Source organism: Benincasa hispida, chromosome 4, assembly GCF_027475165.1.
Source record: "Benincasa hispida cultivar pf3 chromosome 4, pf3_genome.v1.1, whole genome shotgun sequence".
Taxonomy (NCBI): Eukaryota; Viridiplantae; Streptophyta; class Magnoliopsida; order Cucurbitales; family Cucurbitaceae; genus Benincasa; species Benincasa hispida.
The window spans coordinates 28226580-28333602 of record NC_143481.1 but is presented as its reverse complement, the minus strand read 5'-3'; the positions used below and the strand labels follow the sequence as shown (position 1 = coordinate 28333602).

At 30.6% G+C, this 107023-nt stretch overlaps 5 protein-coding genes and 1 non-coding gene across 9 annotated transcripts; 2 read left to right on the top strand and 4 right to left on the bottom strand.

Moving 5' to 3' along the window:
- Window positions 1-27820: 27820 nt before the first annotated feature.
- Window positions 27821-35997, top strand: LOC120076385 (Chaperone DnaJ-domain superfamily protein). 3 transcript variants are annotated; one of them, XM_039030196.2, is made up of 6 exons: window positions 27867-28101; window positions 29392-29430; window positions 29560-30402; window positions 31273-31386; window positions 32036-32185; window positions 35640-35997. In XM_039030196.2, the coding sequence occupies exons 3-6, from the start codon at window positions 29620-29622 to the stop codon at window positions 35772-35774; spliced, it is 1182 nt and encodes a 393-aa protein (XP_038886124.2). In that variant the 5' UTR covers window positions 27867-28101; window positions 29392-29430; window positions 29560-29619; the 3' UTR covers window positions 35775-35997. The 3 variants fall into 3 exon arrangements, with proteins under 3 accessions (XP_038886123.2, XP_038886125.2, XP_038886124.2); XM_039030195.2 differs by having other exon boundaries at window positions 27821-28101; window positions 29392-30402; XM_039030197.2 differs by lacking the exon at window positions 29392-29430 and having other exon boundaries at window positions 27824-28101.
- Window positions 35998-37168: 1171 nt separating this feature from the next.
- Window positions 37169-45631, bottom strand: LOC120075841 (nucleolar-like protein). 2 transcript variants are annotated; one of them, XM_039029541.2, is made up of 14 exons: window positions 45220-45631; window positions 44989-45123; window positions 44745-44907; window positions 44395-44456; window positions 43932-43991; window positions 43611-43817; window positions 43149-43277; window positions 41430-42125; window positions 40459-40651; window positions 40167-40360; window positions 39565-39666; window positions 39307-39449; window positions 38029-38307; window positions 37169-37926 (listed from the first exon to the last, which is right to left on the bottom strand). In XM_039029541.2, the coding sequence occupies exons 1-14, from the start codon at window positions 45442-45444 to the stop codon at window positions 37662-37664; spliced, it is 2853 nt and encodes a 950-aa protein (XP_038885469.2). In that variant the 5' UTR covers window positions 45445-45631; the 3' UTR covers window positions 37169-37661. The 2 variants fall into 2 exon arrangements, with proteins under 2 accessions (XP_038885469.2, XP_038885470.2); XM_039029542.2 differs by having other exon boundaries at window positions 39307-39446.
- A 1425-nt stretch (window positions 45632-47056) lies between these two features.
- LOC120076541 (truncated transcription factor CAULIFLOWER A-like) lies at window positions 47057-53912 on the bottom strand. Its single transcript, XM_039030401.2, has 7 exons — window positions 53533-53912; window positions 49013-49162; window positions 48631-48730; window positions 48484-48525; window positions 48314-48355; window positions 47790-47914; window positions 47057-47356 (listed from the first exon to the last, which is right to left on the bottom strand). Exons 1-7 carry the CDS (start codon window positions 53715-53717, stop codon window positions 47329-47331), a joined length of 672 nt encoding a protein of 223 aa, XP_038886329.1. The 5' UTR covers window positions 53718-53912; the 3' UTR covers window positions 47057-47328.
- Window positions 53913-62876: 8964 nt separating this feature from the next.
- On the bottom strand, window positions 62877-69321 carry SEP4 (K-box region and MADS-box transcription factor family protein). Its single transcript, XM_039030176.2, has 8 exons — window positions 69030-69321; window positions 68275-68353; window positions 67992-68053; window positions 67757-67856; window positions 66616-66657; window positions 66467-66508; window positions 64210-64340; window positions 62877-63128 (listed from the first exon to the last, which is right to left on the bottom strand). Exons 1-8 carry the CDS (start codon window positions 69212-69214, stop codon window positions 63038-63040), a joined length of 732 nt encoding a protein of 243 aa, XP_038886104.1. The 5' UTR covers window positions 69215-69321; the 3' UTR covers window positions 62877-63037.
- Window positions 69322-86743: 17422 nt separating this feature from the next.
- On the top strand, window positions 86744-88652 carry LOC120076608 (protein BIG GRAIN 1-like E). The gene is made up of 3 exons (XM_039030485.2): window positions 86744-87277; window positions 87475-87796; window positions 87895-88652. The coding sequence occupies exons 1-3, from the start codon at window positions 87068-87070 to the stop codon at window positions 88368-88370; spliced, it is 1008 nt and encodes a 335-aa protein (XP_038886413.1). The 5' UTR covers window positions 86744-87067; the 3' UTR covers window positions 88371-88652.
- Window positions 88653-92232: 3580 nt separating this feature from the next.
- LOC120076933 (small nucleolar RNA snoR2/U65) lies at window positions 92233-92375 on the bottom strand. Its single transcript, XR_005481680.1, has one exon. It is a non-coding gene; the product is annotated as a small nucleolar RNA snoR2/U65 (small nucleolar RNA).
- Between the last annotated feature and the right edge of the window lie 14648 nt (window positions 92376-107023).

The following is a 107023-nucleotide window of genomic DNA, read 5'->3' as shown; positions in this document are numbered from 1 at the left end:
CTTGTAGGATGTAGAGAAGCTCCCAGTGCATGCCTTGAGTGCACATCTTGTTGGGTTTTATGTCCTAAAACTTGTGTTATGTAAACAATGGAACTTATCAATAAAGGTGTTATTGAATAGATCTATTGCTTGAATAGAAATCCAATAAATATAAAAGTCCATTGACTATTGGATGAGTACTTGAACTTTATGTGGAGACATAAAGGTGGATCAAGTTCGAGTAAATAGTCAAAATGATCTATAGTACATGGATAAGGTTGGGTACCTTATTCTAGTAACACTATTGGATACGGCCTGCTCTGTAGTTGTTACAAGGAGTTGTAAAATACTACAAATAAAGTGATCCTAATTCGTTCATGTTGGACATGAGGAGTGAGGGTGTCCTTGTGCAAAAGAGTTCGTACAAGATCGGACCACGAAATGAGTCACTTTTACTTTATAACGCTATTTACTGTTTAAGACTGACTATTTCAAAGCGGTCACCTAGGTAACTTGACCTTAATCCTGAGCTAACTATGAACTCTTGTTTATCTGGGATTGCCCTTAGATTTGCATAGGTGAGGGTTGGCTCAACAGCACAAGCTCAATATGACTGCCATTTCAGAGGTAATACTGGATAGATAGCTGGGGTCATAGGGTGCAAGAGGAAATTCACTCCTACCCGCTTTAGGGATAGTAAAGAGGTTGTTCCCTTAAGTGCTGATTCTGGGGCTTGAACAAGGGATCCCGCCCTCTCATGAGAGGGACTCGGTTTTGTGATTGGATTACAAAACAATTGTTCATTAGGGGATCAGTAGGGACTTAAGAAAAAAGAGGTAATTTCGGGGGTAAAACAGAGATTTGACCCAACCGTTATTACGAACAACATGTAAAGGATTAACTTACTAATCATGGTCATATCGAGTGGACATAATATATCTACAGTGAGGGAAATTCAACTATGGTCTTTAGTGGAGTGACTTATTAGTTAATGAATGGGGGTTAGATCGGTCTAATGAGTTTAGTCGGTAAATCTCGGATCGTTTGAGCCAATGATCTGTAGGTCCATGAGGTCCCCCTACTAGCTCAAAAATAAATTAGCTCTAAAGTATCATGATAAATTAATTTGAAACGTTCAAATTAGAATCAAACGGAATTGGAGAAAATATATTTAAATATGATTTAAATATATGAAGATGAATTTATGTAAAAATTAATTTAATATTAGATATTAAATTAATTAAAATTATTAAAATTGTTTAAACAATTATTCATTAATTTTATTGAAAAATTAATTTTTGAAATTAATTTTTAAAATTAATAAATTTTGATTTTAGAAATAAAATATGATTTTAAAATCAAAATAAATTTTGGAAATTGAAAATTACACAACTTGAAAATGAGGTTTTCAAAATTCATCTTCAAGTAGCTTACAAGGAACCCACTTCCTCCTTTGGTTTACTTCAAGCATGAACTGCATCCCATGCAGCACATCTCTTTGCATGATAGTTTGCAATATATTGAAGAGATTGGAGTGAAGAAAGAGAAGAGCACCGACTAAATTTTTGCTGAAAAATTCGGATGAAGAAGGTGTTCTTCAATGGGTTGGTTCAGTGAGTTTTCTCCATATTCCCTTTGATTCCAGCTTATTTTGAGTCCCACAACTCAATCTAGAGTACCAAAAGGATAGTAGGGAAGATCTTGTGGTGGTCTACACAAGGATTCAGAGGATTTTGCAGCTGGAAATGGAGATTTCGTTGGTTCAGCCAAGGTATGTTCATGAAACCCATTATACTTTGTTTTTAGCATGTTTCTTTTCAAATAAAATTAATGAATTAGAATGCTTATGGATCCTAATTTCTTCTACTGTGTGATGGTGTCCATCCAACAATTGGTATCAGAGCATCTTATAAGCATTCAGTTCGGATTAATTCTGGTTAGGTGGGTGTTTTGTATGAAAATATGAAACTGCTGTAATGATATGGTTTTCTGAGATTGACCTTTAATTTCTCTTTGATTTCCCATTTAAATTTGTAATTGGCTCTTGTTTGATGAGCTTTAATGTCTTCCCAAGAGTCTGCAATTTATTTGGAGTCATTAGAGTTGAAATTAAGTTGTAATTCGAAGAAATAAGCGAAAGGGTTGAGTTGTAGATTCCAGACGATCAGCCTTTGTTCATATCGACGTTGAGCTTCAGTTTCTAAACGATCATTTAGCTTCATACGTTAGACAATATGAAGGAAAAGCTAAACAATTGTTTAGCTTTAGGCGTTAATCGTTTAGGTTTTATGCGCTAGACGATCATCTACCTCAGGAGCTAAACGATGCGTTGTTTTGCTATGCGATGGCACTACACGATCGTGTAGCTTCGGATGGGAGTTAAGCGATGCGACGAAGAGCTATGCGATGGCACCGAGCGACTGCACACGATCGTTTACATTTGTTCGGGAGTTAATCGATGCGGCGAAGAGCTATGTGATGGCACTGAGCAATCGCTTACACGATCGTTTACCTATGAGCGACAGCTGAGCGATGCATCGATTGCTATGCGATAGCACTAGACGATTGCTTACCTCGGGTGCGTGCTAAACGATCAAGATGTGGTGCTAAACAATGGAACTATGCGATAGTGTTTGACATTAAGAGATCGTGTAGCATCCTCTAATGCTAGATGATGACACTATACGATAGAAGGCGAACACTATACGATCGTGTAACTTTGTTAAACGATAGGCATTGGTTGTTAAACGATCAAGCAAGCGTTAAACTATCAAGCCCATTGCATGACGATGGTCATCAATGCTAAACGATCTAACTTAGCGAGAGCAAGAGAAGCTGGTTCGACCGGTTTTCTTGAGGTTTAGTTCGGTTCAGCTACAAATGGTTTGTGGTTGGTCCAGTTTAGTCTCTGCTGGTCCGGTTCAGATGGTTGGGGTCCAGTTCAAGCGGTTTGGGAGCAGTTCGAGCGGTGTTGAAGTTGTTTTTGTAATAGTTAGGCTTTTATTTGCTTGTTTTTGCCAAAACTAAAACCATATCAGTACGTGTTTAATTATTTATGCATTGGATGTATGTTATAATTAAATAAATCTTGTATGTGCATATAGTATGCCATTTAGATTTAAAATCCCACCATAGGAAGCATGCAACATGCATTGAAAGTATGTTATAATTTGTTATAATATAGAGTATGCATGTTAGGGCTTCTTGTATTTAATATTAGATATTGAATGTTTGTATGTTGTGGATGTTTAGCATGTCTAAAGTTTTATAAGCTGTTATAAAATTGGGTTAGACATTTAAAATCCATAACGAAGAATAGCTGCATGCTCATGTAGGTTACTACTTGTTTAGTTAGTTAAAATAGGTTGTTAAACTTGTAAAACTAAGGTTACAAACTCAACTGGTATATAATCCTGTCGAAGGTTGGGGGTATTTAAGTTGACGGTCTACAGAACACCTCTTACCTGGGGATTATGGCGGAATAATTGAGCGTTGGTAACCAGTTTTATGAGTATTTGTGAGCGATGTGAGGTAATAAAAGCATTTATCACCTAGACATCGTAGGTTTAAGTCCATTTATAAGAGTTATACATGGATAAACCACATAGACTCAGGGTTATTTTTATTTAGTCGGAAAAGAACCTATGTAGTTACCCAAACATTAGAACACTTCAGTGGTAGTGAATAACTTCTATATGATAGAGTTATTAGAAAAATTCAACGGGAGATTAATAACCTACTCAGTATGTTATTCTTATCTCTCGCATCCCTAAGAGTTCACAGTCTGGATTTAAGCGGTACTTCGTGTCACCCTGGGAGTCACCTCCCTACGGAGAGTATTTTTTAGCTTAAATTTAGATTTTAGTGAATAAGGGGAAATTGTTCGAATATAAATCAAGTGTATGATTTCAATTGCCACGTCTCCACATAATTCACACCGTAAGATACATATGACGCTTCGTGTCACCCTGGGAGTGACCTCTATACGGAGAGTGGATGTATATGTCAATACCAAGGTGAATGGAGGAAGTAGTTCATAGTAATGTTGGGGTTGATGCTCTAAAGTCTCGTGTCCTGTAGTTTGTACGAACGCTTGTGTTGTTAATATATGATATTTACTTCACATCTTGTATTTTTGCTCAGTTACTTGTTTTATTTGCTTTACCACAAACCAATAAACATAAAATCCTTGGTTATCTGTATGTGACTCAAGCATGTATGTGGTCATATACAAGTGGATCATGTCTTGAGTGATAACCAGAATGGTCTATAGTATATGGATATAGGAGGGAAACCTTATCCTGGTAACGCTACGGATGTGGCCTGCTTTGTGGAATGGTCACAAGTGTTGTGACTTGTCATAGATGGTCTGATCCTGATCATTCGTGTTGGGGACATGCGAGCGGGGTGTCCTATACGAAGAGTTTGTATAAACCTGACCACGAAGTGTTAACGTCTCGTTATATAACACAGTTCATGACAGAGACTTCACTTCACTAGAATGACCATAGGTAATATGACCTCAATCCTGAGTAAGTTGGGAACTCCTACCATTAAGAGCGGTCCTTTGATTTGTATGGGTGCGAGTAGCCAGGTCATCGATTCAAACCTACCTTTTTGAGGATTCATCTGATTTGGGAGCTGGGAACTCAGCTACACAAGATGGAATTCACTCCTTCCCTGAGGCAGGGGTAAGTAGATAGATAGCTCCCTTAAGGGCTAATTCCAGGGCTTGAACGATGCGGCGCCACATATCTTCTTTTAGCCTGAGAGGTGTGTTCACACATAGTTGGACTATGTTATATTGTTCATTAGAGGACTCAATGATATATTTATTAATTAGTTAATTGGTTAACTATAAGATAATTATGCCAAAAATCACGTTCGGATGTGGGTTAGTGGGGAGCGTCAGTTAATGTAACCAATGAATTAAAATGAAAAATGTTTTCATTTTGATCGTTGGCCCTTCGTCAGATCCCCAAGAGAATTCGGAAGCGCACGTTGGTGAAAGTAAACGATCACTTGAGAGACTACACGATAGCTCTTCTCCGCCTAAATGATCGTCCACTTCGCGCTCAACGATCGCACGCTATTTCCTACACGATTGGATTACTTCTCTAAACGATCGTATAGTGTGCCAATTTACTAAACGATCGTGTACCTTTTCCTAAACGATCGTTCAGTAAATCCTATACGATCATGTATCTCCTTCTAAACGATAAGCATTTCTGCTATGCGATAGAGTCTTTTTCCCTCCCACTTGCTTATCGCCTACATGATTCGTGTTTCCTCTTTCCTCTACCAAATTCACCAAAGCCCACCCTTTGGGTTTTCACTTCGAGAATACCCGGGGCTCTTTAGTGGTGGTGTCATCCCCGTTACGGTCGTGAGTTCGTGTTGATCGTGCTGCTGCAGTGGACGTTTCCACTGGCCGTTGGTAGATCGCGCGGAGGTTTTCCACTGCGTTGGAGTTCCAAAGTGTGAAGAACGTCTTCAACTGGTATGAAACGCTTTCCCTTATTATTTTTTTCTTCATAGCATACCGTTAATTAAGATTTGTTTCCATAACTGTATGTGTTGAATGTATAATGTGTATTTCAGTCACGGTGAGATTGGAGCGATCCGAACGTGCTCAGGGAACTCTTAGATATGAGATCCTTCAATTGGTATCAGAGCCAGGTTTTGATACTTCGATTTCATCTGTTGCAACAAAATGACATATACATTCACGGTGGTCTACGTTTTTTAATTGTTAAATCTGTTGTGGATGTGCGGGATTAATAGATGTTTTCGGGATGATAAGCCTTGATTTGATTTAAATCCTTTTACTTTTGCGATTTTTTGTAAAGGCCCATGCATTTTTGGGCATTAATAATCATTATCGAGTCTATATTCAAAGTTTGTTTGAAGTTTTGAGTCATTCGTCAAAGTTTTGGGCAAGCGTTGCGGCTCTTCAAGGAAGAAGGCGATGTAGGGTTGATTGCATCGTGCAGAAGATGTCCTACGCGATCGCTCTTGATCACATCATAAAGATGAAGGAGTACACAATCACTGATGAACGCATCGGTTAAACGATGGGAAATGCGATCAAGAGTTGGTTGCATCGGATTGATGATCGAGTACGCGATCTCTGAGGATCGTTTAACACGCGCGCGCTAGACAATCGTTTAGGTCAGCAAGCTTCATCGCTTAATAACTAACTAAACGATCACTTAGTATCGCAAGGTAAATCATTTACCTGGTTACACGCATCGTTTAGATGATGAGAGACTCGCGTATCGTTTAAAGCACGCGCGCTAGACGATCATTTAGGTTAGCAAGCTTCATCATTTAGTAACTGACTAAACGATCGCTTAGTAAGCAAGGTAAACCGTTTACCTGTTGTCGCGCTACACAATTGCATGGACGATCAAGCTTCGCAGCCTCGTCGTCTACGCGATTATTTACTTATGCTTCTATCGTCTAGTGTGCGTTGAATGATCGTCTACCTACTGGAGTTGGCTACACGATGAAGACCTTCTGGCAGTTCAAGACCCGTTTCGCTTGTGAACCAGTTTGCTCGATGAAAAGTGTAACAGATAAGATTTTTTCATTTCAGATTTTGTTAAGGCTCATCCCGGTCGATTAATCCTTTAATTATTACATGCGATGTATGTTTTTATATGTCATATGGTATACACATATAGTAAATCCCACTTTAGGTTATGCAATGGTCATGCATCATCTCTTTATTGTAATTGTTATAATTTAAAGAATCATAATTTTAATTATGTAAGAGCATACTCATGCATCATATAATATAAGAGTTATATTTATGCATGCATAAAAAGCATTGACATGCATCATCTTTATATTATAAATGTTATAGTATAAGGGTGAATGATAGCATGTTTGCTTAGTTGTTACGCGTTATATATAAGAGTTATATATAGTAATGACCGGACATTGCATGAAGCATGACACATAGGTTATTTTATAAATGTTATAAACGTCTCGTTGTGCGCAATGTTTTTAGTTGTTTCTTTTTAAAAGTTAAAGAGAAATTAGAACTAAAATAAATAAGAAAGACACACATGCTCACTTAGGTTTAATTCATGGTTTTAAAGTGTTTAAACTTGGATAACATAAATCTAAGATCACGGTTCTAATATGATTAGCAACCCTAAGGCTAATAAATCTAAGATCTTTTAATCAATTTAATAGATTAAATTGGCTAATAATAGGTTAAAGTGTAGCAAATCTATCTATAAAGGACCTTTTGTCTAAGGCGGGGTTCTGGCTAGGATGTGGTATTTAAGTTGACAGAAACATAACACTCCTACTTGGGAACTTACCTGGAAAGGTAAATTAGATAGATTTGATGCATGCATGCAAGTTAAGGACAATCCATTAAAGTGTATAATGTGACTACTTGAACTTGTTCATATTTCATAGACAAACATTGTTTATGAGCAGATTTTAAAAAGATGACTTTGACTAAAATCAGTAGCCGGATTGTCTAGGTTAATGAACCCCTAGGTAGAACATTCAGTGGGAGGTAATTGGTGCATAAGATGCTTCACTTAAACATTTCACGTTTCTCCTAAATAGTCCACACCGTGAGATCTACCCTCGGCCTCGTAGCACCTTTGGCATGTCCCCCTAACGGATGGTGTTTGGGTAGATCAATATCAAGGTGGATGGAGAGAGTGTTCATAGTAAATGGGAGTGGGAAGTGTGATAGCATATCCCTTGATCTCCCTCGTTAGGTTAAATAAAGTTACTGCGCATCGCCTCGAGGCACCCTGGGAGTGTCCCCTAAAGGATGGTAGTTTTGCGCGTTTCTTTATTTGATCTCCTGTAAGAGGATAAGGTAACTTAGTCTCTTGTCCTAATCTGCTTCTTCCCTACGGTGGGCTCATTAGGGCGGGACCTTAGCACTGAAAGCGAGGGGTTACACTTACGCAAAATAGTTAAAGGTTAACGATTCTGGACCGAAAAATGGTGGCTATTAGGTTCAGTTCCAAGAGTTGGTTCTACCTAATGGTTGAGAATGTCTCATCCCAGTGAAGGGGTAACTGATCACCCCACCGATGGCGTTTGTTCTGCTTCACTGAGGCATCATTGCAAAATAGAAGTACATAACTTAGGGTACTTGAAATTGTTTTGAAAAACTGATTGGTTTAAAAGTGGTTTTAGCAAATTCTAATAAAGTTTTGTTCGTAATTTCAGCAACATTTTCAAAATGGCAACAACCACGTTATTGTTGTTAAGCCCAAAAAACTTACTGGCGATAATTTCGCAACATGGAAATACATAATCACGACGATCCTAATCATCGAGGATCTCATGTTCGCTCTCACGGGGGCTTGTCCTCCTATTCCAGCTTCGCATGTCGCTCGAAATGTTCAGGAGGCATACGAGCGATGGACAAGGGCGAATGAGAAGGCCCGAGCCTACATCTTGGCAATTCTTTTTGAAGTCTTGGCCAAGAAACATAAGCCTATGGTCTCAGTGCAAGAGATCATGGAGTCCTTGCGGGGATATTTGGACAACCGTCTGAACAACTTATGCATGAGGCTCTTAAATACATATTCAACTCCAAAATGGAAGAAGACACCTATGTTCATAAACATGTGCTAAACATGATGGTCCACTTTAATGTGGCGGAGTTAAATGGGTCTACCATCGATGAGGACAGCTAGGTTAGCATAATCATGCATTCTTTGTCGAAGAGCTTCTTGCATTTTGTTAGTAATGTGATTCTTAACAAAATGAAATACAACCTTACAACTCTCCTCAACGAGTTGTAGATATACCACTCTTTACTGAAAAGTAAGGAGAGGCAGAAGGGTGAGGCAAATATTGCTTCATCCTCTAGGATGTTTCATAGAGGTTCGACCTCAGGAACGAAGTTTGCACCTTTTAATTCTAACTCTGCAAAGGGGAAGAAGAAGAAGGGTGGTAAGGGTTAAGGGAAGGCACCTGCTAATCCATCGCCTATCACCCCAAGGAGCCGTCCATAGGTTGCTAAAGAAAAGTGTTTCCACTGCAACCAAGATGGACATTGGAAGAGGAGCTGTCCTCGGTATCTGAAAGAGAAGAAAACAGCCAAGGTTAAGGCCAAGGCGGATAAAGGTAAATGTGATTTACTTGTGTTTGAAACTTGTTTAGTGGAGAATGATGATTCTGCTTGGATAATTGATTCAGGCGCCACTAACCATGTTTGTTCTTCTTTTCAGGGGATTAGATCTTGGTGACAGTTGGAGGCTGGTGAGATGACGATACGAATAGGCACCGGGTACGTCGTCTCAGCTGTGGCAGTGGGAGGAGTCCATTTAACTTTACAGAATAGGTTTATTATTTTACATGATGTATATATTGTTCCTGAACTAAAGAGGAACCTCATTTCTGTAAAGTGTTTTTTGTAATGTAAATATACTATCTCTTTTAATGTGAATAAAGCGTTTATTCATAAAGATGGTGTTTTTTATTTGCACAACAAATCTGGAATCGAATTTATATATGCTAAGGTCGTTAGCCATTAATTCCCTCCATAATACTAAAATGTTCAGAATTATCGTAACTCAATCAAAACATCGACGAATTTCTCCAAAAGAAAATGCCCAACTTTGGCATCTACGTTTATGGTATATCAATCTCGATAGGATTGAGAGATTGGTGAAGAATGGACTTCTAAGTGAGTTAGAAGAAAATTCTTTACCAGTGTGTAAATTTTGCCTTGAAGGGAAGATGACTAAATGACCTTTTACTGGAAAAGGTTATAGAGACAAGGAGCATCTTGAGTTAATACATTATGACCTTTGTGGTCTTATGAATGTGCGAGCCCGAGGTGGCTATGAGTATTTTATCAGTTTCACTAATGATTACTTCAGGTACAGGTATGTTTATCTTATGCAACGGAAGTATGAATCCTTTGAAAAGTTCAAAGAATTCAAGGTCGAAAATGAAAACGCATTAGATAGACGGATTAAAACACTTCGATCGGATTGAGGTGGAGAGTTTTTGGACTCAACATTCCAGAACTATTTGATAGAATATGAAATCATTTCCCAACTCTCAGCGTCGGGTACACCTCAGTAGAATAGTGTAGCGAAGAGGAGAAATAGAACCTTGTTAGACATGGTTCGCTTGATGATGAGTTACTCTTCCTTACCAGACTCGTTTTGGGGTTTTGCAATAGAGACTACATTATTCATACTCAACTGCATTCCCTCCAAAAATGTTGCAAGAACACCTTTGAAGTTGTGGAATGGGCATAAAGCTAGTTTATGTCCCTTCCGCATTTGGGGTTACCCTGCACATGTGCTTGAGGCTAATCCCAAGAAGTTGGAACCACAATTCAGGTTATGCCTCTTTGTAGGCTACCCCAAAGGTACATGAGGGTTTTTTTTTTGTTATGATCCGACGAAAAATAGAGTGTTTGTTTCAACAAACGCTACTTTCCTGGAGAATGATCATATAAGGGAGCACAGTCCATGAAGCAAAGTCGTGTTACGTGAGCTTTCCAATGAAACTACTGAAACTTCAACAAGAATTGTTGAAGAGCCTACTACATAAGCAAGAGTTGTTGATGGGAGTTTATCCAGTAGGTCGGTTCCACCTCAATATAGTGGGAGGTTTGTGAACCCACTCGTTCGCTATCTGGGTTTCACAAAAATCCTTGCCATGGTAGCAGATGGCGATGTTGAGGATCCATTGTCTTATAAGAAGACATTAGAGGATGTTGACCGGGATGGCGACGTTGATGAACTTTGTATCTACAAGAAGATCATCAACGCTTCAGTAGTCTTCTTAGTGTTATAAATAGACGATATCCTACTCACTGGGAATGATGTAGGTCTACTGACTGCAGTTAAGAACTAGTTAGCGACCCAATTCCAAATGAAAGATTTGGGAAAGGCTCAGTTTATTCTAGGTATACAGATATTTTAGGATTGTAAGAACAAAGTGCTAGCACTGTCTCAGGTATCATACATTGACAAGATGTTGCTCTAGTACTCGATGTAGGACTCCAAGAGACCATACTGCCGTTTAGGCATGAAGTCACTTTGTGTAAGGACATGTGTCCTCAAAAGGTTGAAAAGATGACACAGATCAGTCTAACCCAAGCCATTTTAATGTTACTGACCCGTTTACGAAGGCTCTCACGGCTATAGTGTTTGAGGGTCACCTACAGAGCATGGGTCTACAGGATAGCCCGCGGCTGGACTAGGGCAAATGGGAGATTTTCTTGTACTGGGCTTTTATGCCCTAGTTTATTGTTTTGTACTAAGTTTGTTGTACTCCTCACTTCGCTTTAGGACAAGTGGGAGATTGTTGGGGTCGATGCCCTAAAGTCTCGTGTTCTGTAGTTTGTATGAACACTTGTGTTGTTAATATATGATATTTACTTCACATCTTGTATTTTTGTTCAGTTACTTGTTTTATTTGCTTTACCACAAACCAATAAACATAAAATCCTTGGTTATCTGTATGTGACTCAAGCATGTATGTGGTGACATACAAGTGGATCATGTCTTGAATGCTAACCAAAATGGTCTGTAGTATATGGATATAGGAGCAAAACCTTATCCAGATGTGACCCGCTTTGTGAAAAGGACACAAGTGTTGTGACTTGTCACAGATAGTCTGATCCTAATCATTCGTGTTGGTGAGCGGGGGCATCTTATACAAAGAGTTTGTATAAGACCTGACCACGAAGTGTTAACGTCTCGTTATATAACACCGTTCATGACAAAGACTTCACTTCACTAAGATGATCATAGGTAACATGACCTCAATCTTGAGTGAGTTGGGAACTCCTGCCATTGAGGGTGGTTATTTGATTTGTATGGGTGTTAGTGGCCAGGTTGCTGATTCAAACCTACCATTTTGGGGTTTCATTTGATTTAAGAGCTAGGAACTCAGCTACACAAGATGGAATTCACTCCTTTCCCGAGGTAGGGGTAAGTAGATAGATAGCTCCCTTAGGGGCTGATTCCGGAGCTTGAACTATATGGTGCCACATACCTTCTCTTGGCCCGAAAGTGTTCACACATAGTTGGACTATGTTGTATTATTCATTAGAAGAATCAGTGGTACTTAAGGAGTGAGATGTAACTATAGGGACAAAACGATAATTTGGTCTAGCTGTACTTACGAGCATCTGTGAAAGGTTATCGTACTCATGATTGGTTATATCTGATGGACACAGAAATATATCTGTGGTAAGAAGAGTTCAGCTGTTGGTCTTTAGTAGCATGCCTGACAGTTGACGAATGATGGATCTCGTGACTAAAGAGTTTAGTCAGCTACTCATGTACAATTGGAGCTTCGAGCCACAGGTCCATTAGGTCCCCTGGGTAGCTTGGATAAAGTCGAGAACCAGTATTTGAGTTAATTTGAAATGTTCAAATTGACAAAAGGAAGTTTGATTATATATGATATAATTAGACTGGTTAATTATATATGATATAATTGACTAAATGTATGAGATACATTATTTTGGAGGAAATTAGATATAAATATGATTTATATTAAGTAGAGGAGAAAATACTATAGTAGATATGTGATATCAAATTATAGGATAAAAATATAATATGATTATATTAATTATAAGATAATTATGTTAAAAATCACGTTCGGACGTGGGTTAGTGGGGAGCGTCGGTTAATGTAACCGATGAATTAAAATGAAAAAGGTTTTCATTTTGATCGTCGGCCCGTCATCAGATCCCAAGACAATTTGGAAGCGTGCGTTGGTGAAAGTAAACGATCACTTGAGAGACTATACGATAGCTCTTCTCCGCCTAAACGATCGTCCACCTCGCGCTAAACGATCGCACACTATTTCCTACACGATCGGATAGCTTCTCTAAATGATTGTATAGTGTGCCGATTTTACTAAACGATCGTGTACCTTTTCCTAAATGATCGTTCAGTAAATCCTACACGATCGTGTAGCTCCTCCTAAACGATAAGCATTTCTGCTATGCGATAGCGTCTGTTTCCCCCTCACTTGCTTATCGCCTACACGATTCGTGTTTCCTCCTTCCTCTACCAAATTCACCAAAGCCTACCCTTTGGGTTTTCACTCCAAGAATATTTGGGGCTCTTTAGTGGTGGTGTCATCCCCATTGCAGTCGTGAGTTCGTGTTGTTCGTGCTGCTGCAGCCTATGTTTCCACTGGGCATTGGTACATCGCGTGAAGGTTTTCCGCCGCGTTGGAGTTCCAAAGTGTGAAGAACATCTTCAACTGGTATGGAACTCTTTCCCTTATTATTTTGTTGCTCATAACATGTCATTAATTAAGATTTATTTGCATAACTGTATGTGTTGAATGTATAATGTGTATTTCGTTCACAGTGAGATCAGAGCGATCCGAACGCGCTCAGGGAACTCTTAGATATAAGATCTTTCAAGTAAGTGGGTGAAGGAAACGTGTCAACATATGCTACAGTCACCTTCATTAGTCTGAGCCGTAAGATTCCTATGTTGCACTTGCTGATTAGCTTTAAACGGTTCTTTGCTAGTCGTTTAACGACGACTATCCCCACGGAGGGTTGTAACATAGGGTTCGGAACAACCCAGGCTTCAGTAACATGAATAGGGTTTTATAGCTCCGTCTTGGGTATTGTTTTCTATTTTCAGAGTGATACTTATCCATTCTATAAGATCTGAAAATGGCGGGTCTACACTTACAGAATTATTAAGTGTTAGTAATGTCTGACCAAAAGCGGTACCTAAATGACTATCGAAATGTGAGTTATTCTAGAGGTAGTATTTAGTCAAGAATGTCTTGATGTAGTATCGTTGCAAAAGAATAATCCTGGATAAATTATGAAAATTGCAAAAACTTGATTGGATATTTAATTTCAGAATGTAAAGTTCATTAATACAAGTGTTGGCAATAGATAAATTTATTGGGGATAATTATGTGAATTGAAAATCAAATTTGAACACAATACTTGTGATAGACAATTTACGGTTTATCTTAACTGAGGATTGTCCTCTCATTCCTAGCTCTAACACAAACCAAAATTTTCGGGATGTATATGACAAATGGGTCAAGGCTAATGATATAGCCTGTGCTTATATCCTCGCTAGCTTATCTGATGTGTTGACAAAAGAAGTATGAGGATATGAGTACTGCTAAAGAGATTATGGAAACTCTGCGAGGGATGCCATTAAGTACGTTTACAACAGTTGCATAAAAGTGGGGACCAATGTTTGTGAACATGTCTTGGACATGATGGTCCACTTTAATGTGACAGAAGTAAACGGTGTTGTCATGAACAAGAGAAGTCAAGTTGGTTTTATTCTAGAATCTCTTCTGAAGAGTTTTCTGCAAATTTTGAATGCATTAATGAATAAAATTTAACTACTCTACTCAATGAGCTACAAGCTTACCAAATAATGTTGAGAACAAAGGGTCTAATGCCAGAAGTAAATGTTACTACTTTCAAGAATTGAGGAATGTCCTCCAAGCCTGAAGTTGTTTCCTCTTCAAAGAGTAAGAGTATTCTTGTGAAGAAAGGCAAAGGAAAGAGAAGAAGAAGCCTACTGGATTGAAAGGCAAGGATAGCGCTGCAAAGGGAAATGTTTCCATTGCAAAGATGAAGGGCACTGAAGGAGACACTGCCCTCAATATCTTGTCAAGAAGAGAGCAGAGAAAAGGTAACCAGGCTAACTTGACCCTGGGACCATTTGCTCAGCTCATCCAGTGAGAGAAGTTGCTACTTATTTTTAATTGTTAAATCTTGTATAGAACAAATTGTATATATTTTTTTGGGATAAATGAAAATGTTCATTTTCAAAAAAATTATGTTTGTTCTAGCAACCTCGGTTGAGAATCAAATTGTCATTAGCCATTTGTAGATATTCAGATATCTAAATGGCTAGATCAAACTATAAAAAGTTTAAAGATTTTTAGATCTGACTATTAACAAAGAGTTGTTGAGACAGGTCAGATGCATCCTGCTCAAGGAGTTGAGAATACCTCAATGTAGTGGGAGGAAAGTGTGCTTCCTGGTCATTATTTAAATTAAGATGCAACCCCCTTATAGTTTTATCTAAAGCCTATTGTATACTACAATGTTTACAATAATTCTTTCGGTTAAAGTGTTTGAGAATTACCTAGTAGGATTAAGAATACCAGATAACCTAGGGCAAGTGGTACAAACATCGGATATAGAGATACCGAATGGTACAAGATGGGTATGTGATGCCCTAGTTTATTGCATTTCACTATAAAACTCAGAAACTCAGTCTTATATATCGGTTGTATAAGTTACCACTGGACTTTTAGTCCAAGTGAGAGTTAGTTGGGTTTTATGTCCTAAAACTCGTGGTATGTAAACAATGGAACTTATTCTGATAATTCAATAAAGGTGTTACTATTGCTTGAATAGAAATCCAATAAACCTAAAAATTCCTTGATTATTGGATGAGTACTTGAACTTTATGTGGAGACATAAAGGTGGATCAGGTTCGAGTAAATAGTCAAAATGATCTATAGTACATGGATAAGGTTGGGTGCCTTATTCTGGTAACATTATTGGATATGGCCTACTCTATAGTTGTTACAAGGAGTTGTAAAGTGCACAAACGAAGTGATCCTAATTCGTTCATGTTGGACATAAGGAGTGGGGGTGTCCTTGTGCAAAAGAGCTTGTACAAGATCGGACCACGAAATGAGTCACTCTTACTTTATAACGTTGTTTACTATTTAAAACTGACTATTTCAAAGCGATCATCTGAGTAACTTGACCTTAATCCAGAGCTAACTATGAACTCCTGTTTATCTGGGATTGCCCTTTGATTTGCATAGGTGAAGGTTGACTCAACATCGCCGGCTCAATATGACTATCATTTCAGGGGTAAGATTGGATAGATAGCTGGGGACATAGGTGCAAGAGGAAATTCACTCCTACGCGCTTTAGGATAGTAGAGAGGTTGTTCCCTTAAGTGCTGATTCTGGGACTTGAACAAGAGATCCTGCCCTCTCATTTGGCATGAGAGGGAACTCGATTTTGTGATTAGATCACAAAAAAATTATTTATTAGGCGATCAGTGGGGATTCAAGGAACAAGAGGTAATTTCGGGGGTAAAACAGAGATTTGACCAAGCCGTTATTACTAACAACCTGTGAAGGGTTAACTTATTAATCATGGTTATATCGAGTGGACATAATATATCTATAGTGAGGGGAGTTCGACTATGGGCTTTAGTGGAGTGACCCATTTGTTAACGAATGAGGGTTAGATTGGTCTAATGAGTTTAGCCGATTAATCTCGGATCGTTGGAGCCCATGATCTGTAGGTCCATGAGGTCCACCTACTAGCTCGAAAATAGATTAGCTCTAGAGTAGCGTGATAAATTAATTTGAAACGTTCAAATTAGAATCAAACGAAATTGGAGAAAATATATTTAAATATGATTTAAATATATGAAGATGAATTTATGTAAAAATTAATTTAATATTAGATATTAAATTAATTAGAATTATTTAAATTGTTTAAACAATTATTTATTAATTTTATTAGAAAATTAATTTTTGAAATTAATTTTTAAAATTAATAAATTTTGATTTTAGAAATAAAATATGATTTTAAAATCAAAATGGCTTTTGAAAATTGAAAATTACACAAAACTTGAAAATGGGTTTTTCAAAGTTCATCTTCAAGTAGCTTACAAGGAACCCACCTCCTCCTTTGGTTTACTCCAAGCATGAGCTGCATCCCATACAACACATCTCTTTGCATTATATTCTGCAATATATTGAAGAGATTTGAGTAAAGAAAGAGAAGAGAATCGACTGAATTTTTGCTGAAAAATTCGGATGAAGAAGGTTTTCTTCAATGGGTTGGTTTAGTGAGCTTTCTCCATATTCCTTTTGATTCCAACTTATTTTGAGTCCCACAACTCAATCTAGAGCACCAAGAGGATAGTAGAGAAGATCTTGTGGTGGTCTAAACAAGGATTCAGAGGATTTTGCAACTGAAAATGGAGATTTCGTTGGTTCGGCCAAGGTATGTTCATGAAACCTATTACACTATGTTTTTAGCATGTTTCTTTTCAACCAAAATTAATGAATTAGAATGCTTATGGATCTTGATTTCTTCCATTTTGTGATGATGTCCATCCAACATATCTCCACTGCAGATAATTCAGTGAGTCCATCTTTGCAATCCAGACTTAAAGCTCTCCATCGGTTGATGTAATCGATGACTGTCTCTTCCTTCCACTGTTTGGTGTTCGTCAGCTTCATCATGCTAACAGTACGCTTTGTACTATAAAAGTGGTTCAAGAAATCCCTTTCTAGCTATTCTCAACTGTCAATCACTTCTGGCTCCAAATCAGTATGCTAATTGAAAGCATTTCCTTTCAAGGTATGGACGAACTACTTGACTAGCTGGTCTCCTCTAGTTCCTGCATTTTCGTAGGTTTGAATGAAGTGTGCAACATGTTGTTTTGGATTGCCCTTTCCATCAAACTGCTGGAACTTTGGAAGTTGATGCCCAGCTGGCATTCTCAGGTTGTCGATTCTCTTAGTGTATGGCTTGGAGTACATAAAGGAAGTTTGCAACGGTCCTTCGTACTGAGCTCTTATGGAGTTTGTGATCATATCTTGGAGCTGTTGAACTAACAGGGAGACAACAGAGGTGGATTGTGGTGGCTGACTTTCCTGCGAGATAGTCTTTCATTTGTCATTGGCTTTTGTAGCTGGAGATTGACTTGACTTAGCAGTATCTCGAGCCTGTATCTGATCTCTTAAAGCAGCGATTTTATGATCTCACTCCTCTATAGCCTTCATTAAGAGATTTATCTTTACCTCCATCTCTGCCATGGTCGACTCAGTCATTACGTCAGTCATGATGACAGACACTACATTAAAATGTGATTCTTTCTCTGATAGATCAGTAGCAGAAGCATAGTTTTCAAACAAGAGATTTTCTCTGATGACGATCCCACCTTAGGAGATTCCACCAGTTGGTCCCAGATTTCCTCCGTGATGACAGAGCTTATGTAAGTTTTGCTTGCGACAGTAGCTTTGGATGCAACTTTCTTTGGTGCCATTTGTAGGTTTATTGACTTGGATGACGACAGAGAGATGAAAGGTAAAGGTGTCTCACTGGACGTGCCAATTTGTTCGCACGAGATTTCAAGAGAAATTTATTTCGTGGAACTGAAACTTTGTATTTGTATTAATTTTGTGGAAAGTGAATACAATCTCTAATACATAGTATTTTGATGCTTTCAAAATAAATTATAATCTTTAAGCTGGTTGATCTTCTTGAACGATTGGCCTTTGGACTTGTTGATCTTCTTGGGTGATCGACCTTTGGGTCTGTTGATCTTCTTGGATGATCGGCCTTTAGGCTTGTTGATCTTCTTGGATGATCGACTTTTGGCTTGATGATCTTCTTGGACAATCAGCCTTTAAGCTTGTTGATCGTCTTGGACGATCGACCTTTGGGCTTGTTGATCTTCTTGGAGGATTAGTGTTCGCACGAGGCTTCCAGAGAAACTTGTTTCGTAGAGTTGGACTTGAGTTGGTGTTGATGTTGAGGTTGGTTTGATGCGATGTAGTTCAATCTCTAGTACTTGATCCTTTGATTCTCTCTTGGTTGGGTGGATGTGCTTGACTTGAAAAAGAAAAGCACCGAACATTCTTGAAGTAGAAGTCTTGGAAGAGTGTTTGTGTCTTCAAGGGTCTTCTGTCTTTTAGGAGTGCAGCTTCAAGAGTCTTGAGAGTCTTCTGTTTGTTGATGAATTTTCTCTAGGCTCTCTAAATGTAGAATTGCTTGTATCTTTAAAGAACTTCAGTCTTCAAAAGGCTTATATCTTCAAAGAACTTCAATAATCAGAATGCTTGTATCTTCAAATGACTTCAGTCTTCATAATGCTTGTATCTCCAAAGGACTTCAGTCTTCAAGTGCGGTCAGCTTCAGGAGTCAAGGAGTCTTCTGATTGTAGAGAATTTCCTATAAGTTATGGAGTATAGAATTGCTGACCTCTCTAAATGAGGAGAGCTTCTCTATTTATAGAGTTCGCAAGTGGGCTTGGGCTCAGTTGATCCATGGGCTTAGCCTTTGGGCCCAATGACTTGGGCTTAGTTGGTCCATGGGTTTGGCTTTTGGGCCCAATTAATCAGATTTAGGCCTGATTTGATATTTGGGTCAAATTCAACCTATTTTTGGGCTTAGTTAGACTTTGACCCAAATAATAATATCAAATTAGGTCAAATTAATCTTATCTGATTCAACGGTCATGATAAAAACATGTGGCGTCATCGAAATTTGTCTTCAACTTCAATTCAGGACATATGTTAACTCCTAATTGAGCCCAAATTTAATGATTTGGAATTTCGTCATTAATTTAGTAAATGATGTGGCAACTTGTGATTGGTCCAAAATTTCTCATTCAACAGAAATCTACATTTTATCGATATTTTCATTGAAATTTTTATAAAACTAAGACATTGATATTTTTGTCGAAATTGACATTTCAAACCTTGATATCAACCGCATCACTTGGTTAAGGTTATAACCCTAACATCTTTTGTTAAAAATTTTGATAAAGAAAATTTATTTTGGATACTTCAAAATTATGTGCTGTGTAGTTAAAATGAATGGAAATAGTGATCAAACAAAAGTAGGGTTTTATTTGTTTTCAGACATTATTAGTTGTTGGAGTGAAACTATTAAAGAGAGAGTTTCAAAAGTGTGAATTTAGAAAAGTTGTATTTAGGGTACTTATGAAAATTATATTTAAAAACAATATGAGAGGGGACTCAGATATTGGGTTAACTATTAAAAAAATTTAAGAAAAAATATCTTTCTAGTAGGGATGTTCAAAAAACTCGATGACCCGAAAAAGCCGATCAATCCAACCTAACTCGTGCGGTTTGGGTTGGGTTATCAACTCATTTGGGTTGGGTTAGGTTCAAATAAGTGAAAATTTTATGTGTTTGGTTGGTTGATGGGTTCACTTAATATAACCCAAACCAACCCGAATTTATTATTACTTTAAAATATATATTTTTTGTTACTTATAGTTATAACACAACTATTTATACATATACTGGTTTTAGTTTTATTTAATTCTAATATTTTTTTTAATAATTTATTTTTCAACAAAATAGTTTCTTTGTACTTTAGAAAGAAAATTTTCACTATATAAATTGAAATTGAGTAGTTAATCTTAATTCAATATATGAAAATAATTAAATTAGATTTTTACATATTTACGTTTTGTTTTTTTTAAACAAAAATTTAAATAAATGACCCGATTAACCCGAACCAACCCAACCCAATCATTTTCATGATTGGGTTGGGTTCATTTTTTAATAAGGGTTATTTGGGTTGAAGAAATTTATAACCCGAACAATTGGGTTGGGTCTAAAAAGTCTAAACCTAACTCAACTCAACCCATGAACACCCTAGTTTCTAGTTCCTAGATTTTGGGGGAGTTAATAGGATAAATAGGATGTTTTTGAAAAAAAAAATTAGGAAAAACAGGTCATTTTGAAAAATTTTAGGTAAATAAGGTTCTTTTTTTAAAAGAAAAAAAAAATTATATCCTAATTTGTAATGAACAAAAAAATATGTAATTTTTAAAACCAAATAGAGTCAATTACTCTAACATATTAGGATATTTATTGGTTTCGAACCCAGGTGGGGCAGGAAGAAAAACGTGAAGCTACCACCATTCCAAACTAACGTACTAGTAAAAACCAAAAAACAAAAGGATTAAATTCACTTCTACGCAAACTTCCGTTAGTTTTTCTTAATGGACATAAATTTTGAGGTGGAAGAGATTCATACAATAAGAGACAAAAAAAAAAACTACACCTTTTTTTTAATTTATTTCAAAAGTACCTATTTTTCCTAAATAGATTTTAAAACTACCCTATTATTCTAATAAACCCGATTTTAGGTCCAGTTTCTATTAGTCTATAGATTTCAAAATGTTTCACATTTAGTCATTAAGTTTTGGTTTGGTTTCAATTTAGTCTTTAGATTTCAAAATGTTACAATTTTACTGTTTTAATTTAGTCCATAGGTTTCCAAATGCAACAATTTTACTCTTCATATTTAAGTTTTACTTCAATTTGGTTCCTACGTTTCAAGATGTACACTTTTAACTTCGATTTTCACTAAATATTCCCTTTCCATCTTTAGAGTTAATTTAGGTTAATAAATTAAAAATCGTTAAAAGAATTATAACTAGTTAAGTATCACTATTTTTATTACTCAATTTCACTTCATAATTATTTTTAATTAATTAATTAATAGAAATTGACGTAAATGATTAAAAGTGAGTATTTAATGAAGTTGCAGTTAAAATGTAAAATCTTAAACATGGGGACTAAATTGAAACAAAACTTGAATTTTAAGGGTAAATTTGTAATTTTTTAAACTTAGAGACTAAATTGAAACAAACTCAAAATTTAAAGACTAAATGTATAATATCTTAAAACGTAGAAACCAAATAAAAACTGAAATCAAAATCTAGGGACAAAAAGGTATTATTCTCAAAAATTTACTAGTTACTCTAATAATACTTCGAGTTTGGTAACTAATTTCTCTAAAAACCATTATTAAACTATGGAAGCCAAATTTATCCAAATCTAATCCTTGCGTTCTCAATCAATTAGGAAACATGATCAATTAGAATTAACTTAGAGTGTAATTAAAAGTTTTTTTTTTCTCAATTTTGTGCTCAATTTTTTTCTTTTATAAAAAAGTTTAGAGAGATGTTGAACTAGTTGTTTGCTCTTTTTTTTAAGCATATGTTCAACTAGTTGTTAGATCATGTCAACCCATATAAAATATTATATACTAGAGTGTTATGTTATCGTCTATTTTTTTTAATGTTAATAATATAATTTAAGATCTGTCAAAGTGATTAAGTAAGCGTAGCTCACCAATAATTAAAGTGTATTATTCTCTTGTGGTAGAAATTTCAAAATTTTATATCTCCAATTGATGTGCTAAAACTTAATTAAAAATCTAAAGGTATAATTGAAAAACTTTTAAATTTATGTTTAGACCACATTGATAAAGTGCGATTTAACATGTATCATTCTTATTTATTATTTTTTAATCTGTGATTTATAAAATAGTTGAAAAGAAGCTTTTAACTTTTTGAGGATTATAAATAAATTATATTTTAACTTTCTTATGACATGCTTGATCGTGAACTAGTGATATTCTATTAATCTGATTGATCGATATAATTACAAAACTGTCTTCATTATTGTAGTTTGTTAAATTTATAGATCATACATCTAGTGTTTTTTTACTAAAAAAAAAAAAACAAAATCAATCTACACCCTTAAATTTTGTATGTGGATTTATTAAAACACAACTAATAATATTATTGATTAAAGTTTTAAGATCCAATTAACGACTTCACAATACATTTTAGTTTTACGTTTTCATGAAATTTATGCTTGATTTTCTCCCTATTTCCTTAATTATTGTGGTTTTTGTTTTGAAAAACTTTATTACGGTTTTCACATTTTTTAGGAATATTTGAATTAATAATATTATTATTATTATTTAAAAACTACAAGTTTTTTTTAAAAAAAATTTCAAAACTTGACTTTAGATTTAGAAAACCGATAAAAAAAAAAAAAAAAACCTCTTGGATAGAATTTATAAATTTTAATTTTTTAAAAAACTAAAAAAAAAATTGTTACTAATGATCCTTAAACTTTCATGGTTAAATTCACTTGACTTCATTTAATATCAACTTAAAAAACATTTCTTTCTCATAAATCTTACAAAATTAGTAAGAAAAATGGTCACATAATCAATCTTAAATATGCAAAAAAAAAAAAAAAACAGATAAAGAAAGATTAAGCCAATTTGAGCCCAACTTATGATAATTGATAGATATTAAATCCCTTAAAAATAAAAGGTTCGAGTTTCCTATCCTTATTATTGAGGAAATAAAAAAACTATATCTACAAAAATTTGCTACCACACTTACTTGATTCTAGCATCTTTTTTTCTATTTTGCCTTTAAATCTTAGTGATCAAGAGACACGTGGTTCAAATCTCTATTCATATTGTATTTAAAGAAAAACTTCAAAATTTAGAATACAAATAATTTTTTTTTTTGTTCTAAAATATTGATGCTATTCATGCATTGTCGTTCCATTTAATAAAATTGTATTATTCACAACTTCAAAAATCATAAGAGTATTTAGTTTATGTGTGGGAGATTTTTGAAATGGTTAAAAATACTTTTTATATATTCAAAACTACTCCAAAATATGCCTATAATAACTCACAATTAATTTAATATTTCATTTCACTTTCAAACTTCTATATCATCAAAACTAATTAAAATATGCTGAATAATTAAAAATATGATCCATAATAATTTTGAAAATATCAAAAGTGATTTTAATTATTTCAAAATTACTCACAAACATATCTTTATTTCTTAAAATATAATGATATAAGTTAAAAACAATTTTCAACACAAATATAATTTACAAACATGAACATAACTCAACTAACATAATGCAAAAACAATTAAACAAGATGTCAAATATTTGAATTCTTCATGTCACGTATTATTTTATTGCAAAAAATAAAATAAAATTTTAGAGCAAAGAGGTATCAAACTAATATATATATATATATATATATATATATATATCTAAATTGCATAAACAAATTAAGGAGTAATAAATGAGGCTCCAAGTCCTACGCCAAAGTGGGGGTTTCTTTAATAAGTTTGACATTGTTTTATGGAAGCAAAGGGATTGGAGTGCAACAAAGGGCTTCCAAAGGCAGCAAGCTTGGTAATGGAGGATTTTGGTCCAGCTGCGGCTGAGTTTCCGGGCTTTCAAACCAGTGTTGCTCACCGAGATGACGTCATTTACCGGAGGTCGTTGACTCGGTTGCAACGCCGTGCTCCCCGCCCTCTCCCATTGCCATGCCCCGCTTCTTTTCCCTCGTGCACCGATGCATCGAAACATCCACCTATTGAGGAGGAGGACGACAACAACAACACTTGTTCTTTTTCTGCAACGTCAAATGCATCATTTCACTGTACAGATCCGATCCCGTTACTTTCACCCCTTGTATGTCCATCATTGTTTGGTTCTCCATATATCTTAGAGCAAAATGTTACTAACAAGTCTGGGCAAACCGATTTGTGATCCTTGTGTCATAATGTTATTTCAGTGTGCTTTTAGCTTTGTCTAAGAAAAAATTTGGATTATTTGTTATTAAAATCACAGTAAAGTTGTTGGACGTGGGAATTAAAGTTTGTTTAATCATCTTCATCAGATCTTATATATTCTCATCTATATTTTAGCTTATTTAGGGAATTAAAACTTGTTTATCTCTGTTTGAAAGTTTTTACTTTTTATGTTTTTATTTGTTTATTAGTAGAAGGTGCATTGGGCCTTGTTTTAGAATTGGGCCTACCTTGGTTTGTAAGCCCAACCCATAAATTTCACGGTGGAGTCTTGAAATAAGAGGGAATTTACAAGATATGGCTATTTCTGGATGGTGGTTTTGGAAAATAGCAAATCGTCTGAATTCTTTGAAAAATAACTAAGAAAATTGGAGTATATTAGCCAAAATTAGAGTGCCAAATTAAAATTAGCAAAATAGAAAAACTTATCTGATTTTTAGCCAAATGGTCGTTAGCATTACGTTGAAATTACATTATATTTATCAATAGTTTCACACTTTTTTTTTTTGGAAAAAATAATATCACATCGTTTAACATATATATCATATGGTACTTTTCCACCATGCATAGTGTATTTGTGTTTCTTTAATTTATTAACAGTTTCCTATTGTTCTAACATATACATCGTATATCTCTTGAAAAAAAAAAAATATACATCGTATATGATACTTGCATTATACATAATATATATGGGTTTTCTTTTTATATTTATCAACATATGAAGATAATGATTAAAATTCTTTTTATGTTGCTCCTCCACTTTCCTCGTTGTATGCTTGGTATGAATTATAAGGATACTTATTTGGTTTGATTCTTAATGAAGTGTCAGTTCAATTCAGTTTAAAATTATTAAAGAAACTTAAATTTTTTGTTTGATTCAATTTTAGATCATGTCTCATGTAAAAGGGGAAAGACTCATATTTATAGAGTTTATTATGAGTGGGGATAAAAGGGATTTAACCTATAATATTGAGAAAATGGTATGGTTGATCCATTTTGGAGGCCCAAAATGAAAAATGTCCCACTTTTTTAAATCTAAGTTTTTTGACTTCTTGCTTAGATCATTTTCAACCAAATTTTACAAAATTGCCCTTATTTTTCTCTCTCTCTCTTCCTCAAGAGAACGCTCATTCTTTGTTCTTCTTATTATTCTCTAGACTGCAAGATCCTTCTTCGACGAACGAACTCATGCCCAAATCCATCAAGAGAGCGAGATCGTGAGAGGAGAACAAGAGCGCAAAGAGTGAGATTGGACCATTCTGCATGCACGCAAAAGGTTTTGTTTTGGTAATTTCACCTAGTGTTGACGTCAACAAAGAGTATAAAAAAACCCTTATTTTCAAAAAGTGGGGTAAAATCTCATTTTTCCTCTCAATTTGGATCACCTGTATAAAAGCTCCTAAAATAATGTCTATAAGGGAACATCTCTTGATAAAGGGTTAAGAAATAATGTCTCTTGATAAAGGGTTGAGAAATCATGGATTCAATCCATGGTGGTCACCTATCTAGAAAATCTAGAAATTTAACCAACTAACTAGAATTGGCTAATTTGGACCAATTAGTTCTTATTCCATATAACACCGGGTAAGTAAATACAAGTTCTATATGTGCATAAGGTGGCTCGAATACTAACGGATATCAAAAAAAAAAAAAAAAAAAAAAACTTATTCCTATTCTTCCTTCCTTCATCATCATCATTATCAAATACACACATACATAACATATATAATTGAAAATTGAACTGTTCGGTTCAGTTCAATTTGATATATATACAAAACTAAAACTTTTGGTTAAGTTTGACTATCGAATTGTACAAAAGAGAACTATGAGAACGGATAATGGAGAGGAAGACGATACAGTGATTGATTGAGAGGGAGAAACAATCTATAGAAGTAGGAAAATCGCAAAGCTTGAACTTATAAATAATTTTTATAAGAAAAATGGGTAAGGGTTATTTTCATACCATTAACTTTCACATACTTCCATAAACCCAATGAAAATTAAGTTATCTCCAATGGCTTGTAACAATATATTTGTAAGAAAAATAACTTAGGGTTTCCATTTACTTCTTAGGATTGGTATTGTGATGCGTTTTTTTTAATTGTGAACAAGTTACGATGAAATCAAATCAGCCTAATGATCAATCTACCCTCCATCTTATACCTCTTTTTCTTGGCATGTGGTATATTCTGTCGAGTCAGATTTCATCTACAACAATTACTATGTTGCATAATTACATGTTTGCCATTCTTTTTAAATAAATTAATTAAACTCAAATATGTGATTTTTTTAAAAAAAAATTTATTCATTTAATGTTGATAGTTGGTTCATTTGAGAACAAAGTCATGGAAAATTATTAGAAACAACACCATCAAATTTTCAATTTTCAAAACTAATATGCTTTTGAAATCTTCTTAAACTAGATTTTTTTTGTCCAGAGCGAGATCGACCACCGATATTTAGTTAAAAAATTAAATTTTTGTTTTAGATCTTTTTGGTGAAATAGCAATATTAACATCGAGATTCTACTCATTTCTCCAAATATTATATAATCTTTCCAAATCTTATTATTTTTTAAAAATTTCTCCAAATTCAATTATATTTACCAAATCTTATTTCAATTTTTTATATAGTTTTTCAAATCTTTACTCTAGTTTTTGTTTCCACAATTATATGAATTTCTAAAATTTCAAATGAATTTATTTGTCAGATGGATTTCGAGTGATTTTCAAATTTTGTAAATAAAAAATTAAGATTTAGGATATATAAAGAATCTCCGTGTTAATCTGTTCAAGGTTTCACCGATAAAGCCCAAATAAATAGAATCTCATTATAAAACCCAAATAAATACCATCTCATTATAAATCCTTATAACATCAAGATTCTTTATATCTCCCAAATCTTACTTAATTATTTTTTTTCCCAATATTTGATCTTTTGGACCAAAAGATTTGAAAAATGAGGTAATATTCGATACAAAATTTTAAAAAGATTACCTAATATTTGAAAAATGGGTAGAATTTCAATGTTAACCGATAACTTAGAAAAGGAAAATTGTCAGAAATAACACTATCAAATTTTCATCTAGATTTTTCTATCTTATCGATTGTTTTGGATTTTCTTGTAACATCTCGGGCAGTATTAATATCAAAATTTCACTATTTTTTTCAAATATTATATAATATTTCTAAATTTTATACCAAACCTTATATCTTTATAAAATTTCTCCAAATTCAATTATATTTAACAAATCTTATATCAAATTTTTACCCTAGTTTTTGTTTCAAGATTATATGAATTTCTAAATTTTCAAATGAATTTAATTTTCAAATGGATACTATGATTTTTAAATTTTGGAAAAGATCAAATTTCGTAAATAAAAAAATTAAGATTTGGAAAATATAAAGAATCTTGGTTTAATTTATCCCGATATCCAGATTTCACAGAGTTCTTCCAAATCTTATTTTGAAATATTTGATATAAATTTTGAAAAGATTACCTAATATTTAAAAACATTGGTAGAATTTCGGTGTTAATACTTTTCCTATTTCATTGAAAAGACCCAAAATAATAGTTTTTTATATAAATGTCGACGGTCGTTGGAAATAAATTAATAAATTAAGAAAAATTAATTTAACAAAATTTTTTAGAAAGTAGACTAGTTTTGCTAGCCATTCCCCCGTGACATTTCCTCGACAAGCTTCTTATGCTAAACTCATTACTTAATCCGAAGAATCTTCAATTCAGTCAAAATTTTCAGAACACGATCCACGAATGATCCCATGATTCTCCCACCCACCGCCCAAGACATATATCAAATTGAATTTCTCCGTCGCCAAAACCACCGTCAACTACCACTTCTCCTCTCCGTCGACGGCAGCTCTCTCTCTCTCTCTCTCTCTCTACTCAATTTTAGGTATGCGCATCGTCCAACTACATATTTTCCCTCTTTTTCCCCATTTCTCGTTGCCCATCTGACCTAATTTCTTGAATTTCTTTATTCTGCTTCAATCTGCCTCCGTTTGTAAATGCTTGTGCGTATGGATGTGAATCTTTTTTCCATTTTGTGCTTTTCGCCATCTATGGTCGTTGTTTGCAGATTCTACTTTTGATTATTTTTCATTCTTTTGAATTTCTTCACGGGGAAGGAAAATCTTACGGCGTTCGTTGGAATTGGATAGTCAAGGCCCTGATTCCAACGTAGGCTTAATCGACGTGGGGTTATGTTGGTCTCCCGATTCCTAGTTTCTGTTGGATTAGGGTGTGGTTGCTAATTTCACACAAATGGGGACTATGGGGGTTGAGAATTGTGGATTTCTAATGAAGAAACGCGATGATGTGGTTGAATGATAGTGGTGATTATACTTTCAGATACTTGGAAGTTTGGATATAAACTTTGCAGATGATGTTTGGAGGACACCGTGTTATATAGCATGCATTTATATTACTAAGGCTCTTAATAACGTTACGAAATATCATGTTCTTTATTAGACGGATGCCTTCTGCAATGTCCTTTTCCTTTAGAATTCAGTTTTTTTTATCTGCTGTTCCTCACTTTGCATGTTGCCCCTAGGGTTTAAGAATTTTCCACCCATGATATGTCTTGTCCGTAAATATTTATGTGAAGGGAATCATAGTCTCTCTTGTAATGTTGGTGACTTTTGGAAACATTCACGTGTTACTTTGTTTCTTGTTCACGCCCGCATGTGTTGTGTGTAATGAGTTAAGCTCGTAATCTTATCCTTAGATGTCATATCAGTGAGCATTTTGATTCATTTTTGGAGTTGTGCTTTTGGATGATAACCTACAACTTATGCTTGTGTATTGCATATCTTTTTTGTGATACTTTTAGCAATAATTTTGAGCATTCGGTTTTTCCTTTGATGCTTTTGTTTAATAAGGATATTTCTTTCTTTTTCTAATGATCTCTCCTTAGATAGTTTTCTTTCAATTGAAGAGAAAGTTTACAAGAGAGACTTAGAAGACTATAGAAATATAGGATGAAAGAAATATAGGACCCATATGTGTGTAAATTTTCGAAGACTATAGAAATATAGGATGAAAGAAATCTTGTCACGTTTCATTATCCTTGTTTCATCCAGTAATCTTTACCACAAAAAGATAGCATGTAACTTGTTAACTTATGATGATTTTCTAAATTTTCAATAGTATTCTGTTATGATGTTCAGTTTTATTTCGTATGTAGGGCACAAAAATGATGGTGATAAGAGATCTGGTTTCTGTGGTTAGATCTTTGCATTTGGTGCTCTCCTTTGATATTGGATTCTGAATCCCCTATTATGATAAAGTTTCTTCTCTTTTATAAAGTTATTTTTCTTTGCGGGACATAAAGGCTTTCTCTGTTTTCTATCAGAAAAGGGTTGTGTCTTTTATGCCTGATGGTGTGAAGGAGAACAGTTGATTTAGTGGAAACATGGCGGAGGGAAGTCATGAAAATGTTGCTTTTATAGATGTTGAGAATTATCGGTTGAATGATGTTATCATCATTGATGATACTGAATGCATGACTAAGAAATTTCAAAGGCCCAATGTGTCAACAGAAAGCAGAAGAAGTCCATCATGTATATATGTAGATGATTGCAGCTCAGATGAGGATGCATGCTCACCTTCAAGAACCTTTCCTCCATCCTCTCGGCGGCATTTTGTAGAGGTTGATGGTCGACAAAGCCAAAAACAATATGCATTTTTTATGGGGAAGTGTATGCGAAGCAACTATGGGAAAGCACCTGCTAGAAATCATTTTGGTTTACATACCAGTTCCCACAGCAGTTCCTCAGATAGTGAGAGTTCTGATTGTGAAGTTATGGAAGGGTCTTTTGAAAAGCTCCGAAAACAGTGGGAAGAGGCTTCTTTGAGGAGAAAGCATGATGTTCGTCGTGCTTACTTCACAGTAGATGAGCAAGATAAGGCATCTGCTTCTCATGGTGGTGATTCTGATACAAATTTTGATGTAGAAAACCAAATGAAGCAGCAATCTGAAGTACAAGCATGTTTTAGCCCTGAAAATGTTGAAAATGGTAGCTGTTGTTTGTTGACTGAGTTAAAGAGCAATTCAACCGAAAATGGTCCTCTGGCTCGTGCACCCCTCACTGTGAAGGATTTAGTTTGTGAACGAGAAAGGCTGAAGGAGACTGATGAATACAGGCGAGCAATGGAGGAAGAATGGACGACTAGACAACAAGAGCTACAAATTCAGGTCTGGCCATGAATTGACTCTCTTATATGAATTATAATTATTTTGACCTTACGAACTAAAGAAAATATATCCATCAAGGGATTTGCTTGGTACAGTTTGATGCAGTGTAATATTGTAATTTTAAATCGAGTTCGCTAGTTTCTAGTTGGTAAATGAGTTTTAGTTAGTTCGTCTAGTAATTCGTTAGTTTGCTTATTAGTAATTGGCTTACATGGTGGATTATTATCGTCTCTAAATAGTGGGTTAGTCTCTTGTATATTAGGATGACTTTTGAATAATAATAAAAATTTGTGGTTGAGAATTCATGGAGTTTAGGCTCCTTGATGTTGCGTTACATTATCTCTAATTTTGGAAGACAGGCGTTCCTTGTGCAGATAAAGAGAACATGGAAAGAAACTTTAGTTGTCATGATATTAGACAATTGTTAAGGACATGTTTCTGCATCCATTCTATGAAGGCTTTCCTTTGCTTTTAACTACTTCCAATGCTCACCAACCTCTACCTTTGGCATTGCACTAATTATAAGAACAATAAGTGATCTGGATATGTTAATAGGTTGAATTACGATGAGATCCTTAAATTTGGGCCTTATTTGGAAATTGAGTTAAAAAAAAATATTTGTCTTTTAGTGAAAAGATGCTTATAACTGTTCATTAAAAATGAATTTTCCCTTATTTTGATCTCATAGATGTTTTTTCCCCAGAACTAAGTTACCATTCTCGAGAAAATAGGCTCCTGAGTTTTGATTCTAAGTACGTAACTATACTATGTTTTAGAGGGAATAAGATCAGTTCTTAAAACCAGTTCTTTTTTCTGGAGAAAATTTTCCAAAATAACCACCCCTAAATTTTACCCTCCACTACTTTACAGGCTGAAGAAGCACAAAGATTACGTAGAAAAAGAAAAGCAGAGAGAATGCGGCTATTAGACATGCAAAGAAGGCAAATGAAACGTTTAGAAGAAGTGAGAGAGACACAAAAGAAGGTATTTATCTTTAGCTTTTTGGTTTCTGGCTAGACTTTAACCATCATGCAATGTTGTGTGGTGGTAGTTGTATTTCTCTTTCCTTCTAAACTATACCTCTGGTTTTGGGGACGTTATTTCAAATTCACAATTCTTAAAAAACTATGGAACTGAGTTAGGACGTCCCTTTCTGAAATGGAAAACCCAATTGATTTGGTCCAGATTGGTTTTGTCTGTTTTCGTCTGCTATTTTTTGTTTCTAAATCAAGGAAGGGTATTCAAATGGTTTGTTCTTTTCAATCTTTCATGATGGTTGTCTATGGTGCTCTCTTACCACAACCTTTGCTGGATACTCTTCTCAGGACATCAGTCTTAACTGGCCAGCTTTTCTCTTCCCTTGTTAGGTCAATTTTTGTCATATGTAATGCTTTTTTTTCGTTGCATCTTTAATGATTATGCTTCAATTTTTGAAATTGTATTGCATTTACTTTTTCTCATCTATGGAGTTTTGTATCTATTAAGCATTAGTCTCTTTCCATTCAATCAATGAAAAGTTGTGTTGTATTCAAAAAATCAAGCGAGCGCAAGCTGATTACATATACCTATCAAAATTCATGAAAGTTTGTTAGAATGATGTTTTCCTTCTCATCTCACATTTTGCATATTTCAGGATGAGGAGAATATAAACTTGAAGGAACAACTTCGCGTGGATGTGAGAAAAGAGCTTAGTAAGTTGGAAATGAACTGCACTGATATGGCCTCCTTGTTACGTGGCTTGGGAATTCAAATTGGAAGTGGCTTACAGCCTTCGTCACAAGAGGTATTCTTTATAATTTGTTCTTGAGTGAGCATGAACATTATCGGTGAGTTTTTCATTTTTTTTCAATAGATAAAATATCATAAACAATATGCTCAATGCATGTTAGTAGTATATTTGTGTGAGAATTTTATTTACTTTGGGGGTACGAGTGGCTCCCATTCCTTGGTGAAGCAAATAAGGGAATTCAAATACCAGATATAATAAGGGAAAATGGAGTAAATTGTTTTAGATCAATCAGTCTGTTAAATGGATTGTATAAAGCTATTTCTAAGATGTTAGGTAGAAAAATATGATCATTTTCATGGTTTCTTTCAATCAAGCGGACTTGATATGGGAAAGACAAAGAGTAGTGAATGAAGTGTGATGGTGGATAAAGAAGGCAATGATATGACTCAGAAAGCTCTCAATTTTATTTCATAATGCCTCAGAGATGTAAACATAAGCCGTCGTTAAAACAGAAGGAAAATTGGGCAGTAACTTGGCAACAAGTGTCTGATACTGGTCGGACACGTATCAGACATGGACATGCTAGCCAAACAAAAGTTTTCATACTTCTTAGGTGTCAAAGACAAACATGTTAGTTTCGGAACAAAACTAAACCAGCACAAAGGAGGATCCTCCTTTAGTTCCTTAGGAAGAGTAGTGGCATCTTCACATGGTCACTGTTGCCGCGAAGGACCTACCTCTCCATGTGGGAAAAGAACTTATTTTTTCCCACTTCTTGACCAAGAAATGAGTGATTTGGACTATGCCTTTCAAAGGGGAAATAGAATTGCTCATGTTCTTCGATGTCGTCTTTGGTTGATCTATTGGACAAAACATGCGCCAATCCACCCAACCTTTTATATATACTCTCAACGCCTTTGGTTGATCTGTTGATGCACTCCCTTTCAATCAGAAGACCATTTAGAATATTGTCCAACATCTCATATTGGTGATCTAGTTCACCTTGTCGATGGAATGTGGTTGACCTTGCGAGAATCAAGCAAGCCATGATCTCTGGAACTTCTGGCAATTTCAAATCAGCAAGAAAATGTATTGATAGCAGCTCGACGAAAATGGACGCGTGAGTGAGACTCCACCCAACCTTTTATATATACTCTCAACGCCTCCCCTCGCCTGCGTTAGATCTGTTTGCATTCGACGGATTAGACGCGAAGGGACCAAAGATCACATCTGGCACCTCATGTTGATGCTTCTGGGCCCACAACATATGGTACTTGAAGGAAGACCCATTTTTTCGATTGAACTTTCGAACTGTCCTCTTCCTCAAGACTCGAATAAGTTCGGGCTCGTATTAGTACTAAAATAAATTTTGGAGTGTACATCAAGCACCACATCGGACCAGCAGTTCAAGATTCTATAACAAGTCATCTTGAATGCCAACCAAAATCATCTTGGACTTGACATCACAAGTCACCTCGTTCAGAATCACACATCAACAATCTATATGTCTCGAGAAGGGAACTCTAAAATAATTTTTGCTAATGGTGCAATTGAGGATTATGGGACTAGGAAGAAGGAATGGGTGCTCTTCAAGATTGAATTTGAAAAAGCCTATGATTATTTGGATTGGGACTTCTTGGATAAGATTTTGGAGGTTATTATAAGTGATGGATGTGGATGGGGCTGCTTGAGAATGTAAGTTACACTTTTCTTATTAATGGCAGCCGTAAGGGGAAAGTGGTGGCTGCTAGAAGCCTCAGACAAGGAGATCCTCTTTCCCCCATTATTTTCCTCCTTGTGCATGTTCTTAGCAGAATTTGTTGGCAAGTGTGTTGAGGGCAATGTCTATGAGCCTTTTGAGGTGGGTGAGGATAAGGTGGTCCTTTCTCATCTTCAATTTGCTGATGATACGTTCTTTTTCTGCTCTGAGAAGGAGAAGTCGTTCTTGATTTTGAATCATGTCCTTGCCTTCTTTGAAGAGATGTTTGGTCTGAAAATTAATATAGGAAAATCTAGTGTTATGGGGATCGTGAAGAAGGGAAACTTAGAAGGTGGGCAAATTTGGTTGGGTGTGAAGTCTTACCTTGGTCTCCCTCTTGGGAGCAATTATAAGTTGATCTCTTTATGGGATCCTGTGGTGGATAAGATTCGGAAGAGGTTAGCTCATTGGATTGGCTTGCGTGGAAGATGTCTTTGCTCGTGGGGCCTTTCTGTTGTATTCTTTGTTGGAAGGCGGAGGAAGACTTGGATCATATTCTCTAGCGCTGTGATTTTGCTAGTGACTGGGACCTCTTCCTCCAGACATTCAATATGATGTATGTTTGTCACAGTGATGTGATATGATTAAGACGTTCCTTTTCAATCTGCCTTTTGGAGAGAAGGGTTGTTTTTTGTGGATGGTGGGGGTTTGTGCGACTTTATGGGTCTTGTGGGTGAGCGGAATAGTAGGGTGCATAGGGGTGTGGATAGAGATTCTAGGGAGATTTGGTCTCTTGTTTGCTTCCACGTCTTCTTGTGGATTTCGATTTCAAAAACCTTTTGTAATTATTCTATAGACACTATTTTTCTTAGTTGGAGTTCCTTCTTATGGAGGGAGTTCCCCTTGTTGTGGGCTCGTCTTTTGTATGTCCGTGTATTCTTTCAGTTTTTTCTCATTGAATGTGGTTATTTTCATAAAATATATATCGATAGATAGATACATGCATACTTACTGCCCTTTTGCTGCCAGATGTTGGTCCTCTAGGCTGGAAAAGTTTAAAATCTCTTTCATTTTGAATAAGATGATGAGATGTTTGGCGTTTTGCAAACTCTCCTGGGATGGTGGCTGGAAGAAAGGCCAAGCTCGAGCTTTACACATAGGCTATTGCATTTATAGATATAATAGGGAAATCAAAGAATCCTTCTTAATCTTCTAACTCCTGTGATCAAAGATTCTTAACTTCGTATATAGAAGTGGTAAGAGATTCTTACTTGACAAACAATTCCTATTAGAGTAGATAGTTCGTTGATGTGAGGCTGTTAGGATCCCTCCTAACAAGAACAATAGTCAAGAATATAGAATAAACTCAATAACAATTCAATTACAGAAATATAGGAAAATATATTGAAATATGTTATAATCTCGTAAGTAAAATGAACAAAAATACCCAACAGAATAGTGTCAAACCAACACTTTCAAGAGGGTTGGAAATCCTCTCCGAAATTCCCAAACTAGGAAATCCCACTAAATTCTTCACATCTTTCTCTAATCCCAATCCCTCTTCCCCTATTTATAATTAAAATTCATAATAAACTTACTATCTAATTACTCATATGCCCCTTCTAACTTTCCCTACTAATATTCTATTAATATTCTTATTTATTTCTATAGCTAGAGCCTTACAGAGGCCTCACTAATGAGCTGATTCAAATGGCCATTTTTTTTTTGGTAGTTATGGTCTTTTGATATAAAAGATGAGCAGCTATTGCAAGTGAAATTAAGTAATAAACCTTTTTGTTATTGGTTCAGGTGCAAGCAGCATATAAAAGGGCGTTGCTTAAGTTTCATCCAGATAGAGTATCGAGCACAGACATTCGCCAGCTCGTGGAAGCTGAGGAAAAATTTAAACTCATCTCTCACATGAAGAAAAGATTTATGTGCTAACGAACTTGTAGTAGTTGAAATTTCCCTTTTCTTTTTCCATTTTTATTTGGTAAATGTTATATGATTTTGCTGCCCTTTCTTAGTTCCCACCGGCACATCATATTTCCAGGGTAGGTCTCATTTACGTATATTATTTTTTGTTATTTTATTCTTGTGGTGAATAGTCGTATATTATTTTTTGTTATTTTATTCTTGTGGTTAATAGTAGTAAGAATTGACAAGATGTTGGTGAATTTTTCAATTGAAAAAAAGAAAACCCCTCATTTCAGAGTGTAAGGAAGGAAAAAAAAAAAAAAAGAATTAAATGGTTAAATTATTTAAAAATAATTAGCAATGCTGAGAGCACATATTTGGCTGTATTTATCTTTGCGCAGTATCTTCTCATCACACATGAAAAATGGTGCAACTTTGATGATTAATGTTGGTGCATATTCGTTCAGTTGAAGTTTTGAAGTGGACATTGTAGTCTCTAAAATTTGCAAATGATCATGAGCTTAACTTTATTGTAATGGAACGATTATAATTACGCATGAACAATGTGAATACAATGATAAGCTAATTGTATTTGATTGCTTGAAAATAAATTAAAAAATGAATTAATAAAGTATAGAAATGTTAAAATGATAAACTATTTCCTTCAAGATTAATTACACTTTCCCATTCTACAATTAAATCTAATTTGAAAAATTGCTACAACAAGTTAGTCTTGTAGACCAAATATTGAAAAGAAAAAAAATACAAAAATACAAAAAATATCTTAAATTTTTTTAAAAAAAATTACAACATAAAAATCTGTGATTGAATACAAGTCCCAAGTTGGACTCAAATATTTTTCTAGAAAAAAGATTTACTTGGATGTGAAATCATGTGCTGTTTGTTTATTTTAGTTTTCATGCTTTCACAATGTAGAATTTTTTTTGTATGAATGACTCGTTCACAAGTTTATTAATGACGAATCCCTCACAAACGTATGAAATTTGATCTTTTATTATTGCTATAACGCTCTTTGCTTTTCTGCTATATTTTCTCTATTTTTTTCAGTCAATTGTACTTTTGAATGAAAAAATGAAGATAGTGATAAAGATGACCATTGTATTAGAACTACATTTGATCATTTCTAACGCGATACGCTATTAAATGCATACAATTTGTTGTGCTTTTCTCATTTTTCTCACAATTCGTTGTGTCGGTGTAAAAAAAGTAGAGATCGATGTCCATCACATTAAGACGATGGTAGAAATGGTCACCCCTAACACAATATGTTATAAAATGCAGCTATAGGCTCTTATGCAAGCAGAAGGTTATATAATCTTTCACATATTTGTGGGAAACGAGTCATCAATAAAAAAAAGGTGCTTGTGAATGTGTCATCCATACAAAAGAACTCTGCAATGTAGCAAGAAAAAGTAAGCATGTATTATTTTCAATCCTAAAGTAAAGGCATTTTCAGGATACGGTTCTGAAATACAATGACTGACTAAAATAGTATTGTGTATATATATAGTACTAAATAAAACCAGCTGCTCCAATACTGATATGGAAATAATATAATTTTTTTCACACATCATCCCAATTTCCCTCGACGAGGGATGAAGCTTATATTCAGCAAGTATACATACAGAAAACGACCCAAAACACGGAAGCCTCCCATTTATGAACCTAATCGATGAAGTGGATGAGAAACAAAACAAATAAAGAAATATGAACATTAGCTCTTACCAAAATTTTGACTGGTTCATTCGAGGCACGCGAGTAAAATCCGAATTATGGCTGGCTGGCTTTCTTTTCTGTGGTCGGTTCGCTTTCATCGTGATTGTACCAAAATTTGTTTGTCCCTCTTGGAGACCATGAAACACAAATCAAACGACTTACTTAGATTCACATCTTTCATTTCCTTCTCTTCCTTCCATTTCCCAATTGTCCAGATTTGAACGCGTGCTCTTGTGCTTCAAGGAAGGTTCTTGCTTTCTTATACTTTTCTGCTCTTTCTTCTTCCTGCAGTGCCTTATCTCTCGCCTTCACTTCGGACAAGAAATGGTTATCCTTGCGTAGTTCTCGGACTGCTCCTTTAGTTTCACGTTTTAAAAGTTTCTGCATCTTTCTTCTTTCAGCTCGTTCCCGATCTGGATCGTAATCTCTGCCTCTAACAAAGCTATGGAAGTAGTAACAAGTAGTAGCAACAATTTGGGGTCAGAACAAAAACTAAGAGAGCATGAATATTACTTAAAAGACAGAATAGAATAAAAGAAAGTACTTCTCCTCAAATTTTGGATTGAGTAATTTGATGGGCACAGCCTTTTGTTTTCTCATTCTAAGAGGTTGCCGCCCCGTGTAATGCTCCTCCGTTTTGGCTTCGATCGCTTTAGCTACTTTCCTGAATTTATCCTGTAATACATCCGGCATGTTCTCTTGCTGTGCCAATTCATGTAAAATTGTCGATATTGGCAAGAAGATTTCAGGGAAGGTTTTCAATTGACCATATATATTAACAAAACCGTCGAGAGTTTCGGTAACTGTTGACAGCAACCCGGCCCTGCAAATTTGAAAGACCAAACCTTTCATAACATCCAATAGATATTCAATTCTCATTGAAAATATATCTTCACTCTGATTTAGATACGCAAGTCCCAAACCAAAGCCCAAACTAATAATCACACGACAAAAATCAAATAGTAATTTCAAATTTGGGTACAGATCTTGGACGCAGAAACAGGAAAGACACATTTATTAAAATGTATATTTTTGAAGTAGGTTGTCTCCGTTTCTTTTACTGTGGACTCTTCCTTTTGTATGCCCTTCTATTATTTCATTATTTTTCTCAATGAAAGTTTGGTTATTCAATATACATAAGTATACATCTCTTTTCCATATGGAAATTCGAAATCAATAAGTTTTATGGATTTGTATGCTTAAAAATGACAAAGTTATGTCTTGTGTGCTCAAAATGTATTAGTTTTGTGGTATCTATTTTTGTGTCTATTTAATATGCTTACAAGTGTGTTGTCTAACAAATGTTGTATTCATATTGATTTTGTAATACCTATCTATTATGCTACCAAGTGAACAAATGTTGGAATGTCCAGACATCCAAAGTTCATCCATCATCCCATTGCCAAAAATTGGGTGGTGAAGCACCAAGTGTTCGATTTGTGTTAGGTTCTTTTCCCTTTATTAAAAGAGACTCCTGCAATGGGCTTATGTTCCTTCTGAAAACAATTTGGTGAGATTTACGCAACACAAGAAAGGTTCATTTTCCAAGACGAGGGAGGCAACAATTAGATTAGGCGTGAAACATGGTTAGTTTTCTGTACTCAACAAGAGCGTGTTCAATTAAATCTCTTTGGTCCTTCGATAACAAAGAATTTGACCACTTTTTCATTTGGAACAGTTTCAAACCATTTCACTCTCAGGTCAATTTGCTCCACCCCGCTCCACTCCACCCCCGGAAAAAAAAAACATTAAAAGAAGAAAAAAATAAAAAGGAAGAAAAAGAACAATAAAAATGAGGGAAAATACAGAGACAAAAAGGTACCTGAAATTGTCGGAGCTAAAAACCGAAGAATCGTCAGTCAAGTCCATTATGAAGAAGAAGTTCAGGGGGGTAATCTCGTTTGTAGGATTCTGTATACGCAGCAACTGTCCAAGTGCTTGCAAATCCACTAGATGACATATCTGCTGAGAAACAAATGTGTTTATCAGTCATTTGAATCAATGAAGTCCCCCCTCATAGAGTTAAATCTCTCGAGCAAATGGAACTACTTAAAATAAGGGTGTGATCTTTACGGTATACCTGAGGATTCTGAGACGATGATGACCTACTAACAGCTGCGGCCAACAAAGTCCGGAGAAAGTTTATTGCTTCAGGACAGAACTTCGAAGATTGTCTGGCAACCTACATTTTAGGAGTTTCCCTTGTGAAAAAGACAGAAAAAGTAATTTTTGAAAAGGAATAGGTACATGGAATAACGCAGAACATCCATTCAACAAATGGGAAAAGGAAAACAACAATATCAATCATTACTGGCACTTTTATGCCTTTATTATTAGTTATTGAGTTTATGTAAAGAGACTTAGGAACTGACCTTCCCAACTTCTAACATGTTTTTCTCAAAAAAAAAAAAAAAAAAAAAAGGCGAAATAGATTAGAAGTTATTACTGGTAACTAACAGAGCTACATCGATGGCATAATGCACTCCTAGGGAACTACTTTGCCTAAAAGGCAAGTATATCAACAAGACTTAAAACGGGAAGTAACTTAGATTTGTTGACATAAAAATAAAACTGGGGAATAACAACTACCAAAATTACAAGTCCAATTCAAGATTTCACATGAATGATAGAAAACATTCATGCACAAAGTAAAATAAAATGATAATGATTAGTTTAACATACATAGAGCAGCAGAGAACATAAGAAAGCCCCTGTTGCAAGATCCCGACCCGTCACAATGGGGCAACGCATCAAATATTCACACATTAATGATATGGTTGGCGTAATGACCACATGGTTGTAATCAGAGCAAGGAAATATCATTGACCACAGCCTCAAGAGGATCAGAGTTTTGGAAGAAGGCCACGAGCTATTCTCTGCAAGAACAATTGGAATTCAGTTCTGTACATGGGTATTTAATGCATATATGATATACCAACAGGACCAATCAAATAATTGAGTTCATAATAGTAACCTGGATTTTTATTCTGAACACAAAATTGTTGATGAGTGCGGGATATCCTCATCCTAGCACATGTTGCAGCATAAAAAGGAATCTCCATACTCATTTCCATCAATGGCTTGAAAAGTAAATTGAGTAGCTCCACATTCAATGGCTTCTTATTTGCTGAGACAGCAAAATATTGCAAAAGTATACCATAGAATCTCTGAATAGGACATTAGTACCAACAGTTAGAAGGCAAACCAATGGCACAGAGAACGTATACGTATATTCCAAACAAAAAGGAGGGGATATCTGTTGCAGTGTGTAATGGAGAAGGGAATATCATAAGCATCCAAGAAATAAGCAGGAGAAAATTGAAGAACATGCAGGCTTTTCTCAATAACAAGTGCTTTCCAATTAAAGCTGACAACTAAACTTATGAAGATTCAAACATACAAATGGAGCTTGATTTTCAATAAGTGAACCAGTAAAAGTTATAGAAACTAAGATGCATTCAAGACTATATTCATGAATCATGGAAAAGGCTGTTCATTTCGTAATAAACAGCAAAATTCTAGAAAATTAGTATTTGGATATACAATCCATCAACAGATTAACGAAGGTAAGATCAGGCACCTAATTACCGAGTTTAAATGAGAACAGATTCAGAAACTAAACTACTTTCCCAGTAAACACCTACGTAATAGAAAACCTCCCACACCAGACATAAAGAACATTCCTTTATAGTCACTCCCTAAGCCTGCATTAATAGTTCAAATCGATACACCACACATATTCCCAAGTAGTTTAAATCAATAATCATTATATGTTGTTTTAATATGTTAATAGCTTACAATGTGTTTTGCCTTCTGAAAGAGATAACACCCAGCTGACATTATTAATTGTAACTTGGTTCCGGCAAGAACGTATAAACAAGTTGATTTCAATAACAAAAAGACATTGATGTACTATGTGAACATATAAATATAAACAACACATACCTGCATTTTTTCCAGATTTTTGTCCATTAATTGGATAGCATTACTTCCTCGAATTCTAGCAATGATCAAGATTACATCACTATTTGAACAATTGGCCAATAATGACAAAAATTGGTCATAGCTCTCTGGTGCATCAATTATATAAGGAAGTTCGGGTTTACTTTGACGTTGTATATCCCTTTCTAATTTCTTAGCATCTTCAGATATTCCATCGCTTTTACTACTTTTAGCAATGGAGCTCTTATATGCCTTTTTAGGGCCTTCGTGATCCACTTTCTCTTTAGAATGTTCCTCATCCGGCCCATTTCGCCCTTTACTTGCTTCATCATCCTCATCTGAATCAGTGTCAATAATGTCATCATCACTCTGTTCCCAATCCTTCAAAGAATGCTTCAATCCATGAGTGCTATCATCTTCCTCGGATTCATCATCAGAATCCCCATCTGCATCATCTTGACTATTGTCAGAATCTTCTGCTGAATCATCATCTTCACTTTCAGTGCCATCAGCATCCTTTCTTCCAAGAATCTCATCGACCCAACCCTTCTTATGACTGCGCTCATCATCAAGTGTAAATGAATCACCGAGATCATCCCCAGAGATATATTTCTGTTTCCCTACAGATGCATTTTCAGCATCATCATCTTCTTCATCACTAGAGTTATCTGGCGCAAGCATCCTTTTCTGTCTTTCCTCCTGAAAGGTAAGATAACATTTTAAATTTGAAGTATAAACAAATAATGTAGGTCTCATGGCCAGTCCCAAGAAGTAAAGGAAAAGGTAAGTAGCAGAAATGTCACTCTCAAACATCAGGTATTCAATGTCTCAGATGATAACAGATATCAACAAGATAGAATGAACGCCTATGCTTACTAATGCTAAACGTATTCAGTGTTCTACATTCAACAATCCTTTTAAGAAACTAGAAGATGTTCATACAGGAAATCCTAAATATTTGAATAGAATATAATTCCTAAACAATATAAATAGAGATCATAAATTCAACTTTTTTTTATGTATACTATACGATTGGAGTTATATTCAATCTTATTTTTCTATGATAACAAATTTGATTTCAAATTTTCCCACATTATTGTACCTTTTGATTTTGAATTTCACCCAAATTTGATATATGAGATTGAATATGAATGTAATAAATTTTCTTAATTTGAGATCAGGATGGCTTGAATTTGACTTAACATTTGTACGAAATATTTAGGATCCAAGGTAAATGATAGATTCTATCCAAATTTTGGTTTACATTTTTAATACAATTCTAAGAGACTTAGTGGAATTAAATTTTGGATAGAAATTTGATTATGCCCAAATTCAATTTGATTCTAATTGGATCAAATTTGAAACTTATCTAATTTATCTTTTGGTTGAAATTTGACCAATTAGTGGATTATAATTTGAATCCAAATTCCTACTTTGATCAAATTCCAAATTCATAACTCACTGTTTTAAGTTGGTGGAGTGAAGTTATTTAACACCGAGTTGTGAAGTATGTGGGTCAAACAATGAGTTAGTTATTTTAACCAACTCGACTAAACTCAAGTTGGTGGGCAATATACCCTAACATTAACACACTGCAAAAATTAAAATACTCTGTTTTTCTTCACTTAAACCCGAATTCAACTAGAACAGAGGCTGGACAAAAGAAAGTTTGTATTAGAGAATCTAGGACACCATCACATAGTTAAAAGAATTATAAAATACCTCTAATAGCTCAAGACGTTCTCGCTCCTCCTGAGCAATTTCTTCAGGTGTCTTTGTCCTGTCAGAAGGGCGTGCACGTATTTCCATTGCCATCTCTTTAACAAGCCTGTCAAAAGCGTCAGGTTTTTCCTGCATCATGCAAAAAGAAGACCTCATTTTCTTAGACATACAATATTCTAGATAACCTAGAATTACATTTAAATTGTTTTTAAAAAAAAAAAAAGAAAAAAGAAAAAAGAAAAAAAGAAAAGGTCATAACCAAAAGGAATAGAGATTGAGAGGTAATAATAGAGACAGGGAAGAATTGAACATAACAAAAGGAGGAAAATGGATGCACACTACACAAAGAAATCCTGAAGCTATTTGCTCGATAAGAAATATCAATAGCAGGATGGAAGATGGCAGAAAATCAGAACTACAGAATCAACTTGGTGGGAATTTAGACAACAGGTGATGTAATACCTGATTAAAATTTTCAGTTTTTCCAGCAGCAGACAAATTATCCTTCTTTAAATGCTCATTTGAAATACTCTTTTGAACAAGAGCCTTCAAGGCATTTCCAGAACCAGTGAGAGATAACAACGCCTCAGACTGGACCAACGACTCAAACTTCTTGTCCAATTCTTCAACAAGTTGTTCATTTTCTTCCTTATCCTTCGCTTTTTGTGCCTGAGAAGAAAGGTTTCAACATGAAAAAAAAAGTATTAGACTCACCTTGAAAAAGAAAATCATCAAAATTTGTACACACTGATTCTGAAAGATTGGAAAAATAAAAATCTTCACCTTGAAAAATTTGCTCTTTGCAATAACCTCATCCATAACTTCCTTCTTGCTTTTGCGTTTCTGTAAATTTAGATCACTGATTTCAGAAATACACAATGGCTTGAAAGTAACATATATAGATATGCATATATGAGCTAAAATATACTTGCAAGGTTGTTCATCCAAATATATTCATATCTACAAACCTATATCATAGCCTAAAGTATAAAATCATTCATGTCATATTAACTTGTATGGGCAAACTATGCTACAACAGTAAAGCTAAAGCTTTCACATTTTTTCCTCCTTGTAAAGAGATAACTTTAGAATTACGCCAAAAGAGACTTATAAAATTTTAGCTACAACTTTCTGAAAAGGCAAAATCCCACATTCATGTGAATGGCTAGCATGAAAATTAGTACAACAAATTGGCCCATATATGATACGATAACAAAAAAAAAAAAATGATAGCAAGGAATCTCACATTTTCCTCTCCTTCTAAAGAAGGACCTTTTTGTTGATGTACTGCATCACGGTAAGCCCCCTCTGCAAAGTACAATGAGTGGTATTAATGTGAGTTCAAAGAAGCATATGTAGTAGTTAATAAAGGATTAGCGTTCCAACAAATGTTCGTCAACATTAATAGAATTCCTAGTTCAATAAAAGAGATGGGCTATTAGTGATAAGAAACTAAATCCAGTGTTCTTTTACCAAATAATGAACTAAAGAGAAAAACCGCGGCATTGGGCGAAGAAAAGAGAAGGCAGCATTTGGAAGAGAGATGAAAAAAACATGTTTTACAGTGACATACATTAACAAAAGCTTTATACGTACTCTTGGGTTCACCAGCTGCTGCATCGTCATCGTCATCGTCATCCGGCATTATTTCGTCCTCAAAATCGTCGTTTGCAGGTAACGAACCAAGATTTTGGATTCCAAAATAATCATCTTCTTCTCCATCAGATAAGTTATATTTGCCGCTCTTATTCAATTTTCGCTAAAGAAAATAAAAACAATCAGAACAGATAAAAGTAAACAATGCTAAAATCGAATGCTCAAAGCAAACCAATGCATTCACCTTCAGTTCACGTTGCGAACGTAAAATAGCTTTATCGAACTCCCCAAGCTCTTCGTCCCATTCTCCAATTCGCTTATCGGAAAATTCTGTAGACTTGCGACTTTGTTCGTACTCCTTCAATAGCGTCTTTTTCCTCTGCCTCACCGAAAAGAGGACTAACGATCAAACAAACGGAAGAAAAGTAGACTCTCGCATACAGAGAAAATCACAAGAATTATCAAGGGAGACTACCTTTTCAATGGCGAGGGAACGAGCAAGGCCAATACGACGCTCTTCTCCCTTACGTTTCTTCCCAAGGACGTCAAATTTCCTGCGAGACCAAATACTTTCGAATGGATTCGTCTTCGGAGCGGTGACCTTCATCGTCAAGGCTTTCGGACCGGAACTCTTCTTCTTCTTCTTCTTGGTCTTCTTATTATCATTGTTGCTCGAGCTGCGGATGGATAGCTTAGCCATAGATTCACCAAGAAAACGAGGGGAGGTGCCTCTAGGGTTTATGCAGTGCAGGGTTTAAGGTTGAAGAAGAAGAAGCTCTCGACTTGAACCTTTCGGCGTTTCAGAGTTCGGAATGTAGCCGGCGAAATCAAAAGCTTCGGGCTCGAGTTCTCGCTTAACCTTTGAATTGGGCTTCCACGATTCCAACGGCCCGTTTCATTTGGTAAATTGAGCCGAATTTAAATTAGGCTCAACAAGACCCAAACTGAAGGACGACCCACATGAATTTTACAAGCAATAACTTACATCCCCGCCCATTCTTTATTTTATTTTTATTTTTTTTATTCTGTGAATAATATTTTCCTTTTCTTTTCCGTTGGGATTTAAGCACGTGGTTAGACATTATAGTAAATTTGTAAATATGTACTATAACACGTGATTTTCTTTTTCTTAATAAAATATCTAATCAATTATCATGATGAACTACAAAAGTAATAAAACTTTTTTTAAAAAAATTGTAAACATGATGAATCATCAAATGTATGCATGAATTATAGAACCATATTGGTTGCAACAAATGATTTTTTTTTTTTTTTTTTTTTTTGTAATATATGGAGAATTGAGCTCTAACCTCGACTTGATAGTACAAAATTTATGTGTGAATAAGATCCTTTTGTTTTTTTTATAAAAAACAAATGGCATATTAAGCAATTAGAAATGATTCATTAATTTATAAAATTAAATTTAAAAATTACCGATGGAGATGACGGATTAAGGATGGAAGTGGAAACAAAGTTTTTTATTGTGCTTTTGCTAAATTATTTTCTCAATAATCTAATCTTAATCTTTTTTTTTTTTAAGAAGATAAAGGTTTTTGGGTCAATAGGTACATCGGATTATCCCAACTGATCTTAACCTGAACCAAATTTAAGGCACGATTGCTAATTATTTAATTGTTTTATGTTTTAATTTTGAAGATTAAGTTTAAAAATATTTCTTACAGGGTCTTTTAGTTTTTTCTCTACTTTTTTTCTTTTTTACTATAAGTTCAAATGTTTACTTTTGAGAACTGAAAATTACCCCGAAAGACTTTTTCAAAAATTAAATGAATAATTAAACAAATATTGAAACCTAAATTACTCCTATTTACGTTAATAAAAATTGTTTTTATTGGCATTTTTGTTATAGGGAACTCAATCGCAAACCAACTTCATTTCATCCAAAATCATAGACTGGGTGGAGGGGAATATATTTTGAGAATTAAAATGTTGGAGATTAAAAAATCAAACTAGAAGAATAAAAAGGAATTACTCATACTTTGATGAACATATGCTCAAGTAATTGGCATCCAGTGCCATATATTTGATGGTTTGATTTACTAGTAAATAGTTAATACATGTTAACAATGATATGTTATGTTTAACCCTTAAGAAAAAAAATCAATCTTCTTTTTCCTTGTTTGCTTACATTTGACATTATTATGTTAGTCAAGAAAGGTCAACATGAAAAACATGGTCCAAATATCCAAATCCAAGCTTTACAAAACCCTAAACCCTAGCTATACATTATATATTAATCCCTAAAAGCCTTAGCCTTTTGAGAAAGCACTTTTCTTTGGAACAGAACAGCTCCATTTCATAGTATATTAGCAATCTGATTACATTCAAGTTTTTTAGTAGAATATCTCAAACACAACAAAGTTCAAATGTTTTCTTTGTCAAGTTAACAAAAGCTCACAGAAAGAAAACCCTTCATATAACTCAAAGCATTACACTTATAGGGTATAACTAGTTCCCTTTTCCATTATTAAGCTAGCTACATCCCTCCTCCTCCTCCTCTTCCTCCCCGTGCACTTCTTCGATACTAATCCGATCACCACCGAAAATTCCCGACGTGCAACAAGATTCATTCGTGACCATCAAAACTTGCAAGCCTAATATTGATTCAAACAATGAAAAGATAATATATGTAACATTAGCATGAATCTTAGAGTTATTCTATATTGATTCCGCATTACTAATTTCATCCATATAGTTTGGACTTGGAGAAAGTTGAAATATAAGTTAGTCCATATGATTTGATAAAATCATCTTAAATAATAATCCATACGGTAGGGATTAGAATATAATTATGAAAAATTTATCAAACCACATGAACTATTTATGACGTTTAAAATTATAAAAACTAAATTCTAACTTTCTCTTAACCGACCAAATTTGTAATTTAACCTATTATCTAGAAGCACTTTTGAGGGGGAGGGGGGAACACTAATCAAAGGCTTCCTCCAAAAGTAGCTTTTTTTCACAATTTCACAAATACAAATAATAAATAAAGAAATGAAAGCTATTGTTTGGATGGATTATTACCCAATGTTTAGAGAGGGATGAGGAGCTGATGGGAATAAGAAAGATAAGGCATTGTAACCATGGTGTTGCTGCTGCTCCCATTCTGCCTGTTGTGCCATTGCTACACTCTTTTCCTTCTCCTTGATCTTTTTTTTTTTTTTTTTTCACAAATTGGTAAATAAAATGTAACTACTCAATCATAATTAAGTTTGTAAACCGATAAAAATTGAACTTTAAACTAATTAGAAAGAAATAACATTCCATAACTTTAAACATAAAGATCTCCCATTTCGATGCTATGTTAGACGATTATTTGTTTAAACATAAAGATCTCCCCCTCAAAAGTATTTGTTTAACATAATTTCTTATATTAATGAATGAAAACACTTTAAAAAATAAAATTCGAGTTAAAATGAACGTTTCAAAAGTTGATTCAAGTTATTAAATTAAAACCCTATCTTATATATATATCTATAAATAAAGTGTTTTAAGAAAAATGTACATCTTAAAAATGTGCTTAATTTAAAGAGTATGCAAAACTTCACCTGCTTAGCCAGTAGGGCATTTTGCTCCTGTATTGCTCTTTCCTGTCATATATGTAAGATTAAAAATATATATATATTAGAATGTAAAGTAAATAAAATAAAATAGAAAAATTCACTATCATAATTAAGATTTCTTTTTTTAAAAAAAGGGAAAAGTAAAGAGTATTTGCCTTTCTTTGGAGTGCAGAGATGGAATCATACATAAGTTGGTTCTGAAAAATAATCCAATAGACATATATAATTTTTCAATAATAATTACAAGCATTAAAAAGGAAAATACATAAATAAACAAATATTCAAATAAAAAACAGCCCTACTTTTCTGGATCGAACATGTTTAAGTGCAGTGTCAATTTGTTGCTCCAAGTTCTGCAGTTCTTTGACACTCAGTGAATCCAAATCTTCACCCATATAATGACTGCAATCATACGATGGTATTAAATTTTTATCGACATATCAAAATAAAAAAAAGAAAAAAATCAACTAAATATCAAAAGGATATCCAAAATTATATAAATTACTAGAATATTAAATTTTCTATGACCATATTAGAAAATGGTCCATGCATCGACATTTCTATTATATATTATTAAAGTTAGAACGAAGAAGATACATGTATATATATAAAGAAAATGTTTATTTGTATAATATAATATAGACATCGACATTTAAAATATTGGTATAAACGTGGACTATGTACCTGTTGTTTCTTTGTAAAAGTTCGACTTTGGACTTGAGTCTGTAGTATTCGAGAGTCCAATTTTCATGAGAAAATTCAGATTCAGAAGCTGCAATTTGCTGCCTTCCCACGTAAGAATATCTCTCATATCGTTCAAGTATTTTCTCCATGCTGCATCAATAATTAAAGTATATATTTTAACTTTAATAAGACGCTAAACTTAAATAAACATTAGAGATTCAATTTTTCTTACACCTGACCTAGAAAAAAAAAACTTTTATTTCCAAATGGAAAACTATAACTCCCCCTTATTTAGGGCCTAACATGATAGGATATTTGTATATAAAGTTGTTCACGTCTATATCTACTAGATATAGTTAAACTTATTTTAAAAAATTTGCCAAATTTCAAGATTTCTAGGGGTAGTTTTACAAACTATTCCATCTATTAAAAATATATATATACTTTATTAGTCCCATTTGGAAACATTTTTTTTTAAATCAAGTCTATAAACACCTTTTTCACCTCTAAATCTCTTGTTTCCATATCTAATTTTTACCTATGTTTTCAAAAACAATGTCCAAAATTGAAAATTTTAAAAAAATAGTTTTTAAAAACTTATTTTTATTTTTATAATTTGGCTAAAAATTCAACTCTTGTACTCAAGAAAGATACAAAATATTGTAAGAAAATGTGAGACGTATTTTTTTTAAAACCAAAAATAAAAAAATGAAATAGTTGACCAAATGACGCCTTAGTTTTTAGTTTTTTTAAATGAAGCTTATAAACACCCTTCCATCTATAAATTTATTTCTTTATTATCTACTTTTTACCAATGTTTTCAAAAACTAAACCAAGGTTTGAAACTTTTTTTTAGAAAAAATAGCTTTTAAAAGGTATAAATATATATATATTATTATATATATATATATATATTATATATATATATATATATATATTATTTATATATTATAGAATTTGTCTAAGAATTCAACTCTCCTCTACTTAAGAAAAATGCAAACTGTTATAAGAAAGTGAGAGAAAATAGACTTAGTTTTAAAAAACCATTCTACTTAAAAAATATGCAAATCATTGTAAGAATTGTTAATGAAATAGACTTAATTTTCAAAAACAAAAATAAAAAACTAAATGATTACCAAACGAGACCGAAGTTTTTTTAAAGCATTGGTAGATAATAAAACATATAGTAATGTTTATACGATTAAATTTATATAATAAACAGTCTTAAAAAGTATTTTTTTAAAAAAAAAAAGCTATAAATTCAAGTGTTTAGGTAAAATATGAACACCAATATAAAGAAATATACACAATTATCAAAACAAAAAATCAGATAGTTATATCACCAATGACTTAAACGATGACGTAAACTGAAATACTGAATCCAACCCACATAAAAAGAAAATAACAAACAATAAAATATGACAAGATCACAAGGAAAGACAAAAACAAAAAAAAAAAAACAGTGCAAATATATATTTTACTATTCACGAAACTACATAATTGACAGAGCACAATGACTTTAGAATTAAAAGTATGTTAAATTACCAAATGTATTCAGAAAATATATATATATATATATAACATGTAAAGTAGGGAAATCGAACCTCTCATAAGTACTATGTCAATTGAACTATATTTTGACAAAAAAAAAAAATCATTTTTGTTTTTTAGTTAAAGGAAGAAAAATGATAGGGTTTAATCCACAGGAAATGTAAAAAAAAAAAAAAAAAAAAAAAAAAGTTAAAATACTATTTTGATCTCCGAACTTTGAAGCTTGTTCAATTTTACTTTATCCAATTTTGACTTCCTATACATTCGATCAATCTTAAGTTTTGGTCCCTCAAAGATAATTTTTTTACGGAAATTATTTTAATAATAATAATAATATTTTTTTATAAAAAAAAATATGTGAAAATGTTTTCAAAATTTATAGGAAAAATGTTAAAATAAAACAAAATGATTTCTTAAAAATCAATCCTTAATCAACAAAGATTAAATTTAAAATTTATTAAAAATATAGGACTAATACGATACTTTAACCATGTTTATTTGGAATAAACCAGCAATGAGGAGTAATCTTATTGAACTTAAAAAGGAATTTCCCCTTTGAACAGTAGCAACACAATTAATCAATTCTCTCTCTATCAATTCCATCTTTGAGTATCACTCACATAAGAAGCAACCATTAATATGGTACATCAACCAACCACTGTTTGAAGTTTCAAGTGATTTAAATTGAATTGACAGCCAAATATTATATAATATTATATATAATATCAAATTAAAGGAACTTGGAATATTAAACAGAAAATCAACTTTTGAAAGTTAGGGCCTAGATTTTGAAGCATATAAACACCAAGAGTTACTGTCTTCTATCAAGTCTTATCCTAGAGAAGAATAACAACTTTCTCCATCAAATCCATTAATTTTTCTCTCCCTTTTCCTTTTTTTCTGGCAAAAATATATATATTTTTTCTTTCAACTTCTATGTATTACTATCAACTATGAATACTCATTACTTCATTTAGGGCTAGGGTTCAACTTTTCTTTTATCTTTCATTGTCTATCATATGTTAAAGATTAATTAATATTGTTCTTAAGAAACCCTACATTTGAGGTCAGAATAAGAGAAAACAATTTTGAATAAGCTTTCGAATATATATATATATATTTATATATATATATATATAATATATTATATAATATATATATATATATATATATATAGATAGATAGATATAGATAGATAGAAAGTAATAATAAATGCAATTAATAAGTGATATAAATAAGGCCCACCAAATTTATAGTTATAGAAATCAAATATTTAAATAAACTAATTTATGTATGTATATCTCACAAGCAATCAATATGTGATAAATAAATGCATATAAAACAATAGCTTATAATGGTCACATGATGAAGCATACATAGAAGAAAGAAGGAAGCTTAAAATGGTCACAACTAAGGGACCTTTCATATATATGTATATATGTGAGAGTGATGGATTCGAACCTCTAATTTCTTAATTAAAAAAATAAATATATTAACTAGCTAAAATATGCTCAGATTTGATCTTTCATAAGGTTTCCTCATTTTTAATAAATTAATCCATGTATATGAATAGAGATCCTAAGTAATAAAATTGTAATAAACATATGCATAAATAATAGCTTATATATGGTGGTCACATGAAAAACATTAAAAAGAACATTTTGGGAATGGAAGATTAATGGTTAGAGATTGTTTGGTAACATTTTTATTTCTTATGTTATAGTTTATTTTTTTATCTTAAGTTTTTTAGAGTTACCATGTAATAATGTATGATGTACTATGTTGTGATAACATTTTTTTATTTTCACTTCCTTATTCTCCGCTTCCTACCATTGTTTTTCAAAAACTAAACCAAAATTTAAATTTTTTTAAAAAAATAGTTTTTGTTCTTAAATTTCTAATGTCTTTCATAAAATAATAATTTTTATAAATATAAAAAAGGAAAAGAAAAGGAAAAAAAAAAACACTTGTTTTGCATTTTCTAACATAAATGTTTCGAAACACCCTGGCTCAATAATGATAATAATAATAATAATAATAATAATAATAAACAAATAATGGTTTGAAAATCCTAGATTTCCCTATTTTTTAAAATGTTACCTCTCAAATATCATATAAAATACTAAAAACCTAAACCCAACAGTCAACACAAAATTTATAATATTTTATTTAAAAGAAAATAGTTTCAGGTCCCTGTTCTGTATTTTAAATTTATAATTTCATTTTCTATTTCTTTCATGGTTTATTATTACAACCTAGCTTCAGAAGAATTGAATTTAGTATACCTTCCAAAACATAAATATGAATAATTTCAATTACAAATCATTCAAAAATAGTTTCAAAATCAAATCAAAGCCAAGATTTTCAAGGTACAATAATTTTTTTCCCCTTCTTACCAAATTACTCTCTCTTTAGCTCTTACCATTTTTCTGACTTAACTACTGTATGTGAACAAACTACATGCAAACAAAAAATAATATAAACACCTAGAAGGAAACTGTATTTGTTACATTAGATCCTCATTTACATGTTAAAAAAAAAAACTACAAAAGTAGGGAAGAAAAAAGACCTAGTTTTCAAGTACAAAAATCTTAAAAGAAGAAGATCAAATAAACCCTAAAAATAAAAATGAAAACAAATGAATCGAGTTGAAGAATAGGAAGATCGATCTAATTAAATCATCACCGATCTGTACGATTATTCATTTGGGAGATTTTTTTTTTTTTTGAAACCCTAATAAAAATGGAAATAAAGGAAGTGGGTGTTAAGTGGTAGTGAAAAGTCAGAAAAATCAGAATTGTAGATGTAGATTTGGGGTCAATACGTTATTTATTTATTTATTTTTTTTTTTTTAGAAGAAATGAAAAATAGGAAAACCCAAAGACACATACACAAACACACTCATATAACTAAAGGTTGAAAAGAGAATTAAGGTTAAAATAAAATAAAATAAAGAAAGAAAAAGAGACCTGGAATCAGAGGAGTATTCAAAGAGCTTTCCTTTGTGGGAGAAAACAATCAAAGCAACTTCAGCATCACAGAGAACAGAGATTTCATGAGCCTTCTTAAGCAATCCAGCTTTCCTTTTGGAGAAAGTAACTTGCCTGTTTATTTTGTTCTCAATTCTTTTCAACTGAACCCTACCTCTTCCCATTTTCTTTCCTTTTTCTTCTTATTATTATTTTTCAAACAAAACCCAGTTACCCAAAAACAGGCTGCTGCTGCTGCTGCTGCTACTACTCAAAGAAAGGAAGAAGCAAAAACAAAAAAACACAAAAAACAAAAAAAAATCTAACAATCACAAGAAGAGAAAGAAAGGGGGGTTGAATTAGGTTTTGGGAGATTGGGGGGGAGCAGTTGTTATATAGGAAAAGTAATGGAATTGAAATTTTTTTAAAAAAAAAAAAAAAAAAAACAAGAAAAGTGGTTTTGTGAAAAGTGGTTCTTTTTTTTTTTTTTTTTTTTTTTTTTTTTTTTTTTTAAGGAAAAGTGGGTTTTGGTGAAGTGTTGTCGAGAGGTGATAGGGTAAAAGAACTGGCTGAATCGTTATGCAGATGTGGGGGTCACTTGTACCAACATTCACAGTTTTCTTTTTCTTTTTTTAAAAAATAAACTCTTTTAATCGCAGTTTTTTTTAGTTTCAACTCCGTTTGGTTATCATTTCGTTTTTTATTTTAAATTTTTAAAAATTAGCTAAATTTTCAAAAACAAAAACAAATTTTTACAAGCTACTTTTTTTAATTATCAAATTTTCACTTGATTTTTTAAAATAATTGATAAAAGATAAATAACAAATAAAGAAATTAGAACTGAAAGTGGTGTCTATAAACTCAATTTCAAAAACAAACAAAAAGTCAAATAATTATCAAATGAGACCTTAATATTTCATACATTTTCTAGCTCTCAAGTTTATACTATAAGTATTTTGCTCTTTGATATTAATTTCAGTTTAATTAATTAGAAACAAGTTAAATGAAATGTTTTAAATAATTTTGATAGTCATGAACGATGATGGAGGCTAATTTAATTATAATTAAATTCTTTTTAATTAATTAATAAACGTCAAGTAAAATCAAATATTAAAGATAAAGATAATCGTATAAATCTTGAAATTTAAAAAACTAAATGGAAATAAAATTCAAAATTTAGGGGTAAAAATTGAGAAATTTGTGAAAAATAGCAATTTTAGGTTTCTACCTTGTAGAATTAGCACGCTTTTCGAAGACTCATAAAAATAGTCTTTTTCAATCCATCTTAGATGAGATTGAGTGTCGAAAATTAGTTAAAAAAATCAACTTTTTTTCAACTTATCAATTATTTTAAGCCTTCTCGGTACATCTCGATTACACACCAAGATTTGCTTTTTGTTATTATTATTTTTTTGTAATATTTCCAAATCTTATATTATTTTGATATTTTCTCCAAATTCAATTATGTTTACAAATTATTACATAATTTTTCAAATCTTTAACATCAAATCTTTAACATAATTTATGTTTTTACAATTTTATGAATTTTCAAATTTTCAAATGCATCTTCTAATTATCAAATTAGATTTTCTAAATTAGATTCAACATTTTTAATTTGTATTATAGAGGGGATATTTAAAAAAAATAAAAAAGAAAAAAGAAGAAGATCATTTATTTATTTATTTTGAAGTAGAGACTAGAGAGTGGCGTTTATGGTTAGCGTTGACGGCGCCTGTTTATGTATAAGACCTTGACCACAAAACTCATAATAATGGAGAAATATATTTATTTATATGGCTATGGATGGACCATTAATATTATACTTTTTTTTTTTCAATTTCAATTTTAATTCCAGTGTTTTTTTTATGCTCTTTTTTTTTCCACATGAGATTAGATTTAATATTCTGATTTGTCTCATATAATTTCATTTCTTAAAATATCGGATATAATTATCTAGGTAAATTTAAACTTATCTAATATGAATTTTTTTAATACTCTCTAATATAGGTGAGATTTTTATACGTTTTAATTAATAAAGTAACATCAGTTAATCTAATTTTAGTTAATTATTAAATATAGATATATTATTTTATTTTAATAAATTCCAACCGACAAATTTACCATTAATATTGTATGTTATCTAAACTATTTAATATATTGTACTAAATAAATATTAATATACAATTTTATTATTAATTATCAATATTCTTATTATTTTATATTTTTTTGATTATTTTTACTAATTAAATTAAATACTTTAATTTATTAGGTTTAACTAATGGTTTAGTTATTCATCTTCTTATTTTGAGTGATTAAATAAATAATTAATCAACATAGAAATATACTAAATAATGCTAAATTTAATTTACGAAAATTTTCACTAGAAAAAATGTCAAACTATTTACACAAATAGTAAAAAAATAAAAAATACTGATAGATATTGATAAACTTCTGTCATCTTTTATCACCCCTATCAAAGAAGATCAAATTTTTGCTATGATGTGTAAATAGTTTCTCTTGTTTTTCTATTTTTTAAAATTCCTCTTTAATTTACCACTATATTAATTGTTCTCTTACATTTAATTAAATAATTGTCTAATTTTGATTTCTATATGCAAAATTGGTAAATCAAATACATATATTTTTTAAAATCTTTTTAGACATTAATTATCATGTATGTCCAAACACGAGCATTAATTGACCTAGACATTTCAATCTTAGATATTCAATATAGATATGCATGAAACAATATCTGCTATCCAAACACGCTCTTTGTGTGTTAACGAGAACTTTGTTTAACCCTTGAATCGAAACAAAGTTAGGTTTTGTTTAGAGATGACTTTGATTTCACAGCGTAAAGTTGTTTGTCGTAAAAATTGAAAATATAATGAATTGAAATATGACTCTCTATCATTATCAGAATGCACCAAAAGCGTGTTATTCATATATTGTTCCTCATAATTTTAGTGAGTGAAAATCAAAGTCATCCATACAATATTAATGCTCTCAAATGCTAGTTCTCATGCTCCTCTTCCCTCCCTTGTGGTCGCCGCTCTAAACCCTATTAATGGTGTGTGATGAGTAATATGGATAATTAACACATATTTAGTAAAATCATACTTCATTATTAATTTTGGGGCAAACGACACTACAAATCTGAAAGTTGGGTCCTTTGTGCCAAAAAAATCCAATAGAGTTTGGATTTTTTTTTTTTTTTTTTTTGATCTTGTGATTTGTGTTAATTGATTTGAGATATATTTAAATATTTTGTAATTTATTGATTTAAGCTAAGATTGATTAGTGATTTAGCATAGTAACAAAATAAGACACCATGCACTCACACCTTAATGTCATAGGATGTCTTTAGAGGGATTACGCCCTAATGTTACTTTCTCCTTCATTAATATTTATTATTACTACTTATTGGACAATCTTCTACAAATTTTCTTGCACATACAAGATATGGAGTGTTGCCAAAGTGAAAACCAACCATGAAATATTGAAGATAATTAAATTTTGAAATGTAATTTATAATTTATTTGATTTCAACATTTACCACTCACATTTAAAAAGAAAATTCAATAATAATTGAACTTGGCTAAGGAATATTATATTCTTGAAACAAATTAAAAGATTTTGGATAAAATCAAACCAACTTGATACTTGTTTGCATAATTCAGCCAACCCTACACCTAGACTATCCCCCTTTGAATGTAAAGCTTCTCACCCAAATATAAAATCCAAAATTAAATATGTACTAATTAGTTACATGATAAGTAAAGTGAGATGTACAAATGTACCATAGAATCCCTTTTTGTAAACTATGCCACTTTAACTTTTATCTTATTGTATTAAAAATAAATAAAAAAATAAATGGAGCATATGGATATTTGAAATTACAAACCTAAATAAAAATATGTATATCAATTATCGTTGAATTATGTTCATTTTGATCTTCTATTATATTTTTTTTATTATATTAGTTAAATAGATAATGTCTCGTGTAATAATTTAGTCCACCACACATCAAAGAAGAACTACCATAAAATTTTTATTCAAAAAGTAAAATCTGAAAAAATTTAGTAAATATAAAATTCTAACACATTTTAAAAGAAAATAAAAAGTACACAAAATGCTCAAGAAATAGTCTCGCAGAAATTTTGGATGGAGGATCATACTATCGACCTGAGACTTGTCTGATTTTATAGATTTCTTTTAACAAAATATTAGAGGAAAAGAAGGGATCAGAAGACACACCGAAAGTATCTATTTTTCCTTTCCTTTTCTTTTTATTTGATCAGTTCTTTGGTTGTTAATTACTATAAATCTCCTTTTTGTCTCAATGAAGCATCCTTTTTAAAAAAGAAAAAATCACTATATATTATTTTTCAAATGCATTGGCAAAGTTTGGTGCATGTTCTTGTGATAATATTTATACATTTCATATAAGATGTTGAAAAGGAAGGCTGTTTTATTTGGTGTATGTAAATGACATTATTACACAGAGAGAGAGGATCGTATGGAATTCATGTACATAAAATTTCAAAGTATGTACTAACAAAATAATTCTTTTAAAGAAAAAAGAAAAAAAAATTGTCTAAGATCTCAGAAATAACATTTAGGTAACAAAATTATTATCCAACTTGCCAGAAATAATAAAATTTCACAATGTCAACATTATGAGGTTGGAAAGAATAGTTTGTTTTTATATTTACTTTGTTGAATACTATTTTAATCTCTTTATTTTTAATTTTAATTCATTTTGATATCTGTATTTTTAAAATATTTATTTTAGTCTTTATACTTTAAACTCAAACGTCCATTTTAGTCTTGCTACTTCGTTTATAGAAGACCAAAATAGTCAATTTTTGAAAGTACGATAACTAAAATGAATTGAAGTTGAAAGTACAAAGACAAATCAAATTGAACATTTTGAAACTAGAGACTAACAAAAATTGAAAGTACGTTAACAAAAATGAACATTTAGAGAAGTGCCACAAAATTAAAAATATATTGACCAAAATAGTATCTAAACCTAAATTTAATCATTTCACCATTATCATGCACCAACATTTTAGTACAAATTATACATTTGTACGATGATTTCATATTAAATTCATATCTTCAAATTTTATTGGATTTTATTTACATCTTTATTGCCTTGAATAAACTTTTGCTACACCCCTTTCTCTCCTAAAGTCCCTAAATTATAAGGTAATTGCAATAACTTTAACTATAATAAATTACACTAATGAAAAAGAAAGCACCCACATAATTGATAGTGTATAAATTTATAATAAATGAACTTTATCATTAAATTTTAGTGTTTTAATGCTGAAAATATGTCATATTTAGTGAATAGAGAAAAGGATTGATCATATATTCTAATTTATTACTATATGCAAACTTTTGCATTTATTATATTTCAATATTTTTTTAGAGTATGAAAATTTTAAAGTATATATACATATTGTTGAATTCCCCCCTTGGTAACATCACTTTCTTTTTAACTATATATGTATAAATAAATTTCCAAGAAGAGGAATATGAGTTAATGGGGTACTTTTTTTTTAAAATGGCATAAAAAATTACATGGTGAACATTACTGTTGTGGGTTGTTTTTGAGTTTTGTGTTTATATATACCATTTATTACAATGAATGAAAGTTTAAATATAAGTTATTAAAGTGCATTAATTTTGTTTGAACATTTGTGTGTACCCTACATATATTATAATATAAGCAATCCCCAAAAATGTCACTCTCCCCCACAACACATGATCTTTATTTCATTTTCAAATAATGCCCCAAAATCTCACTTTCATTTTCTTTCTCTTTTTTTCTTTCCCATTTGCTCCTCTTCAAAATAATAATAATAATAATAATAATAATAATAATAACAATAATTATAATTATAAAAAAAAAAAGCTTATTGAATTATATGGTGTGTAGATAGAATATTTGAATGAAGCACATTTCTATTCTGAAAAATACTCTTATTAGATTTAAAATGGTGGTAGAGAATTGACATATATATATTTTTTATTTTCCAAAACAATGAGAGAAGGTTGAATATTAATGAGCAAAAAAGAAAAAAAAAATCATTTTGACCAAAGACTTGAATTCAATTCCATATTCAATTATATACATGATTTTCTTTAATAGGTAAAGATAATAGCACACCTCTCTCAAAAATAAAATTAAAAAAATAAATAAACAAACTAAAGTGAATTTAGCTCCATGATAATTCAAATATACTTCTTTAGATATTCAACAGTTGTTGTATGTTGTACTAAAAAAACCAATATTAAATTTGTCGGTTTATTAGGATAGAAAATCGACTCTTTTCGATATGATTCCATATTCCTTTTCATCTTAAAAACTATTTAAAACAAAATCGAACTGAAAATCTATGTAATGACCAGTTTTTGAAAACACAAGCTACTTGACTACAAATTAAATTTTTGAGTTGCATTACAAGTTACTAATTTTGACCACATTTTCTCCCCTATTGCTTTGGAAGACCTACCAAATTCTTAACCACCTTACACAATTTTTGAAGTGTCAATTTGTAAACTTTTACATGGTACATACATAATGTGACAGAATTATAAAAAAGCAATTAAAGAATTAAATTTTTTATTGTGCCTGAATTAATTTATTTGTAAGAGCTTAAATAGTACATATTGTGGCCAAAATAAAAAATCAAACAAACGATGAAGCAAAACGATTAAAATGTATTTAAATTTAATCGACTACGGGTAGTTTAGAATGTTTTCAAATATATTTTAATCGATTCTTATCAAATGTATTTAAACAAAAACGATTTTTAAAAAAAAAAATTGTCAAATCAATCCAATCGAGTACTAAGCAAAATAGTTTTGGTAAAAATCCATGCATGAGTTTAGATAGTTTATTGAAAATGTTAAAAAGTGTTGTTTTCTACATAAAAATGGTTGGCTATGTTTAATATAGTTCTTTAAGCACAAATCCTTTCCATTTTTTGGTCATATGAATTTGAAATTTAAATTTTATATTGCCTAAAATTGGAAAATTTGTTTTTAATTTGTAAAGCACTAGTTTAGATTATTTTGTATAAAAAAAATTATTTATGAGGAACTAAGTTTCACGTTTTAGTCCATAAATATAACAAACAAACAAAAAAAAAACTCTACCAAATGAAATGGAGAAAAAAATTTTGAGGAGTTGTTTTAAATGATAAAATTATTGAAAATATTTTTAAGTATAGTAAAATATTTATTGTTGATAGACGTCTATTACGGATAGTAATATTTTATCATATTTGTATATAAGTTGATTCATATTTATTTATTTGAAAACAACTCAAAAATTTATGAACCAAGTGAGAATTTTAATTTTTTTTTTGGAATGTCTCACATTATATATATATATTACTAAGAAAAAGTCATGGGAGCAAAAGAGGGTGCATTCATTTAGAACAATACTATAAAAAGTATATTAAAAAACAAATACTCTATAATTACAAACAAAGAAAGGTAATATATAGAGTAAAGACAAAAGAGAAAGTCTGTCTACATTAAAAGCTCATAAACCTAAGTCTATAATTACTAGGACACTATATATATACCATGCCCTACACAAGAGTGTGGAGCCAATTTTTGCACACTTTATTGATAATGCCTTGGATTCTTGAATTATTGTTGAAGGTTTTGACTACATTTATAGTAAATTTGAGTTTGCCCAAGTCTTTATAATTAATGAATGTTTTTTTTTTTTTTTTTTATCATCAATATATGTAATAAATTCATTTTGTAATTTTGAATCTGTGATTTTTTTCAGTTCAACAATCGTAATTGAGATGATAATTAGTGTTTTTATTTCATTGAACTACATTCTTATTAACATTAAATATGTGATGAATTGTCATGAAATTGAGATTTTTTATGAGGAGAGACGAGAGAATAAATTTCAAGAATTATGTGGTCTTAGTATTGAATTTATAGTATCTAAAATAAAGTAATAGAGATTTTAAACGACTCTCAAGGTTCTCCAATCTGCACTGGGTTCAAAAGGTTTGACAAGGGGTAGCCTATCAAGACGTTAAAAGGGGAGGCTATTCAAATTGGCCTTTTTATTCCCTTCTTTGGTTGAGAGGGGAGGAGTGTCAACGTCTACTAGTGGAATCAAACTCGGCTGATATCATTTGAGTCCTAAACAATTCGGACGTTGATCTTTCTAAATCAAAGAGCATGGTGGATGTCACTATTGCGCTTGCCAAGTGTTTTGACAATGTTTCCTTTTGTTATTGTAATCATTCTTGTAATTTTATCACCCATTCTCTAGCAAGTGTTGCTATGAACCTTTTTGATCACCAAGGTCTTTCCTCTAAGGAGGAAGGTCGTGATGCTTGTTGGGATGACATGTACTTTAGTTGGGTATCCTCTATTCTTAATGAGGACTTTTCTTGTGATTAGTTTCCAATTTTAATGAAGTTTTTTAAAAATAAAAAACAAAAAACAAAGCAATGGTTTCGTCGGGCAAAAAAAAAAAAAAATTGGTTACTAAATTTTGGGTTTAATTTTTATTTGATCCTTAAATTTCAAAATATTATACTTCCGGTCCTTAAATTTTAAGTTTAATTTTAATTTAGTCCTTAGGTTTCAAAAGGTTACAATATTTTACCATTGAGATTCGATTTTTGTTTCTATTTGGTCCATAGGTTTAAAGATTTACACTCTTAACCTCAATTTTTCTGTTAAATACTCACTTTTAGTATTTGAAGTTAGTGTTTATTAATTAATTTAAAATAATTATGAAATAAAATTCTAATAGTGATAAAAAATAATGAAGTTTAATTAATTATAATTTTTTAAAATTAATTAATAGACAATAATACTAATGACATAAAGTGATTATATAGTGAAAAGTGTAGTTAAAATCTGGAAATTCAATGACCAAATTGAAATTAAATTTAAATCTCAAAGATAAAATTGTAATATTTTGAAATTTATGAACTAAACTGAAACTTAATTCAAAATTTAAGAACTAAAAATGTAACATTTTAAAATTGATAAACCAAATTACAACGAGATCTCCCAGAACTTGTAGACTAAAAAAAATATTTTTTCAAAACAAACAGAAAAGATTAGGATGGACGTCAGTAAAGATGACACACAAATCAAAAGAAAAAATAAAATAAAAGACTAATTACTGTCTCAACTATAAGTTAAAAAATCAAAATAGTCATCAAATCAAACAAAACTGGAAGCAGACCCGCGAACAAAATGAAAATCAAATGGAAATTTGGAAATGATTATTAGAAAATGAAATTAACAGAAAATAATTAAAATATAAATACTATGGATGAAAATGAAGTATTCACTAGATAATTATATATATCTTTTTAAGGGACACTAGATAATTATATGGTTCGTAAATTTATTATAATCACATATATTTTTACTGTTACAATATTGAATGGATTGAAATAGAGTTATGGTTTTTGTAAATTTATTTGAGAATAGATCAAAGCAGCATCCAGTGTGAAGGCAATCCATTACCATCTGGCCCAGAGTTTATAACATTTTCTTGATTTGAAACTTCTCCTGTATTGTAACTAAAAAACAACAAACAAATTAATTACATATACATAAATAAAAACATTTTAATTTATATGATGAAATTAAGGGTTTTAATTAAATTCACTCCATTTTAGAAAATATATAAAGTTTAAATGATAAATTTAGTCGAGAGTTTTATGACACTTTAATATCTAAACTTTAATCTTCTATAAATAAATCACTCAACTTTTAATTTTGTGTTTAATACATACATGAAAAATTCACAATTTTTAAAAATTAATTGTTTTGTTAAATATATATATATATATTTTAAAATAAGATACCAAAAGGGAGAGGAGAAATCACCCCTAAATATCTCAATTAGATTGACACATTCTTAACGTCATCATCACCCCCAATTCCAATCCAATTGAGAGAGTTTCATTGCATCAACAAATATTTACATAGAAAAGTCTATAATGCTAAAGAAAAGTCTTACCAATTTAAAGCGATATAAGCTGCATCATAATTAGAAAATAGTTTGGATTGGTGCTCTGTTAGATATAAATGTGATATTTTTTTTTAATTAATTTTAACCCTACTGTGTTCAGTAAATTTGTACTTATAAAGATTTAAATATTATTTTGATCATGAATTTTTTTGTTTTTATTCATTTTAATTCTTATACTTTCAAAATATTCATTTTAATCCCTATATTCGTTTCGGTCTTTGTAATTTCAAAAAATGACAATTTTGGTCTATTCATTTCCATTTTTAACTTCATTTTTAAGGGGATCAAAATGATCAATTTTTAAAAGTTCAATGATAAAAATGAACTAAAGTTGAAAGTATAAGAACTAAAATGAAATAAAACAGAAAGTATAAGAACCAAAATAAGCATTTTGAAAGTACACGGACCAAAATGAGTCAAAGTTGAAAGTATAGAGACCAAGATGAACATTTTAAAAATATAGGGACCAAAATGAATTAACAACAAAAGTATATGGATCAAAATAATATTAATATAAAAAAAAAGTTAAATTAGTAATTTTAAAAGTTTAAAGACCGAATAGACACCAGCACCAGAAGTTTAAGAATTAAATGTGTGATATAAGTAATAGATAATAATAATTTTACCTATTTTCCAATGCAATGATATTATTATTATTATTGCTTTGAAGAAAGCCCCCAGGTTGTCTGCAATATTTTAAATTGTTGGGCTCTGAAGAATCCCATGATGTATGAAGAGATGCACTACTTTCCTCCAACTGTGCCATTCAAACCAATATATATAACTGCAGATTAGTTCTATGGTAATACCTACTCCTTCTATTATACATTTGATATGTTACTAAATAATTTGTTAATTTTATTTTATAAATCTCACACAATTTCTAAGTACCTGAAATTTTTTGAGAAAATTATCATTTTAATCTCTCAATTTTCAACAATACGTTGTTTTCTGAAGGTACTTGTGTAATTTCTTTTTTCTTATAATTATAAAAGAAGATGGAAGGAGGGTGGACCGAGAGGAAGAGACAAAATTTTAATTTAAAAATATAATGTAAATTGCCTTAATTTTTCTTTTCTTTTTTTAAATACTTACAGACCATTTAAAAATATTTTTAAAAATACAAGGATTAAAATGACACATTTTAAAATCTAGGGAACCAAATGCATCAACACTTAAAAATTAAAATTAAAGGATTAAAAAGGTGATTAGTTTAGAATTAGTTTCATTATGTATCACAAAGTTATAAGCATGAATCAATATATAAATTGTGAGATTAATTTTTTTTTTTAACAATATACCAAGGATCATGAAATTAATAGGTACATCCAGATATTACACCTCAAATTTTTGGATAGAGGTTGTTAAATGGTGAAATTACTAAGCTGATAAAACTTTGAGATAAGTTAATCTCCATATAACAAACAAGTCTATTTTTTTTTTTTTAAACTTTTGATTAAAATCTAATAAGTTCTCAAATTTTAAATTTTTTGTTTAATAGATTAAAAAAAACTATTATATACTTATCTAAGCTTTTTCTAAAAGAAAAATAATGATGATAATATACTTTGACTATTTGGGTCTAACCTCTTTCAAAAAAAAAAAAAAAAAATCCTATTTACCTCTAAGTCTAACTAAATTAATTTCATTATGTACGTGTGTATATATTTCTCTCTTAAATATTTTATTAATGGATTAGGCGTTTCTTTGTTTTTTTAATAGTAAGAAATATATATATTGAGAGCAAATATAAAAAATTTATGTTTATTTTATATTTATATAATATTATAAGTCTATATATAAATTATCTCAACTCTAAAATAATTAAAGGAGAGTAAAAATTAAATTTTTATTAGAGGTGTTCATGGTAGAATTGAAACACATTTTAAATCCAATCAAATTGTTTGAGTCGTAAGTTTTTTCAATCCAAAAAATTCTTATTAAATAATGAGTCCAACCCAATTTTAACTATAAAATATTTAAGTTGGGTTGTTCGGTTACTTAGATCATTGTTTAAATGTTTTATTTAAAAAAAAATGTTAATATATAAAATAATTTATTTAATTATTTTTCACATGTTAAATAAGAATAATTTCTCCCTATAGTGTTAAAATGTTATGTTTAATAGTTGTTGAAGAACAAATAATCTAAAAAATTATAAAATTATGCAAAATTAAAATAAATATATGTATATATAATTATATTAAAAATTAAAAAAAAAACCATTTTTAAAAAATTAATAATAAGTTCCGCTTAATTTCGATTTTTTAGGTGAACAAATGAATTAACCTAATTCAATTCAATACAAATAAGTTGATAATCCAATTCAAGGCATACATATTAGGTTTGGTTAATCGAATTTTTCACGTTATGGAAATTTTTTAACACCCTGATTTTTTATATATATTTTTTATTTATTGCAAACAAAGAACAGTTTCTCCCAGCACTGCCCTTGGTAAACATGGTATTTTTTGTTACCACTGAATTTTTCGGTAACTCAATGATCTTAAAATCTGGAGACATTTTTGTCATTAATAAATCTCATACTTAGAAGAATAAGAAAAATTAGTAATGATTTATTTATCTCCCTTTAATAACTATTTTATTTTATTTTATTTTTGGTTTATGAAAATTAAGTTAGTTTTAATTTTGTTATTCAGTCTATCTGTATGATCTTTTAAAAGCAAAGTTGATTTTTACCAATTTTTTTAGGAAAATAGTTTTAAAACTGTTTTTATTTTTTAAATTTGACTAGAGAATGTTATATATATATTAAAAAAAATATGAAAATCATTATAAAAAGAATCAAAAGATAGAGGCAAAAATTTAAAAAACATTAAAGGAAAAGAAATGCTATCAGATAAGACCTTAATAGTTGAATACCTTCTTCCTTAAGGCTTGATTTGTTTCCAGCAGCATATCTTCCTACAAATCAGTGGAGAAAATTAAGCACAGTTTGATTAATCTCTATATTTAATTTCAAGATCAAGAAGAAACATTAAAAACAGTATATTTATATAATTAATAATTACCTTTTTTTGGAGATCAGATAACTGATCAAACATTGTTTGGCTCTGCAAATTTTCATTAAATTTAACCAAATTAATTCAACCCAACAATGATAATCTAGTCCTTAAACTTTAAATTTTTTATCTATTTAGTTTTGAACTTTTAAAAGCATCTAATAAGTCTTTAATTTAGTGTTCAATGAATTTTTAAATTTTCAACTTTGTATTTAAAAGGTCATTGAAATGGTAATAGAAATAAAACTTGAAAGTTGTTTAAATCCTTATTTAATAATCATTTAATTTTTTATTTATGGTTTTTGAAAATTTAGATTATAGACTCTATTTTTATCTCTAAATTCCTATGTTAGTCTATTAATTTTCTACACCAATATCTTAAAAAATTAAGTCAAGTTTTCAAAACTATTTTTTTTTTTTAAAAAAGTTTCCTTTTGGTTTTAAATTTTGATAACTAATTACAATTCAAATATCTTTTTTTTTAAAAAAAAAAAAAAGAAGAAAGAAAAGAAAAGAAAGAGTGAATAAACTTTAAAAACTAAATACAAAGTGGTTAAGAAATAAGGCCATAGGGATGTATTAGATATGAAATTCAAATTTACATATAAAATATATATCAATTAATTTTTAACAATTGAAAGTTTAGGAATATAATAAAAAAAAGATTTTCAGAAATAGAAAAATGGAGGATGATAGAGGTGGATAGAACTTATCAGTGTCTATGAATGATAGAAACTTATCGGTGTCTATCAGTAATAGAAACTGATAAAAATCCATCAGTGTCTAGAAATTGATAGAAACCTATGATAGATGCTGATGAAAGTCTATTAGTGTCTATTAATGTTTTTTTTATATTGTTTCTGTAAATAATTTGACATTTTTTTTATCTGAGAAAATTTTTCTATAATAACTAGTTTTAAAGATTCTTTAAATAATTCTATACAATTCGAGTGACAAAAGAATATGTTTTTTTTTTTTCCATTAATTTTGCTAGACATGTTTAAAGTTAAAAAAACGTATTATACACAAATCAAAAGTTGAGTGATACACAAGATAGTTTTGAATGTTCAGATGACCAATTTTATAAATTTAAGTTTTGATTTATTTATTACATAAGTAGCAATTACCATAATAATAATCTATATTATACCTTAGTAGATCTGATTTGCTTGAGAGACATTTCCAATTGAATTTCTAGTTGATCCAGTTCCTTCGTCTCCAAATCATCCAATTCTTCTCCAAGAAATCGTCTAATAATAACACCCCCCAAATAAATAAATAAACAATGGAAAAAAAAAAAAAAACAAAACAAAAGTATACGTTTTTTTTTCTTCTTTAAATGAAGAAATTAAAGCTTAAATTAGATGCTCTCTTATGGAGGTCACCTCTGTGAATACTGTAAACCTTCCACTTCTGCTTTCAGCTTCAAATACTCTTGGTACCATCTCTGTCTCAAACAAATATTCACTAATAAATTATTCAAACTCACTAAGTTTTTCTTTTCTTTCTCTTATACTAAATTATATTCTTATCGTCTCTTATATTAATTTTTTTCTCAGATTTTTTTAAATAATAATTGAACAATTGAGGCTACCTCTATAGTTTAAGAGTATTTTATATAATTAAGTCGAATTGGGATGAAAGGTCAAAAAAATAATGGCAAATGACCTCAGTGTCCTTTGGAGGGTGGGAGGCTTCCAATGCACCATAGCTATGTCTTTCATACCTCTCCAGGGTCTTGGCTATACTGTAATTACCCAAAAAAAAAAAATTACAAAACTTTAAATCAATGAGGTTTAGTTGGATAACGATTTTGTTTTTAATTTTTAAATTTATGCTTGTTTTATCGCTACTTCTCTGTTATGATTCTCACATTCATACAAACAAAACTATTCCAATTTTTAAAAAAATTATTTTTAGTTTTTCTTGAATTTTAAAGGCATAATTTCTAAAAAAGGAAATAACAAAGCAAATAAAATTCATATAAGCGAAAGTATTGATTATTATGAGCAAAATATTTAGGTATGCCCTGAGTTCTATTTTTGTAGCTACAATAGAGAGAGAAAAAAAAAACTAAAAAATATTTATAAAAATATAAGAAAGAAGAATTTTCCACATGGCAAATTATGAGTGGATGATTGGATATAAGCTGGAAAAAATACACTAAAATGTTTTTCGTTTATTATAAGCATAATTTTAAAAAACCAAATGAAATAAAATCTCTGTTTGAGTTTGAGTTGAGAGAGAGAAAACAATGAATTGTAGAAGCAGAGTCAGAAATTTTCCTAGGAAAGAACAAATTATCACGAGTAGAGAAATTTCCAACAATCGTTGTTTATTTCGCTCTGTCCCGAGACGTAGAAAAAGAGATAAAAGGAGATAGAGAGATTAGTAAAAAGTGATTTAAATGATGGAGAACATGCCTGGAAGAGCTTGAGAATTCATAGAGTTTGCCACGAGTGGAGAAGATGATCAATGCAACCTCAGCATCACATAAAATGGAGAGCTCATAAGCCTTTTTAAGAAGTCCATTTCTTCTTTTTGTGAAGGTAACTTGTCTATTTATTTTGTTCTCTATCTTCTTCAGCTCTACCCTCCCTCTTCCCATTCTTTTTCTTTCTTTTCTCTTATCTTTCTTTATTTCCCCATTACAATTCTCCTATTTATAACTCTCTCTCTCTCTCACTTCCCAAACCCTAGAGAGTGAAAAAAAAAAGATAAAAACCAAACAAAATCAAGAAAGAGAGGAAAGAGAATCCCACACCCATTATCTCCTTTAACTTTATGTCGGTTGAGATATATTGTCACTGTCGTGTAAGTCGATGGTTCGATGTTCACTATCCAATAATTATTAAACTTGAAATGAGTTATATGATATATTTATATACAACAACATACGAGGCTATCTTGTTTTTCACTCTTTAATTATCATTAATTAAATTTGTTTAAAGAAAATTAAAATTTAGTCTCTATGGTTTATAATTATAATTTAATCCCTATTATAAGGATTAGGGTTAGCCCCTATTTAGTCTCCATGGTTTTAAAAGTTAGCCTCTATTTATGTATCTAATCATATGAACTATTTATGAGGTATTATCAAACTATAAATTAGACTAAATTCAAATGTTCGAAACCATAATTAGGGATTAAATTCTAATTTCTCTAAATTATAGAAACCAAATTTATAATTTAATAAAAAAAATATATTATTTACGGTTTAGAATTTAAATTATAAATGTATATTCTCTCTATTCAAAATTTTGTTATTTCCTCATATATTTTCAATGATTAAGATATTCTCTAGTGTAATATTTTTGGAAAAAAATTTAAAACTTTAACAATTTATCTTAGTAATTTATTGGAAAAAGAAGAGCTTGTTTTTTTTTTTTCTTTTGTCTTTCTCTATATAGATTTGAGTTTTTCCTAGGATTATAATCACAAATAGCAATATTTCTTAATATTGAAATTAACTCTAAAAAAGAGATAGGATGTTATAAGTGAATACATTAAATTGTTTCTATTTAAGATATCAAAATATTAAAATAAAAATAATTCCATTCTGAAAAAGAAAGAAAGAAAGAAAGAAAGAAAAAAAAAAAATATATATATATATGTATATGTATACAGATAGATAGATAGGGTCCCACTGTCAGCCTTTCCAATGTTGTAGCTAACCCTGAGGAACCGTTTAAACTTTTGGGTCATTACGTGTCGAAATTTGAGTGGGCAATAAGGATGAGGCTTATGCCACCATAAATTGTCTGAGTTTACTTTGACAGAATGACGTTTATACCCCTAGAGAAATATTGATATTACATGGCATTGGCTGGTGCTAGAAGGGGACACAGGTGGGGCGAATGGTATTTTCATATTATATTTTTGGATCCCATTCCAAATTCGACCTTTTTGGGTGATTGACGTTGAAAAAGAAAGAAAACTAGGTCAAGGCTTAATAGTGCACCACTTTCGCATAATGAAAATAATAATAATAACATAAATTAATGTGCCACATCCATCATATGAAACACAAAATATATAACAAAACTTCAATAATGTATACCATCTTATTGTTTATTTTGGTTGTTTAATAGGTTAAGATACTACTTTCGTTAGTGTGCTTTGGAACTAATTCAATTTAATTTTTGTATTTTTAATAAATTCTAATTTAATTTTTGATTTTTTTTTTTTAAAAATGATATCACACATTTACCCCAATTTAGATGAAAAAATAATTTTAAAATAATAAATTTAAGATTCGTTGAAAATATATAGATTAAGATTGGATATTTAAAAGCATACATGAACTAAAATCAAATTCTAAATTTTAAGAACGATAATGTTTAAATAATTAATCAAATGTTGATATATGACATTTTTGTTTGATAAATTTTAGTTGAGTTTGCATGTGTTATGATGGAAATTTGTTTTGTTTTAGACTAATTGAGTAACTCTAGCAAACAAGCCACTATTATTTGGTTTTTAATTTTTTGTTTTATGAAAGTTATACTTGTTTTCTCTCAATTTTTTACTCATGTAGGCATTTGAATATTTAATCAATTTTCAAAATAAAAATAAGTTTTTGAAAACTACTTTAAGTTTTTAAAGATAAACTTTGATTTTGAAAACACTCCTAAAAAGTAAACAACAAAACATATGATCAATAAATGAAAGTAATATTTATAGACTTAATTTTTAAAAATTTAAAATAAAAAACAATAGCTAGCATACATAACCTAAAATTTTAATTTTTATCACTTTAAAAAAGTCCGTGGTTAACATTTATTGAAGTGATAGATCTTAACAAGATATGAAGTTTGTTACATATTAGCATAAATAGCAAAATCTAAGGGTTTGGTTAGTGTTTAATTTTAAAAATAAGTCATATTGAAAAAAAAGTGTTTGAAAATAACTCAAAATAGCTTTTGAAATATTTTTAAAATATATTTTAAACTATCTTTTTAATTAAAAAAATTTAAATAAGAATGATTTTTTTAAAAAATATTTTTAGTCAATCTAAATCGACCCTAATAATTAATCAAAATTTGAATTTAGGTAACATCATAAACTTTTTAAAACTCATGAATACAACTTATGCATATAATTGCTCACAAAGTGCATACCTAAATTTATTACTTAACTAAGAAGAAGGCTTTTAGCAAATTTATATTATATATATAAATATATATAACAAAATTGAGAAATTATATTGGTGAAATTATTGCTTATTTTATATGGTTTAAATTAGATGCATAATCACATATATGGTCAAAATATCTTTCCCAATATCTTATAGAAACAAGCCCAACCCATAAAGATTGATTGGTGTAAAGCAATCCAACAAGGTCTCAAGGCAAAATAAATTTATAATATATATAAAAATCCAAGCAAAATTAAAGGAGATTCAAAATTATGATGATAATAATAATAATAAACCATGTCATCCTTTGCTTTTTGCTTTTCCATTTCTTGGCTTCTTCCCTTCATTGCATCAAACAAGAAGCAAAGAAAAGACCTTGTAAAAAAGTAATGTCTTGACACAAATTTGGCACTAGACCTTCATGTGTTTAGGTTTTTGGACTCACTCACACCACACTAGACAACCTAGCATGAAGGGGCAAGTACCATAGACCTTTACTATTTTAAAGATGACTTTATAAATTCTCACTATAATTTTATTTTTAAATTGATATACTTTGTCAAGCCACATGTGATCATAAATAGCACAGGAGAGAAATTATAGGAATGCATATCAATTTAAGAGCAACAGTGGTAGAGTTGTAATTTAATAAAAAGAGATTTGATTTGGTAGATCGATAAGAATTGCCAAGACAATGCTCTTATCTCAAGTTGTACCTTGCTTCAATGAAAGCCCTTGAAAATACAGCTTTTTCTCATAATCCACATAAATATTTATATCAAATATGCAAGAATGGTATTGAAGCGCAATGGATTCTTTTGTGTGTTATGTTCAACATTGATAACTTCCTTATAAAAAGCATGAAGGTCGAGAGAGAAAACATAGCTCATCCTCAATGATTGAAATATTTGTCAATACATCAAAATATTTGTAGATTGAAGACTTCAACAACGACTTAATGGATTATCGCATGTAAATATCCGATCCATAAAAATATGTTAAAAATTTATTAAATAGTCATCCATATAAATATAAATACTAATAATAAATTTATTTAGATTGGTAAAAAAAAAATGCTTAATTTTTTATTCAAATAATTTTTATAAATGATTTAATTTACTATAGTATATGTTGATAACAATATTTCATCGATATATTAATTGAATGAAACTTGGACTTGAATATTTTAATCCTTTTGCTAATTATACCACAATTGATGAAGAAGTTTCCAAAGATAGTGGAGCAATTAATGCAAGAAAAGACGATCCATGTTCTCCAAATTTCTTTTGCATAAGATGCACCAAATGTGGTGTCACACTATTAAATTTAAGTCCACAAAACGTTATAAATTGAATTATTTATTGTGTATTTTTAATATTTTTTCTAACATCATATTAAATAATAGTTTAAAATCTCATTACTCTATATTTTTATTTTCAAATGTTGAGTTTTATTTCATTTGTTTTCAATAAATCTGTTTTTTATGTATACTTTAATGAATCTTAAAAATAGCTTCCACAATTAATTAATTATTTCTTTTAAGAAAAATCATTCAATTTCCTTTTAATTCTCTATTTATAAATTTAAAAATATATTCACACACTATTTTTTCTATATAAAAATTATCATTGTCATCTAATCAATTTCAATTAAAAAAAATAGGGTTTGAAGGACTAAGTTAAAATTTTATTGAAAATATAGAGGTTAAACTTAAGATTTATTGAAATACAATGTGAATGAAATGAAAGCTAAATATAAGGGCTATGGTATTTTAAAATAATCATTTGTTCAGAACTTTTAAAGTTTTAAATTGAATTGATTATATGATGATATATATATATGCTCAAAGGATTCTATAAGGTAGGCCTTAAAAATGGTGCCCTAATTAGTATTGGCCATTCATGTACATCTTAGTGATATTGGACTGTCAAAGTGGAATCTTGCCTGTCCAAAGGTCTAATCCCTTTTTCATGCATTGCATTTAAACCATTTCTATGCAAATCATTTTCTAGCATATATTTTGTATATATGTCACATTTACAACTTTCTTTGCATACCCTTAAGCTAATTTGGTTCAATAATTAGATTTCTTTCGCTCCATTTGGTATATAAACTATTAAGTTTTATGCTTTTTATGTTTTTTTTTTTTTTTTTTTTTTTTTTGATAATTGTATTTGTTTTTTCATGGTTTCTTATTCATGATTTTCATATTTTTTAAATAAACATTTGATCTTTAAGCTATTTTTTGGATTAAAATAATAATAATAATAAAGGTATGTTTGGTAGGGAATATGAAAACAAAAAAAATTGAAAACAAGAGATTTAATGAAAACAAAATTCTATCATGTTTTTAGATATGTGTTTGGTAGAAGATTTAAATATTGGATTTTAATTTAAACAATTGTTTAAAATATGTTTGGTACTATATTCATAAATCATAAAATTAGTTGTAACTACCCACAGAATATTAGTTAACAATAAACTATTATTAATTTATAATTATTTATGAACATGTTTTATGTTTAAAAAAATTTGTATACTTATTATTTTGTAATATTATATAACTTATAAACCATCAATTTTTTAACCAAGAATTTATTCTATCTACCGAACTATGTTCAAATTGGTGTATTAGTTGATTTAAGTTTATTACTGACCGGCCATATTTTTTTTTCTTTTGGCTAAATAAGAATTTTATACTTTATAGTAACTATATCAAAATAAATCAAACAATTTTCTAATATAGTTGCTCGATGAATATCTAACAACAACCCAAAAATGAAAATTGACCATGTCTTAAAAAGTTAGAACGGAAAACATAAATGGTTAAATATTATAATTTCGGTCTCTAAACTCCCTAAGTTGTTGTCTATTTCTTGAGGATTGCTCAACAATTTTTTCTTTTAAGAGATACGTATAGAGTCCATAAATTTATCAGAATATCTATATTAAGTGGACACATTCTTAGCACCCTCATCATTCCCACTTCTTTCATTAATATTCAAGATCTCCAGAGGAAATAATCAAGAATATCTACTTAAGACAAATTTACTCACCCTAGAACCTAAGTTTAGAGAGTAGTAGTCTCACAAAATAGAACATCTTACCTATCCTATGGATGTAGTACCACGTCCACAAGCTCAACAAACTAAACTCTGTGGATATACTGAACTTCTTCAGCAAATTCTGAAATCGAGAGAATTTTTTAAGGAAGAAAATGTAATATTAAAAAAAAATAGAAGAAATGACATATTTGTAGACTAATTTGTGCCCATTCAAATAGTCATGTACTTTCTTTAATTTAGTTATTTATGAAGTGATGCAATCATTCATGAAGGAACACAATCTATGAAATTGAAAATATGTAACTCTACATGAAGAGTTACATACCCTGACGCAGCAACGCAATTTCACAATAAGTATCGGGTCCTTTTGAATGCATTCAGACGGAAAGGCTGGGTCGAACAAAAACAAAATACTTTTTCTTGGTTCAAAATTGTACTTATTCCTTCTACCCATCCCGAAGGATGCCTCCCAAAAGATCTTTCCATTTTTATTATTAATATTGAAAAACCAGCAATCATTATGATTTGCTTGTTCCGGAAAATATCTTATCCTCTAGAGGACGCAATTTTTTTCTATATATTTTTTTTAGTTTGGCCATTTTCATTTTCAAGTAGTGTTCGATCGATTAATTGGCGAAACAAGAACTTTATGTGAGAGTCGAAGCCAACAAAATATTTTCTTTGTGCGACGGTAAGAAAATAGAACCAGCAATCATTATGATGCGCAAGTAATCCCCCTTGTGAAATTTGAATGATTGATGATAAAGAAAGAGAATTCTTGTGCAGGAGGTCCTTTACTAAAACCCTGGAAAGCCACCTCTTCCTCTATCACCCTAGTACTTGATTGTAGAGAGTAATTGCCTCACAGGATAAAACATATTACCTTTCTTCTAGAAGTAGCACCTTGTCTAGAAGATCAACGAACTAAAGTTTGTGAATATACCGAATTTCAAAAATTTTGAAATTGAGAGAATTTTTTTAAGAAGACAAAAATGATAATTAAAAAACAATGAGAAAACAAATTGAAGACACGACTTATTTATAGACTAATTCGTGGCGAATAGTTGGTCTTTTTTTTTTTTTTTTTTTTTTTTTTTTCAATTTAGTTATTCATGAAATGATGCAACCATTCGTGAAGGAACACAATTTATGGTATTGAGAAAATGTAACCCTACATGAAGAGTTACGTAACATTTATTCTAGCAAGTTGTTGTCTATTTCTTGTGGATTGCTCAACAATTTTTTCTTTAAAAAAATTAGACTTTTTCTTAAAAGATAAGTAAGGGGTTAGTAGGTGCATCGGAATATCTCTACTAGGTGGACACATTCTTAGCACCCTCATCATCTTCACTTCTTTCATTAATATTCAAGAAATCTAGAAGAATTAAAAAAATAAGCAGCAAAGAGAAGCAGGAACGAGAAGGGCGAGAGATAAACCCAACAGAAAAAAATAGAACATGGAGCATTAACAAAAAAAAAAATCCATGTCCTAAATGAGTAATTACAACACCTACTCATACAAATTTAAATCAAAATTAGAATATGTGAAATTTAAGAACTTAACAAAATTGCCTTAAATAAATATAAACTCCTTTAATTAATAAGTCAAAAGAAAATCACATACCTCACTCTTTCGAAATTAAGAATCATTTATATACCACCATCTTGACCTGTAAAAAACTACTCAATTGAAGGGAGAAGAAAGAAAAATATATAAAATTAAGAATCTAAATTCCACAACACAAGATAACAAAGTAATCAATAATAGTTTTTCGGATAAATGAACTTATTAAAATGAAAGAGGTAAAGAACTACACAATAGATGCAAAATTGAGAAAACGTCTATTTGTAGAAACATTTTTTTTTTTTTTTGCAGGTGAGCATCGAGTTCTTCAAAGTGGGGGAGTTTTGGACCGGATCAAGGATCGGATCAAGACTTGGATCGAGTTCTGGACTGGATCGAGTTCTTCATAGTGGGGATCGAGGATTGAGTTCTGGACCGGATTGAGGATCGAGTTCTAGCATAAAATTTTAATACTAGAGTTACAGAATCATCAACCATCAGAGGAAACAAAACCCAATACATAATTGCATTTCATTTAGCTAGCTCAATCTCCTTCAAGTGTAGAAACTATAATCGAATAACAATCAAACACAAATAGTAATCAATTTCCAATAGAAAAGCGCAAAAAGAAAAATCCAAAATCAAATAAAAAAGAAAATGAAAATGGATCTAAGGATGAGTAAAGAGAAGAAAATCACATTCATCAAAGTTATTGCAACCAGCAGAGACAATGGAAAATTAGCCAGCGACGGTGGAATGCGGGCGCACATTTTAGAGCATCGCACGGAGTTGAGAATGATAAAGAGAGGAATGAGAACGATATGGGTTTCAAATGTCGAAAGTTGTAATTTGAGAAAATAAAGGTTGAGATTTGAGAGAAAGAAGATTGAAATTTTGTGTGGAGAGACGAAGAAAGGAAAGAAGAGGAATAGAATATGTTTGATAGAAATGGGAAAATATTAGCCTTTGATCTGATTCAAGTATCCTAGTTTCTATTGAAAATTGAAATATTGATTAGCAGCAGTAATCTGAAAAGTTTTGAAGCTACTTTTTGGGATATAAAATATATCCGCAAAAACATGAGACTCCCAACAAGAAAAAAAGGTTCAAGACTCGGGAGGCTTTAATATGTCATCCTTTTCTTTGCTTTTCCAATTCTATTGAACAAATTATCTCCATATAATTGTCCTTAATTATAGGGATTAAACTTGCAATCACGTAAATATTTTTTAAATTATTATTTTGGAGGTATATTGTGTATTTATTTCTTAAAGAAATGTCCAACCTTCATAGTTAAGAAATATGGTAATTTTTTTTAGGAAACATAAAATTCCATTCATCAAATGTAGCTACAAAAAGTGAATTCTAGAAAAGAAAATTTATTGGAAAATTGCAAAAACCACCCTAAAACGGGTCATCAACTAAGTATGTAGAAAGTATTATTGGTATCTTTTATGTGATTTGTTTTATAGAAAGGACCCGACGGTCAAGCAATCGACTTAATAGAGTTGTTTAAGCGTACGCACTCTAAGCGTGATGACTCGTTTGTTAATCAGGCTGCTAATGATGCAAATGTAAGTTTTTATTCCTTCAACATAACTTCATCTATATAAGCTTGTCATATATAGATAAATGCATAATTATGATGAAGATTGTCTAAGATGCAATTTGAATTTTTTTAGGTTGAGTATTGAGTTTCATATTTAGTTTAAAGTTGGTATAGGGGTAAATGCATAAATATGTTTAAGTTTGAGATGAATTGGGGAAGGGTTGTGGAGATTGTCTAAGTGCATTTTGAATTTTCTTAGGTTGAATTTTGAGTTAAAATTTATAGATAATTCATATGCTTATATAAAGTAGTTCATATACTTATGGATAAACACATTGAGTTTCAGATTAGTATAAATAGATAAATGCATAACTATATCTGAGTTAAAATTTATTGCATAGTTCATATACTTATATAAAGTAATTAATTATTTGGTTGCATTAAAACTATTTAAATTTGTATTTTGTAGGCTGCTCGAAGGACTAGTTTCAATATGCATCCCTTGGTGAAGATAATATGTTATTTTATTTTGGTGTTAATGTTTTGTGGATATTATATAATGTCCAAGATGAAGATAATATGTAATGTTAAAGATAATGTACAATGTTATTTTGTCTTGTCAATGTCTTAATTATGTAATGTTATTCCGATTTAAATGTTATGGAATTAATTAAATGTTGAAGATTTTAGTTTATTTGACTACATTCGTAACATTTAAATAGGTTTGATATTTATCAAATTATAAAAGTTTAATTTGGAAAAGAGTTCTCTCTCGATGCTAAATTTAAAAGTGTCGGAAAAAACATCATTATTAAATATTTTTAAGACTTTCACCAACACCATACCCATATATTGTCGACAAAAAGTAACCTCTCCCAACGCCATTATATGTCGGTGTCGGGGTATGTGCCTTTTCCCGACAAAAACTTAATTATAATTTTAGCGCTGGGATGTATATACCATCCACACAATTTCAATTTCTCCCGACGCTCATAATCTGGCGTCGAGAGAAGTCATTTCCCGACGGCACATTATGAGTGTAGGGAGAAATCCTCTTCACTTCTTCTGTCGCAAAATCTTTTAATCCCGACGAAGTAACTTTTTTTCTCGAGATAAGGCTTTCCCAATGAGCTATCTCAATGACGTTGCCAACAGTGAAAATATGGTTGGAAAAGGCTTTTCTGACGCTTTTTTGACTTTTTCTGACAGTTCTAACTGTCGAAAAAGGATAAATTTCTTGTGGTAATATAACATTTTTTGTTGTGGTTTGTTTGATCGAACAAAGATCTTTGAAAAGGGCATGAATGGTGCAGTTTCTATTGTATCACCCCCAGATGACTGGCCATCTTGTCCCATAAGCTCAAAGTAATACTGCAATATATGAAAAGATGTTCCATGCTTTCACAGTGTGCTTTACATAACGGACACTAATTTGGTTTGAGAGAAGTGTTTGGAAGTTTTTTCTGAACAACCTCCATTGTATTAACTTAAAAGACTTAGCTTGTTAACTTAAGACATCAACAGAAAAAAAAAAAAAGTTAGAGGTTATTTGGGATGTTGAGATAATATACGATGTGGGGAGTTTTGTTGTCTGGAGAGTTCGGATGTCTGTTCTGATCGAGTATGAACAATCGAATATGATCGAGTATGTTCAAACAATGAGATGATATACGATACACGGAAGGAAAATGACGGTGAGATACGAAACATTGTTCCGAAAATGAGCCCACAAACAATTAAAATCAGTGAAATAGGATAATGGGCCTCCAACATAGATGATATAAGATGTGAGGATATACCAACTCACGTTGGCCCCTAACCCCCCTTAATGGTTAGAATTTTTCACCCATATATGGCTAAAACTCACGTAGAAAAAGCAACTTCATATTCTTTATTGTCCTTAAACCTTGAAATTAAGTAGGTAAGCAGTTAGTTTATGAGATTTGTACTAAATTTTCATTGGTCCTATGTTTTCAAAACCCACATTTTCGGATAATTGAAATTTGCATTTAATTTATATGTCATTATTGAGTTTCAAAAGTAACATATTAATTTAGTCTCTAAAAAGTTTGAATTTATGTATAATTGGTCCGTGACATTTGAAATTGAATTGTAATTCATCAGTTCAGTATAAACATAAAATATAAAATTGAACACAATTTTAAAATAATACATATCAACAAAGTGTAGTTAACGTATGCAACATTCTTTTAAGTCAACTACCTCATCATTCTTTTAGGTCAACTAACAATCAATTATACTAATAAATCATTTAGAAACCAAATTCAAACTTTAAGGACCAACTTTTAGCCAATTTTAAATTTTATGGACCAATTTGAAATCACATTCAAACTTCAAGATTTTTTAAAACTTTGAAAATCAAATAGAAACTAAACTCATTCCAAACCTAGAATCTAATTTCAAATTCCATAAACTAAAACGTATATTTTATCCAATTTTCTATAATGTCCAAAAATGTTCATTCCATGTCAACATTAACTTTATAGCTTTCAAGGTAATCTTGAAGAATATTACCAATATACAACTTAAGTAATTACTTTTTTGTTAATATAAGGACCAAAAAATATTAATAAATATATAAGTTATTTTATTTTTTCAATATGTGAGATGGGAGAATCAAACCTCCGACCTTAAAATCGATGATGTGAATATTATATTCCTTGAATTATTCTCATGTTAATAAGTGATACATTACTTGATGTTCTAAATTCAAGAAGCGAAATTGTAATTCAAGCTACGTCTACTCCAAAGAAAACATAATAAATCAATTGTAATCTAGACCATGTATGTTTCGTACTTGTATTTACATATGGGACCTACGTTCAAATCTATAATAAAAAAAAAAGTACAAATTGATTGACAAGTAGAAGATGATCAATTCAACTGTATTCGAAAATCGTGCAGGACTCACTAGTGGATATCGTTATCATTACCATTACAGAGATTGTTCCTTTTGTTATATATGAGAATTATGAATCTATCACATTTTTTTTTGTTACCGTAATCATTATCGTTATGTTAGGATCAAATGGTAACAGTAATAGTAAATGTGGCAGATTCATAATTCTAATTAAACGTGATAAAAGAAGAATCTAATCAATCGTAAATTACGAATGGTCTATCAATAAAACACTATTACGATTGGATGAATTTTGATTACGGAGGAATAAACGTGACATGAATAAGAAAGAATGAAATGAAAGCAAAAACATGGTAATTAAGTTAATATGGGAAAGAATAAGGAGGAAAAAGTAATATAGGATAAGGACAATAGAAAGGAAAGAGAGAGAGAGAGAGCAATGAGCATAAAGAAGTAGGTTTTGGGGTGGGGGTGGAAATTAGTTGTAGAAAAACGTGTCGAGCAATGATTGGGTAAGAGTCAAAATCAGACAACTCTTTGTCTGAGAAAGGTGGGGCCTACTGACATCACAACCCAAATGCTCCACTCCAGCTGTCATCATATATCGACACGTCGCCACCGAATATATCTCGATTTCAGTTCAACTCCCACAATAATTATTCATAAATCAAAACCAATATATATATATATATATATATAATTTTCTTTCTTTTTCCCTTAAATTACACATTGAAAAATACTCGTGGATCTGCCCCTATCTTTGTTCAGTCTGCCCTAGTATCCCAAAATACAATTTTTCACTTCATAATCCTTTTTATTTTTAAATATATAATTTATATATATTTATTTTATGATAGAAGGAGATACATGAAAAGTTCTACCTAAATATTATTCTTATAAATTCGGTTTATCTATCCTTTCAAAAAAATTACAATTTATTCTCTATGATTTATATTTAGAATTTCTTTTATTTAAGAAGATTTTTATCAAATTATGTTCGACTATTTATAATATTTTAAAATATATATTTAGAATTTCTTTTATTTAAGAAGATTTTTATCAAATTATGTTCGACTATTTATAATATTTTAAAATACTCTAGATTAATTAAATCTAACTTTTAAAATTATAGGGTTAATTTTTTTTTTTAAATAAAAAATTATAGGATTACATTCTTAACTTTCTATTGATACCATTTTTCAACTTATTTCATTATTAAACTTGAGTGGAATATAATAATTTAGTCTCTAAACTTTTAATTTGTAACAATTTAATCTTAAAATTTGAACAAATAACAATGTAGTCTCTATATTTTAAAATTTGTAACTATTTAGTTCTTATCATAAAATTTTTCATCAAAATTAAGTGTTGACTTGATTACATAGTGAAGTAATCTTTATAAGTTGATAAATAAATTCGATTTTCGATTATCTTATTAGTCTACAGGTATAAGAAATTTCCTCAAATCATAATAATATTTTGTAGGATAGGGACTAAATAGTTACAATTAATAAAGTACATACTAAATCGTTGTTTATTAAATTTACGGACTAAATTATTACTAATTTTAAATACATGAATTAATTAATTATGACCCATAAAAGTCTAGAGATTAAATTATTATTATTATTATTTTTTGTAAATTTATATATATATATTTCTTTCGGATATTCTTTTCCAAAAAACAGCTTCCATTTTTTTTATTTGATTAGGTTAGAAAAAATCTATCAATCTTTGTACTCTCCTATAAATAATTATTGATATTTATGCTGGACAAAGATTTTGAATTTGTACACTACTTACATGGTAAATCAAAAAAGTACTATGAAAACGAAAAAAATTGATACCAATATAATAGAGATGGTTGATGAACAATATTAATGATAACAATAAAGAAACTATTTATGTTTTATATGTACTATTTTTTTGAGATAGGAATTTTCATACTTTTTTTTAAATAACAATAATGATCACTAAGTAGTAAATTTACAATAATTCATCGACTTAAATTTTTGGATTGATTGATGATTTAATATGATATCAAAATCAATTATGAAATCCAAATATAGACATTAAATTTGTCATAACCCATTTATGAGTTACTCTAGGTTATTCAATTTATTTTCTATTGATTTTGAGATGAAAAATTTTCACGTAAAGAATGAATTACAATTCTAAAAATTGATTGGTTTTGATTTCCTATCTCCAGAATTAGTGGATTAAAAGGCCCAAGTATATGTACACACTAGTCTTTTAGTTTCCATGTATGCCTAATGTTTCGTAGGTTTCTTTTATTCGTCAATGCATGAGTTTTCTTTTTCTTATGAAAATTGTACTTTGGTCTATGATTGTTTATACTTTCACTCTATCATTTATTTGTTTAGGTTTTATTTGGTAATCATTTTATTTTTGAAAAATAAATCTATTTCTCTCAATTTCTTACAACGATTTTCACCTTTTTTAAGCATAAAAGTTGAATCCTTAGTCAAATTTTAAAAACAAAAACAAGTTTTCAAAATTTGGCTAAAAAAAAAACAAATAGTCATCAAATATGGCATTAATTTTCAAACATAAACATGTTTCAATGGCTCTTATTCTTTTTCATTCTAATATTTTAACAACAATAAAAAAAAGTAATTGATTCTTTTTTTATTTTTATTAAAAAAACATAAGCAATTATTATAGTTGGATTATAATAATTTGTGTTTGGGGTGTAGATTATTTTAGTTTGGGTTATAATAATAACATGTGTTTGATGTGTAAACTATTTTAGTTTGAGAAAGAAATAGTAAACGTTATAGCAAATAATAAAAAAATGATGAATGTAAAGTAAAAACTGTAGCAAATAGTAAATACCACAGAAAATTAGGGTTTTGGAATAGTGTTGATTGTAGCAAATTGAAAGTTTTGAAATAGTATTTACTATAGCAAATGATGGTTATTATAGTTTTAAGATAATTCTTACCCCAAACACACCCGATCAATTTATACAGTGATGTATGATGACCTAAAAAAATATAGTTTATTTAAGCTTTCAAAATAGTCAATCTAGTGAGAATCTTTTATTAACATCAATAGTAGTTAGTGGTTGAGACTAATAGGACGGTTTGCTTTAGTGTGGAGATAATTGGATCTTTAAATGTTCTTTATTTTAGATTACAAATATTTGATCCTTAGATTTGGAATAATAATTACAAGACATGAGGGATCAGTAGGTGCACTGAGACATCACAACTAGGTTGGTACTCCTCTAACACCCTCTGTTGACATATTTAGATAATCATATATGTTTTGTGAGAACTTTTTTATATTATATATATGAATACTTAGATAATTGTGTATGTTCCATTAGAGTTTTATGAGGATGTCTTAAATATACATAATATTATAAAAATGTCCTTACAATTATTTATTAATTTATATTTAATTTAATATAATTGGAACTGATATAACCTATTTTGTTTTAATTAACTTAGTTTTTATTTTAAATTAATATAATATTTTTTTTTTTTGTTATTTTCTCAACACAATAATATATATTAATTTAAGATTTTTTTTATAAAATAAACAATTAATTTGAATATCTTTCTATAAAAAAAATAACTACAAAAAAGAGTATATATATAATTGACAATAATTATTTTAATTATATATATATATATATATATATATATATATATATATATATATGAAAAAAGGGTAAAAAAGTAAATAATGGGAAGTCCTCAACATAAAAATCCAGAAAACCCATATTTTAGGAGGACATCCAAAACTCTCGAGATGCTTAGGAATTTTCAGATGGTAGAACATCTTACATTATCACAAAAACAAACGCGGTAATCCACATATCCTTTCTATAGGAATCTTGAACTCCAAGAAACATATGACTCCTTAGATAATATGAAGATCAATTTCAAAATCAATTGACAATGACAGAAGTAATCCATCAAATGGGTTATATGTTTTGAGTGTGAAATCCGTTGACTTTTCAACGTGAGAATCTAAACAAGTTCCTACTCCTTCCTAAAAGTTGTAGGTTTTTGAATATCGCGCCATAGTTGAACTTGAGTTGTGAGATGTCATATTCTTGTAGAATATCACTCACTCTATAATTTTAGTAAAAAGAAAAAGAACAAAGAAGTTATATACTTAAAACCAAATTAGAAAAAACTACCAACTATAAAGTTCTAACTTATAAACTTGAAAGAAAGAAGTCTTTATGAGCTGACGTATTTTGGCTCCTTAAATAAGGTAAAGGAAGCAAGATCCATAGAAGGCTATGATTTATGTTTGTCTAGGCCTCTTTTGAAAATCCATTTGGAAAGCTTAGCCCAATAAACATGAGAAGCAAGTTTTTGGGTTTCCAACCCTTGATGAACAAAGGCCCAAAAGAATAATGATCATTTTAAAAGTTGCAACAAGTGAGGAAACCTTACTCCATGAACAATATTGAGGATGTGAAGAAAGCGCCTTTGTTTATATAGGTCATGCTTATGAATGCTAGACATCATTTAGAGTATACTTATGCACTCAAATTAGATTGTGGAAATAATTATTTTTATATTGTACCTCTATTGTCATACGTATTTTTAAACTTAAACGTATATCATTTTGGTCGTCTTAGTAACTTTCAATAAATCTAAAATTTAGTGTTTTTTATTTCTTTTTTTTAAATGAAAAACTTTTATATACGTGTGTTGTAACAAAATTTTTTGAAATATATTCTTGCATAAATGTTGTTATTTAACTAATTATGATAAAAGTTAACTTCAAACTAACAATATTAAGGACTATTTTAAAGATTTAAAAGTATAGAGACTAGAATGAAATAAATTAAATCTCAAAATATAGTTGAGCAATATAGGATGGACGATCAAATAATAATATTTAATAGTGAGACTTGAGAAACAGTAAATAAATACACTTTAATTATATCGAACTACGTATTTTGATAGTATGTGGGATGGGGGATTTAACCTCGAGTACGCATTCATACAGTTGAGGCTATGCTTAGATTTACATGTTGAGATCAACAATAATAAGATTAATATCTCCAAATAATATCTAAGAATAATATCTTGGAGGTTGAGATGGATATTATATACACAATTGTATGGATGGGCAAGGGCATATGGTAGGGCACTCTAGGGTTTTAAGGGGTTGTTTGGGGGGGGAAAATCCAAATCCAAATCCAAATAATCCCTAATGAAATTCATAAGGAAGAATACTAAAAAAAAAGGAAGTCACACATAGCCAAACAAAACCCACTAAAGAGGAACAACAAAATATGAGTGGGGCCACCCTAATTTTATGAGTCAAAGATTAGTTACCCAACAAAAACACACACAAACTTTCGTTTTCATTAAAGACATCCAATTTCCCCCATGCTCTCTACAACAAACATTACCATCGTGTGTTCTTTCCCATGTTTCCCTTTTACATATTCAATTCCCTATAAGTCTTTGTTTTGTAGGCCTAATACCCCTAGCTAGATTTGCTATTTTTTCTTTTTTGTATATATGAAAGAATCTAGTTGGAGATTTTTCAACAAAATATGTGACTCCCTTTGTTCGATGGAAATTAGAACAGATTGGTAGCATTCATGATGTATTATTGGGAGTCACAATATATAATAATAATAATGTTAGAGGCATCTTATTAGTAATTAAAGTCATTACATAATCTTAATATAATCACACTTTTTTGCTATAAAGATGTTTGCTTGGTTAGATTGTATAAGCTTGTTTAAAATCTTTTGTCACTTAGTGGTCAGTTCTATCTATATACTTTTACATTTTAATTAAGATTTCAAACATTCAAAGTAGGTATGTGTGTGTATATATATTCTTATAAGCTTACAAACCCCACTTAAAAGAAAGGCAGTCCCACTAAATAGAATCCAAGGTGTATATATATAGCAAAGCTCTCAACAAATTTTAAAACCTTGAACTAAAATTTTCTCAATTTGACCATTATTTCATGTATAAGGGCAAAGGGAAGGCTGTTCTTTTCCCCCTTCCCCACTTTCAACTATATGCCTCCTAAAGCACAATTCCCTTTCATTTTCATGTGGGTCTTCCTCTTAATTCCATTTCCATTTCTCACTCTCTTCAATAACAATAATAATCCTATTTCAATTCCAATATCTCCCAAGATCCTCCCCTTTTGTTCCTTCTCCATATATCTATATATAACTTTTTACACCATGTTTTGCTGAACAAGCCTCACTGGGTATCACTTACTTTAAAGGAATAACAAAGCTGCCATGTCTCTCTCAAGCTCAGACATGATCAATAAGAAGATGTTCCACCATAGGAGAGCTTCCAAGGAGCTCGAGGTGTTCGAAGCTGCTCGATACTTCTCCGATTACAATGAAACTTCTGCTTCCACGAATAGTTTCGGTGCAAAGTTTACTCCAAAAGTGAAGAAGAAAGATAAAGGATGGATCAAAGGGAGAATCAGCTTAGACATGCAGGTTTTATTAAATCACCACTTAACCCAAAAGTTTAAGCTATAATCTTTTATTTTAATTTACATTCTCGACATTATAATTAAATTCTCTCTTTTGTTGTGACGTAATAAATGGTAATCAATCTTAGATTATGGAAATCACATTACATGAATTCGTTTATAAATTTAACCTTTTTTATATATTCATATTTTCCAACATAGGTGAAGAACATTCTTAATCTTCCCCAACATTTCCCCCAACATAATTCATATAGTGTTGAAAAGCAAGTTACAAAGGAAAAAAAGTACAAGCAACCAAGCTCTCCTGGTGGGAGATTGGCAAGCTTTCTGAACTCTCTTTTCAGCCATTCAAGTTCCAAGAAGAAGAAATCGAAACATTTCGCGCAATCCATGGACGACATGGACGAGGACGAAAGTCGAACGTCGAAGAGAAGAATTAGCATCAGCCATTTTCGAACCTCGAATGCCGTGGCAACTGATGCAAAGTTTATCTATTCTTCTTCTCCTGGAAATAATAACTCAGGTAAACCCCGAATCAACCTAACTCAAATGTATAATTTACGTATCACATATATACGATATATATATTTAGTCATTTATTTATATTCTTAACGCAATTAGGTTTTAGAACGCCGCCTCCGCACGTTCAAACTCCGACAAAGAGCTACAAGGAGCTATTGTCATTTTCAAAATTCAACCGGCTTGTAAAATCAGCAGAGGCTTTGCAGAAACCTACCATGGATGATAAGAGAATAAGGAAAGATGAAGGGGTTGTGGAGAAATTACAAAAGATCAAGAAGAAGAACTTGAGTAATAATAATAATTGTTCTTCAGAGAAAGATAGGGTTTGGGTTGAAAAAAATTTGGTAGGTGAAGAAATGAAGAAAAAGTTAAGGAAATATGATCATGAAATTAATAATATTATTGATGATCATAATCATGAAGAAGATGATGATGGTGGAGAAACAGATTCAAGCTCTGATTTGTTTGAGTTACAAATTTATGATTTGGATTATTACACCCATGGCTTGCCTGTTTATGAATCTACTGATATTGATAGCATTAAGAGAAGAAATTCAATCTCTAATGGTGTTTAATTTGTTGAGATTGGAAGAAGAAGGGAACTATGGTTATTGTGCAGCTTTTGGATCCACTTTTCTTTTTTCTTTTTTTCTTTTATCTTTCTAATTAATGGGGTTTGTTAGACCAAGATTATTGAGCAAGTGGTGGAATTAGAAATTTCAAAATAACTTGTGTTTTGTTGATGGAGAGTGACTATTAGATTGGTTTTAATGATTTGTAATTAAAACTTTCTGTTGTATATATACCTAAATTAACGACAATATTATGTATTATATATGTATTATCGCTTTTATCTCCGTTATCAGTCTGAACATTATTCAGTAAATAAAATATTAATTAATTAGTATCTCAAAAATCAATGGTTAGATCTAACAACTATTCGAACTAAAATAAATTCTCCAATATTCTATATTCATTTTCCTATGAACTTGGTGTGATAGTTTGATAATTCCAAAAAAAAAGAAGTGAAATGGAGAAATAGGACGATGTGTCAAAAGATCTTGGAGATATAAGATAAAAGAATTTGGTAAATAATTAGATGTAGTCTAGACTTTATGCCTCCTATATAATTAAAAAATATTTGATAACCAAATGTAGAATTGCATGTTTTTAAAGTGTGGGCTATAATGATCTTCTGCAGATGTTTTCCCTACTAACACCACAAATCCTAGTTATTTTTTTGGGGCATTTTGTCTCTAGACTCACAAGTCACACCACATATTTTACATTTTTGTAACTTTAAATTTTGTGGGACATCTCAAATCAAATCATTGAAAATGTGGGTCACCCAAATTTTAACCAAAGATATATAAACATTTCCACCTTCAAAAGCAAATGAGATAATTGTCTTAAATTAATGTTTTATAAATTTTAACATTCTACCTCAAATTTCAACCTTTAACCTTAAAAAAAAAAAAAAAAAAACTACATGTCATTGTGTTACACCCACTCTAGTTTTAGAAATTTGATTTAAATTTCACTTAATCCAAACGAAAAAAATAGTACAATATATAGAGTCGAAGAGGATTCAACTTCAAACTTCTTAATCGTTAACACATATTTTTATGTTAATTGAACTAAGTCGACTCCAGACTTCTTCATCGTTAACACATATATCTTTATGTCAGTTAAACTAAGCTCATTTCGATGAAAATAAAAAAGACCTAGAATATGAATAATCATACAATTACTTTTTTTTTTTTTAATAATCCAATATTAATATTTAGTAGGATTATTACCTTTCTCGGATTAACTTGTAATCCAAACGATTGAATTTCAAGTTTAGAATAGATTTAAAAGATTTATAAGTAATTATTATTTTAAATATGGAGAAATATATATATATATATATATATATATATATATATATATATATATATATATATATATATAATGATCTATTCTCTCTAAGATTAATTTTCTAATTCAATAGGTCATATATTTATTTAAAATAATAAAAGAAACTACTTTAGGAACTTTTTAAATCTATTATTACAATCTCGGGGACTAAAAATGTACATTTTAAAAATTTAGGGACCAGACATACCTATTTTTAAAAATTCGAGGACTATAAAAATACATTTTGAAAATTTATGAACTAAATATATTTATTCTTCAAAATTTGAGACTATAAAGGTAGTTTTTTAAAAAAATTAAAGTAGCTCAATTTAATTTAAATAGGTAATATATATACCATCATTGTTATTATTTATTTATTTATTTTTAAGTAAATATATCTATAGTACCATTGTTAATCAAATATGTTTTCTACATAATGATTATTGGAATTATGAAATCCAACCATTGGAATTTAAATTTTTGCTCATGACGTAAAAAGCATATGCCTAAAAAGATGTAATTTGGTACAAAAATATATAATTTTCACCCCTTTTTAAACTTTACTTTACCTTAAACTCAAATTATTATCAAATAAGACAAGACTCATGTTATTATTACGGTCCAAACATGCTAGTTAAAATCTCATTTTTCAACAATGGTATGATATATATATTTTTTGAATTAAATAAAATATTTAAAACATAGTAACGCGATATTATGATGGTCACTTTTATGTACCACCTTCTCTTCACACATTTCAAAATAATTTGAAATTAGAAAATAATTTTAAAAATGAAATTAGAGGCACCTCTTAATCACCACATCAATAGAACAAGAGAGGAAAGTCATATCTTCAAAGCTTAACTACTTTCCATCTTGGCCACACAATGCCAATCAACCAAAAAGGGAAAGGTATCTAATTTGATTTCACAATAAAATTTTTAGTTACTATTGTCTATTTTGTATAACCTAACAAGAGAAACTGTTTTTCAACGGGTGTACAATCAAAATGTAAAAACTAAACCGAATCAAATCGAATTAAATTGAAATTTTAGTTTCTATAGCTAGTTTAGATAGTTTGATTTGATTTTGTCTAAACATGCGTTTTGATTTCAATTTGGTTTCCAACTCGAATCAAATTGTGAACACTCCTATTTCTCATATAGTCCACTATATAAAATATATAAAGATCATGCTTATATATAGGTTCAAGTAATATGATAATTAAGTGGTTGTTTTCTATCAATTTTTTTTTTCTTTTTAAAATTTGAAAAGTTGGTAGAGTATTCTTCATTCTTCACAACACAGAGAATTTATAAGAGAGGAAATTTTATTGGGCAATTTTTTTAAAAAAAATCAATTAGAGTAGACATATATTTTGACCAAAAAGGTAGAAATTTAAGTCTCTAGCTCCACCTATTTGTTGGGAAAAAAAAATAATAAACTTCTTACATGGATATGTTGAACCTAAAAAGCACCAAGTTCATCCTAAATATATTTAATCCTCAATTGAAACTTAGGGCCAGAGAAGGTCATTAAGTTGGACAGTCACTAATAATATCTAATTTAATTATTGAATCCACATGAAATCAATTACACAAAAGCTACCAAATGGATTAATAAGGCTGGCAAAAACAATCATTTTTCTTGATGAATTATTTCGTTTCTAAAGAATAGTTGGTTCTTTAGATGACATGAGTACACGGTTAGATGATATATAATTAAATTTACCTTTAATCGTAAGTTTAAGTATTTTGATCAATCGGTGATTTAAGATGGTATCAGAACAGGTTGGTTTAAGATGTCTTGTGTTCCCCTACAACGTTGTTTTTCCCCAATTAATACTCACTTCTACTTGTTTGGCTCTTCTACATAGCTTGGAGAAGAAATCGTGAACGTCGTATACGAGTTCTACAAAAAATAGTAGTTTTCATCTCTACTCCCAATCATAATTCTTTTACATTACCAAAATTAAAATATTTAGCTAACCTATATTTATCATTTAAAAAAAAAAAAAAACTTTAAACTTAACCCTAATGGAATGAGCTCTTAAAAAATGTAGACATGAAAAGTAAAAGTTGGGAAGGGAGACATTAATAATTTATAATTTATAAACAAAAGAAATGGGCATATGATTGAAGACAAAAATGAGAAATGTCAGTGGGAAATTGATGTGAAAGCAAGTTTAAGATCATTTGGTTGCATCCCTATATTAAAAGGTGGGAACAATTTAGCCCAAGCCTTTAAACAAAAGGGGGAAAAAAAAGCATATGTTAAGGTCCCAATAACATTATGAAATCCTTAATTTAATATTCATCCTATTTCTAAGAATTTAGCTCTTCTACTTTATGAAACTTAAGTACTCTTTGATAGCTATTTAGACCTATTTGATTATTATTTAGTTTCTTGTTTTGAAAATTGTTCTTTATTTCTTTAAAAAACTAACACTTAAAGATCGTAACCTCGAAGTTGATAATATGAACACTACGCCAATTGAGTTACGCTCTTGTTGGCTGTCAAGATGAGATCGATCTAAATAAATGTAACCACACAAAACGGCCCTGTAAATCTATAGAAAAAAGATAAACAGATTCCTATCAAGATGTGAAAAAGTTTGTTTTTGGTTCAATCATAGCATCGTCGGTCACACCCTTGAGCTATCGACGACGTGGCATCGAACCGGAATGAATATTAAATATTTAGAATTTAAATATGTATTTGGATTTGTAAATGGGTGTGTTTGATTTATCAATTTTGTATATAGAAACTAAAACTAAATAATTATCTAATCAAATGTAAGACAACAACTAATCTAGTCATAAATAAATTTAATAATTTTATATAATTTTATATTGATCAATTATCTAATCACCTAAAATACCAGTAAATGAATATTCTTTAATTAAACAGTAGTTAAATTACTTTATTTATTTAATAAAAATATTAATAATTAATAATAAAATTTTATAATAAATAGTTAAAGATAAGATAACATAAAATATCAAGGGTTGTTTGACTCACCAACATGAGTTGATTAGTTGATATAATATACCAACTCAATGTTTGACCCACCAATTTTAAGTGTTGGTGGAGTTGAGTTGGTATATTTTATCAATTCACTCTCTCACTTTTTCCAATATTTTCAATGGCTCTACCCATTGGTCTCGTGACTATCGCTGTCACACTCTGGGAACCAACTTCGAGCTCCAACAATGACCTTCGATGACAACTCCGACGACCAATTTTGGGCTTCGACAACCACCTTCGATGATAACTCCAGTGACCCAACTCCGACAACCACCTTTGCATAGCCAACTTCGATGATAAATTTCAAGCTCCAACAACCACCTTCTATAATAAACTCCAATGACCAACTCCAGCAACCACCTTTGTAGGCTTCGAAAACCACTTCTGACTATTAACTTTGACGAAAACCACCTTCGATGATTAACTTCGATGACCACCTTCGAGCGAGCAACTCTAACGACCGACTTCAGGCTTCGACAACCCCCTCCTACGATAAACTTCGACAACCAACTCCAATGTCACCTTCATGGAACCAATTTTGGGTTTCGATAACCACCTCCGACTACAAACTCTAATCAAAATCACCTTCAATGATCACCTTCGAGTGAGCAATTCTGATGACCAACTCCAGGCTTCAACAACCACCTCCAACGACAAACTCCGACAACCAACTCTAATACCACCTTCATGAGACCAACTTTGGGCTCCAATAACCACCTATGACTACAAACTTCGGCAAAAATCGTCTTTGCTAAGCAACTTCGACGACCACCTTCGTGAAATCAACTCCAAGCTCTATAAACCACCTTCGACGACAAACTCCGATCTAATACCACCTTCATGTGGCCAACTTTAGTCTCCGACAACCATCTCCTACTACAAACTCTAGTGAAAATTATCTTCGAATAGTCAACTTCGAAAATCACTTTCGACTATTATAAGACTGACGACTGTTAAAATATGTTGTAGTGTTGTTGATTATATAAATAATAGTATTTTGTCTACAATAATGATATGAAGAGAAATTTGTATAATATATTTTTATTCAATTGAATTCACCTATCAAATAAATGTTAAGAATATTTAAAAAAAAGTACGTTGTAACATATAAAAAAAAACTATAAAGTGAAATTTGTTTTCCTATAACATTTTCTAGTAAAAATTAATTAAAAAAAATGAAGATTTGTTTTCTGATGATCTTTTAAATTTGGAGAAATTGAAAGTAAAATTGTTGAAGAAATGTGGTGGCATTTTATTGGCTGCTAATATGATGGGAGATTCAATTTAAAAACAAGTTCATGTCAAAATAGAGCAACAACATGAAGAAGAATAAAAAAGAAGATGATGATGAAATTCATAGAGAAAAAATAGGAATAAAAAGTTTAAATTTCTCTTTGGTTTCTTATTTTTTTAACCATATTTCTGCTCGAAATATGGTGGATTAATTGTTATTCATTACCTAAAAAGAAAGAAAGAAAGAAAGAAGAACTTTATTTTTTTAAAAAAATGGAATTCATATTTTATTCAAACAAAGATGAGTGGAATTATTGAATAAAAAAATTCAAACAAAAATAGTAATTATCAAAACATATTATTTACCGTTCAAAAAACTGCACCAAATATCCCAAACATATGAATTCAACTTTGCACCCTAAGCACAAACATATGAACTCCACAGATATATGAATTCAATAGACATATGAACTTAAGACATAATATTTCAGCTCAGTGCCCCAAACAGTCCCTCAATGATAATTTAATTACTTGAAATTTACTAAATTTAAATAATATATTTATATTTAATAATTAATTAATTTAATAGTAATAGTTAATTGATATTAATTTATTAATTAACTAGACTTTATTAATTTTCCATATAAAAACACCACAAGTATGAAGGGTATTAACGAATTTTAAAGTTCCTTGAATAATAATATCCCGTATTTTAAAAAGTGAAATACTGTGAAACAACACATGTATTAAATGTAAGAAATCCCATGACAATATCTGTGAAACAAGTCTACGTTAAGAAATAATTTTTATAGGTTTAGTTTTCAAAAACAAAATTTCAAATGGGATCTTGATTTTCTTTTCTTTAAAATAATGTTTGTTTTCTGTCTCTTTTTACCATGGTTCTATCCTTCAATAAATATTTGAATTCTTTTCCAAATTTTGAAAATAAAAAGATTTTTCTAAAAACTACTACTTTTTTTTTAAATATAATTTTCACAACTTCATTTAGATTTTGAAAAACAATTATATATACAACCTCACAGGTGAATTAGAGAAATATTTTAAGTCATGTTTCATTTTTGGAAGGGCAGAAAAACTAAATCTACTTCATTCACTTGGCCATTTTCATATGCAAATCCATCTACTCAAATATTAGACTTTCATCAAAGCTCAAGGTCCTAATCATTACAATCAGTTTTTTTTTTTTTTTTTTTTTTTTTTTAAAAAAAAACATTAAAATCACAAAATTTGGTCTCTACTGTTGGGGCATATTTTCATGATCGTTGAATCTACATATATTTTCTTCTATTGTTTTTTTTTTTTTTTGAGAAACTCAATTTAATTGTTAAAATCACAAAATTTTTTCTCTATAGTTGGAGCTGTGAAGCAAGCAGATGCGATAAAGTATTAAAAGACCAAAATCTTAAATGCAAAAGGACTTTTGAGTTCTATAGAAAATTGCTTTATCATCTAAATCATGAATCCCTATATTTTTTACATAACTAACTTATTTGACAGTTTAATCATCTAAAAATACAAATCATCTCATCATTTTGCTTAATAGCTAACATAATTTTAATAGTAGGGACTAAAGTAAGCATTTTTTAAAAAGTTTAGGGATCAAAATAGGTTTTAAACCATTTTTTAAAATAGAGTCTATTTTCTCTCCAAGTTTTTTAAAAGCTATCTTTTTTTTTTAGTATATAACAAATGAAGTAATTTGGAGGTGGAAGTAGTGTCTATAAACTTAATTTTTTTTTTAAAAAAAACAAAAAATCAAATAATTATCAAACATGGTCAAAATTGTTACCAAGTGAGACTTAAACTTTCTAATTCACTAGTAAAAACATTTGTATCGCTTTTTTTAGGAAAAGAAAAAGAAAAAATCAAATAATTCAAATACCTATTAGAAATAAAATAAAAAAAATTATGAAATGATAAAGAAGAAAATAATTCGAAAGTTTAAAGATATATTAAAATATCCATACTTATTAAAAACTTATTGAGCACAAATCTAAAAGTTTAGAACTGAAATTTACGATTTAATCAACATGAAAAGTATAAAAAATTGAAAAACAAAATTATATTTTTAGTAAAAAAAAGAAAAGAGGGTTTGAAATGTGGTTGTAAAAGGCTAGGGTTTTAAATTTATGGGGATATGGGAGATGAAAAGTCCATATAAATAATCATGCACTTGGATTTTTAAAGTGAGTGGTGGGTCCAAGAGGAAAAGATGGCGTGCTTATATATAATTAACAATAAATTAATTATTTTAATTTGATCCCTGCACTTTTTTTTTCTTTTTATTTTAGTCTTTAAACCTCGAAAGATGACTATTTTAATCCTTAAAAATGAATCTGAATGGATCAAAATGGTCACTATTAAAGTATAAAGACAAAATTTTCAAATTTAGTCACAATACTCTAGAGAAAGTTAGAATTTAGTCTCTATAGTTTATAATTAGAATTTTATTCTACAGTTTGATCAAACACTTCTAAATAGTCCCTATAGTAGAGACTATGTATAAGAATTTTGTCAAATCATAGAGACTATTTATGAGTTTTTATTAAATTAAAAGAATTAAATTCTAATTTTTAAAATGAACTAAATTTAAAAATTTTCTAAATCATAGGGATTAAATATGTAATTAAGTGAATAAATATTTTGAAAATAAAATGAATAAAAATTAAGAATATAAGTATCAAATGAATATTTTGGAAGAATAAGAATTAAAATGGATCAAAATCAAAAGCAATTCAAAATAGTATTTAAATCGAAACTAATTAATTAAAATAGTAAAAGGAATTTTCATATGCGGATAAAATAAATTTTAAAAAAAATGAAAATGAATGATCTTTTTTTGTCTTGATTTGGACTCAGAAATAAAGGAGGGGGGGAATGGGGGAGGCAATTGTACGTGTTATTGGTCCTTGATTTGCGGACAATTAATCCAAAACCTTTATTAAAAGCTTATTTATTGTACGAATTTCACTAACATTTTTATTTATATATTCATTTATTTTTCTCTAAGGAAAAGATAGAGGTTAAAAGGTGTGTAACAAAAGAAAACAAATCATAGTATCTTCACCACCCATTATTTTTCATTGTGGTTCATTTATGAAAAATTTTTAAAATAAAAAAATAAAGGAAATTATTTATATAAAAATAGTAAAATTTAATTCTTTTTTATCAATGTCTAAGTCTATTTTAATACTATATGATAGATGCTAAAATAAATCTATCAATATTTTTCTTTTACTATTTCTGTAAATAATTTGACATTTTTTCCATCTGTGTAAATCTTTCTTAATTTTAATTCTTTTTGTTTGAGTGAATTTTTTTCCCTTTAATTTTTGTTATGGGTAGATTTGGACTCAAGAAAAATTAGATATAGAATAGATAAAAGACAAAATTTGAGATTAAAATACATTTCTAAAGCTCAAATGAGCCTTGGGCTAGATGAGCCTCGAGCTCAGGCACATGAGAAGTTACCCTCGGCATTGGCCTGAGAGCGGGCAATTCATGCACCCATAGTATAAATCTTAATTAAGAGGAGAGGGAAAACGCTAGTTTGTGATAAGTACCATATTTATACCCAAATTCTCCTTGTCTTGCAAGTCACTATTCCTTGAATTACAAATCCAACATTGTTGCCATGTGAAGGTCATGTATATTTTCTTCGGTTGTTCAAATTTTGGTATCAACAATTTTAATAATGTGAGATTTGGAATTTGAACATCTCATTATTATTATATTTACGTAATGTTATAACCAGTTAAACTTTAATTAGAATGACCAACTCGAACATAACTCGATGGATAGGACAAATATATTACTATTCTAAATGTTAATGATTGATTTTTCTCCTACAATTTTTTTTTTATTTTTTTAATTTCAATAAATTGAGCATTCAAATCTTGGCTATTTATTTATTTTTAGTAATACAACGAAAAACAAGAACTAAAAAGATATCAAATCACTAGATACACCATATCACTCTATGGAGAGTAATCTTCAACCCAGACACCAAAGATGTTGGTCTTTTAAATTGATGATATAATGTTTTAATTAGTTGAGTTATATTTAGGTTGATTAGTGTTATAGCTGGTCAAACTATATCCTTAGGTTGGCTATGATTATTAGATGGCTAAGACTCCATTTGGGATTGCTATAGCTTTAAAATAATTGTTGGCAGCTATGCTTTTAGAAAAATTAGCTGTGAAAAGAAGTAAAATAGTGTTTGGTAAATTTCTGCTCAAACTTGAAAAAGTAGGTTCGAGTGTTATTTTAGATATAATAACTATAATAGACTTTTATATATATATATCTGTAATTTAAGATTTTACATAATTGTTTAGTATGATGAATTTTGTTTGTTATAGATTAATTTTTAAATATTAAGAAAAATAATTTTATTTAAAAAATGAATATAACATTCTTTTTCGAAAAAATGATGCATATAATTCATGAAAAAAAAAATAGATTTGATTAGCTGAAAAATAGCTAAAGATATAAAATAAATATTCTTTTTAAAGTGTCAAATTGAAAACTAAATATTAATTAAAAATTCGATATGATTTTAGAAGAATCTAAAAGTTAGAAGAACACTACTTTTAAAATCAATGTGAAATTAATGTGTTTTTAAAAGTGATTTTGACATATTTAATTTAAATCTTTTACCAAACAAAAAAATGGTTAATATTTTTTCCAAATAATGTTTTTTTTTAATCGATCAGTGTTTCTGATATTAAATGGCTACCCTACATCTGTAAAATAATGTTCCAAAAAAGAAAAAAGAGGGAAAAAAAGAGAGAAAAATTATCAGGTTGACCATGAAAATTATAGAATTCTTCAAACTTTTCTATAATTAATTTTGTGACCAGTCTAATGTAGAGTAAGGTTTTAACCCTTTTCCATGTCTATAATAATATGATATTGGTTCATTTTTTAATATTTTATTTTATACCCTTAGTGTGTGTGGATATATATATATATATATGATAGAGATTAGAGGGAGACATATATTAATGAAAATTTTATCATTATTTACATACATAGAATTTCAGTGAAACTTCAATATTACTTCTATTACAAGGGTCTATGTAATTACTAGCAACTGAATAAAATTAGAGAATTAAAGTAAAAAGGACACAATAAATTTCAACAAGTTCATCTCAAATTCAATTGCATATGCATATCCTCAAATAATTATGTTATAAAAACATCATTCTATATTAATATATTTTGTCACAACTATTTTCAAAATTTAATTGATTCAAGTTTTTATGACAACTATTTTTTAAAAAAACTTTTATCAAATAATCTAAATTAAACAAAAATAATTGAAATTAAAATCTTATAAAATTTTAAATAAAAATATTATAATAAAATTTAAATTATATCAATATGCTATTTATTTTGCTTACATAACCTAGCTCCACTATTAAAAACGTTTACTTGCTTTTATTGTAGGAAAAAAAATCATAATCCAATCCAACTTAAAATTGGAACAAGCACGAGTGTGCCTTATGGACCCATCATGAAAGTACATATGTTATACATCTCTTGATCCAGGACCATGTTTATGGAAGATGTATTGTAATAACTGAAAAGTAATTTAGAAAATCGGACTTTTTTTTATTTTTTTTTTTTACGTTCATCAATATTTATCGGCGTTCCGCATTCGTACTGACAGGTGGATTCAGTTGAAAATCCGTAATGAAGTAATGTAATCTGAATGACGAGCATAGAGCGATCAATCAAATTTTGTTTGAATATTGAGTGGGACCCACACCCTTTTTGTCGATAATTTTATCTGGGTTTCCAAATTTTTCCCTTACACATCATCAATTGTTATTGTATTACTTGAGTTGATCGGTAACGGTGAGTGGCCTGGGTGACTTTTATAGTTCATCCAATTTCTAGGGTTTTCGGTCTATCGATAAATAAAATTGAAAACTGTATCGATAAATTTTTAGTTTATCGTTCCTGTTATTCATCTTCATATTTTGCATGCATTTGTTCACTATCACTACGTAAATGTTCATTTGTTAAGGAATTTGGCAAGATGATCATATGCAAACATACAAAATATATAGGCTTTCATTTTTTTTTTCAAAAGATTTTTTCATGGTGGGGGTGGGTCTCCAAAACACAATAACAAAAAAGAAGAAGAAAACAGAATATATCCTACTCTGAATCACTGGAGAGGATCACTAGTACACATCGAGCATTGTTCTTCTTCTTCATGGTCACCTTCTTCCTGTCATTAGGTCCTTCATTAGCACGACGACGTTTCTTACCTGCCTCTGTTTCACTCTTCTTCTCTTTGTTCTCCTCAATTCGGCCTTCTGGTGGAGGGTCGTTGATGGAGCTAAGAGATGCCTCATGGGGGGAAAGCTTGTTCACACTTGATTGTGAAGGAGTTGACCCTTTTGGAGATAAAGTGAGTGATAGACTGGGGGGACTCCATGTCTGAGCTTTCAGTCCCTCGCGTGTAGCAGAATATGAAGAGTCATCCATGGACGACTTTGGTGTGGTTGTAATGGTTGGTGGGCTCTTTGGTTCTGAACTTGACCACTAAGGGGCCGATGGGTACACATATGAGTTGAAACTATTGTTAGTATCAGACCACATTTTCTTTTTTTGTCAAAAAGAAGTGTGAAATTACAAAATGGTAGTTATATATATACACTTTAAGGGATGCATGATTTGAGGGAAGAAGATAGAGGGACTATTGGTTATTCGCAAAGGATATGTCGTTTCATTAAACACTACATATTTACCATTAGCATTTCATTCGCGTTGCCGTTGAAATGAACCCAAACTATAAGCATAAAACAAGGAATACTTGTTTTTGGAATAATTTGAATTGTTCAAATTATTTAAGGGAATTAAATGTATTAATTATATTAATATGATTAATATAAAGTATAATGTATATTGATACATTATTGTATATAGTTAATTATAAATATAATTTATAATTAAAACTATATAATATGTGAGAGATAATAAATATTTGAATAAGATTCATATATTATTTATATGAATAAGATTCATATAAATACTACAAATTAAAATTTAGTGTGAATAGAATTTATATTAAACTATAGATTAAAAAAGAGATTTGTATTTTAATGTTATTAAAATATATATTATATGAGTGATTAATTAAGTTAGGTAATTAATCATATTATATATTATATTATATGATAATATAAAATCATTTTATAACTCCCCATTACGAGGGAGTTATTTTTTCACGTGGGTTGGGAGTTACAGTAACTCCCTGTATCTTTCTTTTATTCTGTAATTGAGAATATAGAAGATAAGTTGCAGTTAAACGTGAAAGACGGAAGAAAAATCTCTCTAAAAAATTGTTCTCTCAGACCTCTCTGCCATTCATTCTTTCAATCTCCCAAAAACTTTAAGGAGCCTACACATCCTCATTCCTTGATAGAGAATAACAAGGTTGTTGCGCGGTGGTATCCATAGACTTGGTTGCTGTGTTTTGATGTTCGCGTTCTTGGAAGTGTTCCATTGTTCATACAGAGGACTTGTATGTGATCTTGGAGAAGAAAATTTCGTGTAGAAAGTATTCTACAAGGGCGACTCTTCTTTTCCTCTTCCTCTATATAGAAATGCATGCTTATAGGATTTGAATATTTATCATGCATTATAATTTAGTATGTTCTTCTCTGTATTTTGATTGTTTTCAAAATTGAATGTTACTTGCACGACGTTCACACATTTCCGTTAGGAATTCAATTCCTTCAGTATTCAAATTATTTTTTAAGAGAATTTATGTTAATTGTATATGATGCAATTAATATTATATACATTATAATATAAAGTTAATTTTGAATAAAACTAAAATTAAACTATATTAGATGAGAGTATTAATATTTGAATAAGATTCAAATATTATTTTAATATGAATTGAATTCATGTTTAAACTATAGGCTAAAATTAATGTGAATTGAGATTTAAATTAAAAACTATTGGTTTGAGAAATGTTTTGAAATTTTGGCATATAGATTACTGTATTTATGTTGATAAATTCAATGTAAGGACCGATTATTTTGAGCATTAAATTTAGTAATCGAGTTTGCAAACCTGTGCCATTCGTTGGAACAACAGAATTCAAACGAAAAACGAAGGTTTTCTGGGCATTCTGTGTTGTAGCGCCGTAGTGCTTTGGCACTCTAAATGTAGAAGTAAGATATGGATCATAGCGCCGCAGCGTTCCGACGGTGAGACGGAACTTCAATTCCGTAGCGTCCGGCACTTCATACTTGCTGAATGTGAGGCATGCGCATGAGATCGTGGGTTCGAACTGGAGTCCATTATTATTATTATTTTTTTGTTTTATTAATTAAATCAATATAATTTAATTAAACTAATTAAACTATATTTTTATAGTGCCAAAGTTTCGATCTATTATTACTATATTATATCATTTAAAATACATGTGATTTACGTTTAATTATATTAATTATATGTTGCATATTATATGTCATATAGATTTAAAATTTCGCCATAGGTTAAGCATTATCATGCATCATATTTAAATATAATTTTATATTTAAAGTTATTTCCTAAAGTATGAACATGCATGATGTATATTATACAGTATGCATAGTTATAATATAAGTGTTATGTTGTATAGTTTAATGTATGGTTAAAGCGTGTACATTATATAGCTTTTATTTTCATTGATGTATAAAACCAGTTTTAAACCTCACACCGCTCACACAAGCTCATAAAATCAGTTAACAACGCTCAATCTTTCGGTCATAATCCCCAGGTAGGAGGTGTTACGTAAACCGTCAACTTAAGTACTCTCAGTCTTAGACAGGTTTATGAATCGATTGAGTTTGTAACCAAATTTTATAAGCTAACAATCTATTTTAATGGTTAAAACTAGTTGCTAACCTAAGTGAGCATGTTATGTATCTTCGTTATGGATTTTAAAGTCTAATTCAATTTTATAACAACTTACAAAAATTAGACATGTTAAACATCCATAACATTCATCAAAGGTATTTTAATACAACATTTATATTAAAAGAAAACCCTATTCATGCATACTATATATTATAATAATTTATAACATACTTTCAATGTATGTAACATGCTTCCTATGGTGGGGTTTTAAATCTCCATGGCATACTGTATGCATATAATGTTGGGATTGGTGTCCTAATTCTCCCGGAGTCTCGTTGTTATGTAAAGATACACATTGTTTAATGAATAAAATAATTGTTATTTAATTCTGACATTTACTCATATCCAATAAACAAAGCTCCTTGGTTATCTTATGCGAACTTAAGCATGTATATGTGATATACAAGTGGATCATGCCTTAAGTGATAACCTAAATAGATCTGTAGTATAAAAATTATGGTGGGATACCTGATCCTGGTGACACTACGGATACGGTCCGCTTTGTAGAGGTTTGCAAGTGTTGTAAACTACTACAGATGGTAGATCCTAACCATTCATGTGGAGACATGCGAGCGGGAGTGTCCTATACAAAGAGTTTATATAAGACCTGGATCACGAGATGACTAGACTCTGTATATAACGCCATTGATACTAGAGACTTGCATCTCACCTAAATGACCATAGGTGACATGACCTCAATCCTAAGTGTTTTGGGAACTCCTGCCTTTGAGGGTGGTCGTTTGATTAGTATGAGTGAGAGTGGCCAGATTGCCAACTCAACATGCCTACCTTTTTGGAGACTTGTCTGATCTAGGAGTTGAGAACTCAATCCACAAGATGGAATTCACTCCTTTCCCGAAGTAGGGATAAGTAGAGAGATTGCTCCCTTAAGGGTTGATTCCGGGGCTTGAATATAGTGGCTACAACTTCTCTTTAGAAGAGAAGACTCGGTCATAGTAGCTATGACTGATGTTCATTAGAGGAATTAGTGGTACTTGAGGAGACAGATGTAACTATAAGGGCATAACGGTTATTGGTCCAGCTGTACTTACGAGTGATCTGTGAAGGATTATTGCACTACTGATTGGTTAAGATAAATACATAATATATCTGTGGTAAGGAGAGTTCGGCTGGCGATCTTTAGTGGAGTGCTTGGCAATTAACGAATGGTAGATCCCGTGACTAAAGAGTTTAGTCAGTTATTCACGTACCGTTGGAGCTTCGAGCTACAGGTCCATAAGGTCCCCTTGGTAGCTCAATGGATTCAGATGAGGATCAGTTCTTGGTGTTGATTTGAAATGTTCAAATTGACAAGAGGTATTTTGATTATATATGATGATGATTGGAATGATGTATGAGATACATCTAGTGGAGGATTGATGTAAATGAGATTTACATTAAGAACCATGAAATAGAAAAAGAACTATGGTTTATATGTTTCATGAGATGAAGTATTAAAACTATAGGTTATAAATATAGTATAATAAGTTGGTTATCATTTATATTTATAATAATATTAATTATTGGACAATTAATTCTTTTTCTTTAAATAACCAATTGAGTGGGTGGTTATTGGTGGTTCATGATAACCGTGATAGAGGAATTTTTTTTCTTCTAATTTTAGTAAGTTTTTTACAAAAGGCAAAAATTATTTTTGAGTTTTCTCTGGGAAAAAGAAACTCACAGACGCTTGTCAAGTAAATACCGATTTACTAAGCGACAGCGTGTTTTAGTAAACGATCGTATAGTATTTTGTAGGCGACAGACACTGAGATAAACGATGAGCTAAATGATCGCTTAGCTTTTGCTAGACGATCGCTTAGCTTTAGCTAAACGATTGGGCATCGACCTATGCGATAGGTTTTTTTCTTCTCCCACTTGCCCAATCGTGTACACGATTCTTCATTCCTCCTTCGTCTGCCTCATACCAAGTCCGAACAAAGCCCACCCTCTGGATTCTCAAACCGAGAATACCAAGGCAACCTTCTTGGTGGTGTCAAACTCAACTCGACACGGTTGAGGTTCTGTGGAGGCCGTTCGTGTTGCTGAGGAGTTCATGACCGAGGCGATCGCTGAGGACGAGCACAAAGTGTTCGTGTAGTGTTGTGGTTGTGTTGTTCGAGCGTTCGAGGTTGCTGTGTTCAAGTGTTCATGAGCAAGGAGCATGGAGACGAGTCTATAAATGTTCGTAGAGTTTTCTCCTTATTCATTTATAGTTGTTCATGCTGTAATTTCTGTAACAATAGCATAACTGTATGTTTTGTGTACGACTGTAATTTGGAATGATCTTTTTTCTGCTGCTCATGGAAATCTCGAGTTCGATTTCTTTCATATACAAGATTTATTTAATTATTACATACATCACATGCATAAAGAATTAAACACAAACTGATATGGTTTTAGTTTTAGTATAAACAAGCAAACAAAAGCCTAATTATTACAAAACAACAAGAAATAGCTTCAAAACCGCTTCTGGGCCACTTGAACCACTTCAAACCGAACCCAAACAACTTGAACATACCAAAATAGCCTGAATCAGACCAGCCAAAAACATTTTGAGGTTGAACCGGACAGGACCTCAAGAAAACTGATCAAACCGGTTGCTCTCACTCCATGCTCGAAATCTCGCTGAGGCTCATCATGTAGCGCTGACGACTATCGTCTAGCGCGATCGTCTAGTGTCTGCCTGATCGTGTAGCGCCATTGCCTTGCATCTTCTAACTATCGTATATTGCCATCGTCTAGCGTCGAACAAAGCTACATGATCGCCTAACGTCTTCCAACTATCGTGTATTGCCATCGTCTAGCACTGAACAAAGCTACACGATCGCCCAACGTCTTTCAACTATCATATATCGCCATTGTCTAGCGCCAGACAAAGCTACACGATCACCTAGCATCTTCCAAATATCGTGTATTTCCATCGTCTAGCGTCTCTAGCTACACGATCATTTAGTGTTTAGCACTTCAACGACGGGACTTAAGCAGAGGCTAAAGAACTGGAATCTGCAGCTCAGCCTTCTTCACTTGTTTCTTCAATTACAACTTAATTTCAACTCTAATGATTCCAAATAAATTACAAACTCTTGAGAACACATATAAGCTCATCAATCAAGAGCCAATTACAAATTTAATCAAGACATCAAAGAGAAATTAAATGCCAAAGCTCAGAAAACTATATCAGTGCACCATGTTCACATAACTCATGAAAAACACTCACCATACCAAAATTAAATCAAATTGAATGCTTAAATGATGCTCTAATACCAATTGTTAGAGTATATCAGCAAACAGCGGAAGCAATGAGGATCAATAAGCACTCTAATTCATTAATTTTGGCAATAACTATAGCATGCTCATACAAAAACAAGAGGGTTTCACGCTATTTGTTTGTAAAACTTCTTGCAATCTTGATTCTCAGTTGTAAGCTTCTCCGAATCTTGTTGTGAACCACCTCAAGATCTTCTCCACTATTCTCTTAGAGCTTTAGATTGAGTATTGGGACTCAAAATCAGTTTGAATGAAGAGAGATTGGAGAAGAATTCACTGCAACAACTCACTTGAAGAACTTCTTCAGTACGAAATTTTTCAGCAAAATTCTATAGATGCATGCCTCAATTCCATTCCAATCTTCTCCATTTATTGCAAGTCTTTCATGAAAGAAGATTGCTGCATGAGATGCAACTCATGCCTGGAGTCATAGAAGCCAAAGATAAGTGGGTTTGGTGTGAGCTAGTTGAAGGTTTAATGGAAAAATCCATAGTTCCATTTTGTGTTATTTTCCCAACTTTTCAATTTTTTTACTAAATGATTTCAAAAATTGAAAATATGATTAATTTTTCAAAATTAATTTCACAAATTAATATTCTAATAAAATTAATAAATAATTATTTAAATAGTTTAATTAATTCTAATTAATTTAATATCAAATATTAAATTAATTTTACACAAATCCACTTTCATATATTTTAAACATATTTAAATATTAATTATCCTATTCCGTTTAATTTTTAAAATTAAACGTGTAATTATATCTCATATAATTACTAATTCCTTTAATTCTAATTTGAACATTTCAAATTAACTTATCATGCTACTCTAAAGCTAATCCATTGATGAG

What these genes read in the sequence shown, in the direction of transcription:
- LOC120076385 (XM_039030195.2), top strand. Translation starts at nt 29,620, where the DNA reads ATGGCGGAGGGAAGTCATGAAAATGTTGCTTTTATAGATGTTGAGAAT. An exon ending in AACAAGAGCTACAAATTCAG is followed by an intron (nt 30,403 to 31,272) that starts GTCTGGCCATGA and finishes ACTACTTTACAG; the next exon opens with GCTGAAGAAGCACAAAGATT. An exon ending in TACAGCCTTCGTCACAAGAG is followed by an intron (nt 32,186 to 35,639) that starts GTATTCTTTATA and finishes TTATTGGTTCAG; the next exon opens with GTGCAAGCAGCATATAAAAG.
- LOC120075841 (XM_039029541.2), bottom strand. Translation starts at nt 45,444, where the DNA reads ATGGCTAAGCTATCCATCCGCAGCTCGAGCAACAATGATAATAAGAAG. An exon ending in CTTTAGAAGGAGAGGAAAAT is followed by an intron (nt 43,992 to 44,394) that starts GTGAGATTCCTT and finishes CTAAATTTACAG; the next exon opens with AAACGCAAAAGCAAGAAGGA. An exon ending in CATCGTCTCAGAATCCTCAG is followed by an intron (nt 39,450 to 39,564) that starts GTATACCGTAAA and finishes TTTGTTTCTCAG; the next exon opens with CAGATATGTCATCTAGTGGA.
- LOC120076541 (XM_039030401.2), bottom strand. Translation starts at nt 53,717, where the DNA reads ATGGGAAGAGGTAGGGTTCAGTTGAAAAGAATTGAGAACAAAATAAAC. An exon ending in AACATGTTCGATCCAGAAAA is followed by an intron (nt 48,526 to 48,630) that starts GTAGGGCTGTTT and finishes ATTATTTTTCAG; the next exon opens with AACCAACTTATGTATGATTC. An exon ending in ATGCCCTACTGGCTAAGCAG is followed by an intron (nt 47,915 to 48,313) that starts GTGAAGTTTTGC and finishes AAAAAAAAAAAG; the next exon opens with ATCAAGGAGAAGGAAAAGAG.
- SEP4 (XM_039030176.2), bottom strand. Translation starts at nt 69,214, where the DNA reads ATGGGAAGAGGGAGGGTAGAGCTGAAGAAGATAGAGAACAAAATAAAT. An exon ending in GAATTCTCAAGCTCTTCCAG is followed by an intron (nt 68,354 to 69,029) that starts GCATGTTCTCCA and finishes GGGTAATTACAG; the next exon opens with TATAGCCAAGACCCTGGAGA. An exon ending in TATCTGATCTCCAAAAAAAG is followed by an intron (nt 66,509 to 66,615) that starts GTAATTATTAAT and finishes ACTGATTTGTAG; the next exon opens with GAAGATATGCTGCTGGAAAC.
- LOC120076608 (XM_039030485.2), top strand. Translation starts at nt 87,068, where the DNA reads ATGTCTCTCTCAAGCTCAGACATGATCAATAAGAAGATGTTCCACCAT. An exon ending in GAATCAGCTTAGACATGCAG is followed by an intron (nt 87,278 to 87,474) that starts GTTTTATTAAAT and finishes TTTCCAACATAG; the next exon opens with GTGAAGAACATTCTTAATCT. An exon ending in TCCTGGAAATAATAACTCAG is followed by an intron (nt 87,797 to 87,894) that starts GTAAACCCCGAA and finishes TAACGCAATTAG; the next exon opens with GTTTTAGAACGCCGCCTCCG.